Below are 144,179 nucleotides of genomic sequence, written 5' to 3' on the forward strand. Positions count from 1 at the left end.
CAATTGACTCAACATACTTACTAACCAATTCCAAACACTTGACTCTTTATATTTAATTTGATTAATCTAATTTGGAGTAAGCAATAGACGAGGTTGTCCAACCCACCAAATCATTTTGGTCCCAAATGACCATTTAAAATAAAAGTTTAGCGCTATGCAAGAATGGGCGCGACTCCATTCTCACAAAGTTAGTCTAGGATCCCATCTAACTTTCATTATAAAATAAAACTGTAAATACCAAAAGAAAAGAGAACATGTTGATCAAACAAGACTCGGAAAGCCACGGGCTACCAGTGTTTACCCCAACCCATAATTGTCTATACTCTAGAAGCGTACACTTTTCAGAGTTTTATTGCTCATCCATGTTTCACTTTAAGTGATTACAAATTTAATTAATACCCGACTCATTCAAGTAGACCATACATAACAATCATAAATCAATTCACTTTTAATCTTATTTAGGACAATGGTGTTCACATCACAAATTGACCTTTAATTCCATTAAACTTCCAAATTATCCAAAATTGTTGAACATAGTCAACTCACCTAGCCATTTCGGCTTAATCTACTTTTACTCAACATACTAACAAGTCATATATACTTGAGTAATAAATAAAATAATAATAACCTCATGGAATAATTAATAAATTCATTCCACTTAAATCATTCAATTTCAATCCTTCAATAATCCAAATGTGGTGAACAAACCAATCCAATAAAAATATATATGTTTGTATCAACATTCCATATAAATAATTAATCAATTCACCAAAACATGTCTCATAAACATAAGCACATGAATTAATTTAATGTATAACCAAACAATTTCCATCCAAGTGTTCTCTAAACATGAAACTAAGTTATTTCCTTTTTGTACCTAAACATGATACTTCTTACAACGAAGTAGATATGTACGTACCTCGTATAAACAATCCATTGTGCCACTTTTAATCACTTAAAAGTCTCCTAGGGAATAATCACTACCTAGAAAACAACCAACAATCTTAAATTAATAATTAAACAAATTTCCAGCAATATAAATTTGCTTAAAACTCCTTAAAACTTCCTTTAAAACATGTTTTTATGCTTAATTAATCAATAGAAATTGAATAGGAACAAAAGCCCCAATTTAATTGCTCATTAGAACCCTAAAATCCCAATTTAAATAAATTAAAACCCTAGGTTTTAAAATCACCAAATCTAAAAATTAAAACAACATTATATAATCTTAAAATATGAATTTAAACACCCAAAATATAATTTTTCTTACTAATAAAACTAATTTCAAACAATTAAATCAAAAATCCAAAACAAATTAATTAAGTACTAAGCAAAAGAAAACAAAGGAGGAGGAAGGAGAGGGAGCCACGGCTGGGCTGCCTGGTGGTCGTCGGCAGTCATAGGGGCGGCGACAGGGAGGCGCGACGGTGGTGGCTGACGGCAGTTGGGTGACAGTGATTTTAACTCACGTAGGAAAGGAAAAAAGAAAAAGGAAAAATAAAATAAAGGAGAGAGAAAATAAGACTAACCTTTTGTGTGGGGGAAAATTTTGGGAATTTAAGGGGTATTTATAGGAGAGAGAGTTGTAGGGTAAGTAGGAATATTGGGCCTCATGAAAATAATGGGCCAATTAAATAAATGATATGGACTAGGCTTTGTTTGTATGGGCATAAATTATAGAAGGAAGGTTTATAAAAATCTCTTATCGTTTATCAACCCAAAAATAATTTGAAGCTTTTGAAATTAAATTCTGGAAAAATACAAATAAATATTATAAATAAAATAAAATTTCATTTAAAAAATGTATAAAAATACGGGGGATTACAATAAATACCCCTTGATTCCAGTGTCGACCCTGAAGGGTAGGCAAGAGGTGCCACCGCCTAGGGCCTAGGGGCTGGGAAGGCCCAAAAGGAATACTCTATTAAAGGCTATTAGTATAACACAGTAAAAATAATCTGTAACACCCCAATAATTCTCTCTTTAACCATGTGAGTACCCTGATCAATATCCAAGAGAATTAATGGCGTGCTACCGCCACATGTTCAAACGTTAAGACTTTATCAGAAATTAGCAGCGGAAAAACTAATTCAATTATAAATAAGTTTCAAAACCAATAAACAAAACCAAATTAAGTCTTACAACTTAGAACCATTAAGGCCCTTATTCAAAACCCAAACTAGTGAAAGTAGTATAAAATGAAACTGAGTTTAATAAGTTCAAAAGTAAGTAGCAAAATAAGTTGTGAAAAGTAACCAACACTCCACTCAAAATCCCACCACCTAGATGCGAATGCTGCATGTGTAAGAACCTGTGGTTAATTTGCTCTCCAATATTACAAGTGTAAAAATTGGATCGTCACAGGGTCATTAAAAGGCGAAGGCCATGATTAAAAAAATACACAAAGCACACAATCAGCATAGCTGAGTACATACAAGCTGCGAAATATAATAAGAAATCCCTAGCATGCTACTAGTATTTAATCATCACATAAAATTAAATCATAGACTCAACACACGATTCCACTGTCAATTTTACTAAAATTTCACTAATTAATAGTAGTTACATCATTTCATTTTATTCATTGAATTAAGCAATAGACAAGGTTGTCTATCCCATGCTCCATTTGGAACATCAATAAAAGAAAAACCCCATGCCTCCTTTCGGAAACATCAATAAAACATCCAATGGCCACGGGCGCGATTCCGTGACCATAGCTAGTATGAGATCTCATCTAACTCCTAGTTTTTGAAAAGTATTTGAAACAAGAGACTCTTAGATCAGACGACCTCTAGAAAAGTGCACGGCTAATACCCCGTTGTAGGGAATATTTCAAGCATTAACCCCAAACTTGAACCCCACTGTGATCATACACTTAAGCATGGTGGCGTCCAAAGGGAAGGAAGCTAGAGCAAAAGAGTCGCCAACAAGTTTTAGGAACTTGTAAACCGTTCACAAGGTGAAGATTACACCCCTTAACGATCCATGAGACCGTCAACTCCAAAAGGTCTTGAACCAAATAGGGTTCGGGGATGAAGGTACAAATCCAACCTAAAAGAGATTGAACCTGCTCTAAAAATAGGCCTCTACTTCATTCTTCTCGTATTCATGTGCGCTTTCTGACTAACATGCAAACAACAGGTTAACCCTAAACCTGTTTAATCTATGTTGGTTGAATTTAATGCACAAATAAAAATATTATTGGCGATCACTTGAATTATAATCATATTAGCCCTAAACAAGATTATTAATTATCTTATTAAGCGTGATTACAAGTACAAATTCCCTTTAAACATGCATAAAAGGCGTGATCAAGAAATAACAATAATATATATCAAGCAACATGATAATCACAATAATAATTATAATCATAACGATAATAATCATAATTATCATAATCATGTTAAAGCATAATATTAATAGCAAGATCCTAGGCATGATACTAACAAGATTAATAACAAACCCTAGCATGTCACTAAGCATTAAAGATCAAAGCTTTAGCCCTAACATGATACCAACATGATATTAGGAAAGAAAATAGGAAGCATCCTAAACATGATACTAGAAAGCAATAATAACATCCTAACATGATACTAGGAATTAAACAAATTTAAACATGCTTTCTACAAGAATAGAGCAATAAGATTACATACTTTGATGCCTCGTATCTCTTTCTAATAACAAAATACACGCGTTAGTAACTTCAAGAAAAATATAAAATCAAACAATCAAATCAAATAATTGAAATAGAGATTAGGGACCAAACCCTCAGAAATTATAACCTTTCACGTCTAGGGCGAAGGCAACTTCGAACTTGGCTAGGTGTGTCTAGTGCTCATGAATGCGGAATTTTGTAAGAGAGAAGGTTTAGAGAAATAAGTGATTGATTATTGTAGATGATGATGAGAGTTGATTGATTATGGATGATTGTAGATGATCGATGAATTTTTTAAAAACGGAGGTTCAGGACCCTATTTATAAGAAAACAGTCCGGAAATAGGTAGAATTTGATAAGGAATAAAATTCCACTCTGTCACTGCAAAACCGACCTTGTCGCCAGGCGACAGGGTCTATCGCGTGGCGACAAAGCTTGTTGCGTAGCGACAATCCTGTCGTTTGGCGACAAGCTCTGTCGCGTGGCGACAGCCTGGATTCCTACGCGCTTTCAACACGGAGTCCACATATGAATCGATTTGTAAAGTCCGTATGAAACTGAAATCGTATCTTTCATAAAATAATATAAAACTTTATCAAAATATAATTATTAATTCTAATTCTATTAGGATTAAAGAGAATCCTCTAGAGAATTCTAGAAGACTATAATTAATTCTAATAACTTAGGAATAATAATTAACATTGGGCCCTCCCCTAGATCATTGGGCCGCATGTAAAGATCAAACCGGGCCCAGTTCAGTATTTTGGCCATAACTTCCTCATTAATCATCGGAATTGGGCTTATAATATATCGTTGGAAAGCTCTCTGCAAGCCCCATCCAACTACACTATTATTGGACTCTTTCCGTGGACCAAACTAAACTGGATTGGCTGTTTTCATAAAATAGAGTTGTTTTCAAAAACAGAAAGAAAGAATTTAATAAAAACTAACCGCAACACTTGACTTTTCACACTTTCACCTCGTTCGATAATCATTCGACGCAAAAGGTATTCATCACTGGGTTTGGTTTTGGGGAGACACATTTGGGTGTCTACAGAAGCCCCCACTTTGACTGAGTTTGGAGAAACGCAAGTTTCGAAAACAAATGTCAAAGTATCGATAGGGACGGAGAATGATTCAGAACGTTCTGCAATCCTAAATAATTCTTGTAACGCCGATACCTGCAAACTAGCATTAGTTAAAACAGATAAAGAGTTAAGAAACGCGTATCATGCACCGTCGAGCACACGTCTCTGGAGGTAACCGATTTGTTGCATTTTGTTGAAGACCGCTCTGCTTGTGACCATCTTCCACATCCTAAGGAACACGATCGAAGATAACTCTGCATGTAGCCATCTTCAGTTTTGAAGTTCACTCGTCTCTGAACAATAGAGCTTTTTTTATATGTCCACGCGTCTCTGAACAAAGAGCTTTGAAAAGAAATGTCCACGCGTCTTTGAACAAAAGAGCTTTGATAGGAAATGTCCACGCGTCTCTGAACAAAAGAGCTTTGTTAGGATGCTCACACGTCTCTGAGCAAAAGAGCTTGAAAAGAAATGTCCACGTGTCTCTGAACAAAAGAGCTTTGAAAAGAAATGTCCACGCGTCTCTGAACAAAAGAGCTTTGAAAAGAAATGTCCACGCGTCTCTGAACAAAAGAGCTTTGATAGGAAATGTCCACGCGTCTCTGAACAAAAGAGCTTTGAAAAGAAATGTCCATGCGTCTCTGAACAAAAGAGCTTTGATAGGATGCCCACGCGTCTCTGAGCAAAAGAGCTTTGATAGGATGCCCACGCGTCTCTGAGCAAAATATCTTGAAAGAAATGTCCACGCGTCTCTGAACAATAGAGCTTGAAAAGAAATGTCCACGCGTCTCTGAACAAAAGAGCTTTGAAAAGAAATGTCCACGTGTCTCTGAACAAAAGAGCTTTGATAGGATGCCCACGCGTCTCTGAGCAAAAGAGCTTTGATAGGATGCCCACGCGTCTCTAAGAAAAAGAGCTTGAAAGAAATGTCCACGCGTCTCTGAACAAAAGAGCTTGAATAGGATGCCCATGCGTCTCTGAGCAAAAGAGCTTGAAATAAATGCCACGCGTCTCTGAACAATAGAGCTTTGATACTTGAATGTTTGTTGAGATTGTTCGATTGGCTGCGAACAGGAGCTTTGCTAAATGGTTGTATCCTGTAAAAATCAAAAGATTGCCAAAAGACTTTGCTGGTGTTTTTCTTAGGGTTGACCTAAGGTGATTGACTGACTTGAGGCTGACTCAATGTGTTTTGACACGTGTGTGACTCTTATGTGATTTAATGTGTTTTGACACATACGTTAGACTCAATTCGAGGTGACATGACTCAACGTACATGACTCGTGTGTGAATTATAATGTGATTGTGCGACTCGAAAAATGCAAAAAAGTAAAAATTTCCGTCATTTGGTACTGACTTTCTCCCGAAAAAGAAAGACGCGAAAAAAGAAAGAAGCGAAGTTTTTGAAGGTGCATGTTGAATGAGCTTAATCCGTTAATGTTGCCTCTCACAGTACAAGGATTTGTAACATCTTAGACTATCCTAGTTGTCTTAAAGATGAAAGTATTTAGGTAGCTTAGGCGCGATGGCTAAGTACTTCATACTTTGTGATGCAATGATGAGTGATGAGTGATTTTGTTATGACAAAGTATGCTCCAACGTTGTGTTAAGATTTCATGACAAATGGTTCCTAAGGGAAAGACTATTTAGTCATGTATCTGTGCAGTGTGTGAAAGTGACACTAAAGTTAGGCCGCAAGGGCTAAGTGTGTGGAAAAATATTATTGAAAAGAGTCAAATGGTGGTGACTCTTAGGCTAGGTAGGCTAATAATGTAAGGATCAAGCCCCCAAGTCTAGCTCTAAGTGGAAAAGGATAAGCATTGGAAATCCTTTGATATGATCATGGTGTGAGTGTGTGAATGTGAATATGAATGCATGTTTATTACGGCCGCACCCCAATGTGAGGTTGCCTACGTATCCGTTAAGAATCACGCCGAACGTAGCTCTAGCCAAACCTCGCACAAGTGTGTATACCTCAAAAAGATCTTTTAAGGGTTGTAACGTGGTTAGGCTAAAGGTTGAAGAAGAAAGGGATAAAGGCTCAAGACCCTACATAAGCCCCCCCCAAGGTGTGCAACCTTGCTTTTGAATCTTTGTATTATTATGCTTGAGGTTTCTCCCTTTTGAACTCTTTATATTTTACTCTCTCTTTTTTGCTTTATCATTTTTCAAATTCAAATCTCTTTTTTATAAGCGTGGGCAATCCCGATCATGCGGTCTATCACTCACTTGGCATTCATGTTTCTCAGGCACGGTACCGAGCACTCGATAAGAAACGCAATCTGAGATGTGTTCATATCAAAGACATGTTCATGTCAATGACGTTGGAACACTTGCCCTTTTGTACACTTTTATCATTTTTGCTTTTTGAATTTTTGAGTTTTATGTAAAATCACTCAAGCTTTCGTTCTTTGAAAATTGCATAAGTTGCACACCATCCCATCCCAAGGTTAGGTAGATATGGGTTGAAGAATGAAAGGTCTATCGTTAGACGAGACTCAAAGTGGTTTATCAAAAAAGGATTGCATATTTGGAGAGTGAAAGGTGATATGATGTGGCTACAAGGGGTGGCTACAAGGGGTGGCTCAAATCATTGGTATACCTTATGCGTAGTTTGACATGGATTTTTTTTTTTTTGATGCAATGCAATGCGATGATCATATGTAAGGAAATAAATGCTCATTTTATTAAAAGGGGAAGAAATAATAATAAATCTAAGGAGAATAAAACAGTGCCTATGCTAGACTTATTGGGGAAAGGAATAAAAAAGAAATAGAAAAAGAGGTCACGAAATCTTGTCGTTGAAGCTCGCCTCTTATCTTGTGCCTTATCATCACTCGGTCTTTTTGCCGACTGGAGGTATAGGAAGCTTGTTATTGTCGATCAAATATTGAATTGCTTCCTTTAGCTTCCAACAGCTCTCGGTAGTATGACCCCTACCTTGATGGTACTTGCAGCGTACATTTGGGTTCCAACTAGGCAATCTCTTCTCAAGTGGGGGATCTTGAATTGGTCTAATAGGAGTAATGAGTTTCTTTGCATGGAGTCGATCGAAAGCATCATCGTAGCTAATTCCAATAGGGGTGAAATCCTTTCTTAGTTGCTTCCTAAATCTTCGATTATCCATAGCTAAGACACCGTTATTAACATTGTTACTAGAGTGGGTGTTTCCAGAAGAAGAAGGATTGTCGTTCTTCTTTCCTTTATAGCCACTGTTGTTATTGTTACTAATCCGGGCCTTCTTGTCGCGCGGAGGAACATGAAGGAGACTCGAATCAATGAGGTCTTGGACGCGATCTTTGAGGATGAAGCTCCTTCGGTAGTGTGATCATGGCCTCTATGGTGTTGATAATGAGGACGCTATTCGATAACTATTATCCAATCTTTTAGTCCTTCTATTGCATCCATAAGCGTGACAACGGTATTTCGTAGTTCCTGAACATCCTCTTCCAGGCTTGACGAGCTTTCACTCATATTACTTAAGGAAATTTCTTTTTCACCGGCCATTACTACAACCCTTTTGTTTTATAAAAAAGTGATGCTTTATCAAAAGTGTTGTCTTGGTTAAGTGCTCTTCTCTCTTTGACCAAGTACTGTGGAAAGGGAAATTAAGGGATATTCGTTGTTATTATTTGATTCAACTATATTCAACATGCAATAGATGGAACGAGGTAGGAAGAATGAATATTGTGATATGGGGAAAGCATGTAGAGAATGGAAAGATGATGTGGATGGAGAGATATGAAAAAATTATTAGGAAAAGAATGTACCCCAACTCAAATGACGGAAAAAACCGACTCATGCATGAACCCAAGACATGGTCATGGTGACTATATAAAGTGTGTGCTAACACTAGTGAGTGTATGTGACATGTTAAGGCTCTTGTGTAAGACCATGCGGCTAGACTATGTGACTAGACTCAATTAAGGACTTAACAAAGGTACTGTTTATTAATAAAATAATCAAACTGATTAGCAAACTGTTTAATTAGACTCGTCGTAATGACTCGAGTAAGAATCTGGACTGTCGCTGGAACAACAGAGCTGTCGCCACAGTTTGAAGCTTGTCGCCAAACGAAAAATTTTTCGCCAGGCGAAAAGCAGTAAACTGCGGCGCCACAGCCCAAATTTCTGCGCCATTGCTGGAACATTAATCTAGGATTGTTTCCAGTAAGTTTACTCTAAGGGGACATGCCTACAGTCGTACTAAATCAGATTAATTACTTCATTAGTCTTTAATTAGTCAAATTAATTAATTGGTTAGACAAAGTCCTTTTTAGTCATTAATTGGCTTATTTAGACTTAAACACAAGTCAAACAAACGGTTAGCACATATAGGGTATGCACAAGCAAAGAATGCACAAATAGTCAAGTAGTCACAACATGATGCAATGAGTTTGCAACCTAACCATGGCTCTAGTTCTCTAAAGTTCAGGATATGGGTTAGTCAAAGAGGGTCCATGGTTATGAGTCCGGATGCACCGCGCGGAAGCCTTAGCTTTGGAAGGGTTGGCGCGAGTGGATGGGACCCCACAAGTTAAAAACTTGCTTCCACGGTTTGGTGGATTCACAAACTCGGATGTACCTGTCGTTGCCAGGAGCGTTCAATTGGGTAGATGGAGCGTGAACCCCCAGAGGGTTATGTCCGTATGTAGAACACATATGGGTAGAAAAATGAGAAAAACTCAATCAGGAAGTAGAATCGAACCAACAGTGCTAGAAATGGTCAAAACAAGAAGGCAGAGTTCTGGCTCGGTATTGGAAGAACTTGGCGCCAGACTACAGGGACTGTCGCCGCAAAAGTACCCCTGTCGCCAAGCGACAGAACTGTCGCCAGGCGACAGAAACACTTTACCTGCGACAAGCCCTGTTTTCTAGGCGCTAGTTCCTACATGCCTCAGCAGGTATCTATGTTCTTAGAAATTTCCAGATTTCGCAGTATTATTTCAATTCTAGTTGTGAAAGATATTTCTCAAATTTTCTACGTGTAAAAATCGTATGTTTTTGACTCATTTCGGATGGTCTATCCAATGAGGACCTTTTTTTTATGCATATGACAATAATGCTAATCAAAATTACGCACATGAAATACTTAGAACTTTTCGAGTCTCATCCACTCATTCTAAATCATTGCCGAAATAAATTTCAGGAATTAAAATAGAAATCCTCCCCAGTGGAGTCGCCAAAAACTGTAGGGAATATTTCAAGCATTAACCCCAAGCTTGAACCCCACTGTGATCATACACTTAAGCATGGTGGCGTCCAAAGGGAAGGAAGCTAGAGCAAAAGAGTCGCCAACAAGTTTTAGGAACTTGTAAACCATTCACAAGGTGAAGATTACACCCCTTAACGATCCATGAGACCGTCAACTCCAAAAGGTCTTGAACCAAATAGGGTTCGGGGATGAAGGTACAAATCCAACCTAAAAGAGATTGAACCTGCCCTAAAAATAGGCCTCTACTTCATTCTTCTCGTATTCATGTGCGCTTTCTGACTAACATGCAAACAATAGGTTAACCCTAAACCTGTTTAATCTATGATGGTTGAATTTAATGCACAAATAAAAATATTATTGGCGATCACTTGAATTATAATCATATTAGCCCTAAACAAGATTATTAATTTTTCTTACCTTTTCTCTTGGTCATGTAACCAAGGCCTTCAGTTCGTTTTCCTTGAGCTTTAACTATCCACTTAGGTATGACCTTTGGGTCAATGCTTCTATCCTTTCTATCATTCAGTTCCGGTTCAAGTTGATCCTTTTGAGTTTTTAAAGTAGAGAGTTCATTTTTCAAATTTTCAAAATCAACATTGAATTTAAGCAGCTGATTGCTTGAGGAACTGCTAGAACTGATATCAGAATTCATGAGCTTATACTGAGTTAATTCAACATTCAGAAGAATACTTTCATTCTTGATTCTATAAGCTATCTCTGTTATGTGTTTATATTTAAAATCAAGCTCTCTTAATTTGCTTTGAGACTTTGTATAGGCTGTTTCCAACCAAGCACCATGTTCTTTGCAAACCTTAAGAGCTTTTTCACATTTGTTCAGTTTCACACAAGTATCTCTAAAGAATTCTTCTTCTTCTAGACATATATCTATTAGGACGTCTTTAGAGAGAGTTTTAAGTTGTTTAGGATCCAGAAATACCTCTTTCTGGAGTTCCTCAAGGTAGGCCTTTTCATCATCTGATTTAGCCATCAGACAAAGATTAGCCGTCTCCTCTTCTGGTTGGTCATCCTCTTCTTCTTCACTGTCTGAGTCTCCCCAGGCTGCTATCATGGCCTTCCTCATGTCTGACTTTTGGTAGTTTGCTTTGCTGAATTTTTCTGTTCCTTATTCCTTAGCCTTTCCTTTTCCTTTATCATTTTCCTAGAGGGGACAGTCTCTGATAAAGTGTTCTGGGGATCCACACTTGTGGCAGCTGTAGTCAGGTTTTGGATTTGAGGTCTTTTTCCCGAAGTTCCTTGAGGTGCGGCCTTTCTTGAACATCTTCTTGAATCTTCGCATAATTAGGGCAGCCTCATCCTCGTCTACTTTAGAGTCTTCCTCCTCATCAGCCTTAAGAGCTAATCCCTTGTTCCTCATGGATTCGTTGTTGACTCCAAGATGCAGCTCATGAGTCATGAGAGAACCTGCTAGTTGTTCAATGTTGAACTTGGTAAAGTCCTTAGTTTCCTGAAGGGTTGTCACCTTAGCTCTCCATTTCTCATCTTGCGGAAGACTTCTAAGAACCTTCCTAACCTGCTCATCTGTAGAAATCTGTCTACCAAGGGAAACCAACTCATTTATGATGTTAGTAAAACGGGTTAGCATCTCTTGGATGGTTTCCTTAGGTTGCATCTCAAATCTTTCATACTTTGACATAAGCAGATCGATTTTTGAACGTTTAACCTCATTGGTTCCTTCATGAGTAATCTGCAGCAAGTCCCAGATTTCCTTAGCGTTCTTGCACCCCATAACACGATTGTGTTCGTGAGGTCCAAGTCCACAATGGAGCAATTTCACTGCCATAGCATTGATTTCCATTTTATCAAAATCCTCTTTCTCAAATTCAGACATAGGCTTAGGGATTACCTCATTTGAGCGTTTGTTTTGGTGACTTCGAAATCACCAACCTCGATGACCCTCCAGACTTGGTAGTTCTCCGCCTTGATAAAGATTTCCATGCGATTCTTCCAGTAGGTATAGAACTTGCCGTTGAACATAGGAGGCCTCTGAGTTGAGTATCCTTCCTCGAGCTTTTCATGAGTATTCATTTTCTCCAAGACCTTTCTTCTTCAGGGTTTCCTGATTTTCCTAGAAGTTAGGCTCTGATACCAATTGTTATTCCAATGAATACTACAAGAAGGGGGGGTTGAATTGTAGTATGAGAGTTTAGCCAAACTTTTTGCGGAATTAAGACTAATTAAGCTAAAGGAACAGAAAGATAAACTAAAGGAACTAAAAGTTGCAAGAGAGATTTTTACGTGGAAAACTCCTTGGCCCTAACAAGGAGAAAAACCACGACCACTTGAGATTTTGGGAAAAGAATCTTCACTAGAATAGGGCAAATGGTCCTATTACAAACTAAAGACTCAAACTTCAAGTTCCTCAACGAACTTGAAACCCCGAGGAACAAGTCACCCAAATTGTTACTCTTCTCTTCTCTTTCTCTTCTCTATCTCTCTTCTCTTTCTCTTCTCTTTCTCATTTCTTTCTCTTCTCTTTCTCACTTCTCTTTCTCACATACATAAATTCACTCAAACTTCCCCATTCCCCAAATTACAACTCGAAAGAAAAATAAACTCTAGTATAAGAACATTAAGAACACTCTAATTAACTTGTGTGGAATTGACACTTGACTCAAATTAAAAGTTTGAAAACTTATGTGAGTAAAGGTGAGTTTTTCCAACTGATTTCAAAGATTATTTATAGATCAAATTCGTTTAGGAAAAACTTCTTTGTGCAGCAAATCCATTACGCCACTACTCCAACCCACTAAGAAGATCATGTTCCTAAAATTAAGGAAACATGAACTCCTCAATGTGCAAGACCATGACTTGAAGAAAATCATGGAGGAGTAAGCCACAAGTTTTTAGAAAACGTGGAAGATTTTATTTGCAAAAGATATTTTCAAAAATCAGAATAAATAAAATCTTTTTGTTAGGAAAAAGATAACCGTTAGAAGATAACAGTTTTCCTAAAAACTAGCATGCACAATTTTATCAACTTAGACCAATTCCACACAGCTTTTTCGAGTGTAACTAATTTCTCATACTTACATAAATCCTAAAATATAAAAGTATATTTAGTCTTCATGTCTTTGGATAAAGCTTCTACTCCGATGCTTCCTGTTCCTTGGGAGGAACTTCTCTTCTCTGGTGAAGCTTCTGCTCTGAAGCTTCTGTTCCCTGAGGGGAACCTTCTCTTCTCAAGCCTTCATTTCTGAAGCACCAGTTCCTGCAAAGGAACTCTTCTTTTTGGATAGCTTTGCTTCTGGCCTTCTTGTTCCTCATGGTATCTTTACAAGACACTTAATTCTCCTGGTCTTTGCAACTGAGTACACACTTAAACAATCAAGCACTTATTAGTTTGTAAGTAAGTGAGGTTGTGTCATCATCAAAATCATTAAGTCCAACAGTTTTTCTTGTGTTTTCTCCTTTATTTCTTCTCTTTTCGTGGTTGTAGGTATTGTACGAGGTTCGGGACTTGATATTGGTGGTTTTCTAAGTTGGAAGATGCTTTTGGAGTAAGCTCATAGCATTGGGAAAGGTCAAGATGCAAGGAAGTGGATGCTCCAAGTTCTAGTTCTTGCGCTCTCAAACCGTGCTCCCATGAAGAAGTGGTGTTGAACCCATCGTGGAGTCCATTTGAATCTGCCATGCTTAGTGTCTATCAACATCATATGCGTGCACTCGAAGACCTTAATTGCAAACGCACAAAGCGGCAAGAAATTCGGAAGAAACCCAGAAGAGCGCGGGCGTGCAGCCCCTGTGCGTGGCTCATGCGCGGGTGCGCGCCTCTGCCAGCGCGGGCGCTCCTCCCGGTTTTCCGTCTTTGCTCGATTTCGTTTTCGCACCTCTTATAAATACCCTATTTCAGCCGATTTTTGTAAGAAGTTTTAGACATAATTTTGATTATAATTTTAGCTTAGTTGAGAGCTTCTCTCTTTAGATCTAGGGTTAGTTTTAGGAGTAGATGTTAGAGAGAGAAAGTGAGGAATTTCATTGGGGATTTGAGAGATTGAAGATTCAAGGTGACAATTGTATTGAAGATCTCCATAATCAAGCAATGAGGATTTCTAACTCTATCTTATTTTATTGCTTTGTTTAATTTCATGTTTGTTTAGTTTGATTTCGATGTTTGATATTCATTAGTGTAATTGTTCTTCTTATTTTGTTGATTCTTGATTTCTTTAGTTGTTTGTTGATAGATGATGATTCTTGAGTAGGTGTTTGGCTAGGAATTGGATGAAACTTGTATGATTGATTGATTGTGATTAATTTGGGAATTGTGTTGATTGATTGTTGAGATTAAAGTGATTAATGAAAGTTTGCATGTGTGTAATTCGATTAGGCTTTGAGAATTATGCTAGATTGCATTATAATTGCTAATGACGCAACCAATTGATTTAGTAATTGAAATTATCGATTAGTTTGGATTGTGATTCACTTAGTTTGGTATTCGTAGAGACATCTAGCTTAACGATTAGGAGATAGCTCTTTGATTCCAATTGATAGCTCTTATCATTAGTCTTCACAACCATTGATTGGCATGTTTTTCCCAAGTTGTTGCAATTGTCATGATTACTTGTTGATCCCCATTCCTAGTGTTTTATTTATTTGTTTGGTTGTTTGTTTGTTAGTTATTAGTGTTAGCTCTTTACCTTTGGCTTCGACTTAGCTTAGGCGCCCAAATTGAAAGCACTTGAACATAATCGTTCCTTTGGGTTCGACCCTTGACTTACCTCTATACTTGTATTTAGGTTTGTTAAATGATTATAAATTTAATTTAACTTAGGGAGGATTAGTCAATGACCTAGTATTTCCCCACGTCAAAATGGCGCCGTTGCCGGGGAACGGTGTTTATGTTTGAGTGTTTTTGATTGCTTGAGTCTAGGTCTTTGTATATACTTTTCTTTTATTTGATTTTACTTGTTTTGGAAAAAAAATAATTTGGCATGTTTCTCATTTCCTCAATATGATTTTGAGCCTTTTTGTGAATATTTCAATAGCCTTGAGGGATTTCTTGATTATAATTGTTGTAAACTTTGGGAAGCTTGTGAGATTTTTTATTTTGGTATGAATGAGCAAATTAGGGATGAAGTTGAATGCATGCATAATGGTGAATTTAGAGCATTGTCAATTGATGATGCTTGGGATTTCTATGTTTGGTTTGCTTGGGATGTCTATAATAGGGGTAATCATGTTTCTAATATTGATGTGCAATGTCTTAATTCTTCTAATATTAGCATGAATTCCCATGGTTTGTCATATGATCCCATTAGTGAACCAAGAACAAATGTTTTCAACTCTACTTCCTTTTTTGTTCATGATGATGAGGTGCATGCTTAATTTGATGCTAATGGTGTGTTTCAATATTCTTCATTATTTACCATGCCTTCTTGTGATGTGCTTCGTTCCCTCAATGATGAATCTCAATGCTTGATTGTTCCCCCTCCCCCCAATTCGATGAAAATGCTCATGTTTATAATGTTGATGATCCTACCCTTGGTTGCGACTCTTCTTTTACTCTTGATCCTCAAACCTCTTCACCATTTCATCCTCCAAACTCTTGTGATGAGTCTCTAATTCCATATAGCCAAATTGATGAATATCTGAGGGAGTTGGAGATGAATCCTAATCTTAAGCCCTTGGAGAGACAAATGATGGAAATTTTAAGGAGTCAATTGGAGATGATTAGAGAGTATGAGGATCTTTTTAATGAACAAATGAAAAGAAAAGAAGGGTTGGAAAACTAAAACACTAGAAGAGAAAGGTGAGAGAAGAGAGAAAAAGAAAAAAGGAAGCTATAATTTAGGTTTAGCTTCAACTAAAATTCTTTATCTTTTCTAAAATATATAAAAATATAATTATTAATCCTAATCTCTTTAGAAAAATAACCTTCTAGATTTTTTTAGAAAATAAAATAACTCCTAATGACCTTAGGAATGATAATTAATGGACCCTCCACTTGATCATTGGGTAACCCATAAAACTTATTTAATATCCAATTTAATATTTAGGCCATAACTCCCTCATTATTCATCGGAATTGGGCTTATAATATATCGTTGGAAATCTCTTTTCGAGCCCCATCCAAATACACTACTATTGGACCCATATCATGGACCAAACTAAATTAGATTGGACATTTTCCATAAATAAGGTACGAAAAGGACTATTTTCGAAAACAAAAAGAAGTATTTTTTATTAAAACAGAGAAATCACGAGACCCTTTCACATTTCACTTTGTTTGATAATCAAATGACGTAAAAAGTACTCATCACTGGGTTTGGTTTTGGGGAGACACAATTTGGTGTCTACAGGAGCCAACTTTCACTTCTTACTTTCCATCTTTTGGATATTTTGTTAATGATAAGGGAAGAATATCCAAATATCCGAAGTTTCTTTACTCCCAATGCCAAAGTAGTTTCGAGGCCTACTACACATGCTTCGTATTCCACAGCATTATTGGTAACGTCGAAATCTAACTTGATTGAGATTGGGACATGTTCTTCTTTAGGCGATACTAATAGGAATCCTACACCACATCCTTTTTGATTGAATGCTCCATCGAAGTATAATGTCCAATTATCATCTTCTGTGAGCATTAAGTCTTCATCCGGGAAGTCATTCTCGTGCATTGGTATTGAGTCTTCGATCGGCAAGTCTACTAATAAGTCCGAAACCACCGATCCTTTGATGACTTTTTGAGGCATGAACCTTACATCAAATTGGGCTAAGTTAACTATCCATCTAGATATTTGCCCGTTGAGTGTGGATTTCTCAAAAAGATATTTAAGGGGATTAATTCGAGATACCACATATACTGTATGGACAAGCATGTAGTGCCTTAGCTTAGTTGTGGCCCACACGAGTGCGAGGCACAATTTTTCAAGTGGTGTGTAGCATACTTCATACTCGACCATTTTCTTACATAGATAGTAGATGGCGTTTTCCTAGCCTTCTACTTCTTGTGCGAGCATAGCTCCCATTGTTTCTTTAGTAACCGTTAAGTATAGGCGAAGAGGAATTCTCGGAAGTGCAGGTGCTAATACAAGAGGATTAGTGAGGTAGGCTTTGATCTTATCAAAGGCTATTTGACATTCTTCGTCCATATTACCGGCAAGTTCTTTTTGAGTTTCTTGAATACTGGTTCACATATCGTGGTGAGCTTAGATATGAACCCACTTATGTATTGCAATAGGCCAATAAATCCTCGAATCTGTTTCTCGGTCTTGGGAGGCGGCATTGACATGATTGCCTTGATCTTTGTTGGATCTATCTCTATTCCTCTAGAGCTAATGAAATAGCCTAAGAGTTTTCCTGAGGTGACTCCAAAAGCACACTTGGTTGGGTTTAGCCTCATGTTATTCTTCCTTAACCTTTCGAAAAAATTTCTTAAGGCTACTTCATGTCCTGGACGGTCTTTTGATTTCACAATCATATTGTCCACATATTCTTCAACTTCTTTATGCATCATGTCGTGGAGTAAGGCAGTTGCTGCCCTTTGGTAAGTGGCACCCGCGTTTTTCAACCCGAATGGCATCACCGTGTAACAGTATGTGCCCTAAGGTGTTAGAAAGGTATTCTTTTCCATATCTTCTTCGGCCATGAGGATCTGGTTATAACCTGTGTACCCATCCATAAATGAGAGAAGCGTGTGATTGGCCGTGTTATCTACTAGAATATCGATGTGTGGTAAAGGGAAGTCGTCCTTTGGAATTGCTTTATTTAGATCTCTGTAATCAACACACATTCTTACCCTACCGTCTTTCATAGGAACTGGTACTACGTTAGAGACGCATTCGGGGTATTTGGATACCTTGATCAAACCTGCAGTTATTTGTTTTTGAACTTCTTCTTTTATTTTAAGAGCCACGTCGGGTTTTATTCGACGTAACTTTTGTTTTACAGGTTTCTTACTGAAATTAATGGTATAGTGTGTTGAGCAATTTCTCTATTTATTCTTGGCATACCTTCATATGACCAGGCAAAAACATTGATGTAATTTTTTAATAGATCAATTAAATTGGTTCTTTCTTCTTATTAAGAGTCAAATCAATTTTAACTTCTCTTTTAATAGTTGGATCTTTTAAGATGTTAACCGCTTCGGTATCCTCAATTATCGGTGTTTTATTTTCAAGTGTTTCCACTGCTTTAATTATTTCTTTATCATTTTCATTGTTAGCAAAGCAATGCTCATCATTTTGGGTAAGAGAATGACACGAGGAGTAAGCGGAAGAAGACATGTTATTAGATTCTGAAACCATTACATCAAAAAGAGAAACGTCCTTTGGGACTTGACTACTGACTATCTTAGGAGTAGGTTCTAAACTAGGAGAAATGGAAGGAGATACAACTATAGGAGATTTAGAAGACTTGATAACAGAAGACTCGAATTCAGACTCAGACTTAGACGATTCAGACTCATTAAACATTGGTCCTTTGTCCTGTGGTGATGGAGATTCTTCTTCCACTTTGTGTAGTCACCTTCACGGTCTTTCGCCATCCTTGAATTAATCCTTCCGCCGGAGTGATGAGCTTCGAGGGGTCAAAGTTTTCACTTTGCAATACCGTTTGGATAAGCGCGAAGTTGTCATCGACACGCTTAGGCTCATTTTTCTCGTATCCAAAGAGGAGACCCATAACATTGAAGTCGAAGCATGGAGGTGCTTGCTCTTTGTTGATAGGAATTGGGATATCATCTAAGAAATTGCAATCCAAGAATATTTCGAACCCTGGTTGTCTTATCCCATCTTTGACAAAAGGTTTAGTGAATTCGTGGTATGGATAATCTTTCCCCTCTTTCATAAATTGTCCATTTAGGGTGAAAGGGTAGTGATCCATCGGGATTTCCCTTTTCTGGGTACGAGCATTTATTCATGCATTAATATTTTCCCGGGCTCGCTTAAGATCCTCTAGAGTTGGTTCGAAACCAAGTCTAAAAGTATCTAACTTAGGGAGGCCAGGTAATTCCATTTTCTTTGTTATTCCTTTCTTCTTTCCTAGAGTCATTCCAGGAAAGTGTCATTGTCTCCTAAGAGTAGCATTAACTGTCATATTTGAATGGAGGTCATAACGAAGAGGGTTCTTTTCATCTTCCTCGATTAAAGAGACCTCTTCAGCATTAAAGCCCCATAAGTCTTCATCATTTTCATCGTGTTGCACGTTTATAATAGGTTTATCTACCGCTTTGATTCTCATGGGGGAAGCATCGATTATGATAGGAATTCCCCCAACTATAGCTTTAACTTGTTGATGGAGAGATGAAGGGACGGCCTTAATGTCATGAAGCCAAGGGCGTCCTAACAATAAGTTGAATGTGGTTTTGGTATCTACCACTTAAGAAGTAGTAGCATGTTCAATGACTCCTACCGTAACATTCATAGTGATGGTCCCAAGAGCTTGACGACGAGTGTTGTCGTAGGCTCTTAGGCCTTGTGTTAATGGAGATAAGTCTTCATCATTTATTCCTAACATTCTTGCAGTTCGGAGTGGATAAACATTGATTTCGGACCCATTATCTACCAGAGTCATTGAGACGTTCATCCTTTTACAGATCACTGTGAGGTTCAAGGCCTTGTTATGTTTGTCACCTTCAGGAGGAAATTCCTTGTCAGAATAGGTGATCAAGTTGATGGGACAAGGTAGATCACTAGTGAGAAAGTTAGTTAATCCCTCAGGATTGGTTTCTGAATCTGCCCCTACTTTAGCCAAAGCGTCCATTACTGCGAGCCTATGCTCATGAGATGTGGCTAATAACTTCCATACATTCATCTCAACCTTAGTCTTTTTAAGTTGTTTGACAACATCGTTGTCTTCTATAATTGGTATTGGGATTTGTTGAGTGGTATGGATAGGTTGGTTTATGATGAGAGGTTGCATTCTTCCCGATCTTTTGAGAACATCTATGGATGAATCTTCCTCATCCCAAATGTCATCGACGGGATAGATTGTGGAGAATGGGGTTTCCTCTACATCTTTAAGGTAGACATCTTCGTCATCACTTTCCCAAACTCCATTGATACTCACATCCTTTTCTGGGTTAGCTCGGACAAGCCTTCCATTGTTGATGAATCCTTGGATTAGATCCTTAAATTTAAAACAATGTTCTATGGTATGTCCTCCAGATTGATGGTATGGACAGTAGAATTTGTCTATCCTTTTTAGTGATTCAAATGGTCTTGGCTCGAGAGGTTTGATCTTTCCATTCTCGAAGAGCATTTTGAACATCTTTTCATAGGAGGTCCCAATAGGTGTATAGACTTTGTCATTCCTTTTGGGAGGTGTGACCACATTGAAAGCGAATGGCTTTCTTTCAGTGGTTCTAGTGGGCATCATCTCTTCAATGATGCGCCTATTTTCAGCTAATTTCATTTGCCTGATGGTATCGTGGAGTAGCTTCATTAACTTCCCTACCATATGCATGAGGATATATACCTTTTCTTTAGAGGCGAGTTCCTCGATTTGGAAAAAGTCACTCATGGCATCGAAGAAAGTTTCCTCCTCTTCTTCAATAGCATGAGTTTCTTCAATTGGTTGATGAGAAGTGATGGGTCAACATGGTCTTCCTCATCAGAAATTGCCAAGGAGTATGAAAGTGGAGCATTATTGATACTTGGCTTCTTGATAGTAGGAGGCAATGGAAGCTTGTTGTTGTCAATTAAATCTTGAATGGCTTCTTTCAACTTCTAACAGTTTTCAGTAGGATGGACCCTGCCTTGATGGTACTTACAGTGTGCATTGGGGTTCCAATTGGCCATCCTCCTTTCGACTAGTGGATCTCCCATAGGTCCAATCGAAGTTATGAGTCCTTTAGCATGAAGGCGATCGAATGCCGTGTCATAGCTCATGCCAATAGGTGTGAAGTTTCTCCTAAATGGCTTCTTTTGTCCTTAATTATTCATGGCAAGGATCTCATTCAAGTCAAACGTACTAGCATTGTTTGAATGGGTGGTTTTGGAAGAAGAAGGATTATCATTCTTCTTTCCTTCCAGCCAGTGTTGCTATTGTTGTTAGCAGCTTTTTGTTTTGCAAGGTTGTCCTCGATATCGATACCTATGTTGTAGACGGCCTTGAAAGTATTCAAGTTACTTTGGTATTTCAAGTACTTTGAATACTTTTCTTGGAGGTTCTTGATGAACATCCTTACAGATTCCTTTTTAGCAGGGACCTCAAGCATTTTAGCGGAAGTTTCCCTCCGCATGTTGAAGAAGGAAGTGAACCCCTTGTTTTCCTTCTGTTTTAGCATCTCGAGTTCCCTATGGTCAGTCTCGACTTGTATGTTGCACTTGTACCTATCTATGAAAGCGTTTGTAATGGCTTCCCAAGAAGAAGTCTTCTCCTTGTCTAGAGAGAAAAACCATTGTTAACAAACGGTTTCAGCAAGTGATATATAGAGAGAAAAGTGAAGGAAAGATCTTCTTGTCAACTTCCTTGATACTCATTATGGTCTCAAAAGCCCTCAAGTGAAAGTAGGGGTTACCAGTTGTCTTGAACTTAGGGACGTCATTGGCATTGAATTTCTGTGGAAGGAGTTCCTTGTCCACTAAGACCCCTTGTGAGCTAATTCCCTGGAACTTGTAGTCATTGGAAATTTTGTTAAGGCTCTCTTCCATGCTCTCGAGTTGAAGTTGCCAGGTAGGGTCATTGACTTAAAGATCAAGAGTCTTCATCATATCAATAAGTTAGGTGATGTTCTACCTCATCTCATCAACTTCTTCTTGAGTGGCCATGATCACAATTTTTCTTCTGTGTCGGACTGGTTTAACGAAGAGTAGAACTTTAACAAACGTGTTATCCTTGATTAAACGTCCTTCCCTTCTTAACCAAGTGCTGTAATATTAAACCATTGACTTAATGACTTGACTCAAATTGACTTTGACTTTTATTGGTTTAAAAGACAAAAAAGCAAAAAATGGGTGCATATTTTGAGAGTTATGGTTTAAAATAACATAGTTATGTTGGGAGGATATAATATCCGACTTACCCCCCTAAAAAAATTTAATAACAAATCCTAGCATGTCACTAAGCAATAAAGATCAAAGCTTTAGCCCTAACATGATACTAGAGACATACATGATACAAGAAATAGGAAGCAACCTAAGCATGATTCTAGAAAGCAATAAATAATATCGTAACATGATACTAAGAATTAAAATAATATAAGCATGCTTTCTGAAGAAATAGAGCATTGAAATTACTCACTTTGTTGCCTCGTATATCTTTCTATCAAAACAATACATACGTTATTAACTTCAATAAAAATATTAAACAGTAAATCTAATTAAAGAATTGAAATAAGATTTGGGACCAAACCCTAAGAACTATCAACCTTTCACGTCTAAGGCGAAGGCAACTTTGAGCTTGGCTATGTGCGTCTAAATCTTGTGATGCATGAATGGTGTTTGAAAAAGGAAGGCTTAGAAAGAGGGAGAAAGAATAAGCTTCTAGCTTTGAGAGAAACAGAGAAGAGAAAGAATAGATGATTGTTGATTATTGTTGGTGATTGAAAACGGGGAAATACGACCCTAATATATAGAAAAATATCCGAAAACGATCAGAAAATAGTTAAAATTTGAATCGGAATAAAATTCCTTTTGACGCGTCGCGATAAGGACCATCACAACGCGATGGGACCATCGCGGCGCGCGCGATAAAAACAGTTTTTTTTTTGGAATTTGTTTTTATCATAACTTTTGATCCAAAAGTCCAAATAAGGCTTATAATATGTCGTTGGAAATCTCTTGAAGTCTTCTTTCAATAACAATTAAAATAATATTAAAATCTTTTGTAGAATAAAATATATATGGCCGAAATAGCGGAAGGGTGTCAGTTATGGTTAGAGTTTCGTATTTTTTTCATATCTTTTTCGTTATACCTCAGAATTGATATTATAATATATCATTGGAAATATAATTTCAAGATCTATCCAATCATATAAGATTTGGATAAAAATTATGAGACACGAAAATAATATCTGACTTTCTTTGAACGTCTTTCATTTCGAATAAAATTAGAACTTTCAAAAGGAGGAGTTTTATTCAATTTAAAATTCTTTAATCTTATCTTTTCGAAAAGGAAAATTAAGATCTTTTAGAAACTCATATAAGCTTCTAATTAATCCTAATTGGTTTAGGAATATAATTAAGATTAGTGGACCCTCCACATGATCATTGAGTCGCACATAAAACTCGTTTTAGGCGCAGTTTAGTGTTTTGACCATAACTTCCTCGTTATAACTCGAAATTGGGCTTATAATATATCGTTGGAAAGGTATTTTCAAGCCCCATCCAAATACACAATTATTGGACCCATATCATAGACCAAACTAAACTAGATTGGACTTTTTCATAAACAGGGAATGAAAAGAAAGATTTTTGAAAACAGAAAGAAGTATTTTTATTAAAAAACAGAGGAATCACGAGACTCTTTCACAATTCGCTTTGTTCGATAATCAATGACATGAAAAGTACTAATCACTGGGTTTGGTTTTTTGGGGAGACACAATTTGGTGTCTACAGTATGATGTATTTTGAAAAGGCTAGGCATAGAAAGAGAGAGAGAAAGAATAAGCTTTAGCTTAGAGAGAGAGAAAGAGAATAGATGATTGTTGATGATTTGAAAACGGGGGAAATCGACCCTATTTATAGAGAAAAATCGATAAAAAAGAGTCAGAAACAGACTCGGAGTAAAACCAGCTCCATCGCGGCGCGACAAGGCTATTGCGACGCGATTGCTCTGTCGCATGGCGATAAGCTCATCGCGGCACGATGAATCTATCGTGACGTGATGGTTGCTGTATGATAAAGTTTCCGTAGGGAGTCCTTCTCCTAATCAAATTAGGTTACTTAGAGTCTGTACTTATCTTTAACCAAACCGGATTTAGTCTTTTTTAAAACACTTGTTTTATTCCAAATAGAATTCTTTATCTTTTCAAAATCAATCATAATTATAATTACTAATCCTAATCCCTTTAGAACTTAAAATAACCTTCTAAAAGATTCTATAATATTAGGATAAATCCTAATAAATTTAGGAATACAATTAAAATTAATGGACCTTCCACATGATGATTGGGTCGCCCATAAAATTCATTTAGGATCCAGTTTAGTATTTTGGTCATAAATTAATCATTATAACTCGGAATTGAACTTATAATATATCGTTGGAAAGGTCTTTTCAAGCCCCATCCAACTACACAATTATTGGACCCATATTATGGACTAAAATAAACTAGTTTGGACGTTTTTCATAAATAGGATACGAAATGAATGATTTGCAAAAACATAAATGAACTATTTTATTAAAACATTTTTGAAAACAAAAGAATTCACGAGACTCTTCAATATTTCACCTTGTTTGATATTCAATGACGTGAAAGGTACTCATCACTGGGTTTGGTTTTTGGGGAGACACAATCAAGTGTCTATAGGTTATGAAAAAAGGTATGTCTGCAAAATTCATGTTTAGAACGAATTAACTTAGGAGTTTTTCAATTGATATAAGGATTTAATCAATTTGGGAATTTGATGATTATGTTGTTGAAATCAATCAATTGAAATTAGGGTTTAATCAATTTTAGTTTAGTTGTAATCAAATTGAAAACCCTAAATTCAATGCAATTGAAAATCCCCAAATTAATCCCAACCCCTAAACCAGTAATTAAATTCCCAAATTAAACCCTAAATCAATAATTAAATTCTCAAAGTGAAAACCTTAACAATTAATTCAATTGAAAACCCCCAAATTAAGTACCTAAACCCAGTAATTAAGCAAACATACCTTTTTTCGTGGAATCATTAGAGTGGTGAAGCAAGAGAAATTATTTTTAAACCCTAAATTTTGTTTCTAACAATTCGATTTCAAGTTATGCCTAATTTTAGATGGAAGTAGAAGAAGAGGGAAGTGAGAATTGAGAGATGAAGAAAGAAAATGGAGGGAAATAGCAGGGATGACGTCATCTTCGAGGGGTTAGTCAAAGTGGTAGGAAGTTTTAGTGTTTTGGAAAAATATAGGTGGTAAATTTTTATTTTTATTTTTTAATTAAATAGCAACAATTGTAAGTGGTAATTATAAAAAAAAAATCATTTTTTTTAATTAAATTTCAATTTTTTATATCAACTCTAGGTTACTATGAATATTATGGCATTTATAGAATTATAGGGAATGTCATCATGACATCACCTCACCCTCTTGGCTTATATGGAGTAGGATACTAATAACGAATATCCATTCGCAAGCAAGCAAGATCTATCATTCAAGTGTCCAGATCAGGTATCGGTGAGATTGGGTTGAGTCAGGTATATTTTTAACTTGAGTCATACTAAATTATTACGTTCACGTAAGTCAAAATCTAATCGGATATTTCTCGAGTCGGTTTCGGATTGGGTCGGATCCAGTATGGTTTTGTCCCTTCTAAGTAGGGCTGGCAATGGATTGGATACAGGTCGGATTATGCTCCATCCACATCCATCCGCCTATGCCCATCCATCACCCGAACCATCCGTCACCCGATCCAAACTCCATCCATATCCGATCCATTCATGGATGAATCGGGTGGATCGGGTGATAAATGGGTGAAATACAAGTTCTATTTGCATTCTAATTTTTTTAAAAAAAAGTTCAGATTCGAAAAAGTAGTCCACTAATATCAAAACCCATGAATTAAACAGTAGACTGTATTTGATTTTTTATTCTATCAGTAGCTTCCAGATGTAGTAAATACTATATATAATTTTATTTATTTTAATATTTGTTTATATTTATTAAATGGCTAATATATATATATGTGGATGGATGGGTGGATCGGGTGACGAGTTGGATGAAGGTCCATCCGAATCTAACTTGATCCGTCACCCAATCCACCCGTCATTCATTTATAATTCACCTTTGATCGGATTTTTATCCTTATTTTCGAGTCGGGTAGATCGATTATCCACGGATTCGGGTGAAATTGCAGCTCTACCGCTAAGGGTGCCTTTTTCTATGTATCCACGAAAAATAAGACATCTTGTCCAGTAAATACACCGTGGCAGCTAATCTTTAAGCACCCACATAATAAAAATAATAATAAATAAATAAATAAAAACCATGCATACTAGAACGGAATAAATAAAACTAATAACGGAAGCCATAAAATAGACTTCTGCCAAAGAATCAAAGTAAAGCAAGAAACTTTTCAAAACATAAACGAACAAGCCAAAAATGGAGTATACTTGGCTACTGTCATTAACATTGTTGATAATTAGTTTTGTAACTGTAATATTTCTACTTTTTAATCAACAAAAACCAATAAGAAATTTACCTCCAGGTCCTCCAAAGTTACCTTTGATAGGAAACCTCCACCAACTTGCTTCCAAAACCACCCTCCCACACCGCCGTCTAGCGGAGCTGGCGAAGCACTACGGCCCGATCATGCATCTGCAGCTAGGGGAGATTCCAACAGTGGTGATATCTTCACCCGAGATGGCGAAAGAGGTCATGAGAACTCACGATTTAGTCCTTCGCAGTCGGCCAAAGATGATGATGCCGGAAGTTGTGTTCTATAACTGTAGTGACATTGCGTTAATACCCTACGGTGAGTACTGGCGGCAAGTCCGCAAGATCGCAACACTTAAGCTCTTTACGACTCACCGTGTTCAGGCGTTTCGACCCGTCAGAGAAGAGGAGGTAATGGATGCCATCAAGTCTCTAGTTACGCGGGCAAAGGCAGGGTCTCTGGTCAATCTTAGCGACATCATATTCGCTCTCAACTTTAACATCATTTTAAGGTAACTTACATAGATATTATACTCTCTAATTTATTACTGTAATGTTTAAAGAGAGGAAATTATGATGTTTTAAGGGAAAGTCACAGGATATGAAATCATTAGGATAGATCATAGATGAGAACTTGAGAAAGTATCCTAAGTTTCTCTAATTAAAAATTTTGAAATTTATGTTTTGGACAGTTTTGATTAAAATCAGTTCAAATACATACTCCATACTTAGACCTAAAGATCAAGCTGCTTACGTTGGTATGGGTCGGGTCATTTTGGGTTTACTATGCTTTTGGATTGAGTTAGGACTTCAGGTAAAATTCAGATTGGGTCATTTTGGGTAGGATTGAGAATCCAGATCAGGTCATTCGGTCAAATTCCCAAGAACCTCATATATCACATTATCCATTACTTACGTCCTAACTAGATCTATACTTTTTATTAATTTATACATAGCAGTTGCTATAAAAGAGTAACTAAGCTAAGATTAAGGAAGTTATGTTTTTTAGGTGTGCAGGATAATAAAGTCAAGCTAAGTAATTACCCTCTTAAAATTATATAATAGTCAAAGTGTAACATTTAAAAAGATCGGCGAGATTATGACCACAATAGTACAAAAAGTTGTGTTACATCGTGTTCGTGTTTAGTCTCATGTTTACTCCGTGTTTTGTTCACCAAATAAAAAAAAATAAAAAAAATAAAAAACTAATTGTAAAATATACAATAATTGCATAATTTCAGTAATTTAATCATTGCACCTAAAACAGAATCGTGTTCATGTTGATTTCTTGTCAAATACATAGTTTACATTTTCCCTTGGTAATTAATCTCCTGTTCGTATCGTGTGCAATTTTAGTTGTATTGTCGTGTGATGTCAAAAGCTGTTACTGCTATAACTAGTTCGGCTTTAGTGGTATGTAAATAAAAACTTTAAAAGTGCAAAATAAATGTATCCTTACTCATATAATGTCCGGTTTCTCAGGCTAACTATGAACAAGAAAGGCAAAGATGGAAAAGAATTTAGGCAATTAATAGCAGATGTAGCAGAAATCATCTCCGGATTTTCAATTAGTGACTTGTATCCGTCATTGATGTTCATAAGTACAATTACTGGTATGAAAGGGAAACTCCAAGGGATAGTTAAGAGATTTGATAACCTAATGGATCCTATAATTAAGGACCATATTTCTACAAAGAGACAAGGCAAAGATCAAGAGGAAGACTTGGTGGATATTCTCTTAAAATTCCACAAGGATGAATTGCATCTTGGCACCGAATTCTCTCTCACCAGTGATAACATCAAGGCTATAGTTTTTGTAAGTTCAATTACTATCTTTCTTCCTTATTTACATGTATGTATTTATTTATATACTAGGTGAAACCCCGTGCAATGCACGGATGTTGACTAATTATAATGAAAATATAATTAGATATTAAAAACAAAATTGATTGATCAGTTAATTTTGGTGGAATTTTTTTTAATAACACATTGACAAGTATCCTCGATCCCAAGATCACTTTGAATCGAAAGGGAAACTCTTACCGCTTGAGCTATCCCCCCCCCAACACACGCGCGCGCGCGCGCGCGCACACACAAATATATATATATATATATATATATATATATATATATATATATATATATATATATATATATATACACAACAATATAACTATTTTACCAAGTTTTAAAATCTAGTGTTTAGATCAACTCCAATGGTTATACTTAAGGGGTTGCTTGCAATTTAAATAATTCCTAGCTATTAGCTTGATCATTGGAGCTAAAAAATACAATTAGCTTGGCCGCCAAGCTAATTTGCTTGAAAAAAATACTTGCCAAAAAAGAATAAATAAAATTAAATAAAATAAAGCTATTTAAGTAATTGAGGTCATTTAAAAAAGCAAGCTAATAGCTAGCCATTGGAGCTCCATAAGACAAACTCTAATGGCAAGCTAATTGTCAAATTTGCTTGCCATGCCACATAAGATTTTAAGCTAATTGCCATTTTAGCTCCAATGGCTAGCTAATAACTTACTATTTAAATGGACCACACTTACATAATAGACCACACCAAGCTAATTTACTTGGTCAATCTAATTGTGTTTTCTAACTCTAATGGTTAAGCTAGTAATTAGGGATTATTTAATATTGCAAGCAAGTCTCTAACTACATCTATTGGAGTTGCTCTAATATATCAATCTAATATTCTAATATACTAAAATATATAGGAGTTGTTTGGTGCCGCAAGTGAAACATCATCAACGACAATAGAATGGGTATTCTCTGAATTGTTAAAGAACCCAAAAGCAATGGAAAAGGCTCAAAAAGAAGTACGACAAGTATTACAAGGAAAAGAAATGATGATCAACCAGGAAAGTCTAGAAAAACTTGTGTACTTGAAATTTGTTATCAAAGAAACATTACAACTTCATCCTCCTTTCCCTTGCTTGGTTCCAAGAGAGTCCACGGATCGATGTGTGATCAAAGGTTATGAAATACCTCCCAAAACACGAATTTTTATTAATGCATGGGCAGTTGGAAGAGATTCTAAGTATTGGAAAGATTCGGAAAAGTTTAATCCAGAAAGATTTGAAGATTCATCAATAGGTTACAAAGGCACCTATTTTGAACTGATTTCATTTGGCGCTGGAAGGAGGATATGTCCCGGAATGGGACTAGGTATTGCCACAGTCGAGCTCGTGTTAGCCATGTTACTATACCATTTCGACTGGGAGTTGCCATGTGAAAGTAATCCTGAAGATTTGGACATGGATGAAACATTTGGTATAGTAGGAAGGAAGAAAGTTGACTTGCTAGTGATCCCTGTGCTATATTTCCTCTCGGGTTTTAAATGATGTTTTTTTTTTTTTTTTTTTTTTTTTTTTTTTTTTTTTTTTTTTTTTTTTTCTTTTGGACGGGTTTAAATGATGCAATTTGTAAGGCATACATTGCATGAATGTTGCAAGTCATTTAATTAACCTCACTATAGAGAGTGTATGTGGACTGAAGGTTTTGGGTCTAAGTTGTGCTCAAAGGACCTAAATATTTTGTTGGAACTTTAAACCTTTTTGTAAACTGGTCTAGACTCCTTTACAAGATTTTAATGTTGTGTTGGTGGTACTGGTGTTGGATATTGAAAATTATTGATTTAAAAAAAAATTCTTACAATTCTTTCTATTAATGTGTAAGCATTTAATTTTGATCATTTTAATTTTTATTTTTAATTTTTTTGGAATTTTGATTTTTTTTTTAAAAAAAAACATATCCTAAATTCACAAAGATACATATACAATAAATCAAATTTCATTGCTTGAATGTTCATCAATTATATACACACCAAATCGTGTGTGGCCAGTCAAGCTACATGGTGTATCAACATTTATTTAACAATTATGAGTAACCTCAATTATTAATAAGGGTAACCTTATTTTGTAACCTTAATTAACAAACGAAGTTTGAGTAATATCAATTAATTTTAAGAAAAAAGTAACCTCACTTATTCATTTGGATAACTTTAGAAACCGTGGTCTCCTAATCAATTTTAAAGTGGAGAAAGATAGAGCGAAAAAAATAAAGAGAGCCCATATGATATGAGAGAGAGTCATAGAAATATATTGGTATTAGGTAAAAAGGAAAAAGATGCATCTATATTAAAACCTTTATTTATAGAAAGTGATGCATGTAAACCCAAAAAAGGAGGAAGTCTTTATTAAAAAAAATCAGAAAAAAAAAAAAAAAAAAAAAAAAACCAAATCAAAACCTCATGATGTAGAACCATATCAATTTGAAACATGATTTTATTTATTTCCATGCCCTAAAAAAAATTAGAACAATGTCGCACATGGTTTCCAAAATTCACAGGTCAGTAACCATGAAAATGGCATGTGTCAAATGACTCAGGACAATGTGCACCGGATCAATTTCCTGCGCTTCAGGAGTGCTGACGAAGTGACGATACGATGAAAACTTGTACTCAGTAACCATGAGATGGCCGTTTATAATAACTTGGGACAATATGCACTGGTCCAATTGCAATTTCCTGCGAGTTCAGAGCACCGATGATAAGATGGAGACGTGTACTTTGTAATTTGACTATTGGCAAGCCCAGCATCCTTTCATTACAACACATCTCCCATGGCTTCCAGCACAACTTTTCTCAATCTAACACCTTGTATTGGAAAAAATTTCTTTAACCAAATGTCAACTACAAAAGGATTCTCTCTCAGTCAAACCTTAAATGAAGCCGTGTACGTAATTCTCTATTTCCTTCTGGGTTAATTCCTACTTCGCGAAGATCTCCACAGAGCTACTGACAGAATGGTCAGACCAGCTATGGCTACTGCATACTGTTACATAAAGTCTGTAGTTAGGCAGAAGTAAACAAAAGATCCAAAGTATAAGACAAGCAAATAGCAGTCATAACACAAGGTATATCATGACTGCAATAGAAACATGAACATTTTGTTCACGTCATCGTGCAGATGTTCAATATAGGTGGATGCAGTTGGCAAAATCAAAAGTGCAGGGCAATCATGTAATGAACAGCTGTGAACCAGCCAAATATTGGGTCTTTGGTTACTAAGGACTGTTTTTGGAAAATTAAAATAATCTAATTATCCAATCAATTAACACCCCTTCATGTAATTTGAACTACTAGCATAATGTTGGGCATTGGCTCCATAATCCACGTGAAACCATTTATAACCTGAGATAAAGATTAATGTATTTTCACAGGTCAAGTTGCAGGGGTTGTACTAGTATCCAAGCCTCCAGGGTTTAGCACTATGTTTGGATTGAAGGAAATGGAGGGAAAAGAAAGGAAGGGAATTGGAGGGGTAGATAATCTTTGATTTGGATAACAAATGAGGGAGGGAGAGAATTGGAGGGATTAAATTGTAAGAAATCGATCTCTCCAACAATGGAGAGATTTGGAAGGAAAACTCATCCATCTTCCCTCCCCTCCCCTTTCTCTTCCCACCCCTTCCCCTCCTCCCCTTCTTTTCCTTCTCAATCATCTATCCAAACACACTGTAAGTCTCCAAAACCCTAGCCCCAATGTACCGCATGTATAAATCTCTGTACAGAGTTGCAATTCCCTAGTATCCCAAGTAATCGAAAAACTGTTGAAGACGTGACCCATCTCTAAGTAGCAATATCTTCACCAATGCCCAAGATATGACAGTATAAACAAGAAAAGTATAATGCTGACCCCAATCGCCGAAAATTATTTGCCTACAAAAATATCTTAATATAATCTTCTAGTAATGTAAATAAGTTTTTACCAGCCTATATAGTGAACTTTTAAGTACAAGTAACCACATTAATAACTACTACTTATATCCCTAAATTAAACCTCATGACTGTTTTAGTTTGTCACAATATAAGCAGTATATAGAATTTGTGAACCTTGAACTTTCCAGTGTTAAACTGAACAATGAATCAATGGATACGACAAAGAGATAAATGCTCAAATAGTGAAGGATAGTTGTGGTGTTTTAACTCAATTGAATAAAAATGACCCCTCTTTTTTTTTTTTTGAAACCAAAATGACCCCTACTTAATGCGGCCTATTAATATAAAAAGGAGTAGATGCTCTACATGATATCCCTCCCCCCCCCCCCCCCCCCAACACACCAATCAAACTCAATATCGAATTAAGTACATATTGTATCCGTACCACATTTGCAATGCAAACGTACAACTACGTATATAAGTCCTGGTTGTACCAAGAAGTAAAATTACAGACCTGCTTCCATCAGCCTGAATCCTCACGACCTAATCCAACCCAAACAAACGAAATGCAAAAGCTGACACATTCCAAATTTTCCAACTGACCTTTGAATTTGGGAAGCTTTCCCAAAAGCATGACTTAAGTAATTGGAAACGTGTTGTTTGGGGCATCAAAATGACCACAGTATACTTCTTTCTGCAAGGAAATGGAAGTATCCTTTGCAGTGCAGATTTTGATGTCGAAGGTGTTAGAGATGTTCTTACTTTCAACCGTGCTTCTTCTTGAATCTGCAAAGCAAAACCAGTAATAAGAAAGAAATTTATCAAAGAGATAACCATATTACATAGCAAGTGAATGACATTAGTTGCAGCATGTATAAACAAAAGAAAGGCGAAAAGAAACATGGAGAGAGCTTAAAGAAGCACAAAATAGGGCTCCAATGAAAACTTCTAACCTGAAAAGAAGTGCCTAAATCACCAGAATAGACTCTTGATTGGTAGCTTCTAATAATCCTTTCTAGCCAATAATAGTTCTCCTGAGAGGAGATGAGATTAATAAGGAACATAAATCTTAACGAGTAGACTCATAATGACAGCTAGAATTACATCAATTTATCTAAAAGAAAGAGCCTTAAGGACAACATTTTAGAACTTACCTGCAAGCCATTTTCATGGGCTCTTTGCTCAATTTCAAGTATGGTTGAGATATCTTCATCTGAAGGGCCTTCATTCTGCAGATGCAAAACCTCATCTAATGCCAACTCAACCTGTTGCAAATCATTCCACATTATTTTTAGCTCATTGTAGCACAGTCCCTCCCTTCAAAAAACAAACATAATAGATAAAAGAAAAAGGAGTACAAAGGATGACCAGAGTCGAAGACATGGAAGGATCACATGAAAAGTTAATGCTGATGTCTCCTCGTACATCACCAGTTCTTGATGGCTTATTTCCCCCCAAGAATACAGACACACCTGCAGAGTAAATCTAAGCCAGATATGCACAAGAAAATCAGGAACATCCTCCATACAGAGAAAAATTGCAAGTCAGAAAAATTATGAAAGACATGTCCACCTGCCCATGTTTAAAGCGGAGGACTTGTATCATCTTTGTCTCTAGCAACTTACTCAAAAATCCGACAAAGTGAATCTCTTCAATCTAGCACAATGGAGAAAGGGTAAAAAAAAAAAAAAAATAAAATAAAATAAAAATAAAAATAAAAAATAAAAAAAATAAAATAAAATAAAAAAAAAGAAACAAAGCCAACAAGTGGATATTAATACTTGGTCAGGGCAGGGCGAGCCTTTTCTTGTTTATCTAATGTAGACATGCAGTAAGAAATTCAACTTGTCACTTTGATTTGTGTACCCCTGTTAGGCACTTAACACTGAAACGAGAATATAAAATTTTCATCCTACACTTCAATATCATTCAGTCACCCAAACACTCAATTATTCTGGACTACATAGCTGTAGAGATAAGATGTATTAAGAGAGGAAAAGTGAAGAAAAATTTATGTGAGACATACTCACAAATGGGATTAAGAACTAGCTAACAAGTCAAATCTGAAATGTGTATGTATGCATCTGTAACATGAAAAGCACATGCAGCATGTCTTGTAAAAGTAGGATCATGTTCCATATATGCTGTTTTCTCTGCATCTATGTCCAATTTCAGGACTGTTCTGGTGTCTCAAATTTTAAGCCCTAATGTATTTGACACTGTTATGTACCCATTACCTGACACTCGTAACAGTGTATCAATAACAATTTTTACTTAACATGACTTATAATGATTAAGTCCTGCGACAAGATTTTCCATTCCTAACTGGATAATATTACTAGACTACTATACACCATTTTGCACACAAGACCATAAGGGATATAATAGATGAAAAGAAATTCTTAAGAGCTGTCAAGTCTGTTCTTCATTACACCTCTCAATTATTATCTCCTCATTAGATTGGGGAGATTATGGGAGGAGAAGGGAGAGGAGTAGTCAACAATTTCAGATAAGGTTTGTTTTTCACCTCAAAAGGGGTAAAATATTCAAGACTCGTGAATCACTTAACTCCACTGAACAAGTCAGAACTAGAATAATGGTGGAAACTAGGAATAATTTGAGACTAATCAAACATTAGTAATAGAAAATTAATGAGCTAAATATGCATAAATATTCATTCATATATTGATTCACAGAGGATTAACAGTGTGTTTGGATAAAGAAAAAGGAAGGAAAAGAAGGGGAGGGAGGAGAAGAGGAGTGGAGGGAAAGGGAGGGGAGGTAAGAATGGTGAGTTTTCCTTCTAAATCTCTCCTTTGTTGGAGGGATCAATTTCCTACAATTTAATCCGTCCATTTCTCACCCCTCCAATTCCCTTCCTTCCTCATTTGTTATCCAAATGAAAGATACCTCATCTCTCCATTTCCCTTCCCTTCCTTTCCCTCCATTTCCTTCAATCAAGGAAGCAGTTTCAGTAAGGAATTTTTGTATAAGGTTGAAAGGTTAATCTAAGACGAGTTTGAGAAATAGCTGAGTTGCACTATTGTAAGTACTTTATTCCGAACATTTCCTAAAAGTAGACGATAACTAGGAGAAAGATTTCAACGAAGACAAGGCAGCAATGATTGGTTAATGCAACTTTTCTTAGTCGAAGCGAGACAGCATAGAAACTAAAATTTAAACCCAATTCCAGAAATAGATATAACTTTTAGATCCTTGCTAAAATCTTGCTTTGAGACTGAAATTAACGATAAGAAAATTGCTTGGGACACATTTATAACTGTATGTGTTTCTCCTTGATACTCAAATCTTCTATGTGGAAATGAATGCAAAGGTTTCTAATCTAGGTCCAAAAGGGAAATGGGATTGGATTGTTATGCAAGCTATCTGTAAGAAGACCAATCATCACATGTCTGGGACTCTGGGTATTTAAATATTCACATTCAGAATATGCTTTTCCCAATAAATGCATGAAATAAATGTGATCTTTTTTCGATATAACTCAAGATCAATAGACAAATAAAAGGTTTCTTCACAAGCTCTCAACGAATAAGTCAATGCAATCTCTTCATTCTTTTTTTTTTTTTCGAGAGAAATAATCTCTTCATCCTTGTGGAACCTTGTAGTAAATTAGCAGCCTAGGCAACTTAGATGGTACTTTTGGAAAGGTGTATGCATTAAAACAATATCAATTATGACTCATTTGATAATTCTCTCCCATCTCCTCTCCTCTTGGCCATTGAATGGCCAATGATACTAAACTTTTAAAAAGCTGACATGAGTTATTTGGTTATTCAAGGCATGCACTATAAAATTTTGAATTATTTTGAAATTGAAAGTCAAGTTTAAGAAATATCCAAACATCATAACAGGGGAGAATTCAAATTGCAGTGTTAGCTGATTCCGATTTGGAACTTCTCCTCACTACCCGATCCTCTGGAGGATCTAGAAAAGGACCCTTGAGTGGAAAACAAAGCTCTTATCCAACGGAGTAGAATAACAGTTCCATATTTGCCCATTTACTTTAAATTCTATTCAAAATCCCTGTTATAGCAGCACAAAGGTCAAGGAAGGTTGCATGGGACATCCTATGGGAAAACGAGGATTTTGTTAAGGGCTTTCATTGGGTTTAGTGCAAAGATATTTGCATACCCAAGCAAAACGGAGGTCTTTGTGTAGAGCCATAAATGTTCACAGAACTTCATAATGCCACAAAACTACTGCATACAGGAAGTACAAGAATGAAAATTTTCAAAAGCACAAATGTTGTAATTTCAGAAAACAGAATCAGATCAAATCAAGAAAAACAAACTTCAGACGAAAGTTTGACAAAAAGTTGACTTACTACCAAAAGTCCTCAAATTAGCAAAGTAATGAAGGTAAACACTCTTACCATAGCCCCATTCTTCAACTCCACAGGAAAACATAACTGTACTGAACACTGTACTTCCACCATAGGTTTGCGAACAATTTCCCTGCAACAGATTCTTTGTCTCAAAATTTATAACAGTTAAGAATGTATATGTGAGATTGCGAACAGCACAGGAACTGCTCATTATATCCAGAAGTAGCTCTTTTCTTTCAATTCCATAAATTCTCTAGCAAAGCACCAACAGACATGCCAGACATGATAAGAGATGCTCTTTTCTTTCATTTTCATCAATCTGTATGACAAAATATAGATTCTATAAAATAGAGTTACAGAGAACTGGTATGGGGTCCAGGGAGAATGGTTGGGATGCTCTAGCAGGTGCTAAGGTCCGCTGATACAGTACTTTTTACAATTTCATATCACATATATTCTTTGTTTTTGCCCTTGATCAGGTACAAGGTTGGGGGGGGGGGGGGGGGGGGGACTTAAGATGAGGGTCTGGAAACAAATCTCGGCAAAGCTTTTACTATTCCTTTCCCTTGTTTTACACAATTCCTTATCAGATATAAGATATTACAAATTTATTAGGTGTATAAGTGTTCCTTTTAGGCCTGCCAGACAAGTGATAAGGATCTGAAGATGCACAAGCAGTTGGATAAATCACCCCATGTTTTTGTTTTCCCACATTCAATTTACGTCTGGAGACCTAGGATCTGAAGATGGATAACTCCTGTCTGCAAACCATGAACCCTTGTTTTAAGAGGTTAACACCTACTATAGAAATTAAAGCAGGTGTCTGAAATATATAAATGCGCACCCACAGATGTGTGTGATGTGTTTTCAAAATGGCAGATCAGGAACTTATCTCTTCCCATAGTAAGAAATTATCTATAGAACAGATTGTTCATTATTAAAGAGGATCCAGGGCAGTTGTAAGTCTTCTGTTTTATCACAGTATGACAAAGTGAAATTTGATAAAAATAAAGAAAGGACGTCTTTGACTCTCAAAGATCATCTTTCCCCACCAACTCACAAAATAGAACCATTTTGAAACAAGCTCGACAACATGGTTTAATAGAGAGAAATTTTTACCATCATAACAAGTGGAAAACTGATTAACAAGAATCAGCAGTTTGAGTATTTTCTTACTCTCTTAATATTGAAAAATTATACTACGTAGTTGTAATATTACCAATAGCACTTTCCTGTAGATAATTTTAACATAGTTGCAATGTTACCTGCCTTGCTTCCCTTCCCTCCTGTAACATTACCAAAATTACATCCTTGACAAATACGACGTTAACTTGCCTCAAAATATTTTGTAAAGGAGTGTGTTTTATCTCTATAAAAAAAAACTTCATAACTTCATTAATCTAGCACTACTGGGCCACAGGCCCACAGTAGACAACTTTTGCATGTTAGCAGAAATGAAACAGAAAAAGGAAAGCTAAAGGACTCAAGATTTGTGCAATGCACCCACCTCCACCAATCACCCGAACGTACAGTAGGCGACAAAGGCAGCAGAGGCAGGACACCAACACTAACCCAATCCCACTACATGTTCAAGCAGCGGATCCCTAAAGCTGCAGCAAGGCAGTATTGGCTTATTAGCCCATTTACTGTGGTAACTTGAGGAGAGGACAAATATTAGTAAAGCTAGTAATTAAGGCTCTTGCCAACTCTTGTATTGTAGTGCTAGTATAAATAGTAGTTGTCTCTAAGGAAGTAGGCATTCAGAAATTTGTAAGCAAACTCATGGAGAGTAATGGCCTAAAGCCATTGACATCTTTTCGCAAGCTTTAAGCTTTATCAATCAAACATTCAACCTTTTGACTATATTTCCTTGTTGTGACACGTAGTCCGTTGCAATTTGTAGTTCATAATGACAGTTTGATAACAAAAATCTTCTGATTTGTCTTCCATCAACATTTTCATAATAAATTCCTAGGTTTTAACATACGTAGATAATAAAGATTGCTATATTTGATTTCGGAGAAAATCTACCTAATAATGCTGTCAGGAAAAGTGAAGGGCAGGCCATTGAGGTCATCACGGCTGAACTGTAAAATCGGAACGGGAGGCTTCGGTATTCCACCCTGCATGTACAATTAAAGAGTGCAGATGATGCCAAACAGTATAATGTTAAGTGTAATGAAGTTTGAGAAGCTCCTGCTTACCAAGTACTGCAAAATCAATGGACAGGCAGTAGCAAGATCAAGGTTGCCAACAACCACAACCGTGAAAGTTGATGGATCCTTGAAACAGTTGCTGAAATACTCACATGCTTTATAAGCATCAACCTTTTTAAGGTCGCTTATTCTGATAGGCTGCACATAAAAATTAGTAAATCTTAACGGACCGCCACCCAGAAATAAAAAAATAAATAAATAAATAAATAAATAAATTAATAAAAAGGGGGACAAGCATAAAGTATAATTATACCCTAAAGAAATATGAGTTTCCATAATTTATCTCTCTCACACGATTTTCAAAGGCAGTATATGGATCTCTCTCCTGAGCACGGACAGCTTCTTCTGCCATTTCCATCACTTTTTTAACTTCTTCCTCTCTAGGCTCCACATTTGTCATAAAAAGCTGATAAACAAGCTGGATCCACAACTAAAATGTTAGCCCACAAAACGATAACTAAAAAGAAGGAAAATTTTGACCTTGCCAAAGATATATGGACAAATATGCAATAAAGTTTATTTTAGAAAAAATGTCTAAGGCATAAGAGAAAATTGTCTTATGTGACATGCACAGGCAATAGAAACGGAAATGCTGGAAGTGTTTTGGCATAGAGGTTTGAGATTTCAAAAAACAGATAATGAGTTAAAACAGAGACAGTACAGTACTGGATTAGTGGGTTAGAGACCAGAAACATCATATTACCCAATTTAGCTCCCTATAAAACATCAAGATATCCAACGCAACAACTGCATCTTCACTATCCTTATCTTTTGAGCTTGAACGTGTCTCATTGGCCAATATATTCCAACAGAGGAAGAGCTAGTCTGGAAGCCACTTTATAGAACTTAAAACTTTACAAGCCAAATTTAGATTGTTAAATTGAAAAGACTTCATTGTCTCCAGCCTGGGAGGACAATTGCAAATTTGCAACCAATCAACAGAGTTTGTGTCCATTGTTTAATTTATTTATTCTTGGCATTATTTAGGTGGAGGGTTTCTAATGCTCATTTCAAGAGTGTAGAAAATGACAGGGAAAATCTTGAGAGGAACATTCCAATATCAAAACATGAGATTTGGAAGAAAAGAAAACATCATTGATCGTTTGAATGATACTAAAAAAGGTGAACAAAATGCCTATTAAACCCTCTGTTACAATAAGATTTAGACTGTAGAAATACAGCCAATAACTGAATCAAGTATAGATTACATGAAAATGCAACACACAAGAAAAAGTAATATGAGAGGATATAAAGACACTTGGAGAGAGGGATAGAGGTGTATAGGATTGCATAAGGACTTTATACTACTTGAGTTGAGGTTATGAGGGATGAGGGCAAGGAACATAACTTTAGGGTACAAAGGCACTGTAACGAACTGGAATTTTGGGCAAAATATTAAAGTAGAAAGTTAATTTGATCAATGAAATGAGAGTTACAAAATGTAAATGATAATCAACCTTTGGAGAGGCTGGACTCTCCATATACAGCTAAATCTAAATGAAACAATCAATAATAATTCCCATGTTTTATTTCTCTCTAAATCTTAGTATTTATAGAAGCAGGTAACTACGTGCATTCTCTCCAAGCTATACATTTATTTTGTAGCTTGATTGCCCCTTAATATTAACCAATGCATTACAGGCACATTACTGTCTTCTGATAGAAAATTTGCAGACCCTGTTAGCCTTCCAATCTTTTTCAATACGTTTCAATATTAGAATGGATCCTCATAACGTCAAAGGCAGAGCACTGAGGAAGTTAGAACCAGAAAGTTCACCCAACAGAAGAGAAAATTTGTTACCAACAACCAGCACATGATGCATAAGATAGATCAAATTGAAGCAAAGGAAACAGAGCTCCATAGAGCCAACCTGTAATGCAGTCTCCAAGTCTGTTGGTGAACAGTCAGCAGAAAAAGTTCTCATATAAGGTCCAAGCTTTGTTCCAACCTCAGCCCTTTTACCAGCAAGCATGTCCATCAGCACAGATGGTTTAGGGCCAAAGTTACCAAGTTCACCAGCAATAGTCGAACCCATGGAACATGAAACATAATCAGGTTCTGAGAGTTCTGATAGACCTCCATATGAGTATCCACTTATAAGAACCTGCTCAGATATCATAACACATATTAACACACCATATTCAAAACTCAAGAATACCATGACCAGTAAGGAGGCAATTGAAGTTAGGCTGCAATTAATTCAAAGACGTGCAACTTTAAACTAGTGTATAATCAACAAATGTCACAAGAAACACACTGGACAACTCTCTAGGGAAATAACATGATAAATGTGATATAATTTCCATAGCATCAAATATAAAAGGTGTTAAACAACATATAAATATTATTTCACCTACAGATGGAGAAAGGATCAATTTTTCACAGGATTCTGGCCAATTGGCCATAAATCTATTAGTACCAATGTATTACTAAAGCAGTTCACATACCAAACCCTTTCAATCATGATACCTGATCATCAAGGAAGTCAGTACATTTATAGCAAACTCTCATGCCATTTGATAAAATTAGCTCAGTGACATTGATATCGGCATATTCTTGCTGCTGATCTACACTCCTGAGCCAGACATGGAGACCATTTAGAAGTCTGAAATCTTGATATAGCTATTACAATTTACAAGAAAACTCAAAATTTTATAATTTGGGGAACTTTGGAAGAGATTGATATCATATAGTACATTCCAAGAAAAGGCAATCAAGACATCCCTTGCTAGTATTCACTTAGTTGCGGATTAATTTTCAGGGAGCCAACAAATTATCAAAGAAAAGTGTATATAATACTGTTTCACTTTCACATTTACATCAAGTGGCAGCTCAAGATCATTTCATCTATGAAACAATTTATACACAAACAACAAGCAACTATATCAACAGTAATCTGCCTCTGACAGTAGGAACAAAGTTTTAAAAAAAATAAAGAGAAGCATAATAGAATATGCAATTTACATCACATTATGACATGTGTTTCACAAACGTAAAAGCATTGCACAGTAAATTAGCCAGCATTGCACAGTAAATTAGCCAAAGGACATGGAAGTTCCTTTAAAATCAAATTCCATCAGGAACCCACTATAAATGAAACTTTGGTGAGACTAGATATCCACTAAGGATAACAAGCATGAGACGAAAGGAACTTAATTACAACAAAAACTTGTGTAATTGCCTCATATGCATATAAAGGTGAGGGGGGAGGGGGAGTGGTTTCTGCCCCTTCATAGATTAAGTCCATCTTTTTCAGCAATTTTTTTTTATCTTCCTCTGAGGTCCCCTAGAGCACAGTCGCTTCTTTTGCTTCAAATCTTGAAGCAGATTCAAGCTAAAGGTTGCCACATTTTTCGATATTTTACTTTGACAGCCAATTTTGCTTGAAAAATTTTTACTCCGTACCCCCACTTTTTTTTTTTTTTTCCTTCAGAATGTTCTAGTTTGAAAATCTTTTAGCTATTCACAATTTCAAGGAATCTTCTAAATTATTCCCAATATATATGAAAAATCATAGTCCTGTGGAGTCCTATTCGTTTTGTCTCAACGAGTGGATTAATAATTAGATATTAATCATCAAAAATGTGCAGTTGCAAACCTGTGTAGTCAAAACAAGAACATTAAAAGAAATGAAGGGAGCAACATTATTAGACCACTGTTTCTTCACCATATTTTACTTTTATGATTTTTTTTTATATCTATGAAAGAAATTTAAGGTAAAAGTTCAAACACAATAAGTGTGGATGCCTTATACTTTGAAATACAGAAAATAAGAACAATAATTCTACATCCTTTAGATAAATAAATAAAACTACATCAGACATAACACCAACAAAACTTAACCATATCTGTCATGAAGAGAACCAAAGAAACGAGTAGGTATGACTTATGAGTCAGAGACTTTAGAGAGGATCTGCACAAGAACTTTCAGGCTACACAGCTTACTTTCAAAGAGAAATGACATCGACACAGCATCATGATGGCAGGGGATATGGCTGGGAAAGGTAAGGGGACAATGGAGGAACAAGAGATAGAGGGGAGGGGGGGGGGGGTGGAGGGGGGAGAGAGAAGTAATTGGTTGTGAACAAAAGGGTTTAACAGCAGATGAAGAGAACATAATAGTAAATGCTGAGAATTTGAGATTTCTGGGATTGAAATCCATTAAGGATCAGTATTAACAGGAATGATAAATTTGGTGTACTAAATAGTAAAAATAACATATATACACAACAAGTCAACAAAAAAAAAAAAAAAAAAAAAAGGAAAAGAAAGATTGGTTGCTTCCTGAAGACCCGTCAAAGATTGTTGGAAGGTAAAATGTAGCACAAGAAAACAATTAGTCACTTTATTTGAGTAAAACAAGGAGATAATGCCTTATAGAGCCCCACTGCCTTCTTTCAAAAGGAAGCAAACAGGGAACGGATTATCAAGCAAACCTGGCAATTGAGTAACATTACTACATTTTCTATTATGAAAATTTCTCCTAAAATTAAGAATCCCAAAAAATACTCTGACATTAAAACATCACAAATAAGATCAACAATAAATGCATGAAAACACTGCACAGATACGATAGCCAGATCCTCCAAGAAGTTAAGGGAAAAAAAAGGAAAAGAAAAGAAAAGAAAGAAAGAAAAGGAACAACGTCAACCCTTTGGCGAGCCGTTTCAAACAGATTAAGAAGTGCAGAATATCTTAGAAGACAGTTCATCCAAAGAACCTGAACAGCTACTGAGCAAAATGAGCAAATTACTCTCATCATCTCTAAATAATCTACCTGTTTGTTTTTGCATGGAGATTATGTGAGAATAATAATAAAAAAAAAAATTTAAGAAAATTGAGAGAGATAGTTGGAACAATGAGAAAATATTGGAACCATGAGAAAATAGCTTTGGTGTGATGGAGAGAGAAAAAGTAACATATGCTCAAAAAGGAAAACAGGACAATAGAAAGATTAGATAAATACGTCGCAAAAGGCAAACAGGAAGATTACGGAGGGACAGAGTAGGATATTTAACAGTCAGGTAGATTTCACACAGCATTCACACTTCCAAACTGTACGATAGTTCTTTGCTTAAACCAAATGCATTTTATATGAAAAAAGATTGCATTCATAAAAGATTCTTTTGTCATATCTTGATCATTCTATATTGATTATTGCAAAGTCAGGCAACAGAGCTTGGTAAGAAAAAGGAGGATGAAGGAAGCATGCAGAACTCAACCAGGAAATCAAAAGAAAAAGTTTTCACGAGATTAGAAGTTACCCAGAATTTGGCTTCATAGTAACTATTTCTTCAGGAACTTGTTCTTCATCCCAAGCCGAGATATTTTCTCCTTCTTCAAGATTTGTGACTTTTCCCACAGTATTTTTAAGGTCATCTAAAGTTACAGTAGACTGAGGCTCAATTGCCTTGATGACGCAATTGCATGTTGTGCTGAACTTACGAGCATATGTGGCTACCTCAGCCGCAGAGATGGCTACAAATGATCAAATTAATCAAGAGTGTGATGTATGAGTCAATTCAGGAATTCATAACCACATTTCCGAACAGATACTTACATGGTAGAAGAGATTTTTGAAGTTGTGCCTCAAACTCAATTCCAACAACAGGTTCATTGCAGAGAAAATGCTGGAAGAGATATAAAACATCAAAAATTCAAAAAAGGGAAAAGATAAGCCTAAATAAGGGCTTTTCTTCACAAACACCAACTGAACTATCGAGTATATTAATTTACCTGCACATACTCATCCCTTAAGCTGGTTGATTGTATTTGATCACGCTCAAGATAAGCAGACTCAATCCCAGATAATAGTAAAGCCCGAACAATGGATATTTCACGTTCTGAAAACCCATGCAGGTGAATCCTTGCAAGCTGTAAATTAAGCGTCAGCTTCCAAAATAGCTAATAAAACTCAAACTGGCACCAAGAATTTACCACACCTCTGTGAGCATTGCCTCCAAAGCCTCAATAATCCCATTCTCCTTACAAGATGAAGTCAATATGTAAGCTTTAATTGGATTTACTAGATTATCGGATGCAGCAGAGCATGAATGAAAAGGTGGATCCCTCCTACGAGAAACTTTAAACAATCTCTGGTTTAAAGCTAGAAGGAACATGGACTCCACAAGCAAATCCCTGTAGTCCTTTATGGTCTTTAGCTCTTGTGCTGGCACTTTACAGCTTATCATTACTGCAGACTAAGATAAACAATGCAAGAGGAAAGTAAGATAATATCTTCAGCTTTAATGGATTTGCAGCAATGCACCAACAGCCAATTCAATACTTACACCAGCAGCTTCAGATTCAATGAAACATGAAAAACGCGGTTCATTGTGTGATGGAACTGGAAAACAAGGTATGCCTGGAGGCTCATCAGCTGAGCTTTTCTGTCCAAAGTACGTCCTGATCAATTCTACAACACTCTGCATGATAAAGAAAGACAGAAGAAGAGCCTGATTTAATTTTCACATATAATTTGCATTACTGGGAGATATTTTGGATTAATTATAAGGGAGACCTCTGAGTTGGGAAAGTCTCCAACAGCTATCAAAGCCATATGCTGTAAATGGTACCACTTCTTATAAAAATGCTTCACAGTTGCAGCAGAAACTGTTCGGATAACTTTTTCAGTTCCAATTGGCAAGCGCTCAGCATACTGCAAAAAAAAAAAAGGCCTTTTAAACTTCTGATTAGTTAACAGGTTTTGAACTGTAAATGAATAGCTAAGAGACACACCGACATAATTTTAAACAATACATATGCTCTGTTCTCATAAGTATCTTTCCACGAAAGGATCGTCCTCTAATAGACCAAAGCCAGAATATCAGTCCTAATTCTGAATAGAAAATATGCTTGTTATTTTATACACAGAGCTCCTGATGCAAGAGTGAAATCACAAGCTTACGATCAAGATGATTACAATCTATTCCTCTCATTGATATGGATCAGCCTCTTGGAGTCTTTCAAATTGCAGCTTTTATCACTCAACAAAAAATCAAAGGCTTGGCCATATTACTGCAAGAGATAATCCTAGGCCTGAGGTCCGTTTTACTTATGCTAGGAGGAGAGCCAAGAATAACAGTGCTACTGATGTGTGGAGCTGAGCTGGACAAAGTTAGTTATGCTGGAGGGCAGAAGAGTAATTCAGATTATAGTTTGTTATTTTGATTCCCTGTGTTAGCTGTAATAATTGAGTTTGTTACGCTAATTTTGATTATAAATATGGTTAAGGGGTTTGGGGGGAAGTATCTAGAAAATATTGTTGAGTTGTTTGGGAGAGAGCCTTCCTCTCGAAAGAGGGCATTTGTGTTGTATTCTTTTCTGGAATTGCAATACAAAATATCTGGGTGGCTAATATCTTCTTTGATTGCTTGAATCATACTCTGTTTTCATACAAAATTCTAGCAAATTTGGTATCAGAGCAGTGACGATTCTTGCCGGAGAAGACGATGGCTCGCCTTAATCATGGTCAGCGTTTGGACTTGCTGGAGCAGGAAATTGCAGGGCTGCCCTCGCGCGTTGCTCGTGAAATTTCCACAGCCATGGCGGCTTTTGAATCGAAGATTGCTGATCAGATTGCTGTTGGTTAGGAGAAAATCCGATCGGAGGTGCGCGCCACAGTGACCAATGCACCGAATTCTGGGGAACCTCTCAGTTATCACTGGGAAAACCCATTCTCTTCGCAACCTCGTGGGGATCAAGGAGATGGAGGTTTTCAGGCGGGTCAATCTAATTGGAAGTTGAGGAAACTTGACTTACCAATTTTTGATGGTGTAAATCCTGATGGGTGGAACGTTTTTTCCATTTCTACCGATTGACGGAGGAGGATCAGCTGGAGGCGGCGATCGTCGCTCTAGATGGCGATGCTCTGCTTTGGTACCAATGGGAGCACCGGAGGCACACCGTGTCAAGCTGGGACACCCTGAAGAAACTCCTCCTCCGCCGCTTCAGATCCACCGCCACGGGGTCACTTCATGAGCAGTGGCTCGCACATCAGCAAACCGGCTCGGTGGCTGAGTATTGTCGCCGTTTCATCGAGTTGCTTGCTCCCATTGATGGAGTTCCAGAAGAGATTGCTAAAGGGCAATATATCAATGGACTTAAGGAGGAGATCCGGGTAGAAGTTCGGATCCAAAACCCACCCACGTTGGATCTAACCATGGATCTCTCCATGCGGATCGAAGAGAAATTGAAATTAAGCCCAAAACCCGACCTCAAACACGTGGAGAACCCAATACCCATACACACGATCAACCTAAACACATCACCCACCACGAACCAAAACACTAGCCTAAACACGAACCCACAACCCATCGCCACCATCCAACCCTATCCCAACCGCAACCCCACCTCAAGACCCACCGGAGAGTTGCGCCAGTTGACTGAGAAGGAGCTCCAGCATAAGCGGGAACAAGGGCTTTGTTTCCACTGCGATGGCAAGTGGGATCTGAACCACCGCTGCCCACGCCGCGGCTTGAGTGTGCTATTGACGGTGGAGGACGACGACGGCGAGGACTCCGGTGAGTTCTCTATGGCCGAAACTCTTCTTGATGAGTCTATAACACCACCTCTTCTCTCGGAACCACCGCCGAGTTCTGAAACACGTGTCACCTTGAGTTCGGTGATGGGGTTAACCAGCCCGAAAACCATGAGGTTGGCCGGAACTGTTAATGGTTGCTCCGTGGTGGTGATGATTGACCCCGGAGCAACGCATAATTTCATATCCTCCACTGCCGCGACGCACTTGCAGATTAAACCGATTTATGCTAAGAATTTTGGGGTAACCTTGGGGACAGGGGAGTACAGGGGGAAGGAGAGTGTAAAGGTGTTGTGCTGGACCTCAGGGGGTGACAATAGTGGAGGATTTTCTCGTGTTGCCTCTGGGAAACTCCGACATTATTTTGGGAATTCAGTGGCTGGAAAAATTAGGAAAAACCACCACTAATTGGAAAACTCAGACTCTTAAGTTCCAATTAGGTGGTAATACAGTAACCTTGAAGGGGGAACCTCAGCTTGGTAGAACGGGAATTTCACTAAAAGCCATGCTCAAGAATTTACAGAAAGAAGGGCAGGGGTTTTTACTTGAGTTCAATCGAATGGAACGTGTGGAGGATGATGCTGAACCTTCACTACCAGCAGTGTTTCAGCCCTTGGTGAAGGAGTTCCAGCAAGTGTTCAATATGCCACAAGGGTTACCCCCGCAATGACAAATTGAACATGCTATTGTTCTCCGCAGTGGTGCTAACCCCATCAGCGTTAGACCCTACAGATACCCTCAATCACAGAAAGATGAAATCGAAAAATTGGTGTCTGATATGCTGAGTGCTGGAATTATTCAATCTTCAACAAGTGCTTATTCGAGTCCTGTGCTTTTGGTGAGAAAAAAGGACGGTTCCTGGAGGTTCTGTGTTGATTACAGAGCTCTGAATAAGGAGACAATACCAGATAAATTTCCAATTCCTGTAATCGATGAATTACTTGATGAATTGGGTGGTGCGGCCATTTTTACAAAACTTAACCTGAAATCTGGTTATCACCAGATACGAGTTAAGGCAGAAGACGTGCATAAGACTGCTTTCCGCACGCATGATGGCCATTACGAGTTTTTGGGCTACGTTCCAATCACTTATGAACGAAATATTCAGGCCGTTCCTTCGCAAATTTGTCCTCGTTTTCTTCGATGACATCTTAGTGTACAGCCCTTGTGAAGAATCCCACTTGGACCATCTTAGACAAGTGCTGGAAACCTTGGCCACACATCAACTGTATGCTAACTACAAGAAGTGTGAGATTGGCAAGACACGGGTGGCATATCTTGGGCATGTAATTTCTGCAGCAGGGGTTGAGGTGGATGCCACTAAAATTCAAGCTATGGTGGATTGGCCTCCTCCCTCGAATCTGAGAGAGCTTAGGGGTTTTCTTGGTCTCACGGGCTATTATCGGAAATTTATCCAAGGTTATGCCCTTATAGCTCGACCTCTCACTTACCAACTTTGCAAGGATAGTTTCGGGTGGACAGAAGAAGCTACTATAGCCTTCAATTCTCTCAAGAAAGCTATGGTCAACGCACCTATCCTTGCTGCCCCTGACTTTTCTCTCCCTTTTGTGTTAGAAACTGATGCATCAGGACACGGTTTCGGTGCTGTACTCCTTCAGGCTGACCATCCGATAGCTTATTTCAGCAAGATTATAGGTGTACGTAGCAGGAACAAGCCCATATATGAAAAAGAGTTGATGGCGATTGTCCTTGCCATTGAAAAGTGGAGGCATTACTTGCTTGGTCGCCACTTTGTGGTGAGGACTGACCAAAGGAGCCTCAAATTTCTTCTGGAACAAAGAGAAGTGGGTCAGGCATATCAGAAATGGGTTAGCAAACTCTTGGGTTACTCATTTGAAATTCACTATAAGCCGGGCCCTACAAATAAGTTGGCAGATGCTTTGTCTCGTCAATTTTCACCAGAGGTGGAGTGCTTGACTTTGGTGACTTCGTGTGGCCTTCGTTGGGACTATGTGCAATCTTTTATTCGGAAAGACGCGGTCCTACAGAGATTAATCTCTCAAATTCAGGCTGGAGAGTCAGTTCCCAAATGGTTTTCTTTGGTTAATGGGGTCTTGAAATATAAAGGCAGGTTGGTGATCCCTAAGCATTGTGAACTTACCAGCAAATTGCTTCGAGAGTACCATGATTCAGTAATTGGGGGACACGCGGGTGACTTAAAGACTTACCAGAGACTTGCTGGGGAATGGTTTTGGTTTGGTATGAGGAAGGATGTCCGGGTTTATGTGCAACATTGTCATGTGTGTCAGCAGAACAAAACCTCAACGCTCACTCCCTTAGGTCTCCTTCAACCTTTGCCTATTCCGGAGAGAGTGTGGGAGGATATATCCATGGATTTCGTTGAAGGTCTTCCCAAGTCATTGGGGTGGGACACCATACTAGTCGTGGTGGATAGGTTGACTAAGTACGGGCATTTTATTTCACTCAAGCACCCTTTCACTGCTCAGAGCGTAGCTGAATCCTTTTGTCAAGGAGGTGGTCAGACTTCATGGCATTCCTAGCTCTATTGTCTCGGACAGGGACAAAGTTTTCTTGAGTATTTTTTGGAAGGAAATCTTTCGATTACAAGGCACTCAGCTCTTGCGCAGCACGACTTATCACCCGCAGACAAACGGGCAAACTGAAGTGGTTAACAAGGGTGTGGAAGCCTATCTGAGGTGCTTTGTCAATGGCAAGCCCCACAGTTGGGCAAAGTGGCTTCCGTGGGCAGAATATTGGTACAACACGTCCTTTCACACCGCCACCAATTGCTCTCCTTTCAAGGCACTCTATGGACGTGATCCACCTCACTTGGTTAGGTTCTCTGGGAGTACCTCTGTTTCTTCTGTTGAAGAGCAGCTACAAGAGAGAGATGACATGCTTGATGAACTCAAGTACCACCTGGTACAAGCTCAAGTTTATATGAGATTTCATGAGAATAAGGGCATAAGGGAGGGCTCTTTTCTTGTTGGGGACTTGGTCTATTTAAAGCTTCAGCCTTATAGACAGAAGTCCTTGGTGCGCAGGTCGAATGACAAGCTATCTCCGAGGTTTTATGGGCCATTTCCTGTGGTTCAGCGCATTGGGAGTGTGGCTTACAAGTTACAGTTGCCTCCTCATGCCAAGATACATCCTGTCTTTCACATTTCTCAGTTGAAGAGGGCCCTTGGACCACATCAAACTCCATCCCAGCTTCCTGCTCACTTGTCAGCTGACATGATAGCTGACATGATCTTAGAGGTAGAACCTGACGCTGTGCTCGGGGTGAGAAATTCTCAAACTGCCATGGAAGTGCTTATACATTGGAAGGGCCTGCGAGAATTCGAAGCTACTTGGGAATTCTTTGATGAAGTTAATCTAAGGTTCCCTTCCTTCCACCTTGAGGACAAGGTGAATCTTTGGGTGGGAGGTATTGCAAGAGATAATCCTAGGCCTGAGGTCCGTTTTACTTATGCTAGGAGGAGAGCCAAGAATAACAGTGCTACTGATGTGTGGAGCTGAGCTGGACAAAGTTAGTTATGCCGGAGGGCAGAAGAGTAATTCAAATTATAGTTTGTTATTTTGATTCCCTGTGTTAGCTGTAATAATTGAGTTTGTTAGGCTAATTTTGATTATAAATATGGTTAAGGGGTTTGGGGGGAAGTATCTAGAAAATATTGTTGAGTTGTTTGGGAGAGAGCCTTCCTCTCGAAAGAGGGCATTTGTGTTGTATTCTTTTCTGGAATTGCAATACAAAATATCTGGGTGGCTAATATCTTCTTTGATTGCTTGAATCATACTCTGTTTTCATACAAAATTCTAGCAATTACTTACAAAGTTACAATTAGTCATAATCTTGTCACATAAAAACAACAAAATCTAACTATAACTCTGATGTGATAGCATGGCTGCTTATTTGTGAGTTTATCCCACACATACACATGAGACTAATAAATTACAAAGATTTGCCTCCATAAATGCAAAAGGACACTATTCGACAAGCTCAGCACCCTACAAAGTACAAACTACAAAAAAGGCCCAAAATAAACATAGCTTGAACAAGAACACTAAATTACATAATTGGCTAATTCTAAAGACAATAAACCTTCCCTTGTTTGCAAATGATACTCATAATAACCAATGTCACTACAAGAACAAAAAACAAAAAAAAAAAAAAAAAAAAAAAAGGAAATGTCATTTTGTTAATTGTAGGAGTATATATTTTGCAAGAATTCCATAGGAGTGGTGTAGATAATTGTTTAATTGATTGTATTCCACTTACCTAGGGGAAACTAGGTAACAATTTCCTGCATTTAGTGGGAAATCAAAATTGTGACGAAGTGCAACCCCCTAGGTATTATCAGCCAAACAACTCTCAATTTAATGTCCTTATAATCTTGGTACCCTAGGTATTTATATATCCATCGGATAACTACAAACTACAAGAAAAATATGACAAAAGGTCCTTAAACAAATTAAAACGGGGATATCAATCATGTAGAACCAAATACTCAATGTTTCAACTTTCCATCACCGCGCAATGATACCAACTTAGAGGGGTGTCTTCCCAAATTAGGCTTTTTTGACTTACATCTTTCCAAATTTTAAGAAAATCAAATGTTTTCCCACCCACCCCTTTCTCTTGCTCCACCACATTAGCAGCCCCTCTCCCTCCACCGCTGAACACCCCGCCCTTCCCAATGAACTTCCTCTTTTGCTCTTCTCCAGCAACATCCCTCTAAAACATAGGCCTCTGCTCTTGCTCTTCTCCCTTCATAAAACATGTTGGTGCCCAGATTGTAACTTATTGCCAAATTGTAAATGAATTCACATAAGCCCAATAAAAAATAAAAAATCTTTGTTTGATCATCAATCACCAAAAAACAAAAACAAAAATTAATACATGCATTTGTGTTTATTTAAGTTGTAAAACTTAAGGAAAGTAGAAAATCAAAATAAGATGTAGAACAAATTTTAAAAATAAAAAATAAAAATAAAAATAAAAAAAATAGCATTGAAAAATAAAAATGAAAACAAGGGAGCAACATATAAATCATTAGCATACTCAAAATTTAACCCAACTTTGATTGATACTAACTAACAAACACGATGATTTAACATCATTACGTCCAAACATATCCATCATTTGGACTGTTGCCTTCTTGCATGAGTAATGCTACTACCAACATCACCCTCATCTTCAGATTTCCTTTTTTAATAACAGCAGAAACTCAACCCAAAAACCCAGACTATGAAGCTCCCATCCTCCATAACAGCTTTGATATCCTCACCTCTAGCATTCTCATGAAGATCTTAAGATGACATTTTCCAAAACTCATCTCAGCATCCTAGTCAGGCAGGAATTGCTCACTTACAAGCAGCAATTAAAAGAGAAGCTTCTTGCTGCAATTGGTCAAAGGGATGAAGAATATATGAGGTTGTTGGTTACTAGTGATGGGGTGGCACGTCCAGTGGAGAAGGATAGATTGTGGTGATGGTCTAGTGGCTTCATTGGGGTGGGGTTGTGGGGGGCAATGCTTGGTGGGTGCGGATGAGAGAGAACGGGAAGGAAAGAGAAAGTAAAAAATGGGTAATGAAAAACAAAGTAAACCAAGTCGCCTATCAATGACACGGTGAACCACATTGCAGACTGATATGATAAGAGTCAGAAGACACGCCTCAAAGTTAGGATCATGCCTAGTTAACCAAAAGTTAAGACCATTTAAATTAGACAGACAATATTTAGAACCCTTTAATATCAATTTTTCCTAATGAACATTAGCAATATACTCCCTCTATCCCTATTTACTTGACACATCTTGATTGGACCCACTTGCCAATGCACAACTTTGACCAATAATTTTCAAATAGTTTAAACTTAAACAACTAAAGAATTTCAAAAAATAAGATAAACACAACATCTTACATAATAAAATTTGTTTTCATATTTTAGCAAATAAAATGGCCAAACTAAGGTATGTGAATAGTGCAAAAATTCAAAATGGGAATAAATAGGGATGGGCAGAGTACTTATTAATCATAGTACAAAAATTCAAAATGTGCAAAGTGAATAGGAATGGAGTACTTATTAATGATAAGATAAACAATCCAAATTTAATAATTTTCAATATAACCAATTTCTTGTCACTGAAGACACAAACAAAGTAAATTAAGAAACACACTAGTGAGATACAATGTTCAAAAACCATGTGTTATAAGGATCTAATAACGACTGAATAATGACTTCAAGTGATACCTTAGAACCTGCCATCATCAAAGCCCAATGTGAATCCTGCATTCGACCATTGGCATTTCGGCTTCCCCTGTACTCTTCCATCACAGCTCCCCTCTCTTTCTCCAAGTCTTCTGCTGAGACCCGAATCTACATTGTGCATTGTCCATTATCAGAACCATATCAATAACCTTGCTTGAACTACCCACTCAATCACAAGGAAAACTATACTACCTCACTACTAAACTCTGCCAAAACTGATATAGCCTGTGGTAATAGCTCAGGTTTGTCTACAGGGACAAACAACTCATACACAGTATCATCAGCTGAAGTCATGGCATTTTGGCAAGCACCAAATTCTGCTCCAATACTTTCCATAAACTTGACAATATCATGATTTGTATATTTTGTAGTTGCATTGAAAGCTAGATGTTCAACTATGTGAGCAACTCCTCTTTCATCTTCCTCTTCCAAAACTGAGCTGCAAATCCGATGTTCAGCATGTGGACAACAATTTCAAAGACACTAAGGGCACACAGAATCTATCACACACAGTCAAACAGAGATTCAGAGAGCAAAGAAGGGGAAAAAAAACAAGAAAGGAGAAGATCATTTAGCATGAGGTCCATTACTAACCCATATTACAGAAGATCAATCTAGAAGTACAAGCGGGAACCATATATCTTCATCTTAAAATAAAACTTTGCTTAAGCTGGGGAGGGGAATTGATCAGTTCAAGAATCCTCCCAGGTAAAGGAGCCAGATTCAACAGAAGCAAGTTGGACATTCATAACCCAATTAAATTTCTGCTACCGCCCTCAGTCCCTCACCACTAACAATTATCACTATCAAATGAATCTACCCCACCTTAAAACCTCTACCTATCCGAATCCATTAATATTATGCCTAGTTCACTACACCAACTAAAACCATAAGAGCTTTCATCCTCATGGCCTCACCATAACTTCCCTCTTTTTTGTTCATCCATCTTTGATTAAGCCTATACTCAATAAAGGTTCCAAAAATCAAGGTAAAAATAAGTTTAAATCAAGACAATCCTCTCATCTCAAAGGGACATTAAAACAACAATAACATGCAAAAGCAAATTACAGCAAGGTTATCCTGCCCCCACAAATCATTTATTGGCATTACCTCTTTTCCAAAAGGACGTAGAATGCAAACATGAATTATGAAGTATTTACACACGTGCAGAGAAATCTTTGCATTTACTACAAACAAATTCCATCAACATTCCTAAATTTCACACAAATATGGAGTTAAGTAATATTTTGCATTATATACAGACAGCATTTTGCATTATTTACACACAAATTCAATTAACATACTGAATTAAGCGCAAATAGTATTCCACATAAATTACATCTACATTAACAATCCAAATCACAGAAAAATGGTATATCACATCATTCAAACACGTTCCATTAACATTACAAACTACACACAAATAGAATTTTGCATTATTTACACACAAACTCCATTATTATTCCGAATTACACACAAACAGCATTTTGCATCATTTGAACACAATTTCCATCAACATTTCAAATTACACACAAATAGCATTCCGCATCACTAACACACAATTACCACAAACTTTCAATAGTATTCATAAATCACATCATTCACCCAAAAAAATCCAACAATTTCACACAAAAAAACAACGCTACATTCTCAAAACAAATCCTCCAATTTCACAACATTAAAAATCAAGCAATTGTGCTAAAAAACTGAAATCATAAAAATGAATAGAAGAAAGTGAAAAACACAAACCCAGCCTTAACGACAAGAGCAAGAGCAGCGCGCATTTTAGGTTTGGAATTGGATCGAACGTAATAAGTGAGGCCATTGTCGAGCTTGCCGTAATCAACGCCGAAAGGTTTATCTTCGAGCGGCTGCTCCAAGTCGGCGTTTAGCAGCTTGAGTGATCGGAATCCATGCTTTTTCGCAAGTTCCGGCGTCTCTGCCGGCAGCAAATCCATAATTTCCGATTACTCCGGCGAGTTCTTCGTCGGCGCTCGCACACTCTTTTTACTCAACCCCAACCTCTGGGAACTACTAGTAACAAGTCGCGAGTAACAATGGGAATAAGACACTATGCCCACCGCAACAGAGATTTTATTTTCTTTTCTTTTTATCTTTTTTCTTACGTTATTTTATTACTTAATCTGTGATTAGTACAAGTAATTAATTAAGAAGTAGTGCAAATTTGACATTGTCCATCCGTTGATCAACGAGCCTAAAACCAAAAAAAAAACATACGGAGTACACAAATTCTTATATATGGCTGCTCACACCGTGTGACAAGGGTTATTTTATTAGTATAAGAGGGTTACTTTGACAGTGATAAAGGGGTTACTTTGTCAGGATTATAGAGTTACTCAGTTAGTTTTATAGGAATTATTCAGTCAGTATTATAAGGGGTTATTTGATTAGTGTTGTAGGGGTTATTTTACTTTTCTTTTAAGTGGTCAAACGGTGTGGCTAGCCAAACACAAGACAAACTGTACAGAGTAAATATTACAAGTATTTTTTTTTTATTCGAATGAAGTACATAGACCAAAATAAAAGAAAACAAGAACCTACGACACCTACTTACGGAGGAATGAAGTGTGGCATAGTCACATCCCTAACATCCTCCTCTAAAATACAACTAAACTCTACCAGACATTATTAATAAATTCTACTCCGTAATTGAGAGTTTTGAATAACTACGTAGTTAGCCAACCAATTCGCCGCTCGATTGCCTTCACGAAATACTTGTACCACTCAAATTTTCCACCTGGGTCATTTATAGCTTCTTGCAGTAGATAATGTTATGATTAGGGCTGGCAAAAACTGACCCGACCCGAAAACCCGACCCGAACCCGATCCGAAAAAAGCGGGTTAGGGTTGAGATTTTCGACCCGAAAACTTAAATGGGTTGACACGAACCCGAACCCGAAATTAAATGGGTTAGGTTAAGGTTGAAAATCTCAACCCGAAAACGACCCACTTAACCCGAAATAAATTTCAGGTCAAAATCAAGTCGGGTCAACCCGAACTCGACCTGAGAACCCAAACAATTTTAAGTAAAAAAAAAAAAAAAAAAATTCTTAAACAACTTTAACATTGTAAATTAGCCCAGCCCAATTTCTTAAGAGGCTTCTACATATAAAATGAAAACCCTAATTTTTCATTTTCTACCTCATTTTAGATCAGCCGTCCTTTACCCACTTCTCTGTTCTCTCTCTTTAATTTTCTCTCTCCTCAAAAACGGCACACTCAAAATTTCAAAAACCCTAAAATCACTTCACCATTGTTGAATTCGACTATAATTCTTATCTTCTCACTCTTATAAGGTACGTTTCTTGCTTATTGTTCTTAATTTGTGAGTTTATACGAAATAATTTTGTTATTTTACAAGTATATACAAATTAATTTATGCGAATTTATGCTGGGTTATGTAATTATACGAATTAATTTACGGATTTATGCGAATTCATGCTAGTTTATGTAATTATATGAATTGATTTATGCGAATTTATGTTAGATTATGTAATTACACATTTACACGACTGATTTATACGAATTTATGCAAATTTATGCTTGTTTATGTAATTATATGAATTGATTTATGGATTTATGCGAATGCATGCGAGTTTATATAATTACACGAAATGATTTATGCAAATTTATGCGAATTTATGCTTGTTTATGTAATTATATGAATTGATTTATGGATTTATGCGTATTTATGCTAGTTTATGTAATTATACGAAGTTATTTATTGATTATTCGAATTAACTTTGTTATTTTCATGCTATCTATTGATTTTATGTAATTATACAAAATTATATAAGCATTATGCTAATTATACAAATTGATTTATTGATTTTGTTATGGATTATATGAATTTTTTGGATGATAAAGGAAGTAATTCTAGTTAATGTAATTTGGTAGGAAGTAATTATGTCCAACAATATTCAAGAACTTTCTTCCGGAGAGGAGGAAGAAATTAATTCAACAATGGATGATAAGAGGAAGAGCAGAAGCCAGAAAGCTTCCCCTAAAAAACCTCGTGTGCTTCTTACTGGTAAAAAACGCCAACGTCGCCTTTCTTCTGATGTTTGGGTGCACTTTGAGTTTATGGATGAGCCTGATGCAAATGGTAATTTGATTTGCAAATGTAAAAAGTGTGGTGTAAGTTTTAATGGTAATAGTACGAATGGAACAGGAAATCTTCATCGTCATCTTAAAAATTGTAAACAAAGGTCATTTAGGGATGTTCGTCAAATGATTTTAGAGAAAACATCTTCTGGTTTAGGGAATAGATTGCCTGAATTTGATGCTTCCTATTTTCGTGAATTGTTGTGTCTTGCTATTGTTGAGCATGATCTGCCTTTTCAATTTGTGGAGTATAAGGGTGTTAAGAGGTTATTTTCTTATCTGAATCCTAATTTCAAACCTGTCACAAGAAACACCATAAAATCTGATGTGCTTAAGATGCAAAAAAAAGAAAAGGAGCAATTGAAAAATGTGTTGGCCTCTTCTTCGGGTAGAATTTCATTGACCTCTGATTGTTGGACTTCCATAACCACTGATGGATACATTTCATTAATTGCTCATTATGTTGATAAATATTGGTGTTTGCAAAAAAAGATTCTGAACTTCTCTTACATTGCTCCCCCTCATACCGGTATTCATTTATGTGATCATGTGTATGGGTTGTTAAAGGAATGGGGTATTCAAAAAAACATTTTTTCAATTACATTAGATAATGCTTCTTCAAATGATGTTTTTGCTGAAAATCTTAAAGGGGAACTTGATTTGATTTGTGGTGGGGAATTTTTTCATGTAAGGTGTTGTGCTCACATTCTTAATCTAGTTGTTCAAGATGGTTTAAAAGAGATTGATGGGGCTGTGTGTAAGATTAGGGAGAGTGTTAAATATTGTAAGAGTTCTCAATCTAGAAAACAAAGATTTATAAGTTGTGTAGCACATGTTGAACTTCAATCAACTCGATCTTTACAACAAGATGTTCCCACTAGATGGAACTCTACTTACATGATGCTTGATAGTGCTTTGTATTTCAAAAAAGCGTTAATTCACTTTCAAAAAGTTGATGCCAACTATGCTCATTGTCCTTCCACGGAAGAATGGGGTAGAGTAGAGAAAATATGCAAGTTTTTGAAAGTTTTTCATGATGTCACACTAGCCTTTTCCGGAACCAAATATCCTACTTCCAATCTTTACTTTTCTAATGTTTTAAAGGTTAGATTGTTATTAAAAATGAAAAGATAAGTTCGGATCTTTTTATGCAAAAAATGGCTAACAAGATGCTTGACAAATTTGGAAAGTATTGGGCTGATTTTAGTACATTTATGGCTGTTGCTGTGGTGTTGGATCCACGATATAAGATTCAATGTGTCCAATGGGGTTACAAGAGGATCTATGGGGATGGTGTTGAATATGAGCTTGAGTTCTCTAAAGTTAGCAATTCTATAAAGGAACTATACAATTCGTATGCCGCATCTCATTCTTCATCAAGCAATGTAAATGTCAAATCTACTGATTCTGAGGTTGTGAAGGAACCTTGTGATGATTTTATGAAGGTAAACACTTCTTCCCTTATCTGTTTTGTTGTATTATCATATTATGAAATCTGATTTTATGTTTTGTTGTATTATGAAATCTGATTTAATGTTTTGTTGCATTATGAAATCTGATTTATATAATCTGATTTATATAATCTTATTATAACCTGATTTGTATAATCTGATTATAACCTGATTTTATATATTCTGATTATAATCTGATTATATAATTCGATTATAATCTGATTATATAATCTGATTTATATAATCAGATTATAATCTGATTTTAAATAATCTAATTATAATCTGATTTTAAATAATCTGATTATAATCTGATATTAATCTGATTATATAATAATATAATCTGATATTTATGATTTGGTTTTTATAGGATTTTGATGATTTTTCTGTTGAGCAATCATCTGTGGCTATGAAATCAGAGATGGAAATGTATTATGAGGAGCCACTTATGCCTCGATCCAGCAACATTGATATTTTAGCTTATTGGAGAACTTGTTCAGTTTGTTACCCTGTTTTAGCTCAATTTGGCTAAAGATGTTCTTGCTGTCCCCGTATCAACTGTGGCTTCTGAATCAGCCTTTAGTACCGAGAGTCGGGTACTTGATTGTTATAGAAGTTCATTGAAGCCAGATACAGTGGAGGCTATAATTTGCTTAAGGGATTGGGCCTTTGGGCAAGGTAACTTATATATAATGTAATCTGATTTTATTTCTTATGTTGGCATGTATTATTGATGGTAACTTGTTTTGTGTTTTTGTGTGTGTGTTTTGTAGACTCTATGGATCCTCAATTGGAAATGCTTTGTGGATCAATTATGAAGCTTGAGATAGAGAACAAGAATGATACGCAACCTACATCACCCGATTTTGAAAGACTTGAAAGCCCTTTTGAATCCTCTAATGTTATTTGAGAACTTAGATATTTGAACTTGTTTGGATTGTAATTTCTGGTTTGTAATTGATAATTAGGTGCCTTACTTAGACTACTTTTGGTTTTATTTGGACTTTTTGTTAGATTTGATTGTTTGAAGCATTGAATGTTTGTGCCTTTGTGGTTTGAAACTTTGTTGTTTAGTTGTTTTGGTCAGTTTCAGGTTAATTTCAGGTCATATTCAGGTTAATTTCAGGTCATATTCAGGTTAATTTCAGGTTAAAATAACCTTACTTAAATCCTAACAAAAAATCAGGTCAAATAAGGTCATTTTTCAGGTTGACCCGAACCCGAAAAAATCAGGTTCAGGTTGAGGTTTTCAACCCGAAATGTTAAATGGATCAGGTTCAGGTCAGGGGGTATCTGACCCGAAATTACCTGACCCGAACACGAACCCGACCCGACTTGATCCGATTGCCAGCCTTAGTTATGATCATTCCTACAAGTATTATGTTCATTGGAGTAAAGTTCTTTTAGTTTTAGTTTTTATGTTATTTGGTTTTATATTTGATGTTTAGAGGGTAAATAGATAATTTATAAGTTTTAATTAACAAGTTTTTTTTGTTAAACCTTGTACAAATTTTTGCATGAGTTGACAAAGTTATACACATAGGAGGAGAAATTGAGCAAGTAGGAAATCGCATCAAAAGATATTCATGTTGGACACATGCCAAATTTGTAATCCATAGATGATACTATACAGGTCCTTCAGCGTGTCGTCTCGTGTGTGAAGTCAAGCTTGTGGTATGCTACTATTAGGTAAAATCATTGTTAGGTCAGGTCATTTTTGTGTTGTAGTTAAGTTGTGTTGACCCGTCTCATGCTCAGATCTAGTAGATGATTCTATGGTAGTCATCCTTAAAATAACTACCATTATACTAATTTTTTTTATTGGTTTATTTTGATTTATTATTTAATAGCAAAATTAATTATAAATCATTTATCTATTTTTAAAATTCATTTATTCATTTTGAAATAGTAAAATAATAGCGAGCATCACTTAGTGTAACTAGTAAAGAGTTTACCATAAGACACTATCACTCCAAAGCTTGTTGTTTGATCCCTAGAAGAATTAAATTATTACAAATTAACATTCAAAGACAAAATCTTGAAGAACATTCAAAGACGAATTAATTTTATACTGAACTAGAGATTAGTTCTATCAAAGCATTAAGGTTCTCAAGTGAGCTACCACCTTGTTTAGTACTTTCTTCAGCCAGCTCTCTTAGCCCTTCTACACTCTTCCTCATCTCCTTCCCTTCATTGCTGGACAAAACTCGATGCAACGCCTTGATCATCCCGCTCCTAGTGAAAACACCGCCTTCAACTCTAACCCCAAACTTATATATACACTCAATAAACCGCTGATTCACCCTCTGATCCCCAAGCATTGGCCTACATATATAAGAGGCACCTCGTTCACAACACTCTCTAAGACCGAGTTCCAGCCACAATGCGTTACAAACCCTCATATGGAAGGGTGTCCTAGTACCTTCATTTGTGGTGCCCATTGCACTATCTTCCCAAAAGCCTCATCTTCATTCCTTAACACGGTCTATGAACCATGATGGTAAATTGGTAAGTGCCCCTTATGTTTGGATATAGAGACATGGAAAGAAGGGAAGAGAAGAGAAAAGGAAGGATACATCATCCTTTATTTGGATAGCTAATGCAAGGAGGGAATTGAAAGGATCCATTTTCCTTTTCCTTTTAATAAACCAAATCTCTCCATTGTTGGAGAGCTTTGGAAGAAAAATAGAAGCTCCCTTCTCCCTCCCCTCCCCTCCCTTTCCCTCTTTTTCCTTCCCATCCCTTTCCCTTCACTATTGTTATCCAAACATAGTGTTAATCAAGTCGTTTATTGACCACAAGAAAGGAAAACCTGCACACTCTAGAGCTTCTGCAAGGCTACAAACTCGTTTGGTGGGGGTGTCATTACTGTGCCAAAGCTAATGTACACAACAGATTTTTCTTTTTGGTTGTCTAGCCAAGGAAGACACGTCATATTTGTCGAAAATGACTTCAGATGGGAATATCAAAGGGAACAGTCCAACACAGAGCAACCTCATTTTAGATTTGAGGTCATTGGTGATTACGGGTGATAAATTCTCGTAAGTGTTTACGACAACAGCTTTGGCTTTAGGCAACATTAGTCCCATTTTGTATACCATTTGGTCGAAAATCGAGTCTATATTTTCTGTAACCAATCTAGGAACACAATCTACTATGTCTCTAAGGCGTACATTTGAAAATCCAGGAACACAATCTACTAGTTCATCTTCTCGGCCTTCGATTCCTGGTGAAAGTTTACAAAGAATGTTTCAAAGATTTTTATTTCATAGTAGTAAAACTGAATATTTTACAAAGAACAGCAAAAGAGAAGCAACTTAGCTCCAAAAAAGATACGAAGTAGTTTCTTTTGAATATTTAAAGATCATGTAATTTGACTCTTAGGAGGAAGCCTCATTTTATGTCATTGACAAAAAGAATTTACTTATCAAAGGACAAAATCGTAAATAAATAAAAAAAAATTAGGATTTTTTTACTTTTACCACAAAAAAAAAAAATCAAAAATTTGTTTTTTTACCACCAAAACTTCTAAAACTTTTATTTTACCACCAAATAAAAAATTAAAAATTGTTTTTTACCATCTATCGTCAAAAACCTAACAGAATTTTTTAAATTATTCGATTATCGTGTCAAACACATGGTCTTTAGGGGTTTTCGGGGCATTTTGCCCCAAAGAATCCAATTTGAGGTCAAAATTGACAAAAAATTATCGAAAATGCCTCGTTTTGCGAGTTTAAATACCTCGATTGACAAAACGAGACATTTTCGGTCATTTTTTGTCAATTCTAACCTTAAATTGGATCTAAAGGGCCAAAATGCCCCCCTAAACCTATGAAGAATATGTTTTGCGCGCAAAATTCAAAGAATTTTTTTAAAACCGTTAGATTTAATGGTTTTCTTGACGATAGGTGGTAAAATACAATTTTTACAATTTTTTTTTTTTTTTGTGATAAAATAAAAGTTCTAAAAGTTTTGGTGGTAAAAAAATAATTTTTTTTATTTTTTTTGTGGTAAAAATCAAAATTTCCAAAAAATTAAAAGACCTATGACAAAATGTTGTTGATTTATTTACATTTTTATTATTTGATAAACATAAAATAAGATGAACATATTTTGTTTATCTAGAAAAATAATATCAAAAAGATAAACATATTATGTTTATCAAGAAGATAAACTTGTATTATTTTTTTTTTGGATTTTTAGACTTTTTTTTGGACTCTTAGGCTCTATTATCCTCAATTTATTTTAATAATCAATTCAACTGACAAAATTTCTATTTTTCTTATGAACCTAAGGTAATTTAGAAGCTTGATTCTTTTGGCGTGAACGTCAATTTTCATAAAACTAATAAATCACATAAATCAATGTCAGATGTATAAAAAAGTTGTTACATTTTCATAAAAAATCGTTATAATTGAAATTTCTAACACGAATTAATTTCGAACAAAGGGAGTATATATAGAATACCTTGTTTGATTTGAGAACGCCAAATTTAGTCCAAAGAACATCAGTATAAAAAGCAGCAGTAAGACTAACAACATTAGCAGTCCAAATAGGAAACCAAGACAAACCCTTCTCCTCAGTAATCTCACAACAAAACCAAAGAAACGCATCAGATATCACACAACTAATCTTCACACCAACTTTTTCCTCGACCTCCTCCATTCGCCGTCGGATATAAGTATTCGATGGCGCAGAAACAATGAAGTCCTCAATGGGGTTACCCCCCGCCTCATTGTTCTTTTCCTCGAGGTTGCATGGGACAATGTTAGTAGCATCCTTGGTGCTGAACAATGTAGAATTGGATTTAACAGTGTTGATAAAGGAGAAGCGGGTGTCAGGTGAAGCAGATGCAAGGTGTTTTATTAGGTGAAGGAGAGGGGCATCATGGGTTCCGAATGGGAATGTGCAAACCGCGACGTGGTGGTGAGGGGTGTCCATAGGACGTACGGCTGGACGGGGTATGTTGTGCTAATGGTGTTATTGTTGGAGGTGCATGGAATATGATAAGCTTGCTGCTAAAAAAAGAACTGAATTGACAGTGATAGTTATAACTAACTCCGTATAAGTAGATAATCAGTCCTCAAAAAATCACAAGGCGTACGCGTACCAAAGGATGAATACAATACAATTCAATTGTGGTTCAAACCAAGTACCAACTACCAACAACATTTATGACTTTGTGGCGGTACTTGCATTTTAGTTCTTCATTGATCACATATGGATTCCAAATTATACTTCATCCGTTTTTTATATAGGTCGGCAACTAGGCACTATTCACATATATATATATAGTGTTGTTAAATTCATCTAGTAGTATATAGTACTATGTATATTTTAAAAGATATTTATGTTTAAAATTATACATTAACAAAAGGGTCAACTCCGTATTATTTACAATAAGAAAAGAAAAATTTGTCAATTACAGTCATTTAAAGTTTGTATTTTGCAAATTGCAGCCATTTAAAAAAAATTTGCAAATTGCAGCTCAAAAGTTCTTATAAATTGTAAATTGCAACTCGATTCAACTTTTTCATCGGTTTAGGTGTCAAAAAATATTCGGTTAAGGTTTTAGAGGCCATTTTAGTCCTTAAAGAACCGAATTGAGCTTGTAATTAAAAAAAAAAAAAAAAGAATAACGTAAGTACCTCGTTTTGCGTAACAAAAATGTATCGATTTGTAGACAATTATTTTTTGTTGTAAAAACGAGACACTTATGTTATTTTTTTGCTAATTTCGAACTCAATTCGGTTTCTTAAGAGCTAAAATGGCCCTAAAACCTTAACCAAATATTTTTCAACACGTAAACCGATAAAAAAGTTAAATTGAGCTACAGCTTTTGGGCTGCAATTTGCAAAAAAATTTTTAAATAGCTACAATTTGCAAAACACTAACTTTAAATGGCTGTAATTTGCAAATTTTCCATAAGAAAATGAGATCAAATCCACCGACTTGTTAATTCATTGGTTAGATTAAATAGAGAAGCAACAACTTTCCTTGATACTTCCTCCATTTTCTACTCCGTATTAATTACGAAGCACTACATTTTTCATATAATTTAAGTGTTGTTTTTTCTAACTTCTCACCAAGTTCCTACGAAACTCCAATCCTGTGCACTTTTTTGTTTTTTTCAATAACCTAAAAATAACTTCCTTTTTCCAAAAATAAAAAAAATCTATAACTTTCACTTTTACCGTTTTTTTCCCCTCTAACTATACATACGAGTATTGTGTATATCCCGTGCGTTAGCCCATATTCGCTCTAGTTTCCCTGATTTAAGAGTTCCATATTAATTTCTTCAAAACAATAAAACAAAATAGAATAGAATTAAGAGTTCCATATTAATTGCTATACACCCATTTTTGGTACTCATCACATGATTCCTCTCTTCATCTGTTCAACTGTCACCTCGCCTATTCCTTAATTGGAAAGCCCAAGCTGTGTAACATTTATTTAAAAACGGAAGTAGTATTATAATGAGGAGACCGGAGAGTTTTTCTAGTGGCCAGATAGGATGTCTGGTGCTAGACGATTTCCAGCAGGAAGGTTCTTGAGAACCATTTCCCAGTCAGAGGGGCAGTTGGTTTCCATTTTTTTGTTCACTTACTTAAGCTGTTAAGCATAGCTACATAGCTAGAAAGAGCACAAGGAAAGTAAAAGCCAATACAGACTCCAAACCCTCTGCTAGCAGAAGGATCAATCCGAGGATCAAGTCCAAGGCAGTGTAGTTCACCACCCAGGCTACCATTTGTCATCGTGACAAAGGATATATGGGTAATAATCTTAAATAACATGATTCAAAAGATCCAAATTAGATGCTTAAAAGCAAATAGAACAGTTTCATTGGGTCCAGAACAACCACCACTTTTAAGTGTATATCAAAGAGCACAAGGAAAGTAAAAGCCAATACAGACTCCATACCCTCTGCTAGCGGAAGGATCAATCCGAGGATCAAGTCCAAGGCAGTGTAGTTCACCGCCCAGGCTACCATTTGTCATCGTGACAAAGGATATATGGGTAATAATCTTAAATAACATGATTCAAAAGATCCACATTAGATGCTTAAAAGCAAATAGAACAGTTTCATTGGGTCCAGAACAACCACCACTTTTAAGTGTATATCAAGCTACTGTTGATGAGAATAACAAATTTTAAATTCTATCCAACACATAAAAGATCACACTTCAATTTCATTGAGTAAAACATAATATACAGACATGAAACTTGCAATAAGACTGATGAACAACACACCCTGTCACTTTTCTTTGGTTGTGCAGTCCTGCTCTATGGCATGCCCTGATTAGAAGCATAACCGAAAGACCCGTAAATCACGAGCAACAGTTGGACTTCTGTCCCACAGGCTGCCCACGGATTGGTACTGTTGTTGGTCTGGTAGCACTTGATGCTGGTTGGCTTGCCACTCTACATACGGAAAAAGTGAATTTTAGATAACATTACAACTTTCCAGCCACAAGGGTAATTCATCAATTAGATGTGTAGAACAGTACAGTGAAGCAGAAATCTAATCAATAACCCAAAATGGATTAAAAACATAGCCAAGCCATAACACAATATGCTCTTTAGACTGCTAAGTGTTAACCACCTAATCTTGTAATCTGAAACAATTACTCTGCAGACTTTTGATATAAAGCTTTTTCAAAAGTTGAATAAAAAAAAATCCAGCACGTATACAAGGTCATACATCATCATATTTGGCCAAATCCATCTTGTAAACATTATAGGACTTTGTTTGTATAGGAGCTTTCGAAAAAATGATGATGACCATATTGATTTGGTTTTTCTCAGATAAGAGAAAGCAAAACCTAACCTTTTTTTGATCTCTGCAGCCATTGTCATGAATGCGTCTTCTACATTTGTTGAATTCTTAGCACTTGTTTCCAAGAATGGGATTCCAATCTCATCAGCAAATGCCTTCGCAAAAGATAAGAAACATAATTAATTTTCAAACACCTCAACATCAAATAAAATTGTCAAAATAACACCAATTCCAATTTCACTATTTCAAACCGCCAAATGGCCAACAGAAATCTATCTTGGATGTGCTTTCCCTATTTTCAATGTATCATAAGTCATACCCATAGGCCATAGCAATAGATGATCCCATACACAAAAATCATTCCCTCCACTGATCAAAATGACTTCCACTTGAGCTCCATGAGACAAATGTCACTAATTTTAACCCACAATTGAAACAACAAAAAAATCCTACACAAAGAACATACCTAGTCATGGTTCCTACAATTGGATAAGGCCAGTTTCAATGATCAGCAATATTGCTAATTGCTAAATGCTAATAGGACAACTCTTTTCAAAATATAGGTTATTTCTTTATAGGGTCCTTCATAAAGGAAATTGACACACAAAATGCTAGGGACTACATTTATCTTTCAAGGGCACCAGATGACAAGTGGGATGATAAATGGTCAGCAGCAAGAGAAGGTGACACTTAGGTTTTCAAAAAGCACACACTCTTCCAAAAGGGTGAAATTGAAATATCGATCTTCTCTCAAAATTTCATTTTTGCAGACAGGAAATAGCAGAACTAAATGATGGTTCATCAGAGCAGGCTGACCTAACACCAAAAACCTCGGAATGAATAGATGATATAAAATCAAAGTGCAAGAGTAGGCTAACAATACCTTCGCTGTTTCATATGAAACCACCTTGTTAGAAGTCAAATCACTTTTGTTTCCGACCAAAATTTTGACAACATTGTCACTTGCATAGCGATCAATTTCGTTCAGCCATTGCTTGACATTATCAAAGCTTTGTTGATCTGTTACATCATACACAATCTAAAAGAAACATCGCATTAATGCAAAGAAAACAAAAACATTAACAAGGCACTATGACTTTTAAATATGAATACAAAGATTTATCATCTTACTATAATTCCATGAGCACCACGGTAGTAACTACTTGTAATAGTCCGAAAACGTTCTTGTCCTGCAGTATCCCACTATATTGGACAAGAGTGACATCAAAGTCTGTTTCCAAGCTTATAATTCACATAGCAAATGCAAAAATGCAAGTACTTACAATTTGAAGCTTAATGGTTTTCCCATCTTGCTCGACTGTACGAATTTTCTACAAAAGAAAAGTTATTTCAGAAAACTGATCAGTAAAGTAAATCCGCCACTTTCTCTTTTTTTTCTAGATGCTCAAACTCACGAATGAGTGTCCAACTCAAGTATGGATCCAAGAGTTTGACAAAGGGAAACATTTTATTATATTATATATATAAAAAATGATACAGTTAAAAAAAATCATTAGATATCTAGAGACAAGGACACCAACATTTTACAACTCATGTATTCCAGTACTTTCACAAAAAAAAAAAAAAAAAAAAAAAAAAAAAAAAAAAAAAAAAAAGTCTTTGAAATATTTTACTTAAATACTTATTATTGTTCAGTCTTCAAAGAGTGGAAGTAAAGATAAGAAAGAAAAAATACATGAAAAGACAAGATAAGAGGGGGAAAAAAAAAAGGAAAAGACTGAATGTTAGGAATTACATCTTAGACTGATCAGATTTATTTTAAATAGTCAAAGTACCTTAGCCCTCTTTCATCACATTCAATATACAGATGCAACATTATAGCAATGGGTGGAATATAGAGTCTACAGACAACCAGCTAATACCGCAGCAAGTATCACCTCACTTAGCTGACTAATAGCCCTACATGTTCGGATGTTCCATATCACCAACTAATGTCTCAATTTCCAGATATAGGGTTTTACTAGTCCTATAGCTAGAACATGAAACAAATAATTATTTCATACCAAGTAAAATTTACAGTTCTAATTGTCTAAAGAAAAATCAAATCTACTCAACATAACTTTTTATAACGGGGTAGAGGAAGGAGGAAAGTAGTTCATTGCCACATCAGGAAATTATACTCACAAAATCAACGCCAATTGTGCTTATGTAGCTCTCGACATATGAATCATCCTGCATAAGAGAAGCATTAAAGCTCCATTAAGTACATAATCATTCCCTTAGAAGCAAGAAGCAAAAAAAGAGCCTAGTCTCATTTTCGCAATACAAACATAATCAAAAGTTAACATTTTACCGCAAATCTCAGCAGAAGGCATGATTTTCCAACACCGGAATCTCCAATAAGCAAAAGCTTAAAAAGGTAATCACTGCACGACAGACATTGTTCAACATCAAAATCACAGCATATCAATCAATTGTCTTAGACTCAAAAAAATAACATAATCACAGAATAACATCTATATTAACCGACCATTTCATCTATCATTTCCAAAGAACTACATTTTCACCAATTTATTTACATACATTGTAATTTTTGCAAAATATCAACAAACCATAACCAAAACTAATTACATAATCATTAAAAACAAGTCCACCTATTAACAATTACATAATCTTCCACTAACATCCAAACAACCTACACTATTTAGCCCCAATTAAAAAAAAAAAAAAAAATTAAAATACCAAATCAGAAAACCCTAACCCTAAAATCCAGTCTACTACTGAAATAAAGCAAAATTAATGCAATATAAACAACAATCAGCTAAATTAAGAGAACATACTATTCTTGATTCATGCTGGCAAATCGTGAAGATGAGCGAAACCCTAGATTAAATCGATCTTCCACCCAGAAAAATTGACGAGTGAAAGAGTAGAATTAGATCGATTAAGTCGCGAAAATAGGAAAGATGAGAGAGAAAATAGGAATACAGAGATTTTGGGGAATCGTGGTTGCAAAAAAATTGGGGGTAATTTGTTAATGAGACCTACGATTGAGAAAAAGAAATAGTGTGTGTGGGTGACCAGTGTTTATACTTTAGAAGAACGTGTGAAGGCCGGGATCTTTGTGTTTTATGAACTGCTGTGCACGGCTTCTTTTCCTTCGCCAGGTGTATTAGCTATTTGTTTAGTTAATTCGAAATATGTTATGGTTTTATGGGACGGTAAGAATATAATTAAGGATTTGTTCTCTTCACCTTATTTTAAGTCCACTTCTTATCTTAATATCCTTCCCTCATAAAATATTTAGTTCAGCTTATTTCATTTCAGCTCTAATAACTTCAGTTCAGTTCAGTCAATCAGAACATGCCCTAATTCGGTTAATTCTTAACCCAACATCATGTCAAAAAAAAAAAAAAAAAAAAAAAATTCTTAACCCAACCCGTAGAAGCATATACTGGATGGATCTGATGATGGGTCAGGGTGTATTCGAGTGGCAATACAACCCATCACCCGGTTAATCGGTTATTCAACGGTTTCATTTCAGATAAATAGGCTAGTTCAATTGCAGTTTTGGTCCAAATTGGTAAAAAAAAAAAAAAAAAAAAAAATTTAAAATAAAAAGAAAGGCTTTATAACGGATGATGTGGAAAAAATGCCGATAATTTTGTTAGAATGTAGCCTAATTATGAAATTTACACTTTATTTTATTCACCTTAATACCTTATTTTGTTAAATTGAAATTATTTTTGTTGAATTAATATTCTTTAAAACTACTGATTTTTACTGTACTATTTTTTTTTCTTTTTTTTTTAAGAGAATAGGGCTTTAGACATTTTCTAATGAAGTATTTTGTATGGAAATCACTCTAATTTGAATAACGACATAAAACTAGAACTTGACCGAATAGACCCCAGATGCTTTCCCAGGTGTTACGCATAACCAATTAAAGCAAAATGATTGATAATCACAACATATTACGTCAAATTAATAATCAACTACAATGATTGATAATCACAGCATCTTACGTCAAATTAATAATTAGCTTAGGACCATTCTTAGAAATTATCACTTTAGCGTAGGAATGTAAATATTACGGAGTACATAATAAATAAATAAAGCATATTAATCATCTGCTAACCCATCTAAAAAAACATCTAATTGACACACGGAGTACTTCGACATTAAATCCTTCTAAACACAATTGCGTAAAATTCCAATAAATGGAATTATCGTTAAAATCAGCCCTGTAACGGGTCAAAACTAGTATAGAAAAGAAGAAACATAATGAATATAAGTAAATGCATAGGAAACAAAATTTAGATAATTTCACCATTGGCACGTGATACTGTGGCCTCTATCGCTGTTAGAATAACAATCAAATGAACATATAAACTCAATTATTGAAGAGCTATGACTAAAGTTTCAAGTTTTTCAAGGTAGATGTCAGCAAAGGAAGCTTGTCGGGTGCCCTATATTTGTAGTCTCTCTCCAAGACTTTGGCCGCAAGGGAATGCAACTCACCCTCCTTATCTTCCTTGTTTCGGCCTTTGGCCAGCTGCCCGATGGCGGCAGTACACTGTAATTAGATTAATGAAAATCATTAGCAACTTAAGGCAACTTGCATGTAGATGTAGTAGTGATGGGCGATTAAACATGCCAAGTGTAAAGGAGGTAAGAATGGAGGGAAGGAAAAAAACTGACCAGGCAAACACCATAAAGCCCCCTGGTGTTCTTGCCTCCTGTAAAATCTATGGTGGCAGCATAGTATTTCTTGGCTGTCTGAAGGTTTTCCAATCCTCCAAGAGTGTAAAGCACCTATGTGGCCAAAGAAAATAGTTAATGTCATGCTTAAAAGATATTATAGGTAAGCTGAAAACAACGCAAGCCAACATTAGGCACGAGGCCACCATTCAATGATTCCATCGTCAACAAGGATATAAGCATATAACAAATGAAAAGTGGCAGCAATATTTAAGAATCTTATCCCTTGAAATGAAACTCATAAACACATAACAGTTGTAAGAGCAAATACACACCATCCCCTTGAAAAATATATATTAACATTAGACACATAACTTTTAAATTATCTCCAACATCAATCACATAACCAGCACATGTTTATTTACCACAATACATGGTCCTAGTCCTAGCCACTAAATTAGAGAATCAATGAGAAGAAAATTGTAGTCATAGGCATCCTACATAATGTTAGGGTTCTAGGCCATGCGTACAACTTAGCAAAACAAGAATGGCTAGAAGTGTGACAGATTTGTGACATATTGATAATCATATACGCAATGACATTGTTCCCTTGATATTTATAGGGCTAGCTCCTCCCTTTCACACATGTCAGTGTCTCAAACCTTAGTTAGCAAGAAAAGGCAAAGGGTTTGGGCTTTAGGAGGGTATTAATCCATTCAGGACTTTGACAAAATAAATATACCAGGTCAGTGATTAATAATTAAAAGTATTAGCATACACAAAATGCAAATCCCAAAATGCAGCTGTAACTAACAGTTTCAAAATAGCATACTGGGTTTTAATAGTAAAAATGTCTACTGTACATACTTGCCAAGATGCTGGTTCATAGACACTTTTACATAATATGATATGATAATGCATGCTAATCAAAATTACTGAACCAATAATTTAATAGCTCATACAATTCAATATGTTAACTGCAGATTTCTATAAGCCATATTTATTCAGAGTATAATATAATGGCTGCCCATGCTTCTTCAATAGAATATCTCATTAGAGTGCTCCTAAGAGGCTAAAACCTGTATATTGTGTGGGGGTTAGGTCATTTTGGACGAATCAAAATTGTTAGCAGCCTGAGTCAGGCTAGGGTTAGCAATAAAATAAGGGTCGTTATGGGCTGAGTCAGAATATTGTTCTAAAACCTGCCTGGTCAAAATGTTGTCCACTTTAGTCAGAACCAATTTTAGTAGGGCCGTTAACAACAAAATACAATGGTTTAGAGCCATTTAGGACCACTTAGTGATGGATTTACAATTTTACATACAATGGAGCGATAATGAAAAAAGTTAATTCATGTTATACTATAAAGTATAAACTGCAAGGTGCCTCATGCTACACATTTTTACTTGAAGATCACAACTTTAAGCCTTCAAGAGCTCAGAAAATGCTCTTTATCCACACTTGAAAATCAATACATCCCCATTTTTAACATTGCTTAATTTTTTATTTGATATGTTTAAAAACAAACTATACTGCATGTCTGCACCCGCTTCAAAAAATGTCTAGGTCTATCAATGGGACTACTCAAAAGCACATTTTTGTATCAGAACTGCGAAGTACTCCATAGTAAATTGGTGGTGTTGAAACAAGGGAGAATTAGATATCACTCACATCCACAGATAATATTACCACTTTCTTTATGGAATTTGGTTCAAGAAATTTCATTGCTGCCCCCAAATAATATGTAAAAGACTTTCAGGCCTCCAATTCCAGGATGCAGGCTTATCTAGGTTAATTCTAATGGTTCTCCAGTAAGATTACACAAAACCTCCAAAAAAAAAAAATGTTTGATAGAGAGTAAAAGTACTTACATCAGCATAAGCAAGGTGATACAAAGGTACTGTAGGTTGAGCTAATATGAGCTCCTCATAGCAAAAAGCAGCTTGCTTATACCTAATTACATAAAGCATAATGTTAAGCATGCGGGAAGGAGTTTGTCAAGCAGTGTAAAGTTGGAGGCACATAAATTTGAATGAATTACACGTCAAGATGCCTTACATCTGCAGTGAGACATAGATTTCTGCAAGTTCCCTCCATGCATCATTATCTGCCATAAATCTAGCAAAAACAAGACAAATAAATGACTTCTCGTCATCTCAGAATCTCAGATACATTTAGTTGTAGAAACACTGTAATTACTTCAAAGAGAGGGGAAATTAACGCAATTATTATTTCAAAATAATAGGACACATCATTAAGATGGACATGACATGCTATCTTTACATCACAGAAGCATGCATTGCGCAACTAATCAGGAAGAATCCAGTTTTCTTAGTGGAAATGTTAAAAATTCTGGTTGGTTGTACAGAACCGGTATGCAAAAATCTGATTATCAATTTATTATGTATATTGCTCTTATTTTGGACAGAAGAAGAAGAAGAAGAAGAAGAAGAAAAAAAAAAAAAAAAAAAACTTTAATTGATTTCTAAGGAAAAGTTTGATACTCTGCATCATACAGTGATAAACACAAAAGTAATCTGTGGCTATCATTTCAATGGGAGGGAGCAGCAAAGTAGAGATAAACCATCAGCAATAATCTGATGCAAGAGCCTTACACTTTCAAATATTTGTTAAGGGATTCAATGGCCTTAAGTAGATCACCGTTAGCCTTTGCCATGGCCACTTTTCTTTTATGGACAACCTACAGAGAAAAAATTATTAATGTAATTGCTTCAGAAATAAAATAAGTTCCACAAACTGACTGCTTCTGTAACAGACAACACAAATCACAGGCCATCAGGTGTCAGCTCATTAAAGGTTCAATAGACGCAACAGTGATGAGAAACAGGAGGGTGTAGGCAACCAAGGAAAATGAAACTTACTTGATCAAGTGGATTATCTTCAAGAAGACTTGTGTAAGCACTTTCTGCCTCTTCCCAACAACCCTTTGCTTCAAGCAACATAGCCTCTAACTTACCTGTGAAACATTCAACGTACAGAACATTAAAACTAAGTTTATAAATAGCCTCATTGCTAAATCCAACTCTCGATTGTTCTATAACTACTTACACTTAAAACAAGATACAGCCTTTGTGAGCAATTCAATACATAAAGTAAGTTTAGTCCGTCACAAATGATACCAACTATGAAGCATAGAGCCTATAACCCTATACACATTGGCAAACTAATAGTGTAAAAGAGCTGCCACATTATAATTTCTACTATAACGTATGAACACATGCATTAATGCTACAGTTCCCTTTAAGATCTCCAGCACATGTAACATTCAAAATAAACATCCATGTGATCCACAGTTGTTGAACAATATGTCACTTCACTCTTTAGAGGTTCCAATTTCATAAAAAGCATTTGACATGGATCCGTCAACTTTTGCTTCTCCATTTAGTATTAAGTATCACACCTGGGTACCTGTAACCATTCATGGTGTAGGATATGAGACTGAAACAATAGGAGAAGAAACCTTCGATAGTAAGAGTAACAGAGGTCATCCAATACATATTTATAACCGAAAATTTGATAGATCCATAAATCAAAGATTGTTAACAATGATTTCACCTTCATACTAACAGACAAATCAAATTGAAACATGGGGTCTACAGTCTACACTAAACTACTCATTTTCGAGGACTATATTACTTCTGGCCATTTCCAATGCCTGAAGTTCATTATACTAGGTTTATATTTAGAAAAAGCTATCCCGGTATCCCCATGTCCTTGCTGACATATTTTGTATTCTCAACAGACATCTTTTCTTTTCAATCTGTAAGTCCAAATTTGAGCCTTTTGTTGTCTAAGACTGATAAGCCACATAGTGTAGCATCCTGGTTTTTCCCACAGCATTAGTTCTTTCCTTCTGTCAAAAGATTCATATCCTTGGACCATCTTCTCTAACTTGTGGCCAAATACTTCACCTGAACTTCTTGGGTGTCAATCTTACAAGCAAGATCTGCTTTATCTTAAAGCCTATGTTAAGATGTACCTAATATTCACACTAATGACTAAGCTTCAAGTCACAACATTTTAATTATCGGCCATCCTCCTCTATCACAACCTCCCTTCAACCAAAAGGCATTACCCAGACCTTAAGCACATAATGTGCTAGATCATTTAATAGATCCTCATCTTCCTTTGACTTTAAATCAAACTGTTAAAAGCAGGTAACCACAACCGCTATTAACACTAACAATTTGATATGATGCTGCTAATTAGGGCAGCAGAAATGATTATGTGCTTCCTATGTTACTCGGACACGGATTAAGTGTCTACTTGGATACGAGTGTCCAAGTATCGGACTCGGCCATTTTGTAGAAAAAAATCTAGTTTTTAGTTAAAAATGAAGTATCCAAGTAGGGTGTCGTGTCGGACACGACACGATACGACACTCAATTTTTGAGGTAAATGAGGGTGTCGAAGTAACAGTTTGGTTCACTGAAATGCACACATCATGCTCAAAATAAAAGACTGAATTCTCTTTTAGTTGCTAGTAATTCTCTAAAGATCTTTTTATGAGGCTTCTTAGACCATATAACCCTGTTTCGTCAGTTGGACCCAACAATGTTATTTTCATTTGAGAAGAGGTCCAAAACCACCATTACAGAATGAAAATACAGACCGTATCCATTTCGCATATTAATATGGAAAATGCCTTCTTCCTTATGAGCGAACATTATGTATTTTCCATTAAATAATTTCACTTTGATTAGTCAAAAAAAAAAAAAAAAAAAACAACTTCCTTATGCATCCCTTTTGCACATAGTCCACCTTGTTCCTCACAATACACATTTGTTCTTGGTATTACTGAAATTACGCTGACAGATTGTTTGATTAGAGATAATCTTTTGAAGATTAATAGACTTTGTGAGTAGTATGATGTGAATGCATTGGAAATCCAAGGTTATGATGTAGCATACATGAATCTTTCAGCATTGTTTTCTTATCAACATTCTCAGCAGTAGTGAGGGGCAACAGACATCAACAAAGAAAAACACAATTGCAACAGGAGATGCATTAACTGAACATAGGCTTAGAAATTCCATATCAAACTGTACGTAATTTACATTAACCTTATAACTAATGCTATAACAAATGGAATGCAACATCTAGCTTAAGTGACCCTTGCACACAATATAGATTATGAACCATGAGTTCATTCAAAAACCAATTTACTTTCGAGTAGAATGAAACACAATAACATATAGCAAATAACCATCTTTCTTAGTTGCTTGATCAAATTCGCTAACAAATAAATCCGTTTGCTTCCATCAGAAAATGAACCTCATACAAGTGCGACCTATCTCATTCTAAACCTAAGTTACTTGCCTCACAATTGGGATTCAAAAAAAAATCAAATTTGCTTCAAGTCTCTTAATACAATGTATTAGCACAAACAAAAGTAAGTACCACAAAACAATTTTATTTTTATAAATAAAGGAGAAAAAAAGATAACAGAGTTCAGTACATGAGAAGTCACACTTGTATAGGTTAACATAAACATCATTATGTAAATGTAAAACTTAATCTCTTATGATCCAATACAAATTAACAAATCACAGTTTATCTTCCCATAAAAACAAGGAAAGACCTGTATGCAACAACCTATCAAATTTAATTGATAATGGAGCAAGTAAAACTCAAGTCAATGGGAACAACTCACCAACTCTTTTGCTGTCTGGGAATTTCTTGCTCAGAACTTCAATGCAGTCCTGCAAAAACTTTACATTAATAGATCCATAGGGAGAAACAAATGACAGGTAATTCTACTCTTGTGAGTTATGAATAAGAAATAAAACCAGCTTTATCCATTTGGTGAGTATTAAGCATATTTTGTGGAGCAAGACAATGACTTGGGAGTGAATTAAGCAATGATTGACATATAAACTTAGATGGCATGAAGCACTGCTACATACCCTTGCTGTATCAAGAGAATTGCAGTCCATGGCAGCAATGGCAACTTGCTCATATAATGTCCATTCTACAAAAGAGAATCAATATTATAGTTGAATAAGAGACCTAAAACCCATGTTTTCAAATGGAGAAACTTACAAATTTGCTACACAAAACACAAATAATAACTACCAACCAGTACAAAGTACATATCCTATTTTGTTACCTATCCTTTAATCTGGTACTCGTGTAACTGTTATACCCTTAACCTACTTAAGAAAAGTAACACAACTAATTCCACTAGAGATGAATAGAAAACATTTTCTCAAAAGAACATTAGGAAAAAGTAAATATTAAACTATACTTCCTCTGGTTTTTTTTTTAGTTGACACCTTTCTATTATCACGGTTGCCAACGCATGTGTTTTAACGATTAATATATCTAATAATCAACATCGTAAAATTATAAAAAGTGGATATTAATAAAATATACATTGAAACGATTCAAACAAGATCCCACATGAACATATTTTATCGTATCTATAAACCACAAAAGCTAGTCAAAGCGTGTTGTGTGAATAGTGTAAAAGTCAAATGGTGTCAACTAAAAAAAAAACGGAGGAAGTATAAATTAGGGAAAGTTTACCTATTTTTGTCAAGCAACAAAAAAAATTGAAATTTTCAACAAAGTTGCTAAAGTTCACAACCTAGGCTCATTTGCTCATAAAAGTAGGCACACAAGGAGAGCTATGAGGTGGATATTGGCATATAGCCCCAAATTTTTCTAGACAAAACAATGAAATTAGAATCTGGATCTCCAACTTTGTAGCATAAGATAAGCCCATTGCCAAACTGTTGCATTATCTAAGAACTGTCTTAGATCACATTCTAATGAAGAATAGTATTGGCAGAAGTAGCACACACAAACTGTCCTTTGAATACAGAATAAGGCAATTACAAACCACACCGAACACAAATTAAGGAATATTCAACTTAGTATACCCCAATATATATCTGTACTCTCTGAGTCTCACATGAGGGAGCCTGAAAATCATTTGTGAAGTGTTAACAAATAACTTCCCAAACTTATACTGTGTTCAGAACTTCAGATGAGAAGATTTGGGGAGCGAGGGTGATGATCCTTTCATCATTTGTTTGGATACAAATAGGGGGAGCTAGGGTGATGATCCTTTTATCACTTATTTTCCTTAATACTCCGTATCATTTATTTGTATACAAATAGGGGAAAGAAGAGAAAGGGAAAAGTAAATAAATATTTGCTTTGATAAACCAAATCCTTTGCAAAGCTTTGGAGGCAAAACACAAGCCCACTCCACCGTCCACCCTTCCCCATCCCTTCCTTCCCTTACCCTTCAACATTGCATCCAATCACACAATTAGAATCTCACACAATTATACTCGCTAACTAATTCTCGTCACTTCAGTAACATTGGACTACATCAAAGATTAGTCTGCGATGGAATTTGAGCAACATAATTTTTTTTTTTAGCCCATTATACCACTACTAATCTTATTGCAAGGATAAATCAACAACTTCCAATCCACAATACATCTTAATTTCAATTTAACCGTTAATATCCGGAAACAATGTCCCATTCAAACATCAAAATTGGAATATGCTTATTACAAAAAATCCAAATCAAATCTAATATCAATGAAGTAGGCTAATTTCGAGTACGATTGCAAGCATAAAATTATTCGAATACAACCCCTAATCACCAAAAACAATAAATTCCAATCAACAATACATTAATCAAAAAACAATCATTAATTACCAAAACTCCAATCACCCAACATGAAAATTGGAATATACCCAACAATAAATACCCAAATCAATGTAATTAATCAATATAAATAACCAAATTGATGAACAAACGATCAAAGTAAAACCCAGAAAAATTAACCAACACCAAAATCCAATATAATTAAATTCGAAAGTACCTTCATCCGCAAGAGCAGATCGCTTCTTGGGGTCATTCAAAATCGTTAACCCATGCTTCAAAACCTTATCAGAGCGTCGAATTTTGAGTTTACGAACCAAACAAAGGTATTCCCAAGCACCTCCACCACCATGCTCAACTTGAGATTCTAATCTCTTCAACTCAGTCTCGTCTAATTTGGTCACCATTTTCTCTCTCTTAAATCTGAATTTTCAGTGATTTTGTGATTGAGATTTGAAAAAGAAAGAGAGAGAAATCGGGGAGATTTGACTTGCAGTAGTTCAGGGTGCTACTGCTACTACTTGGTTGTGTTGCTGTTATTAATCATGGATCCTGAAAAACCAATGCAAGCTCCAAGATTTTGTGTTTTGTTTTTCTTGTGTATAATTTTTAGGATTAGGATTTAGGACTTTATGCTTTTGTGGACCACCCACGGACCACGGTTCTACAACGGGTGCTCCATGGGTCGAGGGTAAAGGTAGGCTAGGCGTCTAGGCTGTAGCCCGTTACCATGGAAGTGCCATGGGGCGGAAACACGACAAGACCCAATATTTTTTTAAAATACAACGTAATGTTAGGTTGTCACATAACTAAAAAATCAATCAATAACTTAATACTAAAAGCGAAACAAACGATTATATTTTTTCCATACGCACTCAAACAAATATTTTTATATGGATAAATTTTACGTTAAGTAATCTTGTTATAAAAATGAGCATAAATAAGTAGTATATTAGGATACTATAATTCTTTTTTTTTTTAGTATATAATTATTAATTAATATTGTACTTTGATATATAATTAGTAAAATCCGTGCATTGCACGGGACTTTAACTAGTTAATCATATACGAAGTACAAGTTTAGGTTTCACGCAACACACAATTTTATTAATTTATTTTAAGGAATTCAAAGATATATTAGTTCAACCTAGACATGACCAAAGTTAGCCCAACCCGGTTTTGAGCGGAATTTTTTGGCTCGAAATCGGGTCAGGCGCGACCTGGCTCGACCTGGCTCGAATTTTTTTTTTTTTGGACGAGTTTGAAAATGCATTTTTAGTTGTTTTTTTTGCCCGGGCCGAAAATGGCCCGAAAAGCTCGCATGGCCTGGCCATTTTGGGCGGGTTTGGGCACAAAATTTCCAAGCTTAGCCTGACTTGACCTGGCCCGAGAAGTGGGCTAGTTTTTTGGCCTCGGCCTGACCCGTCCAATGATCACATCTAGTTCAACCACTCTTCATAAAATGAATTTTTCTTTTAATTTAATCTAGTGACTTAATCATTTAATTAGTCATATAGCTCATAACTTAATTTATACATATGTAAATACAAATTGGCACAACCTATAACAATGATAAATCTTGAATTACTTTTACTAAACTTGAAATATTTCTACAGATTAAAATTTTTTTGTAGTTATTTACTACATTATTTGTTCTTTTAATTTACTACTCTATAATTATCGATGAAAACTTATATTTACTAATGCACAATTATATTTATTCTTTGAACTTACTAATTTTTAGTGATTAAAATTTATTCTTATTAAACTAACATTATTTTCGTTAAATTTAAATTATCTTCATAAATATTACGGAGTATTATTTTGCTGTGAATAAAATAGAGCCTTAATTTCATTTTTAAAAAATTGATAATAATTTAAGTTTTAAATGACTATTAAGCTGATACAAGAAGAATAAAAGAAAACAGAGAAATTATTAGAAACAACTAAAATATTTTTATACATATGACAAGATAGCCGAACCATGCATGCATTCCCATAATATAATACCCTTATACTCTAGCTTGTAGCTGAATTCAACAAATACAAACTATGAAACTACACCATCAAACCATATGTAAAACAACATACCATAGTTGGGATAACAATTTCCCTTACTAAAACAAAGATGATATTAATATGGAGCATAACATTGTTGATGACAACAATATATAGGACTTGAGAAACTTGAGTAGTCCAAATACAAGTAAACTTGAACATTGTTGGATCATTAGTCTGGACAAACAAACATTGTAGAACTGTTTATTGTTTGGTGGTTCAATTATAACAGTTATGAAGCTCAGGTGAGGGGGAAACACCACCACGATGCAAAATAATCACACGTACAACTTCCGCAACACCAGGTGGAAAAATTACCCGGCTCCCTTTCACCCGCGCAAGTGAGAGGTTTAGTATCTGTAGGCGTCGTTCGAAATGCGCCTACGTTAAGCATGTGTGAATATTCTTGGCACTCATAGGAAGTGGGAATTGACATATACGATTAGGGACAAGGAAAGTAGAGCCGCCAACAAATTTTTTAAGGAACTTGTAAACCGTTCACGGATCATAAAAGGCAACCACGATTAAGGGACAACGAAAGGCAACAATGATTGACCCATGAAGGTTACACCTCATTCATAATCCATGAGGATTACTAACTCCATATGGTTCGGAACCACGAAAGGAGGATCGGGGATGATGGTACGAAGTGAGTCATGGAGTTACATTCGTCCGTATTGGCCTCTACTCGATTCTTATAGTGAAAAGTGATTCATGCGATCTCAAAGGCATGCAAACAAAGATTCAAATTGCTCCAAACTATAATTATGCTAAATTGGTTGAATATTAATGCACACACATAATTCTAAAATATTTGTGATTACTTAATTAAATAACAAGATTAAAAAGGAACCTAAACCAGTTGTCCAAATTATCTTATTAGTCGTGATTTTTAATTACATATTCCCTTTAAACATGCAATATAGTGATCATAAAAATATAATAAAATCAACATTAATATTGGAAGCAATTTAACCATAATATCGTTAGTCAAATCAAAAAATTATAAACCTAATCATGATACTAGCAATATTAGAATAAAATAAGTAATTAAATTAATTAATTACTCACATTCGTGCGCTCCTTTAAATTGCTACATCATGAATAATTATTAGTAACTTCAATAAAAATATAAATCAAATTGAAACAATTAAATTAAAAAATAGAGTTGATTTGGTCCAAACCTTCAGTTAATTTTACCTTTCACGCCTTGATTTAAGGACGGAACCTCGGGTGTCGTATGGACTCCTTGGAGTGCTTAAGGAAGGAATGATGTAGTTAGGAATATAGTGTTTAGGCTTAGAGTATGAGAGAGAGAGGAGAATGATTTTTGGTGTAGAAGAGAGGAAGAGAGAATGATTTGGTATAGAGGGAGAGATAATGATTTTTGGTGTAGAGGGAGAGAAAAGGATTTTTGGTGCCCCGAAACTGAGTGTAGGGAATATTTTAAGCATCCCACCCAGAGCTCCACTGTGATCGTACACTTAAGCATAATGGCGTCCAAAGGGAAGGAAGCTAGAGCAAAAGAGTCGCCAACAAGTTTTAGGAACTTGTAAACCGTTCACATGGTGAAGGTTACACCCCTTCACGATCCATGAAATTGCTAACTCCATAGTGGTCTTGAACCATGACTGGATATTCGGGGATGAAGGTATAAGTCTAACCTAAAAGAGATTGAACTTGCCCTAAACATGCCTCTACTTTATTCTTCTCATATTCATGTGCACTTTCTGACTAACATACAATCAACATATTAATCCTACACCTGTTTAATCTATGTTGCTTGATTATTAATGCACAAACAAACCTATTATTGATGATCACTTGAATTAAAATCATATTAGCCTAAATAAAATTATTAATTATCTTATTAAGCGTGATTTCAAGTACAAATTCCCTTTAAACCTGCAAGAGAGGGCGTGACCAAGCAACAACAATAATAATATCAAGCAACAAAATAACAACAATCATCATAATAATATCCTCATCAAAGCATAATAATATTATTAGCAAGATCCTAGGCATGATACTAACAAGATTAATAACAAATCCTAGCATGTCACTAAACAATAAAGATCAAATCTTTAACTCTAACATGATACTAACATGATAAAAATAAAAAAAATAAAAAAAAAAAAATAGGAAGCAACCTAATCATGATACTAGAAAGCAATAAATAACATCCTAAGATGATACTAGGAATTAAAATAATCTAAACATGCTTTCTAAAGAAATAGAGCAATTGAACTACTTACTTTGATGCCTCGTATCTCTTTCTTTCAAAATAATGCACACGTTAGTAACTTCAATGAAAATATTGAATCAAACAATTATTTTAAATAATTGAAATAGGGATTTGGAACCCTCATAAATTATCAACCTTTCACGTCTAAGGCGAAGGCAACTTTGAGCTTGGTTATGTGCGTCTAATACTCGTGATGGACGAATGTTGTTTTGAAAAGGGAACGCTTAGAAAGAGGGGGAAAGAATAAGCTTCTAGCTTTGAAAGAGAATAGAATAGAAAGATGATTGTTGATGATTGAAAACGGGGAAATAACGCCCCTATTTATAGAGAAAACATCCGAAACGTTTAGAAAAGAGTCAGAATTTGACTCGAAGTAAAAGTCCTCCTATCGCAATTACGATAGACCTATCGCGATGCGATAAGTCTATCGCGACGCGGCTACGATAATACAGCTGTACGGAGTCCTTCCCCTAATATAATTAGACGATTAGATTTCGTGTTTAAATTAAGATCAGTTTATCATTAAAATATTTGTTTTATCCCAAATTAAATTCTTTATCTTTTCTAAATAAAATATAATAGTATAATTATTAATCTTAATTCCATTAGAATTTAAAATAACTTTCTAGATTATTCTAAAAGATTAAAGTCAATCCTAATAACTTTAGGAATAACAATTAATAGGCCCTCCACTTGATCATTGGGCCGCATATAAAATCATTTTGGACCTAGTTTAGTATTTTGCCCATAACTTCGTCATTATTCATTGGAATTGGGCTTATAATATATCGTTGAAAAACTCTTTTTGAGCCCCATCCAACTACACCACTATTGGATCCATATCATGGACCAAACTAAATTGGAATGGACATTTTCCATAAACAAGGTACGAAAAGAAATATTTTCGAAAAACAGAAAGAGGTATTTTTATTAAAAACAAGTGCATCACGAGACTCTTTCACATTTCACCTTGTTTGATAATTAATGATGTGAAAGATATTCATTATTGGGTTTGGTTTTTGGGGAGACACAATTAGGTGTCTACAGAAGCCCCCACTTTGACTGAGTTTGGAGAAACATAAGTTTCGAAAACAAAAGTCAAATTAGCAATAGGGACGGAGAATGATTCAGAACGTTCTGCGATCCTAAATCATTCTTATAACGCCGATACCTAAAAATAGCGTTAGTTAAAATAGATAAAAGAGTTAGAAACGCGTATCTTACACCGTCAAGTACGCATCTCTAGGGTAACCGATTTTGTTGCATTCGTGACGACCTTCCTTAGGCCAGGGGATATCGCCGGAGACCGCTCCGCTTGTAGCTGTCTTCACTTTTTTGATGTGACAATCCTCCGCAAGCTAGGTGTCACGGTCTGAATGTTCTGACACCGGATCGTGCGGCGCGCTCTTGCCTATTGACGACAATGACGCAAGCCAAGAACGAGAGAGGTTCATGAACACACAGCAACACGGACCAAAGGTATCTCAAGAAAGCACACGTTAACAACGGGTGCAGAGTCAGGGCTTGTGACGGCCGATACTTCGAAGCGGGCACAAGCGGAACCGACGAGATGAAGGCGTCTTTTGAGGGTCTCTTGGTTTGGAGGGGATGCTTTAAAATAAGGCAAGCACAATATCTATAAAGGCTTAAAACAACACACAAGTCTTAAACCAATAGCAACGGGGTAAGGAGCTTTGATTCATTAACCATCACTCCCTAAAGAGCTTTATATTGAATACATGGAGAATTACTAGTGAACGCTACAATGACAGTAACACAATAATTCTACCTTAGAGCCTAGAAAGAAAAAAGAAAGACTTAAAAGACATGACATAAGGAAAATACAAGTAAAAGAAAGAAGAATACATAAGAAAGAGGTTGGATTTTAACATCCTCCCCCACTTAAGTCGTCGACGTCCTCGTCGACTTACAAAACATACCCTAATGATTCTAGTAGCTTCAGTCTTCTGTTGCAGGGATGGCTCTTGTCCTTGTTCTGATGTTGGCGCGGTAGGCGACGTTGCGGTTGCTGTCTTCAGGATCTGGATGATAGGATTTGAGACGACTAACGTGAAAGACGGGGTGAATCCGCATCCACGCAGGCGGTTCAACCTTGTACGCATTCCTCCCAATCCGTTTAGTGATGCGGATGAGGCCTTCGTATTTTCGAATCAGGCGACGATCTCTACCTCTGAGAAATTTCATCTGTTATGGTAAGACCTTCACCATCACCATGTCCTCAACTGCAAAATCCACCGGCCTTCTATTTTGATCAACCCATTTCTTCATCCGACGAGACATTCGCTCCAGGTAGGCTTTAGCAATATCAGTGTTTTGCTTCCACTCTCTTGTAAAATCTCGAGCCTGCGCACTTCTTCCGCCCTCCTAGTCTGCCACTGTGTGCGAGAGAAGAGGTTGTTGACCCATAATCAGCTCAAAGGGGCTTTTGTTGGAGGAAGAGCTCCTTTGAGCGTTGAAGCAAAGTTGTGCTACGTCTAAAAGTCTCACCCAATCTTTCTGGTTGGCACTTACGAAGTGCCGCAAGTATTCTTCAAGCAGCCCATTGAATCTCTCCGTTTGTCCATCGGATTGAGGATGGTGGCTTGACGACATGTTGAGATCCGACCCCATCATTTGGAATAGCTCAGACCAAAATATGCTCGTGAATCTGGTATCCCTGTCTCTCACTATACTCTTTGGCAATCCCCAGTACTTCACAATATGTTTGAATAAGAGCGATGCTGTTTCTTCTGCTCCACAAGCCTTTTGCATGGGTACGAACGTGGCATATTTGGAGAACCTGTCTATCACCATCATGATAGAGGAGAACTGATCCTCCTTCGGGAGGCCACTAATGAAGTCCATTGAAACACTCTCCCAAGGTCGAGTGGGAACTGGAAGTGGTTCTAGAAGGCCCCCGGGATTCTGTCTGTCGACCTTGTCTTGCTGGCACACAAGGCAAGTTTTGGTGTAGCTCATCACATCTTCCTTCATTACTGGCCAGTAGTACCCCATCGCGAGTAGGCTGAAGGTTCTCTGCCATCTTGGGTGTCCCGCCCATAGCGTGTCATGGCATTCTTTCAACAACATTTTTCTTAATCCCCCTGCTTTAGGGATGAAAAGCTTCATGCCTTTGGTGAAGATGAGGCCATCTTCCATCCAAAAGCGTCTAGTCTTCCCTTCTTCGATCATCTTCATTATTGTTTTTGTCATCGGATCATCTACTAGATAAGCTCGTACCCAATCTCTAACAGATGTGGCAATACTGCTTGCGGTGATTGGTGCTAGCTTGTACATTGCAGCAAGATCGGCACGCCTACTTAAGGCATCAGCTACTCTGTTGCTTGATCCCGTTCTATAAGTGAACTCCACATCAAAGTCGGCTAAGGCCTCTTGCCACCGAGCTTGTTTCCTTGTCAGTTTGGGTTGGGTGAGAAAGTGACTCGTCGCTGTGTTGTCTGTGCGGACGGTGAACTTTGATCCCAAAAGTATTGTCTCCATCCTCTTAGGCAGTGCACAATGGTCAATAACTCCTTTTCCTGTGCCGCATACCTTCTCTCAGCATTATTCAACTTTCTACTTTCGAATGCAATGGGGCGCCCTTCTTGGAGGAGTACCCCTCCTAGAGAAAAATCAGAAGCATCCGTATCGACCACAAATGGTTTGGTGATGTCTGGAAGGGCAAGGATCGGCTCCTTCACCACTGCCTCTTTCAACTTCTGAAAAGCTTCTTTCTGTGGCCCTGACCATTCCCAACGACTTTCTTTCCTCAGTAGGTCGGTGAGAGGACTTGCGATTTCCGAGTACCCCTTTATAAATCTTCGATAATAGTTCGCCAATCCCAGAAAGGATCGCAATTCAGAGGGGTTCTTGGGATCTTGCCAATCACGAACAACACATATTTTCTTTGGGTCCATCCTCAATCGACCCTTCCCCACAAAGTGTCCGAGAAATCCGACTTCTTCCTGTGCAAAAGCACACTCTTCTCGCTTCACAAACAGGTGATGTTCTCTCAACTTCTCGAATACCAATCTTAGGTGCTCGAGGTGCTCTTCAAAAGTCTTGCTGTAGACAACGATATCATCAAGGTATACAACCACAAATTTTTCTAAGTACTCTTGGAATACTTAGTTCATCAGAGTGCAGAAGGTAGCAGGTGCATTCGTCAATCCGAAGGGCATGACTAACCGTTCGTATGCCCCGTACCTCGTCACACAAGCAGATTTTGGTTCGTCTCCTTCGGCAATTCGAACTTGGTGGTAGCCAGACTTCAAGTCTAGCTTGGTGAAATACACTACATCCCCTAGATGATCAAACAAATCCGCCACCAAAGGAATGGGGTAATAATTGCACACCGTAACCTTAATTAGTGCTCGATAGTCGATGCACAATCGAAGACTCCCATCTTGTTTCTTCTGAAAGAGTACAGGGGCCCCGTAAGGAGCCTTTAATGGGCGGATGAAGCCGACATCTAGTAAATCCTCCATCTGTCTCCGGAGTTCGGCTAATTTCGGGGGAGCCATGCGATAGGGGCTTCGTGCTGGGGGTTTCGCCCCTGAAACCAGCTCTATCTCATGGTCCACCGTCCTTCTAGGTGGGAGAAATTTAGGTAGATCTTCCGGGAGAAGATCCTTGAATTCTGTTAGTAGCTCAGCAAGGGCGGGAGGCAGGTCTCCACTTACTTCATCTTCCTTAGTGGAAAGGGTTGCGAGGAACGTGGGCTTGTTCGTCTTCAACCCCTTCTCTAATTGCATCGTTGAAAGGAGGGGGCCCTTCGGCCCTTTTCCGGGATTCCAGGTTCTGAGGAGACATGGTTGATGCTCGGGAACAAGTATAGATCTAAGGTGCGACATTAGAATGGCCTTGCTAGATTTCAAGAACTCCATACCGAGCACCAAGCTGAAGTCATCCATTGGCGCTATGGTAAAGTCCACCTGCCCGCTCCAATCCCCTAGCTTCATTATCACCTTCTTGGCAACGCCGTGGATCGGTTTGACAGCTGAATTCACCGCTTTCATACTACCTCCTTCTCGTAGTAGCTTCAACCCTAGTCTTTTTGCCTCCTTTTCTGAAATGAAATTGTGGGTAGCACCTGTATCCACCATTGCCCGAGCTTCCCTTCCGTTTACCAACACATTCACATACATCAACTCAGTGTTCTTGGGTTTGCCCTCAGAGGCCTTTCTTTTCATAGCACACATCATGCGAATGGCACCCAGTCTTGAAGGTTCTCCTTCTCCAGGTTCCATCTCATCGGCTTCTTCAACCTCGGCCGCTTCTAAGGACATAGAGGACAATTTCTTTTGGAGATTTTCAATTTCTCCCTTGTGCCGACACTCAAACCACTTGTGCGGTCCTCGACAAAGGATGCACGTTAATGGCCTGGCTGCCGAAGATGAACTAGGGGTGCTTCCTCTACTCAAGAAGGAAGAAGCTCCACTCTTCCGGGAGTCTTCTCCCCCACTCTTGTTGTATTTATTGTTCGAGTTGTTGGAGCTTACTTGAGAACCATATCCCGAGTTCCTAGGAGGGTTTGGTGTTGGTCCACTATTCCCTTTCTTTACGCCTTGCCCTTTCTCTGACGAGTAGTCCATCAGCCTTTTAGCTGCGGCGATGGCTCCCGATACAGTATCAATCTTCTGGCGCCAAATTTCTCTTTGGGCCCACTCCTTCAGACCACGCACAAAATTTAATAAGCGATCTTCCTCAGACATGTTGTGGATCTCCAACATGCACGCGAAGAACTCTTTAACATACTCCCTACTGGAACTCTTATGCTGCAAAGCGGCGAGCTTGGTGCGAGCAACAAACTCAGTATTCTCTGGATAAAATTGGGCCATAAGTTCTTTCTTTAGATCCTCCCAAGTATCTACCGATGTCCTCTTAGCTAGGATGTCAGCGTACTTGGTGCGCCACCAAAGCTTTACATTATCCACCGAATACATTGTGGCGGTGTCAACCTTTAGCCCGTTCTCCAATTGACATATGTAGAAGTATTGCTCCATGTCGAAGATGAAGTTATCGACTTCCTTTGAATCTCTCGTGCCATTAAAGGTCCGGGGTTTTGGAGGTTTTATCTTGGCACCTCCACTTCCCCCGAGCCCTCTCTGGGGACACATTAGGGTTGCACATTTGTCTTGTGCTTCATCAGCTAAGCCTTGCACAAAGTTTAGTTACTCCGTTAACCCATCCACTGTTGATGCCAGCCCCTCCATTTGTTCGGCTTGTTTTATCACAATATCTTTGAGTTTGGGCAACCTTTCCTCGAGCATAGCCCACTGTCCTGACTTGCCTTCAAGCCAAGCAAGTCGTTCTTCCAGCGTATACTCATGCATATCTTCTTCTGCCATCTCTACGGCAAACCTGGCTCTGATACCAACTGTTACGGTCCGAATGTTCTGACACCGGTTCGTGCGGCGCGCTCTTGTCTATTGACGATAATGACACAAGCCAAGAACGAGAGAGGTTCGTGAACACACAGCAACATGGACCAAAGGTATCTCAAGAAAGCACACGTTAACAACGGGTGTGGAGTCGGGGCTTGTGACGGCCGATACTTCGAAGCGGGCACAAGCGGAACCGACGAGATGAAGACGTCTTTTGAGGGTCTCTTGGTTTGGAGGGGATGCTTTAAAATAAGGCAAGCACAATATCTATAAAGGCTTAAAACAATACACAAGTCTTAAACCAATAGCAATGGGGTAGGGAGCTTTGATTCATTAACCATCACTCCCTAAAGAGCTTTATATTGAGTACATAGAGAATTACTAGTGAACGCTACAATGACAGTAACACAATAATTCTACCTTAGAGCCTAGAAAGAAAAAAGAAAGACTTAAAAGACATGACATAAGGAAAATACAAGTAAAAGAAAGAAGAATACATAAGAAAGAGGTTGGATTCTAACACTAGGGAACACCATCGAAGATTGCTCCGCTTGTAACAATCTTCTGCTATTTTATGACCATCTTTCACAAGCTAGGGAACATCGTCGGAGATAACTCTGCTTGTAGCCATCTCCCGTTTTCGTGACAAATCTCCACAAGCCAGGGAGCATTGTCGAAGGTGACTATGCTTGTAGTCATCTTCAGTTGTTTGTGACAACCCTCCATATTTTAGGGAACGTCGTCGAAGATCATTTTGCTTGTAACGATCCTCAGTTTTCCTATGTTTTGCTTGAATGTCTGATGTGCTGTTGCTTTACTGTGATTTTGCTATGAACCAATATCTTGGTGCTTGAGGTGAGTCCATGCTAGGTGCTTAAGCTAAGTGAGACGATCATCATCAGGTCAATCACTTACTACGATTGTAATCGAGCCGACTACTAATCATGTAATTTTGCTTATAGGGGTTAACTAGCGTACCAAGGAACCCAATTTTTCTACATGTGGTCCACATAAACCAATATGGGGCCTAAGGAGTTGCATCGCTAAGGAAAGAAGGCTATCGCCTGCTGCCACATGCCATCGCAACGCGCCAAGCCTATCGTGGCGCGATAACGTTATCGCGTCGCGATGGAGTCGGGTTTTCTGGATTTAAACCCCTTTTTCCTCATTTCGCCGCTGCTTTTTTCATTTTTCTCACGAGTTTCGCAAAAATTTCATTTTGCTCGTTCTCCTTCGTTTCTCAACGAAATTTGCTCAAGTTTTTTGCAAATCAAAGCTTGTCATCTCTAGTTTACTGATCTATGTAATTTTTGCTCAAATTTGCTCTATTTTTGGCGAATTTAGTGCATTTTTGGCCCGCAGATTTTCGAAAATTTCGAAAATAATTTTACATGTTTTGCTTTGTTTGTTGAATTTCTTGCCATGAAACCACTTGTTTATGTTTGTATATTGCCTTGGGAGTATTTTGAAACTTGTTTGGCTCAATTTGGCGAAGAAATGAGCAAATTGCCATTGTTGAACAGCTTGAGTTCGTGAACATAATGTGGCTTGTTCTTCATGTTTTGCTTGCTTTTCATGCTTAATTTGTCACAATATTTTTCATAATATTGCAAGAAATTGTTTGATTGCTCAGAAATGTTTGTTATTGTCGAATAAAAACCATACTCTGTTTTAGTACTACGTACTCTGTTATTGATGAACATAGTATCATGTAGCTAGGCGAACCTTAGACACTATAGAACCATCAATTTACTGTTTTTCATGTTCTGAACATAATTAGCATGGCTCAACGTCGAGGTTTTGACTTCCACTAGCATTGGGGAGTTCCCTTAGTGGGATGGGTGCACTCTGTACTTTGCGTCCAGGTTCCATATTTCGAAGCGTATCCGGCGCGGCATGACCGACGAGCGGGTTCGTTTCCATGGTTCGCGCAACGATACCATTGGTCATTTGTAGGACACCTTCATCATCAACAACGCGGAGCTGCGCGCGCTGTGGGAGTCATGTGGTTTGACTCCTTTGCTGCAGGCCAATAGGCCTCTCTACTCTTTGCGGTCGAGCTGTTTCATCGTACGAGGTTTGGTGGAGTTTTTTTGGGACACAACCAACACGTTCCATTTTCCATGGGGTGAGATGATCATCACTCCCATCGACTTCTCTGTGATCACTAGACTGGAGTTCCAGTCGACTACGGTTCCTTTGGGTAAGGATATTACCCTTATGTCACCCGAGGTGGATGAGATGTTTGGTCCTATTGTCGTTCGGGCCCGTGCTGAGTCGAGGTCAGTGCAGATGAGCGGTTGATCCATTTATCGGGCTCTGCTTGCAGAGACCTTTCGAGATGATACGACCACCCTTGAGCAGCGGGTGCGCATCTTCGTTCTGATTTTGCTGTCAAGGACCTTTTCTCCTGACAAGGGTACGCGAGCGCTACTCTACTATCTACCTGCTCTTTTTGACCTACGAACGGTCGGGACTTTTGACTAGGCCAGCTTGGCCTATGCTGACTTCCTGCTTAGATTGCGACTCGCCTGTCACCATTGCAGCTACGAGGAGGCAGTCACACTTTCTAGCTTCAAGAGGATCATAGAGGTATATTCTACTTACAGAAGCTTACTTCCTTACGTGCGTTAGCTTTTGCTGACCTTTCCTTGTTGTTACAGGTGTGGTTCTACGAGTATCTTCCATCTTTGGCGCCATCCAGGCATTCGCCACAAGGGCTCCCCGTTGCAGTTAGTTGGGGAGGTTGTTATCTTGGTTTGAACACTACTGCACTTTTTCGAGAGGCGCTTCTCTCGGTACACATTATTGTTTTCATTTCTATTTGCCCTATTTAACAGGATTCTGACTCATGGATATCTCTTTCACAGGAGCCTGAGCCTCGTTTTCGTCCATGGGCTGAATTGGACGTTCCTGCGCGAGCCGCCGCGTATTCATCCCAGTGCCGTTACTTTCAGGGGACATACGATATTGTGGTGTATTTGGGTGAGAGATTTGCGATTCAGCACTCTACAGAGTTTTTTGTGGTTCTGCGACGTCCTCCACCACATATGATGGATCAGGAGGCTCTTTGGACTCATATGGAAAGGTCAACGGCTGGCGAGGGTTGGCAGAGGCATAGTCATCTGACCCAGTACTATGGTAGGAAACTCTTGCCGCGATTGATAAGTCTATTTTATATATATTTTATTCCCCGTCCCATGGTCATATTTGTGCTTATTTGAGCTCTACGGAGCTATTTTTATTACTAATATACGTTTTTTAGTGTTTTTGTAGAGTTTGTTTTATTTTGTAGGAATTTGCAGATTTATGATAATTCCCGAGCTTATTTAAGCCACTACAAAAATATTAGAGACGGAGCGTATTTTATGACCATATATTTTAAGCCCAAGGCCGAGTTAGAGAAATCTAATCCGGTGATTAAGGGCTTGATACGAGTAAAGGTCCAAGATTTCACAAGTTATTATATCACGGACCAAACAAGTGAATGAATTTGGGCTAATGAGCTCTAAAAGACCAAGTCCAAGAACAAAAGGGAGGTAGAGCTATGAAGCCTAGCTCGCAGCTCAAGCTAACCGGGCCCGATCGGGAGAGGCCAGGCCCGGTCGGGCAGAGATCAGCGCAGGCTCATTTTGATTTGGGCTTAATGTTTACTCTTATTCTCGCTTCTGAGTATTTTTCCTAGTTGGAGTTTTGTTGGGAATAGGAAACTAATAGTTGGTGGTTGACTTTTATTTATAAAAGGAGTAGTAGTATTAGTATTGGGGGGTTTTTTTTACGGAGGTTTCCTTAGTTTAGTTTTAGGTTCATTAATTAGTTTTAGTTTTCTTTTCATTAGTTTAGTTTTGTTTTTGTTTTTATTAATTTTAATTTAGTTTTCTTTTCTCTTTCTCTCTCTAACTTTTCTCTCTCTCCTCTTAATTAAACTCTTAGTATTATTTTCTCTCTTGTTTCTCTCTCTACAACTCTTGGTTTAATTTCAGTTATTTATTTTCTTTCTTCTATCATGTCTTCTTTTATTGCTTTGATTAGTTTAGATTTAATTATGCTTGAGTAGTTCTCTTTCTAGGGTTTGTGGGGATCCATGAATAATATGAAGGGGTAATTTATTGTTGTTAATTATCAATGCTTAATTGATTTCCTATTGATTGATTTAATGCTCTGTGACTAGATTAGGCCTGATCTTTTATGCATGAGTTTGACAATATTGATTCGAGATTCGAGAGATGAGAATTGATGTTTAGGTCTAGATTTAATAGGCAGGTTAATCTATAAATGGTTAAGTCGAGATTCGAGAGATGAGATTTAATACCGGTAGATTAATTCTGTGATTGTAATACGTAGCGAAAGCCCTTTATAATCTGGTTAATTGATGCATTGATGCATTGATTATTATATTTTACCCTGGAATATTGTTTATTGGTGAACCTATGCCCTAGACCTTTTAATATTTAATTTCTCCCTACTTTATTTTCCCTACTCATATTCTCCGTAGTATAGTCTTTAATTACAACAACATTGGTTACCTTAATAATTTAGATTAAATTAATTAATTAGGAGTAGAAAGACCAGTTTCCCTGAGGATTCGACCCTACTTCCTTATCTACTTTAGTTAGAGGACTTAGGTAATTACTTTTGATTAGGGGATACGACTTTAGCCTGTCAAAATTTGGCGCCGTTGCCGGGGAAACGGTTTTATTTTTATTTCTAGTTGTTATTAGAATCTAGATTATTATTTTTTTTATTTTTATTTTTATTTTTATTTTTATTTTATTTCTTATGAGTTGAAAATATCCATGCTTATGTCATTACAAGAATTATATGATTTTTATGCAGCACCTGACTACTGTTGTTGTCAACGTCTTTGTCATGAAAATCCTGAATGCCCTTATAGTGAGTTTTTTGTGCGTGCTCCTGATGATTTTAGAGTCTTTCCATTAACATATGATCATATTCGAAAACGATTAGTTGCTAATGAAAGTTATTGGAAGGCTCTTGATGAAAAAGTCTATGGACACTATAATAATACGAATGTTATTGAGGATGAAGAACCCGTTATAGACTTGGTGGTTGAAAATTCACTGGTTGACGAATTGGTGATTGAAAAATCATTAGTTGTAGAAACGGTGGTTGAAAATTCCTTTGTTGATGATGAGGTTATTCATGAGGGTAAAATATTCAAATCATTATTGGATGATAAAGACAATGACTACCTCCATGTTTGTTCTATTAATTTTAAATTTTTAGTGGAGGAAGTAGAAGGTTGTGGTGTATTTTCATCTCTCTCTTTTGATTTTTCTTTTTATCTTGAGTTCTCTTTATGTGCTCCTAACCTTTTCTTTGTAGGGATTAATGTGCTTGCTATTAAGCCCTATCTAGTGCCTAATGAAATGTTTGCAGGAGCGTTTGATAAGTTACTCAAGGCATTGAATTCTTCCGATTGAGAGAAAGAGTATGGTCGAGCGGGACCTTGATAAACTAGCGCTTTGCGGGAGGCAACCCGTAGTTTATTGTTTTTTTTTTTAGTTTAGTCTTTTCTTTTTGTTGTGTGTTTTCGTTTTTTGCTTTAGAGAGGTAAGGAGAGTGTATCTTATGCTTGTGGGAGTTTATTTTTGTGTATATTTTGATCTAGAAGGCTGATTTAAAAGGAGAAGAATAAGCTGAATTGCACTCGTATTCGATCGGGCTGAGCTCGCCCGATCGGGCGCGCGTACGTGTCAGCAAAAGTCGTCAACTTCGACAGGCCATAACTTTTGCGTTTCTTATCCGATTTTGGCGTGTGACCTATCGTTGGAAAGCTCTTCAAGTCTACTTTCCAATGCAATTGAAATCACTTCATTATGATTTATAGATAAAAAGTTATGATCAGAATAGTGCACCTGACTCAAATTTAGACTTTTTCCCACTAACACTTTGTTTCATTCTTGCCCAAATTTGTTCCAAAGAGATGCATTGCAATCCTCGAGGCTTTGGTGACATTGATGTGGTAATGATGATGAGTAGTCACCTTGACTACTAGCTTCCCTTTAAGACAATGAGGACATTGTCCAATTTAGCTTGGGGGGAGGTTCTCGTGTTCACATGGTATATCTTTCACTCTCTCTTTTTATTTATTAATTTATTTTTGTTTTCTTTCGGTGTGCTTAGTATAGATTTTATTGCTTTCTTAGGATAGTTTTTTTTTTTCAATGAATGAGTGAATCATACTTCCCTGTGCCCCTTGATTAAAATTTTTCGAAATTGTTTTGATTTTTGGTTATTGATGATAAATATTGTGGATTAGTTGATCATGATTTGATATTTGATTGCCTTGAAACCTTAACATGCGTCAATTTTGTCCAACTACTTGTGAATATAGTGCTTGACTATTTGATTTGGTTAGGAATGTGTGTTAGTTCCTGGTATGTCAATGAATTTGAGTATTGATTTGCAACGATGAGTAGTGTTTCATAACTCACTATTATGCACATGTGGAGGACGAAGGCATTTGTTCTTTAGGTAGCCTTCAGATGATTTTAGATACATTTGTTCCCTTCTTGCTACCCATGTTGTTGCTTGTGCCCATTTATTGTTTTTAGCCACGTTACAAGCCATGTTTGCCCCATTGGTTACTAGTCCCAAGCTTGGCTTGGGGGAGCTATTAGTGAGTGAGGTGAGGGAGTTTGTAGTGTGCACATTATTTGCACAATTTGGGTGGGTTTTGAGAAGTAATTTGTTCTTGATCATATTTTTATTTTTGATGAGTTTAAAAGTTGAATTATCTTGAAAAAAATAAAGTATGATGATATGAAAAAAAAGAAAGTGAACTTCTAATAATAAAAAAAAATGAAAAAAAGAGCAAAAAGAAAAAAAGTGTTTCATGTTCAAATTATCTAAGTGAAGGTTTATCAAAAGAAAAGAAAGAAAAAAATTGAGTTTCATTGTAAATAATTGAGCTTGAGTTTAGAGTTTGTTTATTCACTCTAGTTTATATTATTATATTTTTTATGAGTGAAATTTTATAAGTATTGGGTTGGTTTATATTGTTTGGAGTATATTTGGTGGTTTGTGTTGGAGTTAGTTTTGTTGGAGATGATTATGATCATTGTTGGTCATGGGTTTATTAGGATATGGCTCCCTTTTTGCAAAGCTTTTCTCTCACATATTTCCCTAAGTTTATCCTACCCTTTACCCTAGCCTTACATTACAAGCTTTAAAGACCTTTTGACCTTGTGCATAGAGTTGTGTAGATGTGAAAGTGTTGTTTATCAATGCAAGTTATGACTTGACATATTCCGAGTCGACTAATAGGTTGAGTGTATGTCTTTTTAAACACACGAGTGTTGTGAGTTTGGGAGGGCATTGTTCACATAAAGGGGTTGGTTGGAGAGCGATCGAGTATATCTTTTACTCGCCACATAAATGAGAGTTGAGTGTGTGAGCACTAGTCTTGAATTCTATATGCTCTTGTGGTTTGCTCTATTTGACAATTGTTAGGGAAGATTGGTAGTTGGATGGATTTAATTGGTTGACTTTGATACATGTTTGTCAGATTTACCTTGAATTATATTTATTGATTTTAATTGTATTTGGGGTGAAGTATTGATTTAATTATTCATTGCTTTGCTTAGGGACAAGCAAAGGTTTGGCTTGGGGGAGTTTGATAAGTCTATTTTATATATATTTTATTCCCCGTCCCATGGTCATATTTGTGCTTATTTGAGCTCTACGGAGCTATTTTTATTACTAATATACGTTTTTTAGTGTTTTTGTAGAGTTTGTTTTATTTTGTAGGAATTTGCAGATTTATGATAATTCCCGAGCTTATTTAAGCCACTACAAAAATATTAGAGACGGAGCGTATTTTATGACCATATATTTTAAGCCCAAGGCCGAGTTAGAGAAATCTAATCCGGTGATTAAGGGCTTGATACGAGTAAAGGTCTTAGATTTCACAAGTTATTATATCACGGACCAAACAAGTGAATGAATTTGGGCTAATGAGCTCTAAAAGACCAAGTCCAAGAACAAAAGGGAGGTAGAGCTATGAAGCCTAGCTCGCAGCTCAAGCTAACCGGGCCCGATCGGGAGAGGCCAGGCCCGGTCGGGCAGAGATCAGCGCAGGCTCATTTTGATTTGGGCTTAATGTTTACTCTTATTCTCGCTTCTGAGTATTTTTCCTAGTTGGAGTTTTGTTGGGAATAGGAAAATAATAGTTGGTGGTTGACTTTTATTTATAAAAGGAGTAGTAGTATTAGTATTGGGGGGTTTTTTTTACGGAGGTTTCCTTAGTTTAGTTTTAGGTTCATTAATTAGTTTTAGTTTTCTTTTCATTAGTTTAGTTTTGTTTTTGTTTTTATTAATTTTAATTTAGTTTTCTTTTCTCTTTCTCTCTCTAACTTTTCTCTCTCTCCGCTTAATTAAACTCTTAGTATTATTTTCTCTCTTGTTTCTCTCTCTACAACTCTTGGTTTAATTTCAGTTATTTATTTTCTTTCTTCTATCATGTCTTCTTTTATTGCTTTGATTAGTTAAGATTTAATTATGCTTGAGTAGTTCTCTTTCTAGGGTTTGTGGGGATCCATGAATAATATGAAGGGGTGATTTATTGTTGTTAATTATCAATGCTTAATTGATTTCCTATTGATTGATTTAATGCTCTGTGACTAGATTAGGCCTGATCTTTTATGCATGAGTTTGACAATATTGATTCGAGATTCGAGAGATGAGAATTGATGTTTAGGTCTAGATTTAATAGGCAGGTTAATCTATAAATGGTTAAGTCGAGATTCGAGAGATGAGATTTAATACCGGTAGATTAATTCTGTGATTGTAATACGTAGCGAAAGCCCTTTATAATCTGGTTAATTGATGCATTGATGCATTGATTATTATATTTTACCCTAGAATATTGTTTATTGGTGAACCTATGCCCTAGACCTTTTAATATTTAATTTCTCCCTACTTTATTTTCCCTACTCATATTCTTCGTAGTATAGTCTTTAATTACAACAACATTGGTTACCTTAATAATTTAGATTAAATTAATTAATTAGGAGTAGAAAGACCAGTTTCCCTGAGGATTCGACCCTACTTCCCTATCTACTTTAGTTAGAGGACTTAGGTAATTACTCTTGATTAGGGGATACGACTTTAGCCTGTCAGCGATTGGCTCCACCGTCTTATATATTGGAGGAGGAGAAGGTGTGTTTTCATCTCTTTTGATTTGTTTACCTTGTGGTAGCCTCTAACAATTTTGATCGTTAGAGTTTATCTTTACAGGATGCGGCTGCTGCGGAGTTTGTACCTCCGCCTATGTCCATCACATATCCGGGATCTTTTGGGCCTATAGAGGAGATGATTCCTCCAGCCCCCGAGGAGTGGCGTCTGGTGGAGAGATCGATTCTTCGCCTTAGACTTCGGTCAGTTATCTCTGATCCTTGACTGCATGCATCTTTTTTTTTTATTATTTCTAATCCTCTTTTAATTTTGCAGTTTTCTCGTGAGGTGATGACAAGGATGGCGAGAGCTATGGATGCCTTCCGTTACCAGCTCGTGATGTTGAGCCACCAGGTGTCGTGTCGTCGTGATAGCGATAGGAAGAGGTATGTCTCCTTACTTGTATTGGGTTATTTTAACTTTTCTCTGTATTTGACTTTGCTTACTTTTCTGTTTGAACCTGTCCCTCTGACGCGTACTCGCACGAGACCTGAGGGTAGGAGGGAGAGAACTGGATCTGGGTCGAGACGTCGCCGCACCTCCGTTGAGACTTAGGGCCGACGAAAGGGTTCGAATCACATTATTATCATAGAGGGCTCTGGTTCCTCTACTGAGGAGGAGGTGAGGCAGCCCCTTGGTCCGGGTACTTCGTTGCCGATTCTTTCCATGGCTGGTGGGATGTACGAGGTTAGCTTGTTTTCGTAGCAATCGCCTCTTCAGGAGCCACAGCAGGGTGAGCCCGGATGGACTGGCCCTACTCTTTCTTTTCTTTCTATTGGAGAGACTGATGCTGGGCAGGAGATGACTCCGCGGACCTTGTAGTTCTACGATACCTTCGGTATTCGTCCTCCGGGATCATATGTGTACTTGTGTTTTATTTATTTTGACTGTATAGGACTTTGCTATTTGTGTTGTATTATTGACACTTATGTTTAGACATATTGTATATACATACTTTTATTATGTCTGTTCTTTTTTTATTTTTTATTTTATGTCCATGTGGGTGTGTGAAAAATTGTGACAAATTTTTGCGCAAAAATTTCCGTCATTTTTATTACTAATGGAGGGTATCCGACTTTCTCCCCTAAAAGAAAAAATGAAAAAATAAAATGAAGTTTGATTAAAAATAAGCTTAAATAATTAAACTTAAAATAATCAATAAGTTGCCAAAAATAGGATTGGATAAGGCTTTGAAAGGATCAAAAACTGTAAAGTCAAAGTACAAATCTAAATCAAAGTTGGAAAAACACGGTTAGCATAACGCGTGACGCTGTCGCAGGCAAGAGCAGGTTATCGCGTCGCGATAGCCTTATCGCGGCACGATAAACTTAAATTCCTAAATCCGTCCAGGATTCGATTTGCGTTAACCCCTGTTTATAATTAGCCCCCAAATCTATCGATTTCAGCATAATTCGAGCAGATTAAAATAATTAGCTTTTAATTTTCAATCAAGTAGTCATGGCTAAGACTTTTAGTGATTATACTCATGAGTGGTGTCGGTCTTTGACTGCTAAGGAGAGGAAAGAGCTTGACTCTTTCACTTGGGGGGTTTATATGGCATTAAAGGGGTAGATCATGACATAGACTTTATTCATACCGCCTTAGAATATTGGGATTCAAATACCCATTGCTTTAGACTAGGTGATGATAAAATTTGCCCTTTACCGGAAGAATTTGGTGCCATTCTTGGCTTTCCTTCTTTAAATTTTGTGGTAATTCCTAAGGTGAGTGAATATTATTATAAGGATTTTGAGCGTTTCCTTAACCTTAGGGATAGGGATTTGAATGATATAGTGCATGGTAATGTGATTAATTTAAAAGAGTTTTCACGTTTTTATTTTGATAGACCACGATCTGAGTCTTTCCATGTTTATAAGAGGATGAATTTCCTCTTTTGCATGTTTAGCCAATATCTCCTCACTTGTGGAAATATCCATGAGGGTCAAGCAATTTTGGTATCTGACATGGAGCAAATTGACTCAGGGAGGAATCCAATGCCATTAATTTGTTGGACAAACTATGCTTAGCTTAGATAAATTAAAAAAGGATCCAAAAGCACCGCTTCGAGGTTCTTCATTTTTATTACAGGTAGAAAATCAATACTTTTAATTACAGAAATAAAAAATATTTAATTTTTTATAGTAATACTAATTATTTGCATTGAATTTTTGCAGATTTGGCTAATGGAAAGGCTTGAATTAATTATCCCTCCTGACAACATTGAAAAGTATACACCAAATTGTCTTGTAAGAAGGAAGAAACGTTTTTCCATAAAGATGGGCCGCCGGGAGTGGAGTAGAATCTTTGAGACTCGCAACTTCTCCATTAAATGGGTTCTTCCTTGGTGGAAAATCGAGAAGATGATTGGTGTCAATACTCAACCCTTTTGCCGTCTTCCAAGATTATCCAAGTTAACCTTTTATTATCCTTCTAGAGTAAGAAGACAATATGGCCTTGCTCAAACCATTCCTTCTGGGGATCTTCGTCGCCCTTATAAATTTTCCGTTTCACAAGATGTAGAAAGATTTGACGATTATTGGTGTGCTAGACCTTTGTGCGAAGTTGTTACCCATAAAGTTCCTCCTCCGATCCTTTATCTAGAGATGTGAAGCAGTGGCTAATTGGTAGATCTCAAAAGGACAAGAACAAAGGCTGAAATATGACTAAGGAGAAAACTAGTGTTAAAGATCGCCTAGGGGATAAGAAAATTCCTCCTAAAGATTGCCTTGGTGCAAGAGTTGAATTCAAGACTCCTGTGATGCCTAAGAAGAAAAGTGTTGCCAAAAGGCAAATAAAAAAGAAAAGCTGACTCTACAGAAAAGAAAACATGGGTTAAAAAGAAGATTGGTGTAATGGCCAAGGGAGAAACCATCTCTACAAAAGTTGTATGTAGATCATCTAAGGGGTCCCTATTGGTGAAAGAGATGGACGATGAAGAAGAAGCAGACAAGAATTGGAAAAGGGCTAGAAAGGAGAAGAGGATTAGAGCATTGCTTTACCTTTAATTTCTTAGACATTTATTTTATTTTCAAGTCAATTTTATTTTTAAGCTTTCTTTTAATTCCATCAATAATGTAATCTTATTTTATTAATTATTAATGTAATTTTTCAGCTTTTCAAATTAACTTTTTATATTGAAAATAAAAATTTATTTTATTAAAGCAATGAAAACGACTTGACTAGACTTCAAAATTTTTTTGAGTACAGAAGTCGAAAATTCCCGAAGTACATCGAAATTTGCCCATATCAACGAAAACGTATTAGCGCTGGAATTCTGAACCTATCGCGGCGCGACAGACCTTGTCGTGGCGCGCTGGTTTTGATTTTTGTGTGATGCTCTTTCTACTTTGGTGGGCTGATGAAAGAGTGCGAGATGTGTAAAAATTAAAGTGGTCGCGCCCCGTAAAGGGTTGCCTACGTATCTTTTCCTTAGGAATCAGGCCAAATGTAGCTCTTTTGAGTATACTACTCAAGTTTTCATGGGTAGAACTTCTTAAGTTGGTCAAGATTCGTCATGTTTGAGAACTCATTACCATCTATATCGGTTAGTTTTGCTGCACCTCCTGATAGGATAGTTTTGACGATGTATGGTCTAGACCAATTAGGCCTAAATTTGCCTCTTGGGTCTAGAACATTTTTCCTTAATGCTTTTAACGCCAAGTCTCCTACTTTGATGTTTCTTGTCTTAACCTTCTTATTAAAGTGTCTAGCCATGCGAGTTTGATAGCATTGAGTATTATGTAGAGCTTCTAGTCGTTTTTCATCAAGTAGAATTAGCTCCTCATATCTTGCTCTGGTCCATTCAACTTCATTGAGTTTACTTTCCAACGCGATGTGTAAGGAAGGTATTTCCAGTTCTACAGGTTGTACGACATCCATTCCATAAACTAAGGAAAATGGCGTATTTCCTGTGGATGAACGAATTGACGTGCGATAACCCCAAAGAGCGAAATGGAGTTTATCAGGCCAATCCTTGTAGTTTTCAGTCATTTTTTCGATGATAGTTTTCAAGTTTTTATTGGCTGCTTCTACTGCACCATTTTCTTGAGGTCTATATGGGGAAGAGTGATGATGTTGAATGCCATATTTTTGAAGCAATTCTTCACATTTCGCTTGAAAGTGAGTTCCATTGTCACTTATCATTTCATGTGGGACTCCATATCGACATATAATGTTTCTTTCGATAAAGAGTGCTACATGCTTTGCAGTGAGTTTTGCATATGATGCTGCTTCAACCCATTTTGTGAAGTAATCAATCGCTACAAGAATGTATTCATGGCCTCCTGTTCCAGGAGGGGTGATTTTTCCAATAATGTCTATTCCACATGCCCATGGTGATGTATAAGTATAGAGGAGAGAAGGAGGAACATGTTTCAAATTAGCATATATTTGACATTTAGGGCATCTTTTTACATATTGATGGCAATCTCTATTCATGGTAGTCCAATAATATCCTTGGCGCATTATCTTTTGGACTAGCATTTTGCCATTCATATGAGTTCCACATGCTCCTTCGTGGATTATCCTCATTGCCCTTTGAGCTTCTTTTTTACCTACACATAGAAGAGCCCTACCTTTAGGTACCCTTTTATGTAGCTCGTCATTTATGAGCACATATTGGGAGGCCAAAAGTCTTAGATCACGTTTTTCTCTTTTTTCAGCGTGAAGTGGATAGTCTCCTTTGGTGACATAGTTAAGGATGTCAGTGTACCAAGGTTCTTCCTCCTCTTCTTCTTCTTGAATTACCTCATCATCTTCTATGGCTTGGATGTAAGTCGGTTTATGCCTTTTTTCTATTGTTAGAGGCATTGCTCAATTTCTTTAGGAATTCTAACCATCGAGGCTAGTCTTGCTAAGGCATCGACAAATTGATTTTCTTCTCTTGGTAGATATGTGTATTCTACCTTTTCGAGTTGATCGCTAAGAGTTTCTAGATATGTTTGATAAGGAGCTAAACTTTCACTCCTTACTTTGCATCTTTTGGAAATCTAGTTGATGATTAAGGAAGAATCCCCGAATATTCGAAGTTTCTTTACTCCCAATGCCAAATCTGTTTCAAGGCCTACCATGCATGCTTCATATTCTGCGGCGTTGTTGGTAACGTCGAAATCTAACTTTATTGAGATTGGGACGTGTTCTTCTTTAGGTGATGCTAGTAATACTCTTACACCACATCCTTTTTGGTTGGAGGCTCCGTCGAAGTATAATGTCCAAGTATCATCTTCTGTAACCATCAAATCTTCGTCTGGAAAATCGTTCTCATGTATTCGTGTCGAATCTTCTATTGGAAAATCCGCTAAGAAGTCCGAAACCACTGATCCTTGAATGGCCTTTTGAGGCATAAATCTTACATCAAATTGGGCTAATTTGACTATCCATCTAGATATTTGCCCGTTGAGAGTAGATTTCTCGAATAGATACTTAAGTGGGTCCATTCGAGATACTACATAGACCGTATGGACGAGCATGTAGTGTCTTAGCTTGGTTGTGGCCCACACTAATGCGAGGCACAGTTTCTCAAGCGGTGTGCAGCGTACTTCTTACTTGAGCATCTTTTTGCTTAGGTAGTAGATGGCATTTTCTTTACCTTCTACTTCTTATGCAAGCATGACTCCCAATGTTTCTTTAGTGACTAATAAGTACAATCGAAGAGGGATTCCTGGAAGTGCTGGCGCTAACATAGGAGGATTAGCGAGATAGGCTTTGATCTTATTAAAGGCTTTTTGACACTCATCGTCCCATATTATTGGTACATTCTTTTTGAGCTTCTTAAATATTGGTTCACATATTGTAGTTAGCTTAGATTTGAACCTACTTATGTATTGCAACCGGCCAATAAATCCTCGAATTTGTTTCTCGGTCTTGGGCGGTGGCATTGACATGATTGCTTTGATCTTGGTTGGATCTATCTCTATTCCTTTAGAGCTAATGACTTAGCCTAAGAGTTTTCCTGAGGTGACTCCAAAAGCACACTTGGCCGGATTTAACCTCATGTTGTATTTCCTTAGCCTTTCGAAGAAATTTTCTTAAGGCTATTTGATGTCCTGGACGGTCCTTTGATTTTACAATCATATCTTCTACATACACTTCAACCTCTTTATGCATCATGTCGTGAAGTAAAGGAGTCGCTGCTCTTTGGTAAGTGGCACCCGCGTTTTTCAACCCGAATGGCATCATCGTGTAACAGTAAGTTCCCCAAGGTGTTATGAATGTAGTCTTTTCCATATCTTCTTTAGCCATGAGAATCTAGTTACCCCGCATACCCATCCATGAATGAGAGGAGTGCGTGATTTGCTGTATTATCTACTAAAATGTCGATGTGTAGTAAAGGGAAGTCGTCTTTTGGACTCGCCTTATTTAAATCTCAGTAGTCGACACACATTCTTACTCTTCCATCTTTCTTAGGAACCAATAACACATTTGCGACCTATTCGGGGTATTTGGATACCCTATAAAACCTGCAGGTATTTGTTTTTGGACTTCTTCTTTTATCTTAAGAGCTACATCGGGTTTCATTCGACGTAACTTCTGTTTTACAGGTTTCATTCCTGGAATTAGTGGTATTGTGTGTTGAGCTATTTCTCTATCTATTCCTGGTACATATTCGTATGACAAAGAAAACACATCAATAAATTCTTTTAGTAGATTAATTAAATCAGTTCTTTCTTCTTTGTTAAGAGTTAAACCAATTTTAACCTCTCTTTTAATGGTGGGATCTTTTGAGATGTCAACCGTTTCGGTGTCTTCAATTACCGGTGTTTTATTTTCAAGTGTTTCCATTGCTTTAATTATTTCTTTGTCACTTTCATTGTTAGTTAAGCAATGCTCGTTATCTTATTGAACGCAGAAACCATTACATCAAATAAAGAAACGTCCGTTAGGACTTAACTATTAACTATCCTAGGAGTGGGTTTTGGACTAGAAGAGATAGAAGGAGATGCAACTATAGAAGGTTTAAAAGACTCGACTACAGAAGTCTTGAATTCAGACTCAGACTCAAACTCAGACTCAAACGATTCAGACTCATCGAACATTGGTCCTTGTCCTGTTGTTATGGAGAACTTTCTTCCACTTGGTGTAGCCACCTTCACAGTCTTTCGCCATCCTTAAACTAATCCTTCTGCCGGAGTAATGAGCTTCATGGGATCAAAGTTTTCACTTTGTAAGACCGTTTGGATAAGCGTAGAATCATCGTCGATGCACTTAGGCTCATTCTTTCCGTAGACAAAGTGGAGTCCCATGACATTAAAGTTAAAGCATGGGGGTGCTTTCTCCTTGTGAATGGGAGTTGGAATCTCATCTAGGAAATTACAATCCAAAAAGATTTCGAATCTTGGTTGTCTTACCCCATCTTTGATAAAGGGTTTAGAAAATTTGTAGCATGGATAATCTTTTCCCTCTTTTATGAATTATCCATTTAGAGTGAGAGGGTAATGCTCCATTGGGATTGCTTTCTTTTTTAGTACGAGCATTTCTCCTCACATTGATCTTTTCCCGGGCTTGTTTATAATCTTTTGGAGTCGGTTTGAAACCAAGTCCAAAAGTATCTAATTTAGGAAGGCCAGGTAATCCCATTTGCGTCGCTACTCCCTTTTTCTTTCCTAGAGTCATTCCAGGAAAGTGTCCTTGTTTTCAGAGAATGCTATCGACTATCATGTTTGAATGGAGGTCGTGGCAAAGAAGGGTCTTCTCATCTTCCTCGATAAAAAGAGACCTCTTCAGCATTAAAGCCCCATAAGTCTTCATCATTCTCGTCATGCTCCACATTTATGAGTGGTTTATCAATTTCCTTGATTCTCATAAGAGAAGCATCGATCGTGACAGGAAGTCCTCCAACTATTGCCTTGACTTGTTGATGAAGGGATGAAGGGACGAACTTAAGGTCATGAAGCCAAGGGCGTCCCTAGGTTGAAAGAGGCTTTAATATCTACCACTTGAAAAGTGGTAGCATGCTCTATAACTCCCGTTGTGACATTCATAGTAATAGTCCCAAGAGCTTGACGACGAGTGTTGTCATAAGCTCTTATGCCTTGTGTTGATGGGGACAAGTCTTCATCCCTTTTTCCTAGCATCCTCGCAGTTCTAAGTGGGCTAACATTAATTGCCGACCCATTATCCACAAGGGTCATTGGAACATTCATTCGTTTGCAAACCACTGTGAGGTTCAAGGCTTTATTATGTTTATCACCTTCAGGAGGTAAATCCTTGTCAGAAAAGGTGATTAGATTGATAGGACTAGGAAGATCACTTGTGAGGAAGTTAGCCAACCCCTCAGGAGTGGTTTCCAAATCTATTCTTACCTTAGCCAAAGCATCCATTACTGCGAGCCTATGCTCGTGGGATGTAGCTAAGAGTTTCCATACATTCATCTCGACCTTAGTCTTTTTTAGTTGTTTGACAACATCGTTGTCTTCTATGATTGGTATGGGAACTTGTTGAGTGGTAGGAATGGGTTGCGTTGTGATGGGAGGTTGCATTCTCCCTGATCTTGTGAGGACATCGATAGGGGAATCCTCTTCATCCCAAATATCATCGACCGGATAAATTGAGGAAAGTGAAGTTTCTTCTATATCTTTGAGGTAAACGTCCTCATCATCACTGTCCCACACTCCATTGATGCTAACATCTTTTTCTGGTCGAATTTGAACCAATTTCTTACTGTTAATTAATCCTTGGACTAAGTCCTTGAATTTAAAACAGTGCTCTATGTTATGTCCTCCAGATTAATGGTATGAATAGTAGAACCTATTTGTCCTTTTCAGCGATTCAAATGGTCTTAGCTCGAGAGGTTTGACCTTCTCATTCTCGAAGAGCATTTGAAACATGTTCGCATAAGAAGTCTCAATGGGTGTGTATGCCTTATCATTCTTTCAAGGTGGTTCGACTACATTTAAAGAAATTGGTTTTCTTTTAATAGTCTTTGTGGGCATCACTTTTTTAGTGGCACGTTTGCTTTGTACCAATTTTTCATGGTCAAGGGCCTCGCGATATAGGGCTATTGCTTCCCTCATTGTATTTATGAGAAGCCATACCCCCTCTTTAGTGGCAGGTTGTTCTCCTGTGGGGAAATCGCTCATGGCATCAAAAAAGGTTTCCTCCTCTTCTTCGATAGCATAAGATTCTTCGATTGGTTTAATGAGGAGTGATGAGTCAGTGTGACCTTCCTCGTCAGAAATTGCCAAGGATTCTGAAAGTGGAGCACTATTGACACTTGGATTCTTACTTACAGGAGGCAATGGGAGTTTATTGCTATCAATTAGATCTTGAATAGCTTCTTTCAACTTCCAACAATTCTCAATGAGATGGCCCCTTCCTTGATGGTACTTGCAATTTGCATTGGGGTTCCAACTAACCGTCCTCTTTTCGATTGGTGGATCTCTAAATGGTCCAATATGAGTTATGAGACCTTTAGCATGAAGACGATCGAATGCTGTGTCATAAATCATGCCAATAGGTGTGAAGTTTCTCCTAAATGGCTTCTTTTGTCCTTAATTGTTCATGGCTAGGACCTCGTTCAAATTAAAGGTGCTAACATTGTTTGTGTGGGTGGTTTTGGAAGGATAAGGATTGTCGTTCTTCTTTCCTTTCCAGCCACCGTTAGAGTTACTAGCAGCTTTTTGTTTTGCAAGGTCGTCTTCGATATCAATTCCTATGTTATAGACGGCCTTGAAAGTACTCAAATTGCTTTGATATTTGAGATGTTTTGAGTACTTTCCTTGGAGGTTCTTGATTAATAACCTCACTGTAGGGAATATTTCAAGCATGCCACACTTGAGCCCCACTGTGATCATACACTTAAGCATGGTGGCGTCCAAAGGGAAGGAAACTAGAGTAAAAGAGTCGCCAACAAGTTTTAGGACTTGTAAACTGTTCACAGGGTGAAGGTTACACCCCTTAACGATCCAGGAGATCGTTAACTCCAATAGGTCTGGAACCATGACTGGAAGTTCGGGGATGAAGGTACAAATCCAATCTAAAAGAGATTGAACCTGCCCTAAATAGGCCTCTACTTTATTCTTCTCGTATCCATGTGCGCTTTCTGACTAACATACAATCAATAGGTTAACCCTAAACCTGTTTAATCTATGTTGGTTGAATATTAATGCACAAACAAAACTATTATTGGCGATCACTTGAATTATAATTATATTAGCCTAAACAAGATTATTAATTATCTTATTAAGCGTGATTACAAGTACAAATTCCCTTTAAACATGCATAAAAGGCGTGATCAAGCAATAACAATAATAATATATATTAAGTAACATAATAATAATAATCATCATCATAATATTCTCAATCTCAAAGCAATAATAATATTAGCAAGATACTAGGCATGATACTAATAAGATTAATAACAAATCCTAGCATGTCACTGAACAATAAAGATCAAAGCTTTATCCCTAACATGATATTAGAAAGAATAGGAAGCAACCTAAACATGATACTAGAAACATACATGATATTAGAAATTTTAGTTATTACCCTAAACATGATACTAGGAATCATAAAGACATCCTAACATGATACTAGGAATTAATAAAATAATCTAAGCATGATTTCTATATCAAAAGAATTAAAGCAACTACTTACTTGGATGCCTCGTACCTCTTTCTAATAACAAAATACACACGTTAGTAACTTCAAGGAAAATAATAAATCAAACAGTTAATTTAAATAATTGAAATAGGGATTTGGAACCAAACCCTCAGAAATATTAAACATTTCACGTCTAGGGCGAAGGCAACTTCGAATTTGGCTAGGTGTGTCTAGAATTAATGTATGTGGAATTTTGTAAAAGGGAAGGTTTAGAAAAAGAATAGAGAGAAAGCATAAGCTTCTAGAGAGAAAAGAATAGAATTAGATGATGATTGATCGTAAAAACGAAGATCTAGGACCCTATTTATAAGAAAAATAGTCTGGAAAGAAATCAAGTCCTATTCAGAATAAAACTGGCATCTGTCGCTAGGCGACATACATCAGCGCCAGACGACAAGATTAGCACCAGGCGACAAATGTTAGCGCTAGGCGACAGACCTGTCGTTTGGCGCTAATTAAAGGATAAAACACGTTTTTGTACGGAATCCTCTTCTTAATATGATTAAGCAGCAAATTTCGTGTTTATCAGATTAAAATCATATTTGTGCCAAATCACATATTTTATTCAAAATAAAACTCTTTAAAATATAATTACTAATCCTAACACTATTAGAATTAAAAAAAAAACCTTCTAAACATTCTAGACGATTAAAATCAATCGTAATAACTTTAGGAATAATAATTAATAGGCCCTCCTCTAGATCATTGGGCCGCATATAAATTCATTTCGAGCCCAATTTAATTTAGGCCTTAACTTCCTCATTATTCATCGGAATTGGGCTTATAACATATCGTTGGAAAGCTCTTTTCGAGCCCAACCCAACTACACTATTATTAAACCCTGGACCAAGCTAAATTGGACTGGCTATTTCCATAAATAGAGTAAGATAAGAAATATTTTCAAAAACAGAAAGAGAGACATTTTAATAAAAACATCCACATCACTAGGCCTTTCACACTTTTACTTCGTTCGATAATCAAATGATGTGAAAGACATTCATCACTGGATTTGGTTTTGGGGAGACACATTTGGGTGTCTACACTCATAGATTCTTTTTCAGTAGGAACTTCAACCATTTTAGCGGAAGTTTCCCTCCACTTATTGAAAGAGGAAGTGAATCCTTTGTTTTCTTTTTGTTTCAACATCTCAAGTTCCCTATGGTCAGTTTCCACTTGAATGTTGCACTTGTATCTATCAATGAAAGCGTTTGTTAAAGAGTCCCAAGAGGAAATCATCTCCTTATCAAGGGAGAAGAACCATTGTTGACAAACGGTTTCTAAGGATAATGAGAATAACGAATGGAAAGCTTTCTTATCAATTCCCTTAATATTCATTATTGTTTCAAAAGCTCTTAAATGAAAGTAAGGGTTATCAGTTGGCTTAAACTTAGGGATGTCGTTGGCATTGAACTTCTGCGGAAGAAGTTCCTTGTCCAGCGAGACCCCTTGTGAGCTAATCCCGTGAAACTTGTAGTCATTGCATATTTTGCTCAAGCTCTCTTCCTTTCTCTTAAACCGTGTTCTTGCAGGGTCATTGACTTGAAGAGTGAGAATTTTGAGCATCTCGGTCAAGCTATCCATGTTCTGCCTTAGTTCATTAACTTCTTCTTAGGTTGCCATTTTCTTCTTAGCTTTTCTTTTTTGTCGAAAGGGTTTATCAAAAAGTAAGACTTGGACGAAAGCGTTGTCTTTGATTAGTCTCCCTTCCTTTCTTGACCAAGCGCTGTAAATATTAAACCATTTTTGACTTAATGACTTGACTCAAATTGACTTTGATTTTATTGGGTTTAAAAGAAAAAAATAGGGTGCATATTTTTGGGAATCGAGTATGGGGTTCAAACAACATGGTTATGTTGGGAGCATTAATATTTGACTTACCCCCATAAAAAAAATGACGGAAAACACGCGCACTTAATATATAAACTGTGTGCTTAAAAAAGTGAGTGAAAGTGGCATGCCTTGACACTTGTGTAAGACCATGGGACTATGTGCCTAGACATAATAAAGGACTAAATAAGACTTTAGCTGTTAGCAAACTGATTAATTAGACTCAGCGTGAGGACTCAGGCAGAAAACTAAACCATCGCAGAAGCAACGGAATTGTCGCGATGCGCTAGAGCCATCGCGACACAATAATGTTATCGCGTCGCGATGGACACTTACGTGTCGCGCCACAGGTCAAACCTTCGCGTTATTACTGAAACGTCAGTGTGGGCCTGTTTACAGTGTTCTTCCTTAAAAGGATAAGCCTATAGTCGTACTAAGTCATGTTTAGTCAATTTATTAGGTTTTAATTAACCATATTAATTAATTAATTAATTAATTAAGCAAAGTCCTTTATAATCATTAATTAGTTTATTTAGAATTATGCACAAGTCAAACAAACGGTTAGTATAAACACAAATAGATTATGCACAAGCAAAAAAATGCATAAATAGTCAAATAGGCACAACATGATGCAATGAGTTTGCAACCTAACCATGACTCTAGTTCTCTAAAGTTCAAGGAATAGGTTAGTCAAAAGAGGGTCCATGGTTATGAGTCCGAATGCATCGTGTGGAAGCCTTACCTTTGGAAGGGTTGGTGCGTATGGATGGGACCCCACAAGTTAAACTTGTTTCCATGGTTTGGTGAATTCACAACTTGGATGTACCCTTCATTGCAATGAGCGTTTGATTAGGTAGATGGAGCGTGAATTCCCAGAAGGTTATGGCCATATGTAGAACACATATGGGTTCAGAAAAGAGGGAAAAACTCAATCAGGAAGTAAAATTGAGCAAACAATACTAGAACCGGTCAAAGTAAGAAGGCAGATTTTTAGCTCGGTATTGGAAGAACTTGGAGCGAGACAACAGGGATCATCGCGAGACGATAGCCTTGTCGCGCCGCGATATTGCTATCGCATCGAGACAGAGCCATCGCACTGCGATGGGCACTGTTTTCTCAGCGCTAGTTCCTACATGCCTCAGGAGCTCTCTATGTTCTTAGAATTTTCCAGTTTACGCAACGTTTTTTCGATTCTAGTTGTGAATGATATTTTCCAAATTTCCTACATGTAAAAAGCCTATGTTTTTGACGCATTACAAATGGTCTATCCAATGCGGACCTTTTTATACTTATGCCAATAATGTCAATCAAAATTACGCACATGAATTCTTATAACTTTTCGAGTCTCATTCACTCATTCTAAATTATTGCCAAAATAAATTTTAGGAATTAAAATAGCAATCCTCCCTAGTAAAGTCGCCAAAAATTATAGGGAATATTTTAAGCATCCCACACTTGAGCCCACTGTGATCATACACTTAAGCATGGTGGTGTCCAAAGGGAAGGAAGCTTGAGCAAAAGAGTCGCCAACAAGTTTTAGGAACTTGTAAACCGTTCACATGGTGAAGGTTATAGCCCTTCACGATCCATGAGATCGCTAACTTCATAGTGGTCCTGAACCATGACTGGATATTCGGAGATGAAGGTACAAATCTAACCTAAAAGAGATTGAATTTTCTTTAAATAGGCCTCTACTTTATTCTTCTCATATTCATGTGCGCTTTCTGACTAACATACAATCAATATATTGATCCTAAATCTATGTTGGTTGCTTATTAATGCACAAACAAACCTATTATTAGTGATCACTTAAATTAAAATCATATTACCCTAAATAAAATTGTTAATTATCTTATTAAGCGTGATTTCAAGTACAAATTTCTTTAAACCTGCAAGAGAGGGCGTGACCAAGAAACAACAATAATAATATCAAGCAACAAACAACAATCATCATAATAATATACTCATCAAAGCATAATAATATTATTAGCAAGATCTTAGGCATGATACTAACAAGATTAATAACAAATCATAGCATGCACTAAACAATAAAGATCAAATCTTTAACTCTAACATGATACTAACATGATAAAAATAAAAAAAATAAAAATAAAAAAATAGGAAGCAACCTAATCATGATACTAGAAAACAATAAATAACATCCTAACATGATACTAGGAATTAAAATAATCTAAACATGCTTTCTAAAGAAATAGAGCAATTGAACTTCTTACTTTGATGCCTCGTATCTCTTTCTATCAAAACAATGCACACGTTAGTAACTTCAATGAAAATATTAAATCAAACAATTATTTTAAATAATTGAAATAGGGATTTGGAACCAAACCCTCATAAATTATCAACCTTTTACGTCTAGGGCGAAGGCAACTTTGAGCTTGGTTATGTGCGTCTAAGACTCGTGATGGACGAATGTTGTTTTGAAAAGAGAAGGCTTAGAAAGAGGGGGAAAGAATAAGCTTCTAGCTTTGAGAGAGAATAGAATAGAAAGATGATTGTTGATAATTGAAAACGGGGAAATAACGCCCCTATTTATAGAGAAAACATCTGAAACGTTTAGAAAAGAGTCAGAATTTAACTCGAAGTAAAACTGCTTCTATCGCGATGCGATAGTGCTATCGCAATGCGATAGAGCTATCGCGATGCGATAAGCCTATCGCTTCGCGATAAACTCCTCGCAGCGCGATGGCGCGGCTACGATAATACAGCTGTACGGAGTTGTTCCCCTAATATAATTAGACGATTAGACTTCGTGTTTAATTTAAGATCAGTTTATCATTAAAATATTTGATTTATCCCAAATTATATTCTTTATCTTTTATAAATAAAATATAATAGTATAATTATTAATCCTAATTTAATTAGAATTTAAAATAACCTTCTAGATTATTCTAGAAGATTAAAGTCAGTCCTAATAACTTTAGGAATAACAATTAATGGGCCCTCCACTTGATCATTGGGCCGCATATAAAATTATTTTGAGCCCAGTTTAGTATTTTGGTCATAACTTCCTCATTGTTCATCGGAATTTGACTTATAATATATTGTTGGAAAGCTCTTTTCAAGCCCCATCTAACTACACTATTATTGGACCCATATCTTAGACCCAACTAAATTAGACTGGACATTTTTCATAAATAAGGTACGAAAAGAAATATTTTCGAAAAACAGAAAGAGGTATTTTTATTAAAAACAGGTGCATCACGAGACTCTTTCACGTTTCACCTTGTTCGATAATTAATAATGTGAAAAATATTCATCACTGGGTTGGTTTTTGGGGAGCCATAATTAGGTGTCTACACTGAGGAAATCAGGTTTGTATTTATAGAGGAGACGAGCAAAGGGATGCACGGAACCCTAGAAGAGATAAGAGCTGCAGAAAAAACCCTAATTAGGCACTGTGACACGGTGTTGGGCATCGTGACACGGTACGGGGCACCGTGTCACGGCATTGTCCATTGTGGCGCGGCACAGAGCGCAGTGTCGCGGTGCATAATTCGGCCCAAAAAACGTCCATCCTGATTCATAAAGCGCGTAAAGTAAACACGGAGAAGACACGTGAAATCACCGTGTCACGGTATGTGTACCGTGACATGGCACTAGTCCACCGTGGCACGGTATAGCTCACCGTGTCGCGGTGTACAGTTTGCTTAAAAATGCGTCCAAGTTCATAAGCGCGTGAGAAAAAACGCGGAATAGACACATGAAAGCATCGTGTCACGGTATGTGTACTGCAACACGGTATAGAATACTGTGTCACAGTACCAGGCACCGTGACACGTCAGCAATTGTCGCGACGCAGCAATTTTGTTGTTGCGCGATTATTCCAGTTTTTTACGCGTTTTTAAAATTATGATAACTTTTGATCCGTAACTCGGAATAAGGCATATAATATATTATTGGAAAGTAGGTGGGAAGTTTTGATGTTTTAAAAAATAGTTGGTGGTAAAATTCAAAAAAAAAATGTAGGTGGTAATTGCTAAAACAACTAACAATTGTAGGTGGTAATTGTGAAATTTTCCTTAAAATGAAGGTTTTAGACTTTTAGTTAACATAACGTAGTTTCTCTTTGAACTTCTATTTCACCCTATCATTCTATCAAATGCCTTCTCTGATTACTCAGACAATTCCCATTCGGAACGATGAAATATATTAACTAGATTTAAAATTTTAAACCCTTAACATCTAGGTTTTAATTTCCCCAAAACTGCATATAATCAATATGTCAAAAACAACTAACTAAACTCAAATATGAGCTAATATATCTAAATATACCAAAATAAAGCAATCAAATTCCAACAAAGTAAGAATTTTGTAAAATATATTTCCAATTGATAAACTATTAGCAACAATAATCAGCATAAAAATCCAATAAAAAAACAACCCCTATTCAATTAAACAAAAAAACAAAAACCAAATTAACTCACAATGGCGAGAAATCAAAGGAAGAACAAATGACCGCCTCCAACAAGACTGAACCCAGAAATCCAAAAACGACAGCGTTTTCAAGCAATCACCAATTTCACCCAACCAAACCGAAACAAACTCTGCATCCGTCAAATAAAGATCATCACCATCATGGGCATCATTCTAGACGTCATCGTACGATAAACTCTGGAGCGATTCATCAACATCGATGGTAATTGAGTTGAGATGTGGGAGTCCGAGAATGAAGCGGGTGAAGTTGGATTTGAATGGAAGAGTGGAAGCTTGAGATCGTGATTGTGAGTAGTGGGTGTAAGAACAGAGGAAGTTGATGGAGGTGACATCGTAGGAGAGAGAATTGAGGGTTTTGCAGGTGAGTCTGCAACGAATTAGATCGGTGAAAGATTTCGAGGATTAGTTGTGCAGGGAGATTGCCCATGCCGGGGAATGTTGGGTTGTGTGGAATTGTGGTTACGAGTCCTTGCGAACTTACGATTAAATAAATTTACTTTTTATTAAACGCGATTTACTTCACCGTTTAGTTTAATAAAAATAAGTTTATTTTAGTAAAAATAATTTCACTTCAGTTACATTAATTTTAATCTAATCAATTTCAAAAAGCAAATATAATAGAAAATCAGTAAAAATAATTTCAATTGATTAAAAATAATTTCAATTCACTAAAAATAATTTTAGATTAGTTAAAGAATAAAATTCAAATTAGTAAAATGGTTTCAATTCAACAAAAATAAGGTGGATATAAAGGACTGTGATAACGTTATATGCAGCCCTATCATTAAATATACTTTCTAAACTTGTATGAAGTACAAATTTAAAAGTTATGACCAAAACACACGTAGATCAATGAATTTAATGCTTATTTTTCTCTAAATAATTCCTTATTTAGTTTCTTATGTGCAAGCCTTAAGGCTGCATATATAACATTTTCCTTAATTAATATAAATATATAATCAACATATAAAAAAAAAGTATATTTTCTCCGTTCACTTTTGGTTTAAACACTTTAACTTCCACCGTTCCACTCTTGCTAATCACAAATTTAATCATCCATATCTCTAATTATAGATATGTAAAAAAAAAAATATTAAAAAATTAGAAATTGTGAAAATATAAATCAAGACAAAGCTGTTGAAATCTCATATAATCCGACGACATTTTGCCCTACATATAAATCAATATATAAGGCCAAGTGTGAGTGTGAATTGTGTAAATTTAAAAGTGTTGCAACTAAAATATACATGTGTTAATGAATGTGATATTTAAGGAAAAAAAAATTGGTTTTTAGTAATCCTTACTTTGATTTTTAGTAATCCCAATTTCAATTTGGATTATTGAAGAATCTCAACTTTAGGGGTATTGACTTTTATCAGGCCTAGTAAGTTATCAAAATTGTCATAATAAGTTATCGAATATGTGTTACTAATCTATTGGTCCACATTGAGACATTTGATATTGTGAAAATATATATAAATTGAGACCTTTTTTTTTTTGACAAATTGAGACATACTTCCGGCCTCCGTTTCTTTATAGTTGGAACACACACTTTATCACAGCATTTAAGAAAGTGGACCTCATATGATATGCTACCTCCGATTTTTTTTAGTTGCAACTTTGGAATATTTTATATCTCACAAATAATACCCCAAAGTTGCAACTAAAAAAAAATTAGAGGTAGTAATACATTTAAAATGGGGTTAATAGGTTGTAAAGAGCATAATCAAGTGGGTCATGTGCTTTAAATAAAAGTAATAGTACAATTTTCATCATAAAAACCTTTATTTTTTATAGTGTGTTGCAACTATTGTGACATTTCCATTTTATGAAAGTGTTCGTTGCAACTATAAAGAAACGGAGGAAGTATCTAATAAAATCTCACATGTCTATATTTTACCTTAACATAGAACGAAATCAACAAAAAATAGTCAAATGGGAGAATGTGAATATTGCAAATAAATTTCCAAGCGTTACAACTTAAAGAGAACGGAGGAAGTATATATTTATGATATTAGGTGTTGTTTGGTTCATTTGGGAATTAGAACTTCTCATGAACTGCAAATTTATGGGAGTTAAATTCCTATAATCAAATTCATGGAAATTTCATAAATTGTTTGGTTAACAATGAGGGAAGTAACTTCCCATGAGAATTTCTATTTTGGGGGATTAGGTAAGTTTCTATATTTTATGGGAACTCAAAATTCCTAGGAAGTTCCACTTTTCGCATATCACCAAATTTTTGTTAACCAAACAACACACAAAACTTGCAATTCCTAAGAAGTCTCACTTCCCATGTTTTTTTATGTCAAATAAATAAGCCTTTAGATTCATCATCTAAGGGCATGTTCTCTTTTACTGAAATGAGCTGAACTGAACTGAATAGCTAAGCTGAACTGAACTGAACTGAGCTGAACTGAATTGTTTATGAAAGAAGGAAATTAGGAACTGAACTGAACTAAAATTAAGCTGAAGAGAACAGACCTTAACTCAATCGTCACTCAACCATACAAAGTTTAGAAGTATTCATGTATAAATAGCTTATGCATCATTGAGATGATGTCTCTCAATATCCTTGGTAATACCTATGCAAAAGTCAATAATTTTGGTTGGTAAGGCCCATCATGAGCAATTTTCTCAAATTCACCATTCCACTTAACAACTGTTATATTTTCACCTCTAGGAATCACATGAATACTGACTGTTAAGCTCTTGAACTCTTCAAGGAGATCACCTTCAATGATCTTGAATCTTACAAATTTATTTTCTTCATCTATGACTTCAACTATCTCCTTGGCAACACATTTCTTCCAATTTGCAATTCATCATGCATTATAAATAACATCGTTTGTGATTTATTCTTAATGATGAACATTTGAATCTATCATATGGTGTATTTGATGAATATATTTTTAGAAATTTCAATTTTTATAATTTTTACTTATACACAATTATAAATATCAATGATTAAATTTATATATATTGATTCACAATCGTAAAATAACTTCTATTAACATAATTAATTATGAAATGGTGATATGGTATTTCGTATTATTGGATTAGGATTATTATTGACCGATTTTACTTTCCTCATAATAGTTAGATAGAACTTAATTAAATTAGCAAAAGTCAAAGCATTGCAACAAATTTGATACAGAAAAAGTACACCTGTAACATATTTACCTTAAATTTACATAAACATGAAACTAAATAAGATGCATGGACTATGCATATGAATGTAAATATGATCATAATACTGATAGTGATTATATAGAAGGATGAGTAGATATTACCAATGGTATAATACCAAGAAATGACAAAGTCGAGCTTGCCTAATTATCCCTCATGAAGATCACAAGTGTTTGGGTCCAATTTACTCCAATTGGGCCAGTCCATAAATGATTCAATTATAAAGCCTAAGGTCAAAGGTTCAACTCTCCAATCCATGCCAAGTTAAGTCAGAGGCCCAGTCAACGTGGCAAGCCCACTTAGCTCAAGGTCCATTTTCCCATTATACTAAGGTATAAAAGCCATCAATCCTCTCTCTCTACATTCATTCACTTCAAGCTTTAAGCAATTAATACTCTTGCATAGCTTTCTCTCTCTAAACATCGTACTGACTTCGGCATCGGATGGCCTTCCTCGGCACAATCCCCAAGGCCAGTTTACGTGTGCTTGCTGTGCAGGAAATCCTCGGCCCAGTCATCACTTGGACCGAGTTCAATCTTAAACCCACCAGAAAGGACCTATTCGAAGGTCCCATTGTTTTCACCCGAAACAATTTGGCGCCGTATGTGGGGAAGACTTTCAAAAAACAAGTCAATCTTAATCGTTCTTAACTCTCTTAGTATCATGGCTAAGAATCGTAAAAACAGTAAAAACAGCGGCCCTTCTTCTTCGAGGAAGAGCCCGATGGCTCCGGGAAAGTTCCTCTCCCTACGCCATCCCGTGGCCACCTCCTTCATCGCCTCCATCGAGTAGAAACTCCTCGGAGAGGGTCATCTCGGAGAGGGCTCCGTCGAAGAGATCAACATCTCCATCCGACCACTCTCGACAACCGACCGACACTTATCATCCGAGCCGATCAGACGCAAAGAGCCCGCCTCGAAGCGTCCATTTTCGCTCCCATCCTACGACCCCTCAAACGGGACCCTCCATGGAAGAAGTGGCGAGAGCTGTAGCAGTCCTTATGGGGGGTCAGGAAAGCCCAAGCAAGCAACCTTTCGCCACCAATCAAGAGGGGAAGGGAAGGCCTCCATTCTTTAAGGAATTGGGGAGCAAATGGAAAGAAGATACTCGGAGGACTGAAAGGGAGAGAAAAAGGAACCCGCAGTTCTTTGGGGAGTCTACCCGCCCGAGCTTTCGCAACTACAAAAGCAGCAATTCCGCCTCAGCACGGAATGAACCTGCTCGCCGAAGTGTCCATGAACGCCTTGGATCAAGGGAGTTGAGTGTGCACAGCCGCCTCTCCTTTCCCGAGGGAACTGAGCTCCATCCTGAACCGTCTCAGCCAAGGACGAAAACCACTTCAACCTCTCTAAGAGGGAGGAGCGAGGTCCCAACGGCTGAACGAAAGGGAAAGGCCGTCATGGCCCCTCCCAGCTCGCCCTTCCAAAAATGGATTTTAGAAGAGCATGTGCCGACGGTGAAAATCCGGGCACACATCACCTGTGACGGTACTTCGGATCCGAAGGACCACATTGTCTCTTACGAGGGGCACATGTATTTGAACCCCAGGTCCGAAGCTACCTTGTGTAAATACTTCCCAACCATCCTTAAAGGTGTAGCACAAGCGTGGTTCACCAAAGGGGTAAAGGAAGGCTCAACAACCGGTTGGAAAGACCTGTCCAACAAGTTTAAGAGCAAATTCTCTATGGAAAACCGCCGAGAGAAAACAACTGTAGAGCTTATGGGTTTACAGCAAGCGGAGGACGAAAGCCTCCGAGACTATCTGACTCGCTTCAGCAACGAGTCATCTAGGATCACAAGCCTAAACCAAGGGTTAGCCGTCTTTGCACTATAAACGGACTACAAGCTGGCAGCAAGTTCCTTGATTTCATGGTCATGCATCCCCCGCAGACCCTGGAAGAAGCTTTGGATGCCTAGGATAAATTCATCTGAGCCGAAGAATGGAACAAAGCTAAATCCCAACCTCATTCTGGGGCTGGGAAAATAAAACAACAGTCTGAAGGCCAAGGCCAAAAGAAAGGGAAGGCGAAAGCCTCAAAACCGTCTTCAGCCACCGAGCCGAAGAAAGATAAATCTACCCCGTATGCGGGTAGATAGGAATCCTATACCCCTTTCACCCTTCCTCGCGCTAAGATTTACAATGTGACTGAGGAAGAGCAGAGGTACAGAAAGCCGAGGCCACTCCCACAGTGACATCAACAAAATTACAAGGACTGATGGTGTGAGTTTCTTGAGTCCCCTGGGCATCACACTGAAGACTTTATCCAATTGAAAGATCAGATTGAGGATATGGTCCGAAAAGGTTACTTGAAGAACCGCGAGGAAAAGAAAGCTGAGAAAGCCGAGAAAGATTCTCGGCAAGAGTTAGATTTCCCCCGGAAAAATAACAAACGGCAGGATAAGGATCCTCATCCTCCAATCTATGTCATTTCCGGAGGGACAAATTCTCGAAGAGAGCGAAAGCGCCACTTGAGGGCTCTAACCCATCGAGTGAATCATGCTGACATCCGAGGACCCTAGTCTCCGGTGCTGAACATCACGTTCACAGCCGAAGACTTTTGGGGGGGTGACATTCCCCCGTGAGGATCAACTGGTTATAGTCACAATGGTAGCTAACCACAATGTCTGGCGAACCCTCGTCGACAGTGGAAGCGGCGCGAATATTCTTTTTCGTTCGGCCTATAACCAACTGAAGTTGAAGACCAAGCATTTGACTCCGGTACCCTACCCGGTATCAGGATTCAACGGATCTACAACATATCCTGACGGGAAAATTACTCTTCCCGTCACCATTGGCCACGATGAAGCAGCCAGGAACGTCATAGCCAAATTCCTGGTCATGGACGTTCTATCAGTGTACAATGTGATCATGGGGAGACCCATGATTCATGACATCCAAGGAGTAGTCTCCACGTATCATCAGCTGATGATTTACGTTTCAGACGCCGGCTACTCCAAAAGAATTCAGGGCAGCCAAAAGGAGGCCCGAAGATGTAACTACCTCAAGCTGTTCCACAATTCGCTCTGACAGGGACGAGGACGAAGAGGAAAAAGAGAAAGAAAGGGAGCGAAGTGCAAAGAAGCCGAAAGGCCTAAGTGCTTCGGCCCAAGAAACCCCGTCAAAAGAAAAATCTTCGGGGAAAGAACAGGCTGGTTCCTCATCTGAGCCGAAAGACTTAAAGCACCGGCCGAAGGCTGGGAAGCCCGATAATATTGACAGTAGGCCCGATTATGAAGAATCCGGTTGCAAGGCAATGGAGCTGGATCAGCAGACCGAGTCAATAGAGTTGACCGAAGGTGAACCCGAAAAGTGCATATCCATCGGACTGGACCTTGATCCAAATGTCCGCGTGGAACTTATCCAACTTTTTTGGGACAACAAAGATGTGTTCGCTTTCTTGGCAGCAGACATGCCCGGGATAGATCCGAACCTCATCTCTCATAAGCTAATGTCGACCCCACGTGTCGGCCTGTTAAGTAAAAGAAGCGGAACTACTCCACAAATAAGAACCGAGACATCGCAGCCGAGGTCAAAAAATTGCTAGATGGAGGTTTCATCTAACCCTGCCAATATCCAAAATGGCTTGCCAATGTGGTGATGGTTCAGAAGGCAAATGGCACTTGGAGAATGTGCGTTGACTTCACGGACCTAAATAGGGCTTGTTTGGAGGACTTCTACCCCTTGTCGAGGATCGATTAACTAGTCGACTCGACAAGATGACACACCCTACTTAGTTTCATGGACGCATTCTTGGGGTACCATCAGATCTTCATGCACCCCGATAACCGAGCAAAAACGACATTCGTTACGAGCGTCGAGGTATACAATTACAAAATGATGCCCTTCGGATTGAAAAAGGCCATAACATGGAAGTCTACGTTGACGATTCAATCGTCAAAAGCAAAGAAGACAAGGACCATGTCACGGACCTGGCCGAAACCTTCGCCACCTTAAGAAAGCACCAAATGATGCTGAACCCGAAGAAGTGTATCTTCGGCGTGAAGTCAGGAAAGTTCCTTATCTTCATGGTCAGTAAAAGAGGGATTGATGCCAATCCCGCTAAAGCGCAAGCAGCGCTCGATCTTCCCGACCCGAAAACAAAGATATATGTTCAGCGTCTCACCGAAAAAATGCCTGCTTTGTCCAGGTTCATCTCTAGAGCCTCGGACAAAGGGTTACCCTTCTTCAAAGCGCTGAAACTCCCAAAAACAAAAGAGCTCATCTGGGAAGATGAGCAAAAAGAAGCCTTCAAACAGCTTCGTGAGCATCTAGCTTAACTCCCAACGTAGGCTCGCCCAGCCGAAAGAGAGACTCTATACTTATATGTGGCAGTCAACCCAGCCCCTATAAGCACAGTGCTGCTGAGGGAGGAAGAAAAGTTCAGCAATCGATCTATTTTGTCAGCCACACTCCGACGAGCGCCGAGACTCGCTACCCCCTACTCGAAAAAGTTGCATATGCAGTGGTGGTAGCCGCTCGGAAGTTAAGACCCTACTTTGATTATCATCAAATAGTGGTCTTAACTGATCAGCCGCTGGAAAAAGTCCGCGGCAAAGTCGAAAAATTTGGTAGGCTAGCAAAGTGGGCCTTCAAGCTCACTCAGTTTAACATCAGCTACCAGCCGAGAGCAGCCATCAAGGCTTAAGCCCTAGCGGACTTCCTGGTCGAATGCTCGTATCAGGAGACGCTAGATGAAGAAAAGAAAGTCTAGACCGTTTTTACGGATGGATCCTCCACCGTAACTAGTTCGGGGGCAAGGGTTGTCATAACCTCTCCCGAAGGCAAATCCTTTGAGTATGCACTCAAATTTTCTTTCAAAGCTGAATACGAGGCAGCAATTGTTGGCCTAGAATTGTGCATCTCACTAGAAGCCGAACATGTCTGCCTAAAAAGAGACTCTTAGCTTGTCGCAAATCAGATCCAAGGCGAATATGAGGCCAAAGAGCCCTCAATGATAGATTATCTTGCAAAGGTCAAAACAGTTATTGCGAAGCTGAGAACTGTTGAAGTTAAGCTGATCCCAAGGGGTCAGAATCCACAAGCCGACGCACTCTCCAAACTTGCTAGTTCAACTCTGACCGAGCTGAACCGATCTGTATACGTTGAGGTGCGCCGAGAAAGAAGTGTCGACGAAGTACCAGTCATCCATTAGCCAACCCGAGATCTCCAACCGATCCTGAATCCGCTTCCATTTGCCCAATGGGGGCTGGATATTTTGGGTCCCTTTCCTGATGCTTTGTACCAAAAAAGATGGCTGATAGTCGACATAGACTATTTCAGCAAAAGGATCGTGGTCGAAGAAGCCTCGAACATCACAGAGAAAACTATTAGATAGTTCATCTGGCAGAACATTATCACTCGCTTCGAAATTTCGAAGGTTTTTGTCTTTGATCATGGAAGACAATCTGATAAGTTGCCACTTTGACAGTATAGTGATCAGTTCGGCATCAAGCTGGCATACTCAGCAGTGTGTCATCCGCAAAGTAATGGATAAGCCAAAGCTGTAAACAAACAGATCCTCAATGTATGCTCTCAAGAAGAGAGTTGAAGATCAAAAGTCCAAATGGATAGAGGAACTCCCTGGAACTCTCTGGTCACTTCGGTCAACCGAAAAAGAGGCTACGGGCTATTTACCTTTTGAGCTGGGTTATGAAGCCGAAGCCGTTCTCCCCGTGGAAATTGGCTTTGAAAGCTTACGAGTGCACCATTTCTCGGCCGATAATGAATAACTCATGAAGAAATTTCCTCGATTTCTTAGACGAGTATTCGGCCTGAGACAGAATGGTTGCAAGTAGAGAATCAACAAGTTTTACAACCGAAGAGTTCATGCGAGACTTCCCAAAATTAAGGACCTCGTCCTTCGGAATGCTGCAACTGTGCAAAAGAGTCGCATTCATGGGAAACTCTCAGCAACTTGGGAAGGACCTGTATAGGATAGCTCCTGCTGAGCTATCACCAGGCTCCCAAACTAGACCACAAGGTGCGCACTCACTGTTGGAAGAACAATCAGAAGGGCTCATCAGCCCAATAAAGTTAGCATGTAGGCTGACCAAGTAAGATACTCCCTAAAGGAGATCGTACACCTATAAATAGAGGATAAAGTACAATAGAAAGGAGGTTAGACACATAAGTTATTACACTCTTTACATCCTCTAAGTACACTTTCTCTCTCTAAACACATTCAAACTTAAGCATCAGAGGGGGTTCCTCAAGCCACCCACGAGGGCAGTTCACGTGTGTTACCTTGCGCAGGTCATCAACGAGACCCAGCTTGTGCCAGTAGAACCCTTGGATCCACACCTAGAACAATTGGCACTAGAAGGAGGGGTAGGATCATCTAACCTGAGGTTCACCAGCTGAGCAAGGGACCAGTTGACAGACCGTCATGGCCGGAGAAGAAACTATACAAACACCAGTCTCTAAGGCTATCAAAGCCAACCAAACACCACACAAAACAGCGTTAGTAACTCTTGATCCAAAAGGATCAACTAAAAAACCCAAATCCAATATCTCTTAGAAATCTAACCCAACCGGATCGATGTTTGCTGTAGGCAAAGCGACGGCGAAGCCAGTAGATCCGGTAAGGTCTAGTTCCTCTTTTAAGTTCGGAATGCCATTGACAGGCGCGAACAATGAACCCATCATTTCAACACCAACAACCCAGAAATCACATCCCGTCAATATGCCAGCCATCCTGCAGAACCTCTCTAAGTGCAGTAAAGAGCAGTTGGCAGCCATAACAGTAAACCTTACCAATTTTGGTAAAGGGACAAGCTCCCCACCAGCAGCTACAGCTACGGAGCCAGCCGTAAAGAAGGCGACACCTATAACTCTCACCCCGGAGTAGAAGGAGGTGGTCCAGCTGAGGAAGAAGGTGTTGGAACTGGAAGCTCGGAATTTGAACCGAGAATGGAGTGTAGAAGAGGCAGCCCAAGATAAGGCAGCCCGGAGATTCGAGTTGCTCGCAGCAGGTCTCCAGCCTCTGAGCGAGGACTAATTCTGGAAAGGGAGAAACGAGCTCGAATCCAGGTGATTCCAAATGATTCCCCATTTTGCAGGGAGATTCTGGAAGAGCCGATGGAGAAAGTAAAGATGCCCAACTGTAAGTACAATGGTACCACAACACCTAAGAACCATGTTTCAGCATTCGAGAACCACATGGTACTGTACACTATGACAGACTCAGTTTAGTGTAAGGCATTTCCACCGACCTTGGAGGGGTTGGCAGCTATGTGGTACGGAGCCATTCTGAAAGGATCCGTTTATTCCTATAATCAGCTAAAGAGAATGTTCATGGAGCACTTTGTCACCCTGGTGGATCGTACAAAAATGACCACCGAGCTGATGTCACTAGTTCAAGGAAAAGTTAAGCCCATAAGAGAGTTCATAACCAGATTCAACAAGGAGGCAACAACCATCCCAAATATGAGTCAGGAGGTAGTGCAGCTAGCAATGCAGAGCGGCCTATTACCAGGCGCACCATTCAGAGCGTACATGAGGCGAAAGAGCCTTAAAAAGCTGGCTGAAGCGCTGGGAAAAGCGCACGAGTTCATAAAAGTAGATGAAACTGATAGGGAAATGCCAAACAGAAAAGCACCAAGTGACCCAGTTAAGCGGGCTGAAGCCAACCAAGCAGAATATACAACCAGGGTGGACCAGCCCAGCAGAGCTGAGTAAGGTCGCAGGGATGCAGACAGGGCAGTGGGAGTAAAAAGATCAGACTAGAAACGAGGAGGCAGGCCTGGAAGGTTTGATCAATACACTCTGCTCACCCATTCGAGGTCCCATATCTTCAGTGTGAACAAAGCTGATGATAAATAGTAGAGACCACCCAGGATGATGAATAGAAATTGTGATCCTAGCAAGTGGTGTGACTTCCACAAAGACCATGGACATACCACCGATGAATGTACACACTTGAAGTACAACATAGAAGACTTAGTCCGGAGAGGATACTTGAACCAGTTCAAGCAACATTCTGACTCCTCCGGGAGAAGGAAAGAAGACAGGTTTGCTCATGACCGCAGAGGAGGTCTGTAGGGAATATTTCAAGCATTACCCCAAACTTGAGCCCTACTGTGATCATACACTTAAGCATGGTGGCGTCCAAAGGGAAGGAAGCTAGAGCAAAAGAGTCGCCAACAAGTTTTAGGAACTTGTAAACCGTTCACAGGTTGAAGGTTACACCCCTTAACGATCCAGGAGATCGTTAACTCCAATAGGTCTGGAACCATGACTGGTGTTCGGGGATGAGGGTACGAATCTAATCTAAAAGAGATTGAACTCGCCCTATAATTTAGGCCTCTACTTTATTCTTCTCGTGTTCATGTGCGCTTTCTGACTAACATGTAATCATTAGGTTAACCCTAAACTTGTTTAATCTATGTTGGTTGAATTTAATGCACAAGCAAAACTATTATTGGCGATCACTTGAATTATAATCATATTAACCCAAACAAGATTATTAATTATCTTATTAAGCGTGATTACAAGTACAAATTCCCTTTAAACATGCATAAAAGGCGTGATCAAGCAACAACAATAATAATCATCAAGCAACAATAATAATCACAATAATAATCCAAATAATTATAACAATTATAACATAAATAATCATGTTAAAGCATAATAATAGCAAGATCCTAGGCATGATACTAACAAGATTAATAACAAACCCTAGCATGTCACTAAACATCAAAAATCAAAGCTTTAGCCCTAACATGATACATGATATTAGGAAAGAAAATAGGAAGCATTCTTTTAATCATACTTGATATTAGAAATTACCCTAAACATGATACTAGGAAGCAGTAAAACATCCTAACATGATACTAGGAATCAACAAAACAATCTAAGCATGATTTCTATATCAAAAGATCAATAAAGCAATTAAATTACTTACTTCGATGCCTCGTACCTCTTTCTAATAACAAAATATACGCGTTAGTAACTTCAAGGAAAATAATAAATTAAACAATTAAACTAAATAATTGAAATAGGGATTTGGGATCAAACCCTCAGAATTTATAACCTTTCACGTCTGGGGCGAAGGCAACTTCAAACTTGCCTGGGTGTATCTAGAACTAATGTATGAGGAATTTTGTAAGAGAGAAGGTATAGAAAAAAGAATAGAGAGAGAAGGAAAGCTTCTAGCTTTAGAGAGAGAAAGAGAGAGATGATGATTGTTGATGATTGAAAACGGAGGAGATATGACCTCTATTTAAAAGAAAATAGTCCGGAATCGATAGAAAAGAATCAGAGTTCGAAGAGGAATACAACACGCTTCTGTCGCCAATGACAGGGCTCGTCGCCAGGCGACGAAACTGTCGTTTGGCGATGCAGAAGGTTTTCCACGCGTTTTCAACGCGAAATCTATTTTTCGATAAAATTAAATCGTAAAATCCGTACGAAGAGTAAAATCGTAATTTCATATAAAACACTTCTTTCATTCCAAATAAAACTCATAAACCATAATTATCAATCCTAATCCCTATTAGGATTCAAAAGAACCTTCTAGAAGATTCTAGAAGACTATAATCAATCCTAATTGCATTAGGAATGATAATTCATAATAAGCCCTCCTCTAGATCATTGGGCCGCATATAAGAACCAAACCGGGCCCAGTTTAGTATTTTGGCCATAACTTCCTCATTATTCATCGGAATCGGACTTATAATATATCGTTGGAAAGCTCTTCTCGAGCCCCATCCAACTACACCATTATTGGACCCTTTTCATGGACCAAACTAAACTGGATTGGTCGTTTTCATAAAAATAGAGCAGGTTTTTGAAAACAGAAAGAAAGATTTTTTAATAAAAACTAACCACAACATTAGACTTTCCACACTTTCACCTCATTAGATTATGATTCGACGCGAAAGGTATTCATCACTGGGTTTGGTTTTGGGGAGACACATTTGGGTGTCTACAAGGTCATAGAGGCCCAACTGAGGGCAGAGATTGGGATAGCAAGCTAGAAGGCAGGGTGTATGTAATCAATGGTGGACCAGTACATGGTGGAACCATGAATAGAGCAAGAGATGACTTGCGAGAAATGATCCATCAGATAGATTACAATAAAAGGCGCAGGTGGTCGCTACTTTCCCCACAACCGCGAGCTACATTTGACGAGTATGACCAGAAAGGCATAATTTACCCTCATGACGACCCTCTGGTAATGACAGTGAGAATTGCAAACTTAGAGGTGGATAGAGTACTCATCGGTGGCAGCTCAACCAACATCATATACATCAGTGCGTTCAAAGAGCTGAAACTAGATAAGAAAGACCTGAAAAGGGTGAGCTATGAAGTCACCAGGTTCAATGGGTCCGAACTGATTCCAGAAGGCATAATCGAGCTGTTTGTTAGTCCGTGTCGGAGAGGGGTCAAGGAGGCGTGATGTTTGAGCTGAATTCTTAGTGATAGATTCCCCATCACCCTACAATGTGATCACGGGAAGACAACTCATTCACCAAATAGGCGGGGTGGTCTCCACCTATCACCTTGCCATGGCCTACACAGCCAATGATGGCCGATCTACAAAGCTCAGGGGAAGTCAAAAGACAGCCAAACAATGTTATATCACAGCCTTAAAACAGCCAGCTAGGACCAGGCACCAGCCAGGCTCAAAGCCAAGGTCCAATGAGCATGCTGAAAGGAAATCAAGAAAAAGGAAGCGAAAAGAGTACCACAAGGAAAAAGACAAACAGAAGTTAGCAATGGAGAATTTTGAGCCTGCAAAAGAAGAGGTAGCCAGGCCGTTACCCAGCGAGGAACATGTAATCGTCGAGCTCACAGAGGGTGATAACTCAAGAACTGTAAAAATTGGGAAAGATATTGACCCTGGAGTGGGAGTACACCTCATAGAGCTGCTGAGAGCGAACAAAGACATTTTTGCATTCTCAGCAGATGAGATGCTAGGAATTGACTCGACATTTATGGTTCACAGGCTGAATGTGAAAGAAGACATCAAGCCGGTTAGGCAGAAGAAACGAAGTTTTTCCACAGAGAAAAATCAGGCAATCTAGGAAGAGGTGGACAAGCTGCTAGAAGTTGAGTTCATCGAGCCTTGTGATTATCTAGAATGGTTAGCCAACGTGGACATGGTAAAGAAAGTAATGGCCAATGGAGGATGTGCATTGATGTCACAGATCTTAACAAAGCATGTCCAAAAGATTGCTACCCGCTGCCACGGATCGATCAGCTGGTAAACTTAACCAGTGTCACGCCCTGTTGAGTTTCATGGATGCCTTCTCAGGGTATTATCATATTAGCCTGCACAAGCCAGACAGGTAGAAGACCGCGTTCATGACTGAAGGGAGAATGTACAATTACATAGCTATGCCCTTCGGGCTAAAGAACGCAGGTGCTATCTTCCAGAAGACAATGAATAGAGTGTTCATGGACCAGAAGGGACAAAATGTTGAAGTATACGTCGACGAATCAATTGTTAACAGCGTCACGCAAGCAGGACATATCATGGACCTAGAGTAAACATTTGCCACACTGAACAAGTACAATATCAAGCTCAACCCAAAGAAATGGGTTTTTGGGGTGAGCTCTGGGAAGTTCCTAGGTTTCCTGGTCAGTCAGAGGGGAATCGATGCCAACCTAGAAAAAGTGGAGGCAGTCCTAAGCCTCCCAGAGCTCACGTGCACCAAAGATATTATGTAGTTGACAGGAAGAATGGCAGCGCTGACCCGATTCATCAGCAAGTCAGCTGACAAAGCCTTACCATTCTATCAGTTGCTGAAGGTAAATAGAGAATTTAAAGTGGGGTTGAAGCAGAAAAAGAAGCTTTTGAGGGGATTAAGGAGCATCTGACCAAGCTCCCAACCATGATCAACTCGGAGTAGAGTGAAAAACTCCAACAGTACATCTCCGCCTCAATATAGACAATTGGGTCAGTCCTCCTAGTCGAAAGGCAGAAACAGCAGAAACCAGTGTATTTTGTAAGCCATGTGCTGGAAGAGGCTAAGCAGAGATACCCACTGGTAGAGAAGTTAGCCTTCGCAGTGGTAACAGCAGCAAGAAAGCTAAAATCCTATTTAGAAATCCTTACAAATCACCTACTGGAAAAAGCCCTGTAGAAAATGGACGCTTCAGGCAGACTCTTAAAGTGGGTAATAGAACTCTCTGAGTATGAATTCGAGGTTAAGCCAAGGGCAGCCATCAAAGCTCAAGCCCTAGCAGACTTCATAGTGGAGGCCTCTTAGGAAGAGGAAGAGGATGAGGTTGGAGTTTGGAAGGTGACAGTGGACGGATCTTCAACTTAAACGGGAAGCGAAATAGGAATAATAGTAACATTGCAAGAAGGCAATGTATTCGAGTATGCCATTAAGTTCAAGTTCAAGGCATCAAACAACAAGGCAGAGTATAAGGCAACTCTAGCAGGCCTGAGAATGAGTATTGCAGCAGGTGCCAAAAAATTGCACTTGCAGACTAACTCCTAACTGGTAGCCAGCCAGCTGAAGGGGGAGTATGAGGCTAGAGAGCCTACAATGCTAAAGTACACAACCAAAGTGAAAGAGCTAGTGGCCCAGCTAATACATTTTCAGATAGATTTGGTCCTCAGAGCGGAGAATTCCCAAGCTGACGCATTATCAAAGTTAGCCAGTTCCACTCTTCAAAGCCTCACAAGGACAGTCATGGTGGAAGTCCTGGAAGAAAGCAGCATTGCAGAAAGCAAGCGGGTGAATTGCACCAGGCAGTAGCGAGCATGGTTCTCAGACATACTGACCTATAAGGTACATGGCTCGCTGCCGGATGACGAGGCACAAGCCAAAAAAGTCAAAAAGGATGCTAATTAGTACGTGGTGATGAACGGGGAGCTCAACAAAAAGGGCTTCTTCAAGCCATTGCTGAGGTGTATTCTAGAGTGGGAGCAGGAAAAAATTATGGAAAAAGCACACTCAGGAATCTGTGCCAACCATATTGGCAGAAATGCCTTGGGGCTTGAAGTGCTAAGAAGAGGAGCGTACTAGCCAACCTTGACACAGGATGCCTTAGCATACGTCAATACGTCAGGAAATGTGAAAAATGTCAAAAGTATGCTCCAGTTATAAATCAGCCAGCAAACAATCTGACCCTAATTCTCAGCCTGATCCCATTCGCTCAGTGGGAAATGGACATATTGGGACCTTTCACCATTGGGTGAGTGGGCAGGAAGTATCTCATAGTAGCAGTGGACTACTTCACCAAGTGGATTGAAGCTGAGCCCACCAAGTACATAAAAGCCTCCCAAGTAAGAACATTCATATGGAAGAACATCATTACAAGATTCGGAGTGCCACAATGCATAGTCTTTGACCATGGATGTCAGTTCGACTGTAACACCATCAAGGATTACTTGGAAGAGATAAGATCAAGTATGCAAGCGCCTCAGTCTGCCACCCGCAGAGCAACAGCCAAGCAGAAGCAGCAAACAAGCTGATCTTAACAGCCTTACAAAGAAAGCTAGAAGAGCATAAAAGGCCTCTGGGCTGACCTAGTCCCAGAGGTATTATGGGCAAATAGGACAGCAGAGAAGGAGTCCACTGGAAAAAGTCCATTCACCCTGGCTTATGGGGCAGATGTAGTAGTTCCAGTGGAGGTCCGAATCCCTAGCCTGAGAATCCAGCAATATGAGCAGCAAGGGAATGAGAAGCGCCTGCTGGAAGAGCTGGATTTTCTCCCGAAAATGCGGCTAAAAGCAGCTCTCAAGCTAGCAGCCCAAAAAAGCAGAATCTCAAAGGCCTTCAACAAAAGAGTCAAGCACAGGGAAATACTACCTGGAGACTTGGTTCTCAGAAGGACTACAGCATTCGGAAGAGGAAATCGGCATGGAAAGCTGTTAGCCAATTGGGAAGGTCCTTTCATCATCCATGAGCAAGTAGGGCCAGGTGCTTTCCTCCTTGCAGATCAAGAAGGTCATGTCTTAAGGAATAGTTTCAACGTAGATGTGTTAAAGAAATATTTCGTTTAAAAGGCATGTGGCTAAGTAGAAACTGAAAAACTTTATTTAAATTATGCAAGAACTTTGTTTAAAATTATGCTATGTTAATCAAGGCAATTTAAGCCATTTGAATTCAATGAAACACGAGCCTCTACGTGAGGAGTATACTATGTGAGCTTGCCTAAACATGTTTATTCGTTAAGTTATGCTTTAACATTGCGCACTAACATGCAGAAAATACCATATAAACATTAAAGTCAAAGCAGAAAGCATCAAAATAAGATGCAGCAAGACATCATTAAGCAAGTGAAGATCACGCTTCCCTAAGTTTAACCAACCTGCTTAAAGTAAAACAGGGCACCACCTCGGGGACGCCTAAGGAGGAGGCCTATCACGTTCAACTTGAGCAGGGAAAGGGGAACGAAAGGCAAAGGAGCAAGGTGAACGGGCATCACCAAGGTTTTCTTGGTCCCACCTAGCTCACCTCTTTTGTGGGGAGAAAGGAGATAGATCAGTAATAAGCCCTTATAAAAGATAAGTAAGGAACATAAGTAATAAGTCGCAGCTAAACAAGCTGAATGACCTACGAATAATCGCAGCCAAACAAGCTGAATGACATACGAATAAGTCGCAGCCAAACAAGCTGAATGAAATACGAATAAGTCGCACCAAAACAAGCTGAATGACATACGAATAAGTCCCAGCCAAACAAGCTGAATGACATACAAATAAGTCACAGCCAAATAAGCTGAATGACATGCAAATAAGTCTCTACAAAAACTAAGTAAATGACATAACGCACAAGCCTTCATCATAAAAAGACGAATGACATAAAATTTGACAAGTTCCCACCAAGTGCAATAAAGGGTAAAGAGATAATGAAGCCCTATACAGCCAGGTCAGGGAGCAAAGTTAGAGAGCAGTAAAACAAGCACAACAAGAAAGCCCAACCTACGAGGCTTCACCTAGCACAGCAAAGGGGCTGATGAGTTAAGGTTTAGGTACCACTATACCCTAACTCAACAGCAGGCTTAAGCAAGCATACTGCAAACAAGATAAGCAATAAAGGAAATAACAAAGGAGTTATCAAATGCATATACTAATAAGCTGAACCTCTGCCCACTAGGACAGAGTAAACATTCAGCAGAAAGTTACAACAATCACAAAGTTGAACCCCCATCCACCAAGATGAGGAAACATTCAGCAAAATAGTTAGAAAAACACAAAATTCAAGTTGAGCTAGCTAAACCCAGCAGACGAAAAATAAAGTGTTATGAGAAAGTACAAAGAAAATACAATCTTTGGAGGCTATACACCCCAAAAATAATAACAAAAACTACCAAGTAACTATAGAGCTAGGTGAGGGAAACTCCGATGAACCGCCGGAGAAAGGGGGAGACAGCCGCCAAAACCTTTATTGCTCGTTGGCCAGAGCTCCACTCCAATGGCAGCAGCAGTATCAGCGCATAAAGTTACCTTCAGATTCAGCACAGCATGGTTGGGGACTTTGCAATTAACAACACGAGGGTGGTCAGCAGGCAGATCTTAAAAGCCAGCTTCCCCAGCAGCTTCAACCTTAGCCCAAAAGGCATTGAAACGAGCTTGCTGCTCCTCACTCCCACCATAAAGGCCACTCACACAGCGAGCTGCGGCCTCACAGCCCCCATTATGGCGATCAGCGAGCAATTTGGCAAAAGCAGGAGAGAGCACAAAAGATCTAAGTGCCTCTTTCTTAACAGCTTCAAGCTCATTCTTCCTTTTAGCTCGCAAATCAGCCATCTCAGCTTCCAATGCTTGCACCCTGGCTTGAGAAGTTCCTAACTGTCCCTCACAGTCAGCCAGTTTGGTCTTGGTGAGCTGGAATTCTCCTAGCTGAAGTTGCAGGGCATCCGCCCTTTCTCTCAAGAGAACCACCTCACCAGCCATCGCATCCCTCTCAGAACGAGCCAGTTGAACTTCTTTATCCTTCTGAGCAAGGGTAGAGTTCTGATTTTGATACTCCTTCTCCACTGTAAGCAAGGCATTAGCCAAGTCGCCAACAGACTTGGTAAGCTACAAATAAACAAAAGGGCAAAAATAAGCTAAGGTAAAAGCAAAGCAAGGCAAGATAAGGCAAACAAGTAAAGCAAAACAAGCAAGCTGAGACAGATAAACAAAGCAATAAAAACAGACTAAGGAAAAAGTAAGATAATAAACAGAAGAAGGAAGCTAGAGTAAAAAGAAAAAAGCTAGAAATATAAAAGCTAACCTTCTGCAAATCATGACATGAAATGGCAGCAGGGAGACTAACTGAGCTGCTAGTAGAGTCAGCGGGAAGTTGGATGCCCTGAGTAAGGCGATAACCCAGGATGCCACCATTCTACGAGTTATCCACAAACAAGGACTCGTCAGCCCGAACATTCATCAATGGGCAGAATAGAGCGTTCTCAGCCCCAGCAGGACAAAGCAAAGGGCGAACAGAAATGTAAATGGGAACTTCCCCAAACTCTATAGGTCCAGTAGGACGGAAAGTGCCTCCAGCAAAAGTTGCGATCTTAGAAAGAGGATTCTCAAACGTATCACCCAAGAACTGGTGAACACAACGATTAAGTTCACTAGAGTTCTGAGTGCCAATCTCCTTAGCATCATTCTCACCAAGAAGCCCAGTGTTAGTAGAGTGAGAAGCAAAAGGGTTGAGAGCAGAAGAAGTATGGGCCCTTTTAGCAGCGGGCTGATTGGCGTCATTTGATGGAGAGACCACAAGATCATCCTCCAGATTAATAACTGGATGGTCCTGTTTGTGCGAACCTCCAGGTTGAGAGTGCCCTCCCCTGCTAGCACTTCGCAGACGGCCTCGCAGCACAAAAGGGCGAGGTGGAATTTTGGGAAGCTCTATAATAGCCTCATTAGGTAATTGGAAGGCAAGAGCCTCAGTAGAAGGACTAGTAGCGTCCTTAGCAACGGTAGTACCAATGCTGGGAGATTAGAGCAGAATATGCTCAGCAGAAGTTGTGGGTTTCTCACCCACCGCAGCGTTAACCTCAACCTCCTCAAAGGGAAACTCAAAAAAACGCTCTCAGCAAAGTTATCAACATTATCATTCTTGGAATCATCAAAAGCTTGATTCAGTGGTTCATTTACCACAGTGGTCTGAGGTGCCACCTGGCCGAAAGCCGCAGCAGAACGCTTCTTAGGAGAAGCACCTTGCGTCACTAACGCCTCAGACCCTGAGGTAACTTTCTTGGGCGAAGGGCGAGTTTCTCGTCGACCCCCAACAGTAGAAGATGAAGGCTCAGCTTTAGCACGACTAAACCCTGCACAATCAGCAGCAGTCATAGTGCCCAAAACAACTTTCATCTCAGCTGGAGCCAAGCGAACCCCACCCTTCAAAGAGACAACATAGACCTCCAAAGTCTCAAAAAGCTATGGAGGATTGTCAGGAGTAGCAGTAAAAGGGTCCTTGTAGTTGTCTTTTAGCCCAAGAATGCACCTATCCAGTTTGTCATAACCTAAAAATCAGGCAGCAAAGGAGAAAAAGGAAAAGGCATAAGAGCGCAGCACAACAAAAACAAAGGAAGAAAAATACTTAAAAAATAATAAAAAAAAAAAAGAAAACTAGGCTTACCAGGCTCATGGGTGGAACACAAGCGCATAGCAGAAAGCTGCGCATTGCCCACGATGTACAAGGAGTTGGGCAGCCAGAACTTGGGAAAGTTCGCATCACCTGTGCCTGCTCCTTGCAGCATATCAAAAGCATCTGTTTTGCGAGCAGATTCAGTGGGAGAAATAGTAACCCCAATCATATTAATACGAATCTCTTGAAAATTGCGTGGCACGACAAAAGAGGAAGGCACTGCAACCTAGAAGAACTTGCCAGTCTAGTCCCTAAAGCGACCAAGCTTAGGATAAGACAGGACTCTGCCCTCTTTGGGAGCCATGTAATACCACCCAGACTCAAAACCAGAAGATGACCTTTTCAGGCTCATCAGAGACTTGAACAGATGCAGCGATTCTAGATACCTCTGAAATCGCAGAAACCACAGTAGACATATCAAAGTGTGCAGAGAAGTAGGGTGTAGCAAAGCAATATAAAGATTAAAGGCACGAAAGACCTTGTCTAATGTAGGATCAAGAGGGAATCTCAAGCCCAAGTCTAGCTGAGAAGCAAAGACAGCAATATGACCAGCAGGAGGAGTCGATAGCTTGTAGCCCTTAGTTTGCAAAACTAGCTTGTAGCCCTGACCAAACCCATAGGACTTCTATCCCACAACAATAAGATCTAACTTCCTTGCGTCTTTACGCCAATTGGAGTCCAGAAAGAAGTCAGATTTACCTTCTTCAACAAGCTCCTCCACGTAAATAGGCTGAAAGTCGTTAAAAGCACGCTCACCAGGAGATTCAACCACCCCACTCATATTCGCAACAGGAGAAGGAGATGGTGAAGAAGTTGCACCGCTGCCACCCTGCACTACATAATGATCAAATCGATTCACAGGCTAAACATGGGGAATGGGGCTAACAAAGAAACATCAGGAGGATTAGCCTTGACTTGGTCAGCTAATAGTTTATGGCGCATCGCACGCATCCTTAAACGGGTAAGATGGGATAAAGGAATCCCATCCTGAATAAGCACCCGCTCACAATAAGGGTTAAAGAAATCAGGACGAGGCCTGGACCGAAAAGGACGAAAAGCACTGCCCTCAGCAGGACGACTACTACCCGATCCAGGTACAACAGGAGGAGTTGCAGCAGTACTCGCCCTGCTCTCAGCAGGAGCGCGATCGAAAGGCATAACCATTTGCAAAGAAAGGGGGGAGAAGAAGGAGAAGCAAAGGAAGTGTGCGCAGAGAGCTCACCTGAGTGAGATGACTCAGAAGGAGAGCCTGACTTAGTGGCCACAGAAGGCTCACTCATATTTTAACTGTCAGTAGCGTCGGACATTCTAAATTCTACAAAGACAAAAAAGCCCCCCAAAGAAGATGAACAAGATGGGGTGCCAAAAATCAAGGATCAGTCAAATCCCAAAAGAGCAAGCGTAGAAAAAGCAACGCAAGAATTGGGAGAAAGGAATTGCGAGTACAAGTATGACAACAGAAGGGGAAGAATTGGACAAAGATAATCAAAATTGATCAAAAAGATGCAATCTTGAGAAGAAAAAGCGCAAAAAGAAATAAAATTGGCACATAAATACAAGAAAAGGCAAAAAGAAAGTACCTTCACGACAAAAAATTGCAAAAGCAACGAAGCACAACAACCATGGTGACACCAAGAAGCTAAGCGAAGAACAAGGTTTCAAACTGCAATAAAAAAAAGCAAGAAATCTCAGCGTAAATGAAGAGTAAGATCAAATAAACAAACAAAACAAAAAAGTGGAAGGACAAGAGAAACGAGAACTTACAACAACAATGGAGGAACGACGCGCGTCTGTAAAGAAGATGAAAGGCGAAAAATTTGAAAAAGGAAAGAGGAAGATGAAAATATGAAGAAGGTAAAAAGAAAATAATGGGGACAGTGAATTTAATGGGGAAGTAAATAGGCGGTTGAGTAGGCAATAAAGCCAAACCGCCATGTCACTTCGGTAAAAATAAACTGACCCTTAGATGACTGACACGTGTCCCGCTCATGCAAAACAATGTTCCCCCCCAAAATTAAAAAAAATTCAACGAGAGTAATCGAAATACTCCCTGCAAGCTTGTCATTTCTCAAACTTCAGCGGGAGTAATCGAAATTCCTCCTTGCAAGCTCGCCATTTCTCAGGCTTCAGCGGCAGTAATCGAAATTCCTCCCTGCAAGCTCGTCATTTCTCAGACTGCAGCGGGAGTAATCGAAATTCCTCCTCGTAGCCTCGTTATGTCTCAAATCCCAGAAGGAACAATTAAAGTCCCTTCTAGAAGATCGATTATTCCTCTAGCATCAACACGAATAAATTAAATGTCCTTTGATACACGAAAGGCATGCACGTTACAGGCAGAAGAAAGCCACTATCAACAAGAAATAGCTCAACGCGTCTCCACCAACTTACAACGTGACCTCTCAAGTCTCAGAATCGCGTAGTTAATCCAGAGACTTGAGGGGCTAGAGGTGCACGAGGAAATTTAGCCAGACGACACGTTGAGCAACTGCCGATAAGGCTATACGCTCAGAATAGCAGGCATGAGTGACCTCATACCACCTCTTGAGGGGCTATTTGTAGGGGATAGCTCCTGCTGAGCTATTTCTTCCAGCTGGACTCATTAAGAAAGGCTGCACCGCGCACCGGCATGAGTGACCTCGTACCACCTCTTGAGGGGCTAGTTGTATAGGATAGCTCTGCTAAGCTATCACCAGTCTCCCAGACTAGCCCCCGGGGTGCGCACTCACTGCTGGAAGAACAATCAGAAGGGTTCATCAGCCCAATAGAGTCTTGTAATACCCTGTATTTTTATACATATTTTATTTAAAATAAGTATTTTGTGGGGTATATAAATAATTTGAAATGAATTATTTATGATATTTTAATTATTTATTTTAAACAAGTTTGGAAATATTTTATAAAAGGAAAGTTTTATTTAATTAATTATTTTATTAAGTTGGAATTCAATTTAGGAAAGTTTTATTTTAGTAAAGTTTATTAGGAAAGGGATTAGGAAAGATTAGAAAAAGGGAAGTTTAAGTAACAAGGGTTTCTTGAGAAAGGGATATAAATATTCAACACTTGGGCAAATTAAACTTATCCCAGAGTGGAGAAAACCCAAGGTAAACTTTCTCTCCCTTCTCCTTTATTTTCTTTTCTTTTTCTTTCTTTTTCCCCTTCCCCTTTTATTTTTGCACGGACGGCTCCTCCACCACACACCACCGACCGCCACCACAACCACCGGCACAAACTCCAGCAGTCGTAGTGGCACCGGTATGGCGTAGCAGCAGCCCAGCCGTGCCGTGGTGTATGCTGTCTTGCGGACTACTGAACAAAAAAAAAATTTAATCTTTTTTTTTATTTTTTTTTAAATCCTAGATCTAATTATAAATTAAGGGTTTTGTGTTGATTTCATGATGATTAATATTAAGTATGGTGCAAATTAATTTTCAGATTTTATTTCTAATTAATAAGCCCCAATTTTGAAACCTTAGATTCATAAATAATTGATTATTGAAGGATTATGATTTAGGGTGGTTTAAACCTTTAATTTAGATGTATTAAAGCATAATTACAGCAAGTTTTTATTAATATATATTGCTGGAAGTTTTGGTAGTATACGAAAAATCAAATTTCATTAAAGAATTTTAATTACCCATTAATTGGGATTAAAGTAAGGTTTTAAATAAAATTTCAGCTTGTTTTAATTCAATTATGAGTGGTTTAATAAGTGTATATATTGTTGGAAATTTGTGTAGAGTGGATTTTAATGCTCTATTATTATTTTAATTTGTAGGAGACTTTGAAGTGAGTGATTTCTATTAGTCGTGGCGATATTAAGATCGTATTCAAGGTATGTTCGCGTACTTAGCATATTTTTGATGATGTAGTAGCATGCTAGATGTGATTAATTAATTCTAAGTAATATCATGCTAGATTATGATTGGAAATTGTGATTTGGTTGTTATTGGTGATTGAATTATAAAGCATGATTTATTTGTAATGGATTATTGATTTGGAAATAATTATTTGGCATGTTGAATATGAACCACACTTTTATTTATGGCATGATAGAAAGCATGTTTAATTAAACTAAATGTTTAATTTGGTTTGGAATATTAAAAGGGAATTTTATTAGGGTTCATATAATTTTTATTGATGCTATAAGCATGAGGAAGGAGCTATGTAAGTGTCTATGTACACGAGGAATAAATTATATGTTGGTGCCTTAGTGCACTTAAGGTGTTTTTAACACTGAGGGATAGGATTTTTGGCGCATTAAGCGTTTAAGGTATCTTTGACACCGAGATAGATTTTAAAAAGGGTTCAACATTAAATATTATGTGGTCACTAATTATTCAAGAATTAAATTGGAGTGTTTAATTGTTTGAATAATTATTATGAATGTATGATTATGGTTTGAGAGTCATCACCAAGTTTAATAATATGTAAATAACATAAAGTGAAAGAGATTACGCACCAAAACTCTTGTAACGTATATACCTTGAGTATGAACATATGGGGGGAGTTATGGGGTTTTATATTTAACCATAACTTCTAGTGGGGGTACAGGATGCTATATTTTCCTTTTATTATTATGCGCAGGAATTCCGCCACTTACGAGTGGTTCTTTTATACTGGCACGGTTAGCTCCCGTGTTAGTACCCCTTTATTGGGGCAGGTTAGAGGGGAAACCCGTTCAATGCGTAATCAAAACTAAATAATTTATTTAGTTACATAGTTGAGAAGTTTTGTTGTATGTTATGTGCTTGAAAACAGGTACAACAAGGTAAGTTGTGTGTTGATAGGTAAAAGCATGTTAGTGTGTTTAGTTACGCTTATGTACTCAGCTTTGCTGATTGTGTGTTTGTTGGCCTTGTCTTTACCTTGGCCCTATGATGACCCATTTTTAATGGAGAGTAGTGGGAACAAGTAGAGAGAAGCTTTTCAGGTGATGAAGCATATTCATGAGTGAAGAGCGAATCATGCTAGTTTCCATAAGTTTATGATATGTTTATTGCTTTAATTATTTTATGATATTATTGTTTGTGAGACTAACACAACGGTTTTGAATTTGGTTTGGTTTTGTTAAGGGCCTACAATGGTTCCAAGTTGTAAGTTTGACTTTGTTTTACTTTGGTTTGACTTTACTTTCGTTGGTTGACTTTTTAAGTTGAGTCGTTTTAAATATTTTAAAGGAGAGTCTTCCGCTGTGTGTCTTTGATAGTTGTCTTCGCCGTTTTCACGGTGGCGGTAATGTCTTAGATTTTCCTATTTGGAGTTTTAAACAGGGTAAAACAATTATTTTAAAAAGAAAGGATTTTCTAGGGTGTTACAGGTCAGCCCGCAGGCTGACCAAGAAAGATACTCCCAAAGGAGATCGTACACCTATAAATAGAGGATAAAGTACAACGGAAAGGATGTTAAACACATAAGTTATTACACTATCTACATCTCTCTAAGTACACTTTCTCTCTCTAAACACATTCAAACTTAAGCGTCAGAGGGGGGGTTCCTCGAGCCACCCCGAGGGCAGTTCACGTGTGTTACCTTGTGCAGGTCATCAACAGGACCCAGCTTGTGCCAGCAGAACCCTTGGATCCACCCCTGGAATAAGACCTTATGAAATTCATGGTGAACTTCAGCCTTGAACATACTGACTTCGGCAGTTGGATGGAACCGAGCTAAAAAATCACTAGAACGCTGATGTACTTAAGAAATATCATGTGTAAACCCTTCGGGGCTGAACAATCTATGTAAGTACATCTTTAATGATTAATGAAAGGCCCTAGAGCCACCATTTCTACAAAAATTTTGCAAGTTTTTATTTTTCCGCCTTCCTCATTTTTCAATTAAGGTTTCCCCTCGACACTGTCCGAAACATCGCCCACCAGCGGCATTGTGTTTTCGGATTGCCGTCGAACCTGCCTAAAAGGGAACAATGGTCTCACCGTCGAAGTATCGCCCCCCGGAGGCACTATACTTCGGAATAGTCAGTTCTTGGGGGCAAAGAGGTCGTGGGCGAATCCGAGGTATTGCCTTAAGTTGGCCTTGTACCTCGGAGGGTTATTGTTTAAGATATTGCCAAATAGTGGCCTTGTGTCCTGAATACCAATTCCCTAAGATAAAAAGAAAACAGTGAGAAAAGAAAAAAGGAAAATAACAGAAACTACAGAAATTTTTTACAGAAATTCTGCTAAGGCAAAAACTTCGAATACATTAGAAATCCAAGAGTAAGCACCTTAGAAATCAAAAGACAATAACTTCAGATTTCTGGGGGGGCAAGGAGCACTCGGCTTACTTTTAGAAAATTCTCAAGCCGAAGTTCTGTACTTAGAAAAATTCTTGCAAAATTTTCTAAAAAATTCGAAGGAATGCAAGAACAGCTAAGAAAAAAGGAACAAGGTAATGGAAGAAGAAAACAAATGCATTCCATAATAAGAGAGTATGCTCGGACCACCGAGCTACATCAAATTCAAATTTTCAAGTTCAAACACAGAAAACAATAAATCGGCAGCCGCCTATAAGTGGAAAATTACAGCTGCCGAACTACGTATAACTACTTAAAAACAAAAATAAGTTAGATTTTGTACATCAAGGCAAGCTGAAGCAAAAAATAATCAAGGCAAAAAATACAGATGCGACAAATTCGAATTAAGCACAAATCGATCTGCAAGACTTTGTAGACAGCTGCCCGAATTCCTATGCTTCAGCAGGAGGATCAGTCTTAGCAGCAGCCCTGGGGCTCTAGGAAGCTTCGGCACCATCTGACAAAGAAGCAGGCTCTGCATGGGTCCTTTTGGACTCCTTCTTCTCGGCCTCCCTTACCTTCTCCTCAGCCGCCCTTTTCTCCTCAACTTCCTTTTCCTTCGCTTCAGCCTCAGCTTCGCGAGCAAGAAAATTAATCTCAGCCTGACTGGGATATATCATGTGAGGATCAGAATCATCCAAAGCCCAAACTTCAACCTGGTCCCAATCAATGTTCAGATCAGCATGGAGAGCCAACCTTCTAGCCACATTAAAGCCATTGTCATAACCCTCGTTGTACTGCTCTTAACTATAGATTCTGACTTGTAGGAGCTTCTAGGCAGCCTCGAGGTTGTAATCCCCCGTACTTTTAAATATTTTATAAATGAAATTTTATTTTATTTATAATATATATTTGTATTTTTTCGGAATTTAATTTCAAAAGTTTCAAATTATTAATTTGGGTCGAAATTTATTTTAATACAAATTATTTTATGAGCCTTTATTCTGCAATGTATGCCATAGGAATAAAGCCTAGTCCATTTCATTTACCTAATTGGCCCATTAATTTTATGAAGCCCAATATTCCTACTTACCCTACAACTCCCTCTCCTATAAATACCCCATACACCCCCAAAATTTTCCCCACACAAAAAGGTTAGTAAATTCTCTTCTCTTTATTTTATTTCTTTATTTTTCCTTTATTTTTTCTTTTTCCTTTATTTTTCTTTTCTTTTCTTTTCTTTCTTTCTTTTTCCTCCTCTTTACGTGAGTTTTGACTCACCACCATTGTTGCCACCCGACTGCTGCGCCAGCCACCACCGCCAGTCGTCGGTCGCCGCCGACCCTGATCGCCGGCGCACCACCAGCAGCCACGTGGCTGCTGTTCTCCCTCCCCTTATTCCTCCTTCGTTTTCTTATTTTGCTTAATGTTCATAAAATTAGTTTTGGGTTATGATTTTATGGTATAAAGTTTATATTTTTAGTATCAAATTCAT

At 37.8% G+C, this 144,179-nt stretch overlaps 5 protein-coding genes and 1 pseudogene across 6 annotated transcripts; 2 read left to right on the forward strand and 4 right to left on the reverse strand.

Moving 5' to 3' along the window:
• The first annotated feature begins 26,153 nt into the window (after positions 1–26,153).
• LOC145578935 (cytochrome P450 71D8-like) lies at positions 26,154–30,060 on the forward strand. Its single transcript, XM_081636231.1, has 3 exons — positions 26,154–26,719; positions 27,690–28,023; positions 28,937–30,060. The coding sequence occupies exons 1-3, from the start codon at positions 26,154–26,156 to the stop codon at positions 29,561–29,563; spliced, it is 1,527 nt and encodes a 508-aa protein (XP_081492357.1). The 3' UTR covers positions 29,564–30,060.
• Positions 30,061–30,477: 417 nt separating this feature from the next.
• LOC145578936 (zinc protease PQQL-like) lies at positions 30,478–55,351 on the reverse strand. Of its 2 annotated transcripts, none has more exons than XM_081636232.1 (21): positions 55,044–55,351; positions 53,487–53,733; positions 53,277–53,402; positions 45,023–45,160; positions 44,793–44,927; positions 44,445–44,702; positions 44,239–44,376; positions 44,063–44,132; positions 43,767–43,980; positions 40,972–41,077; positions 40,373–40,606; positions 38,755–38,919; positions 38,490–38,639; positions 38,317–38,408; positions 36,334–36,415; positions 33,513–33,596; positions 33,309–33,425; positions 33,095–33,205; positions 32,894–32,974; positions 32,544–32,726; positions 30,478–31,054 (listed from the first exon to the last, which is right to left on the reverse strand). In XM_081636232.1, the coding sequence occupies exons 1-21, from the start codon at positions 55,250–55,252 to the stop codon at positions 30,983–30,985; spliced, it is 3,012 nt and encodes a 1,003-aa protein (XP_081492358.1). In that variant the 5' UTR covers positions 55,253–55,351; the 3' UTR covers positions 30,478–30,982. The 2 variants fall into 2 exon arrangements, with proteins under 2 accessions (XP_081492358.1, XP_081492359.1); XM_081636233.1 differs by having other exon boundaries at positions 53,487–53,728; positions 55,044–55,254.
• Positions 55,352–60,933: 5,582 nt separating this feature from the next.
• LOC145577793 (anthocyanidin 3-O-glucosyltransferase UFGT pseudogene) lies at positions 60,934–61,308 on the reverse strand (annotated as a pseudogene).
• Positions 61,309–65,929: 4,621 nt separating this feature from the next.
• On the reverse strand, positions 65,930–69,750 carry LOC145578938 (GTP-binding protein YPTM2-like). Its single transcript, XM_081636234.1, has 8 exons — positions 69,446–69,750; positions 68,959–69,031; positions 68,790–68,837; positions 67,928–67,975; positions 67,776–67,847; positions 67,528–67,683; positions 66,696–66,799; positions 65,930–66,289 (listed from the first exon to the last, which is right to left on the reverse strand). Exons 1-8 carry the CDS (start codon positions 69,457–69,459, stop codon positions 66,196–66,198), a joined length of 609 nt encoding a protein of 202 aa, XP_081492360.1. The 5' UTR covers positions 69,460–69,750; the 3' UTR covers positions 65,930–66,195.
• An 881-nt stretch (positions 69,751–70,631) lies between these two features.
• On the reverse strand, positions 70,632–79,536 carry LOC145578939 (uncharacterized). The gene is made up of 9 exons (XM_081636235.1): positions 79,172–79,536; positions 77,234–77,298; positions 76,981–77,029; positions 74,189–74,283; positions 73,922–74,007; positions 73,365–73,424; positions 73,178–73,259; positions 71,307–71,420; positions 70,632–71,181 (listed from the first exon to the last, which is right to left on the reverse strand). The coding sequence occupies exons 1-9, from the start codon at positions 79,356–79,358 to the stop codon at positions 71,020–71,022; spliced, it is 900 nt and encodes a 299-aa protein (XP_081492361.1). The 5' UTR covers positions 79,359–79,536; the 3' UTR covers positions 70,632–71,019.
• Positions 79,537–126,139: 46,603 nt separating this feature from the next.
• On the forward strand, positions 126,140–126,586 carry LOC145577794 (uncharacterized). The gene has a single exon (XM_081635236.1). It carries the CDS (start codon positions 126,140–126,142, stop codon positions 126,584–126,586), a length of 447 nt encoding a protein of 148 aa, XP_081491362.1.
• The last annotated feature ends 17,593 nt before the right edge of the window (positions 126,587–144,179 follow it).

This window comes from Chenopodium album, chromosome 14 (assembly GCF_948465745.1).
Source record: "Chenopodium album chromosome 14, dcCheAlbu1.1, whole genome shotgun sequence".
NCBI lineage: Eukaryota > Viridiplantae > Streptophyta > Magnoliopsida > Caryophyllales > Amaranthaceae > Chenopodium > Chenopodium album.

What these genes read in the sequence shown, in the direction of transcription:
- LOC145578935 (XM_081636231.1), top strand. Translation starts at nt 26,154, where the DNA reads ATGGAGTATACTTGGCTACTGTCATTAACATTGTTGATAATTAGTTTT. An exon ending in AACTTTAACATCATTTTAAG is followed by an intron (nt 26,720 to 27,689) that starts GTAACTTACATA and finishes CCGGTTTCTCAG; the next exon opens with GCTAACTATGAACAAGAAAG. An exon ending in ACATCAAGGCTATAGTTTTT is followed by an intron (nt 28,024 to 28,936) that starts GTAAGTTCAATT and finishes TAAAATATATAG; the next exon opens with GAGTTGTTTGGTGCCGCAAG.
- LOC145578936 (XM_081636232.1), bottom strand. Translation starts at nt 55,252, where the DNA reads ATGGATTTGCTGCCGGCAGAGACGCCGGAACTTGCGAAAAAGCATGGA. An exon ending in ACTATGAAGCCAAATTCTGG is followed by an intron (nt 41,078 to 43,766) that starts GTAACTTCTAAT and finishes TGTCTGGCTCAG; the next exon opens with GAGTGTAGATCAGCAGCAAG. An exon ending in AAAGCTTCCCAAATTCAAAG is followed by an intron (nt 31,055 to 32,543) that starts GTCAGTTGGAAA and finishes TTTATGTAACAG; the next exon opens with TATGCAGTAGCCATAGCTGG.
- LOC145578939 (XM_081636235.1), bottom strand. Translation starts at nt 79,358, where the DNA reads ATGGTGACCAAATTAGACGAGACTGAGTTGAAGAGATTAGAATCTCAA. An exon ending in ATTCTCTTGATACAGCAAGG is followed by an intron (nt 77,030 to 77,233) that starts GTATGTAGCAGT and finishes AAGTTTTTGCAG; the next exon opens with GACTGCATTGAAGTTCTGAG. An exon ending in ATCACCTTGCTTATGCTGAT is followed by an intron (nt 71,421 to 73,177) that starts GTAAGTACTTTT and finishes TTGGCCACATAG; the next exon opens with GTGCTTTACACTCTTGGAGG.
- LOC145578938 (XM_081636234.1), bottom strand. An exon ending in GCCTTCTGCTGAGATTTGCG is followed by an intron (nt 68,838 to 68,958) that starts GTAAAATGTTAA and finishes TCTCTTATGCAG; the next exon opens with GATGATTCATATGTCGAGAG. An exon ending in AAACCATTAAGCTTCAAATT is followed by an intron (nt 67,848 to 67,927) that starts GTAAGTACTTGC and finishes TGTCCAATATAG; the next exon opens with TGGGATACTGCAGGACAAGA.
- LOC145577794 (XM_081635236.1), top strand. Translation starts at nt 126,140, where the DNA reads ATGTGGTACGGAGCCATTCTGAAAGGATCCGTTTATTCCTATAATCAG.